This window comes from Dioscorea cayenensis, chromosome 18 (assembly GCF_009730915.1).
Source record: "Dioscorea cayenensis subsp. rotundata cultivar TDr96_F1 chromosome 18, TDr96_F1_v2_PseudoChromosome.rev07_lg8_w22 25.fasta, whole genome shotgun sequence".
Lineage (NCBI taxonomy): Eukaryota > Viridiplantae > Streptophyta > Magnoliopsida > Dioscoreales > Dioscoreaceae > Dioscorea > Dioscorea cayenensis.
The window spans coordinates 1476159-1589582 of NC_052488.1; the positions used below are offsets into that span (position 1 = coordinate 1476159).

General features: G+C 33.1%; 7 protein-coding genes, 1 long non-coding RNA gene and 1 pseudogene across 9 annotated transcripts; 2 read left to right on the top strand and 7 right to left on the bottom strand.

Moving 5' to 3' along the window:
• Positions 1-365: 365 nt before the first annotated feature.
• LOC120282475 (purine permease 3-like) lies at positions 366-4800 on the bottom strand. 2 transcript variants are annotated; one of them, XM_039289301.1, is made up of 3 exons: positions 4523-4800; positions 943-1756; positions 366-872 (listed from the first exon to the last, which is right to left on the bottom strand). In XM_039289301.1, the coding sequence occupies exons 2-3, from the start codon at positions 1717-1719 to the stop codon at positions 534-536; spliced, it is 1116 nt and encodes a 371-aa protein (XP_039145235.1). In that variant the 5' UTR covers positions 1720-1756; positions 4523-4800; the 3' UTR covers positions 366-533. The 2 variants fall into 2 exon arrangements, with proteins under 2 accessions (XP_039145235.1, XP_039145234.1); XM_039289300.1 differs by having other exon boundaries at positions 943-1742; positions 4523-4799.
• A 36482-nt stretch (positions 4801-41282) lies between these two features.
• LOC120281606 (protein DMR6-LIKE OXYGENASE 1-like) lies at positions 41283-44397 on the bottom strand. Its single transcript, XM_039288292.1, has 4 exons — positions 44086-44397; positions 43194-43429; positions 42409-42736; positions 41283-41739 (listed from the first exon to the last, which is right to left on the bottom strand). Exons 1-4 carry the CDS (start codon positions 44338-44340, stop codon positions 41488-41490), a joined length of 1071 nt encoding a protein of 356 aa, XP_039144226.1. The 5' UTR covers positions 44341-44397; the 3' UTR covers positions 41283-41487.
• A 2450-nt stretch (positions 44398-46847) lies between these two features.
• On the bottom strand, positions 46848-48479 carry LOC120282180 (annotated as a pseudogene).
• A 4464-nt stretch (positions 48480-52943) lies between these two features.
• On the bottom strand, positions 52944-56286 carry LOC120282584 (protein DMR6-LIKE OXYGENASE 2-like). The gene is made up of 4 exons (XM_039289424.1): positions 55897-56286; positions 54658-54893; positions 53879-54206; positions 52944-53198 (listed from the first exon to the last, which is right to left on the bottom strand). Exons 1-4 carry the CDS (start codon positions 56152-56154, stop codon positions 52947-52949), a joined length of 1074 nt encoding a protein of 357 aa, XP_039145358.1. The 5' UTR covers positions 56155-56286; the 3' UTR covers positions 52944-52946.
• A 22606-nt stretch (positions 56287-78892) lies between these two features.
• On the bottom strand, positions 78893-83015 carry LOC120281931 (protein DMR6-LIKE OXYGENASE 1-like). Its single transcript, XM_039288623.1, has 4 exons — positions 82700-83015; positions 81752-81987; positions 80169-80496; positions 78893-79250 (listed from the first exon to the last, which is right to left on the bottom strand). Exons 1-4 carry the CDS (start codon positions 82952-82954, stop codon positions 78999-79001), a joined length of 1071 nt encoding a protein of 356 aa, XP_039144557.1. The 5' UTR covers positions 82955-83015; the 3' UTR covers positions 78893-78998.
• Positions 83016-84093: 1078 nt separating this feature from the next.
• LOC120281601 (E3 ubiquitin-protein ligase ATL31-like) lies at positions 84094-85562 on the bottom strand. Its single transcript, XM_039288282.1, has one exon. It carries the CDS (start codon positions 85513-85515, stop codon positions 84310-84312), a length of 1206 nt encoding a protein of 401 aa, XP_039144216.1. The 5' UTR covers positions 85516-85562; the 3' UTR covers positions 84094-84309.
• An 8029-nt stretch (positions 85563-93591) lies between these two features.
• Positions 93592-98244, top strand: LOC120281706 (magnesium-transporting ATPase, P-type 1-like). The gene is made up of 8 exons (XM_039288405.1): positions 93592-93723; positions 93806-93925; positions 94662-94888; positions 94959-95170; positions 95247-95349; positions 95429-95799; positions 95930-96428; positions 96977-98244. Exons 1-8 carry the CDS (start codon positions 93609-93611, stop codon positions 98120-98122), a joined length of 2793 nt encoding a protein of 930 aa, XP_039144339.1. The 5' UTR covers positions 93592-93608; the 3' UTR covers positions 98123-98244.
• Positions 97199-99447, bottom strand: LOC120281707. The gene is made up of 4 exons (XR_005542766.1): positions 99236-99447; positions 98846-98933; positions 98385-98448; positions 97199-97303 (listed from the first exon to the last, which is right to left on the bottom strand). It is a non-coding gene; the product is annotated as an uncharacterized LOC120281707 (long non-coding RNA).
• A 12311-nt stretch (positions 99448-111758) lies between these two features.
• LOC120282364 (transcription factor bHLH94-like) lies at positions 111759-113111 on the top strand. Its single transcript, XM_039289170.1, has 3 exons — positions 111759-112315; positions 112396-112830; positions 112922-113111. The coding sequence occupies exons 1-3, from the start codon at positions 111884-111886 to the stop codon at positions 113015-113017; spliced, it is 963 nt and encodes a 320-aa protein (XP_039145104.1). The 5' UTR covers positions 111759-111883; the 3' UTR covers positions 113018-113111.
• The last annotated feature ends 313 nt before the right edge of the window (positions 113112-113424 follow it).

The following is a 113424-nucleotide window of genomic DNA, read 5'->3' on the forward strand; positions in this document are numbered from 1 at the left end:
TTCCTTATGCTGAAAACAAACACAAATATGGATTTTACAATGGAATATATATAGATCAATATTTCACATTAAATGAGCAAAAGAGAAATTAACTAGTCAGAACCATATTTAAACAATATTACTGCATGTTCTACTTAATTTCAAGTAGACGTTTGTGTAATAACCTGAAATAACTATAAGAAAAATACTCTAATGAAAGCTTAAGTATACCTAAATGCATGCCAATCAAAACACTATAGAAATGCCCATAAATTTATCAACACATTCTCATGTATGTTATACGTACGTGAACAGTATAAGCTGCATGCAACTTCTATTTCCTTCTCTGTTATGCATACACACATGATAACAATCAAAACACAACATATCAAACCATGCATCCATGTACCTTCCAAGAAAGTTAAGAAGACAACATATATCCTTCCACAAGAGATTAATTAACTCACTAAACAACACTCAAGCAAACACAAACATGCAACATGTTATGGCAGGGAATATTTGTTTAATTAAGCCATATGAATTCAAACTCCAACTCAAATGGTTTGAGCCTCTATGTCCTTGGCCCTTCTAGCTGCTTCCTTCTCCTTTGCCTCACGGTACTCACCATAAGAATACGAAGCCAAACCCCATAGAGAGAGTACCAGAGCAACACCCTTCTCACTGCTGAAGTTTTCATGGAAGAAGATAACTCCGAAAACTTCGATCACGGGTATGAAAACAGCGATAATAATTCCGGCGAGCAATGTGTGCACACAAAAGATCACTCCTACTGCTCCCAAGAAGAAGAACTGCCAGAATATTGATTGCCATACTAGCACAGTATAATACCTCACTGGTCCTAGCCCATATGCACTTGCTTCCTTTGGGATGGCCTGTAATTTAAATTTAGTTAGATTTATATATAGAGAGAGCTAGAGAGAGAGAGATTTTATATAATCTAACCTGAAAGTCGCCATTGATTAACATCCCAACAGTGCAAAAGACAGTGGCAAAGAAACCCATGACAAGCTGCATCTCCATGACAAGAGTGTAAGTGATAGCCTGCTTAGCCTTCAAGTATGTGAGCTCAATCATAGGTAAAACAAAGCCATACAATGCTGCAGCCCCAAGAGTTAAAAAGAACCCCATGAAATACTTCCCTTTTGTAACATTAGCTGGCCTGTCTTTGCTCCCATGCAACCCTAATATCACTGCTCCCACAGTAAGCAGTGCCACTGCATTGATTGAGAATGGTGTGAACTTTTGCTTCACTATGATGTATGCAAAAAATGCAGTAAAGGCAAGTTGTGTTGAGATTAGTAAAGCCGATGTTGAGACCGGGATAAAGGCGAGGCCGTAGGCGTAGAGGAAGTCATCAAGGCCGGTGAGGAGGCCAAGGACTACACATGCGACGAATATGCGAGGAGTGATGAAGTACAGTTTGGCAAAAGAATCGGTCTTTCGGCGGTAGTAATAGGAGATAATGAGGGGGATGAAGATGATTGGCCAGCCGGCGGTTTCGAGGCAGCTTGAGAGCCATTGCCGGTGACCACCGTATTGGAAGTAGAGGCGGGAAAGGAGAGGGCCACCTGTGTCGCCTATGGCTAAGAGGAAGCAATTGATGATGATGAGTGTTTTCTTTAGGGTTTTGCTCATGTGTTCATTCTTGCTGCTGCTGCTGCTGCTGCTGCTGCTGCTGTTGTTGTTGTTGTTGTTTTGTTGCAATTTAGATGCTTCCATTGTTTGTCTTCTTTGCAGTGTTGCTGTGAGAAAGGAACTTAAGTCTATTTCAGTTAAGCTTGTGCAAAACATGAACGCATTGAATTTAAATTAGGTTAAACCCAACCACCCCAAAACCATCCGCACACTAAATTCTTAACTATGCTTTAAAAAAGATAGCACTTTTGATTTTCCATATATATGAGAGTTAAAAAGACTACCATTTACCTATTGCAGCGATGGCCATACTTAGCTTGAAATTTCAATCATATTTTGGTCTTTAACGAAATATATGAATTTGTTCAACATATATGTTTTTATTTGCTTGTGAAAATGTACAAAATTGTATACATAACGGTATAAATCTAATTTATATAAGATGCTAATCATTTTAACCTTGAATTTATGGTGAAAGAAGAAAGCATGTGGAAGCATTAGGATTTATATATGATTGAAAGAGAAATAAAGGCAGGGTTGGTAGGGCAAAGTGGGAAGCTTGTATACAAACATATGTTAGTGGAAGTGGTGCTTAAAAGCTAGTGGGTTTGGTTGGTTAAAAGCTAGTGATTTTAGTGCAGTTTTAGTTTTATAATTGACAGGACAATAATGAAAAATAAAATAAAAATAAAAATAAGGAAGCGTATTAAAGCAAGTCTAGATATGTTTTGTTCTTAAAATGAAAGGGGAAATAGGGCTAGTGGAACAAATAATAATCTAATAAAAAATGTTAGTTTAGAAGTTAATGGCTAAATAATGAAAGAATAAAAAATGGGAATGCGAATTAAAGTAATTCTAACGTCATGTTATTAAAATAAAAAGAAGAAAAGAAAATCTAGTTAAATCAATAACTTAAACAAAAATGACGTCATGCATGTCTTGTATTTATATGTTAAATAAAAATATAAATATATTTACTCAAAAAAAAAAAAATAAATATGTGCAAGGTGGTGATATGATTTACTTATAAACTAAATATTAAAAAAAAAAATCAAATTCAAAATTTTCATCTAAACATTGAAAACTATATGCTTGTCTCTACATGTGGATTGCACAAAAGTTTTACATCAATAATTAATATTTTCAAGAAATTTATGAATAAAACTCTTTAAAAACAAATTTATATATAAATATAATTAAAGAAACATTGTTATAATTTATATTTCATATTCTTAACCAAAACCTATATCTCTCTCTATATATATTTCATATAAAACGTCAAAAACCATTGTTAAATATGGTTGTGAAAATGTCATATATATACATATATCCATACAAAGTGATTTTTTCATTTTTTTTTTTTATCAAAAAGCTTAGCAGATTTCCTACGAATCCCTAATTTTTATAACAGAAAATATGCGATTTTTTTTACTCCTATATATCTAGAATCAAATTATTCTCATTATTGTTTGTCATGCGTGCAAAATTAGAAGAGAATAAGCAAGAACATCTTTATATATATATATATATATAAATGCCATCCTCATTTTTGAATAGAACAAATAACCATTATAACCATTAATTTTTAGTAATGAACATCCCCATCTATATAGAACTCGCAAGACGTGTGGGTTTTTTAAATATTCCAAATGCCCTGATCACTTTGTGCCCACAGGGATTCGATCCCTCCATCACCCACAAGCCAAGTTTGATGCCAATAAGCTATAGAGTCAACTTTGGAAAGCAATAAAAAATAGAATTTATTTACTACTTTTTAAATGATCGACTCAAACTTAACAAAACCTACTTTGCTGTACCACCAACAAGGGCTTGCTTTTGGTCATTTTCAATGGAAAAGGTCTTGATGTTTTGAACCACATAAAATTACAAGAGCATCTCACTCTTTTGTGATAAACAAAAATCAAAGAATATTTTTTATTTATACTTCATATTCATTATATAATAATTTATTCATATACTATGTGTTTGGTTGTTATAATCCTGATTTTTTTAGGAGAGAAGTAGATCCAAATGGTGACATATAACACTATTGTATAATTTGACGAAATGTTTATATTTCTTTGTATTCGATGATATATATATATATATATATATATATATTAGAATAGTTTAATCACTTTACTCAAAAAGAATAGTTTAATCACATAAAAAAAGTGTTTATGAAAAGAAGTAATCATAGGGAAGCCAATATATAGCATCATGAAATGGACAAGCGCGCACTATCAACAAATTTGCATTTTATTATTACATTTAATCTCTGGCAAAAATTATAATTATTTATATACCACCATAAAACCAAAATTCTTAAATAAATGCCCCTTGAAAAATTTATTATAAATATTATCTAGTAATAAAGGGTATATGTATAAATTTCTCAGTTTATATAAGTATGCAAGAAATGAAATTAATTTCAATAAGAAATCAATTAACAGATATTAGATACTTGGACACACACTCATATATATAATAATAATAATATTTGTTTAATTAAATGATGTTAACTTATTAACACTTAGACCCTCGTTCATGATCACTAACTAACTAATAACAAATTATGTTGGATAGGATTTGTGATATGTAAATATATGTTGAATGTATAGAAATTGAAAAAAAAAATATTTGCAAAACAATTCAACAAAAAGACAAATGGCGGGTTTTTCAAGAAAACAACCCAAAAGATAAGGCCAAATCTTTTTTTTAAAAATTAAACTTTAATATTAATATAAAATATTCATGAAGACTAAGAAAGAAGAAAAACCTTGAACTCTTCATTCATCAATGGACAACGATGCAAGGAATAAAAAACTAGTCTTAAATGGGATTAAAGATAAAAGGAATGATCAAAATTAAGAACAATAAATGGTACCTCAAAAACCTTGGTAGGTGATTAATTAGAGTTCCTTCTTCAATCCTTACTACATCCTTATGATGCCTCTCCTTCTTCCTTCTTCCTTCTTGTGTGTGAGAGAGAACACTTCTTTCCTTATTGCTTGAAAGAGTGAGTGAGAAAAGAAAAGAAGAAGTATTGTAATGCTACTGTTAGAGGTTCCAACAGAAGAAAGATAAGAGATAAAGTCTCAAAGAGAGAGAGAGAGAGAGAGAGAGAGAGAGAGAGAGTTAATATGTTCCATAAAATTGAGATAAATTTATAGGATTTATTAAGGGAGAAATATATATATATATATATATATATATAGAGAGAGAGAGAGAGAGAGAGAGAGAGAGAGAGAGAGAGTTAATATGCTCCATAAAATTGAGATAAATTTATAGGATTCATTAAGGGAGAAATATAGTGTTTGAATGCTTCAAGATAAATAAAAAAACATAAAAGATAGGCGTATTTGTGAGATTGTTTGCATGTATTTTTAATTAAAAAAAAAACCAAGGTTAAGTGCGTAGAGATATATATATAGATATAGATATAGATATAGATATAGATATATACATATATTGAAACAAATCTTGTGCCATGGGGCATACGCAATTTATTTTTAAAAACCTTGTGCGCCGATGTTAGAATAAAGTAACTAAAAATTAATAGATATATATCGCTTTTATTATATTTTATGTTGTTATTGTGAAAATAAAAATCTATAAAAGTTTACGATTATAATAATTTTAAATTTTCAAAAGAGACCATATTTACTGCCTGGATAAAATTTTTAATTATTTAAAAATTTATACAAATTTGTGAAATTTTAAAGTTTAGATGGTTTTTTAAAAGCTATTTTAATGATATGCCAATAAATATATATAAAAGATTTGAAAAAGTCAAAATCAAATTTATTAGATTTTTTTTTTATTTTCTTGATGTGGATAATTTACAAAGGGTAAATTCTCATAAGAGATCATATTTACTGCTTGGATAAAATTTTTAATTATTTAAAAATTTATACAAATGTGTGAAATTTTAAAGTTTAGATGGTGTTTAGAAAGCTATTTTAATGATATGCCAATAAATATATATAAAAGAATTGGAAAAGTCAAAATCAAGTTTATTAGAATTTTTTGATGTGGATAATTTACAAAGGGTAAATTTGATGTATATAAAAAAAGTTATTCGCACTTCAATTATTTGTGGGGTTCTCTCTTAACATATAAAAGATGAAAAAAAAGAAGAAGTGGAATTATGGTAATTATAAAAAAAAGAAAGGTGCCCATTTTTTTTTCAAGTACGTTATTTTGGGACAAACATGATCATGATGAATGTTCAATCTCCAACTTGAACACCAAAAATTGGGCAAATAATGATGCATTTTCCAATTTCCATGCATTACTTTCTAGTTCATTTGCACACAATTATACTCATCTTGTCCAAAGTTATATGTATATGTATAGCAAAAGATAAAATAGAAATTGAAGATCAATAAATAACTTGTTTGATGTATGTCTTAAAAAAATAAAAACATATATATGTTTATCATAAAATTAATCTAAAGCAGACATGTCATTGAGTAAATTCATCTGTTGGCTTTCTTTGAAATCTACTATACTTATGCATGACATTGAAGTCCATGCACTGTTGTTCATGCTCCACTAACTGTGGTGTTGGTGCAACAATAATGTCCACTAATGGTCCAATCAAAGTTGTGAGCCCCATCCTTGTTTAATCCTAGCCGTTGATGTTATATTTAATCCTATCCATTGATTTTATGTTTTCAGTTTTTTGAAACTCTAACCATGCTCCTCTCTTGATCTCACGCTCTTCACACCCTCTCTAACCGAGTATCGCCGTTTAAGAAAAGTGAGATCTAGAACCGCATCTCTCCCTCGTCACAACGTGGTTCCGTTGGCGAAGCGAGCAACTCATCTCGGTGGGTGCTTGTTGATTTCTTTTGTTTTTGCTCCTTAATTGTTTGTGAAGTGATACTACTTAGGGTTAGGGTTTAGCGAGAATCTTGTTTTAACTCTTGTGCTCTCATAGTTAGGTTAATCTTATAGAAATTCTTTGGTCTTTGCTTTTGTTCTGATCACTTTAATTGATATCAACCTGGTGAACCATCCATGCTTCTTACGTTAAGAATTGGATTTATTTGAGGATAAGATTTAGAAATTTGCTATTAACATAGTAAAGATGTCTCTTCAATTTTGGGAGATTTAGAGACTGAATTTGGAGAAGATCAAAACACGGAATTTGTAGATCATAATCATAGCTAGCTTACTGCAAAATTTCAGATTTTGTGCATGTGTATCCTGTAAGGTTTAGCCTTTAAATTCTAGTGTCTCGCATAAGACTTCTGTGCACGTTATTGATTTGTTTTGTAACTTTAGAGTTTGAATTAGATATATAATTATATAGTAAAGTTGTAGAACTCGACATAGTCTATGGATCTGGGAAATTTCAGAATTTATACCTCTGTAATAGTTGAGTTATAGCCATATTACTATACTTATATTCTAATGATATCTCTACAGAAAGCATGAAGATTGGTTAGACAATTTCATGGTCTTATATGTGGAATTTGGAGAAGAGCGAAATAAAAAAATTATAAAGTTTGATGTTTTCTAGATACCTGCAAAAATTTAGATTCTTTGGATCCGTAATTTAAAAGTTATAGTATTATTAGTGCAGTTGTGCCAAATGATATTATTGTGTAAAATCCGAAGATTTTTTTGGTGTATTTCATGGTCTTAGATATTGTATCTAGTAAAGTGTAAAATAAGACAGTGAGATATTATTGAGTTATCTAACTGTACAAAAAATATTATTGCTTTTGAAGTTGTATATTGAGAGATATACATATTATAAAGGAATACGTCTGAATTACAAGCCTGCATAAATAGTTGGAGATTCAATTGAATGCTATAAATTGAGTAGTTCACTAAATTAGGTGAATTTCATATATGCCATAGTCTAAGGTGTCTATTTTTCTCAGAATCTTGAAATTTATGATTTGGAAAAGTATATGTGAAGTTCCATACCCTAAACGAAGAAGCTGGAGCTCTCTCAGCATCAATAGATCAAGGACAAAGGAAAATGAATAGCTTACGGGCAGCTTACGGCTTGGCTTATGGCCGTAAGCACTTTCCAGGGAACCTTGTGGGTATGCTTATACTCATAAGGAGGAGTTCAAAGTGAAATTAGAGGACCTTATGGGTAAGACTCATGCCTGTAAGGATGTCCATAAGGACCATCCAGAGGAGCTTACGACTAAAGCTTTTGCCCTTAAGGGCGGTCGCAAGGAACATCATAGTGAAGCTTATGGTCCAGTGCTTATGGCCATAAGTTGGACCGTAACATAGACAGAAGACCTTATGGATAGGACTTACGGTCGTAAGTGTTCGCGTAAGGCTCTTGACCCATCTTCTCCAGTTTCTTACGGCCACGTAATAACGCCGGTAAGCAGCCGAGTATAAATAGATTTGATGAGAATTTTCACTAAAAAAATTTCACAGATTTGCAACAGCTAAATCTGTTGCAAACTAGAATTTGCGATGGAGTTGCAACGGATTGCGGACGTCACTATTTCTCTCGTCGCAAATATTTTTGTAACGGAAAAGTTATCCGTTGCAAACTTTGTAACGGATTTGCAACGGACTTGTTGCCCATATGTTGCAAATCCGTTGCTAACTTGCAATAGTTTGGTAACAGATTTGCAATAGATCCATTATCAAATTTGTTGCAATTTCCGTTGCAAATTTGCAACAGATTTGTAACAGAATCTTTATATCTGTGACAAATTTGTTGCAAGTCCGATGCAAATTTGCAACATATTTGCAACGGATTTTTTAAATTTGTTGCAAATTCAATGAAAAATCCGTTGCAAATCCGTTGCAAAGTTGTAACGGGTTTACAACAACCATTTCGTTCCATATTTATTGCAAATCCGTCGCAAATTTACAACGAATTAGTTGCAAAGTCCGTTAAAAATCCCTTACAAATCCCTTAAAATTGTTTTAATGGTAAATTTAATTTTAAAATATTTCAATAGTTACCCTACTACATTAAATGTTGAGATTTAAATTTTGTAACAAAAAAAAGCTAGATATTAAAATAAAAGTTCTACCATGTTTAACAAAATATAACATCCATAGTAATAACGATAAAAGTGTGTACAAATACAAATGACAAAGTAGATCTATAAGTCAAAATCATCATCATCATCATCATCATCATCATCATCATCATCCTGCTCCTAATGCTGAGAACTCTGACATGGTCTATTAGGTGGCAATCCAAATTGCATTATCATTCTCATATGCCTTCACTCACAGCGCATCTGTCTGAACATGGTTTGGTTTTGTTGGATCAAATTCTGATTTTGCTGCTCCAACTCAACCATCTTCTTCTTCATGCCATCCATCTCAAAAATGATTTCTGGAGAATAGTAGAAGCACTACAAAATGACTCTGGATACAAGCTAGATGCATGTGATCCAAGATCATAAACTCTCCTTTTCTTTTCTCCCCCAGAAGCCTCCAAGTATATAGCATCCATATTAGGTGGGGAAGGCTGTGAACTATCTGATAATAGCTGTGAAACAGTCTCAACCATCTTCTGCATGGCGTCTTGCAATTAAATTATAATGCTTATTAGAATATGTACAATATAATATGTAAGTAAATCTAATAATATCAAATAAAGGTAGAAAATTACATAAACTGCTTGTGCTTGTGAATCAACACCTTTTTCTTCTTTACTAATATGAGTCTTGCAAAAGATATCAAATGCAGTAGGTGGCTTCTGAAGTGACTTACTCTAAAAAAAATAATAATACAAAGAACATTAAATAAATTAGTTTATAGTGAAATTAAACTTTATATATCTACATAAAACATTCAACCATTATATATGGGATTCATGCAAAGAGTTGATTATACATTCAATAACAAACTTAAATCAATATTCAAGGAAGGAAAAAAGTAAATGAATGGTGAATAGATTAATTCAATAGCAAAGTTTATTATTTAGATCAAGTAACAAAATCTACTACTTGTTACAATTTCATCTACAAGCATAGTAAAAAATACAATACATAACTATTGATATATAACATAAGAGAATTATTTTCAAATGTAATTGCTTCTATTGAGCTTATAAAATAATACTTCAACTTAACATGAGTGATGTTGTAAATATATGTTTTCAACTAAATAAAAAGATAACAATATATATATAAAGGTAATGTCTCACTTTCTTTTCTAAAAAAACAAGTTGAAATAATGTGACATAAACCATGTTTCTTTGCAATTTCTTTTCACATATCGTGACATAAACCAAGTTGAAATAAATTTAATATGTTATCTTAATTGGTCACATGTTTAAGAAATTATTTGGAGACTTATACATATGTGCTCATTCCTTGTGCATTTCTACAATAATATGCATTAATTGATAGTGAAGACTAAAAAACTTTAATATGTTTATCAAATCTAATAGCATAGTTAACAAGTGATTTGGAGCAATATCTTAACAAGAATAAATATTAATTGAAAGTGAAGTAAATGAAATAAAACCAACATATTTACCAAATCTATGCCATGCTCAACAAATGATTTGGAGCTTCCTAGATGCCATCTCATTGCTTTTTATGCATTTCCGCACAAGAATCGATATTAATTCAAAGTGAAGAAGATTAAAAATAAAATTCAATATATCTATGAAAACTACAACATGCTAAAAAAATGATATAGAGTCTCCTACATGACACCTCATTTTCTTATTCATTTTCGCACAAAAAGTTGCATTAATTGATAGTATAGACTAAATAAATTTAATATGTTTAGCAAATCTAATAGCATACTTAACAAGTTATTTTGAGCGATATTTTAACAAGAATAAATATTAATTCAAAGTGAAGAAGATTAAATAAATTTAATATGTTTACCAAATCTATAGCATGATCAACAAACGATTTGGAACCTCCTATATGCCTGCTCATTCCGTTCCCTTCACCTCCTATCTCGCTGCACCGATTGTTAGAGGCCTGCCTAGACTTATGCTTGAATTCATCTTTATTCCAGTATTCAAGCCATTTATTCCAAACTTCATCCTCAACCCAAATAGGCTTCTTACTACTCTCTTCATAATACTTGTGCCACCTACATAAATTGCGGCTATATTAAAATCGAGAGACTTTTTCCCAAACTGCTTTAATAGTTTCCTCTTTTTCTGGGGGCCAATAATATTTTTTTTGCAAGAAAGAAGAAAGAATTTAATACAATGAAACAAATATTGTCAATAACAAAGCCTAACATGTAAATGGTAATAAAATCATACCTTAAATTCTCTCCAATAAAAATCATGTGTGTACTTATCAATTTTGGACCATGTATATCCTTCTTTGTATTGTCTCTCCTTCATTTTCTCAGTGATAAATTTAGAAATTGCATGACCTTGCAGTACAAGTCTACTAACATAAAACAATTTAGGATTAATAAAAATTTGTACAACTTTATAATACAAAAATTTCATGTAGTTTTCTTATATATATACACTTTCTCTTTTACCTTCCCGATTGAATATAGATACGAATTCGATGTGAAGCATAAGCGTCACCACCCTCAGTAGAAGCAGAAATAGAGGGAAGGGGACCTACTGTAGTAACTGCAATAGGAGCTGGAGTAGTTCTAGTAGGAGGCACGGAAACTATAGCAGGAGCAATGGTAGATGGTATAGAAACGGGAGCAGAAATAGCAATAGGAGCAGCATCACTCTGGACAGCACTAGAAGAAGATGACACAGATACCGCTGCAGGCCGAGACTGAGAGGTAGGAACACCACTCCAACGACGAGTTGGCAAATGATTTCGCCCAGTCATATCTATAAAAATATAAAATGCTAACACTATTATTATAAGATCATAATATATAATTATTTGTAATAAGAAAACTAGAATAAGTTTAAAAAGTACATTCTACTTTCAAAAAGTGTAACTTAAAAATGAAATATGCATTTCCACATCAAATTCTATTTCAATTTGCATCTTCTACATCATTGAAAGCATCTAACTCATCCTCCTCTTCTTCGTTGTGTTCATCTTCCTCACTTTCTTCACCTTCTTCCTCTTCCTCTTCCTCAAAATCGATACCATCAATTTCAATGAATGTACCATCAAAAGATTTGAGAGATACTTCTTCATCTCCATTCTCAATTTCATGTATTTGTATTTCACCAGCTTGAAAAGCAGAAATAACTGAAATTGCATTTGATTAGGCTATCTTCACAATAGATCTAGATTTAATTGCACAAACCATAAGCCAAACATTAGAAGATCTTGTCAATGAAGGATATGGTGAATAGAAAACTTGTGCAGCTTGAGTTGCAAGAATAAATGGTTCATATTTGTTAAATGTTCTATTCTTGTGCACATCAATGAGCTTATATTGTGGGTGTATTCTGGTACCAATTCTCAATGTAGGATCAAACCATACGAATTTAAATAATACAACCTCTTTCATTGGCCAACCTTCATATTCCAACTTAACTACCTCAATTAGCTTCCAGCAATATTCCATCTCGCTAGCACTTAAATTAGATCCCTTAATGCACAATCCACTATTCATTGTGTACTTCATAGATCCACATTTTTCTGTGTGGCATTTGTAGCCATTTATATAATAACCATTGTATATTTTAACCGTATGCATTGGCTTGGTAGCAAGACATTTCAACCATTCATTTGAAATACCCGAACTTGAATGATGTGCCTATTAACGATATGCATATATACACATCAATATTAGATTATTAATACACAATAGAAATTCAATATGCATTCAGTAGGGTTAGTTAAGAATACTCATATAACTATCAAACCACAAGGCAAATTCTGTTTCCAACAAGTGATCAATTTCATGATCTTGAATGCTAGGTTGATTTCCTTTAGGCAATTCTTCATACAATCTACATTAAAGGGAAAAATTGTCATATTTATTTTATTTATTATTAACATTATTTGAAGGCAAAGCATTGCCATATGTTATTTTTGCTTACTTAATATAAGGTTGAACTTTTTCACAATTTAATAAGACGTATGTCCGAGCAGCATGATATATCGTTATTGTCCAAACGTCGTGTCTTTTTTGGACCCAAATGCTTACCATATGGTTTAAAAATTGAAAGCATTCCTGGATATTCTTGTATGCCAAAGTTAATGCCATCATCATTCCGTGCCACTTTTCGATGTCTTGTGTGAATATGTGACTCAAAGTAGTGTGCACAAAATGATGATATTTCTTCAACAAGGTAGGCATTGCAAATTGATCTTTCAACTTGAGCTTTATTCTTTACGTTATTCTTTAATCTACGCAGGTACTTACAATTTATCATGCTTAAAATTATTTACGAGTACAATAATATTCTTCTAATTTAATGGGAAAACCAATAGAAATTAAATTTATACCTCTCAAAAGGATACATCCATCTATATTGCACTGGTCCAGCAATTTGTGCTTCATATGCTAAGTGAACCGGATGATGTTCCATGCAATCAAAGAAACTTGAAGGAAATATTCTCTCTAACTTGCACAAAATAATAGGTATTTCTGATTCCAACCTCCTCATATCCTCCTCTTTAATCACTCTAGCAGTGAGATCCTTATAAAAAATGCTCAATTCTGTCAATGCTTGCCATACATTAGGTGGAAGTAGCTCCCTAAATGCAATGTGTATCAATCTTTGCATGAAAACATGACAATCATGGCTTTTCATACCAAATAGTTTCAGCTTGCGTTAATCCACACATCTACCCATATTCGAAACGTATCCATCTGGAAATTTAAGCTCCTTCAACCAATTGCACAATTCTTCTTTTTGTTTTTATCCAAAGTGTAATATGCCTTTGGATACCTTTTTGTCCCTTCTTCCAAATGTAACTCTGGCCTACTGCAAAATTCCTTCAAATCTTCTCTAGATTTTACATTGTCTTTTGACTTGCCAGGTACATTCATTATAGTATTAAATATATTATCAAAAAAGTTCTTCTCAATGTGCATTACATCCAAATTGTGCCTAATGAGGTTTGTCTTCCAATAAGGTAAATCCCAACTCCATTATGAATAATAACACGTACTTGGTTTCTCTCGAACCAAACCCAATAATTAATGGGAAGCCTTTTGAACACAAGAAACATTTCCATGATGCCCTAATGAGTTGCGCGCCATCTTGCTACATTGGAATTCCCATTGTTATCCTACTCACTCTTTATATCCACAACATTAGAGAAGAAAGAAAGAAATAAATAAAGAAAAAAAAAGAAAAGAAAAGAACTCTTGCTAGTGGCCATACTTCATTCACTATATATATATGGTCTAGTGTGTGTGACCCACCCTTCATCTCATTACAACATCACCAACTCCATCATCCTCCTTAATCAAGACATAATTATACCCTAATCTTACTCCTTTAGACTAATTGACTTGCTAATTAAGCCATAAACTAAACACATTTAAGTCTCTTTTGTGACACTTCAATTGCATATAAAAAAGTAGAGTACTTTAGTACTTGAATTTAATTCCCCACTTGACCTAATTTATTTCTGTGATTCATCTAACTTTGGATCCAAAAACAAACCATATATAAAATGTGCCACTAGCTAATAAATTAAGTTATAGAGTAATCTGTACCTCAATATTTAAATAAAGCTAAGATCTATAGCAAAAGATATTATTATATATAAATATATATTTATATGAGATGGGAAGCAGGATCATATCGCACAGGAATAAGATATGCAGAAAGATGACAAGAGAATGGGGGAACCTTTGACTAGTGAGGAGCTAAAGAAAGCTATAATAATGTGTACCTGGATAACTTCAATAGCCTGGAATTGAGGGGTTTTCACTGTACGAGGCTTTATACTACTCTTGTAAGCAGCCAGCACCAAACCAGAGCCAGATCAGTGATCATATATATGCTGTGACTGATACCAATAGCAAAGTTTGGAGCTAGCTAAGCTAGATGCTTTGTTTTCTTGTTTTATTATGATGAGAAAAATAGCAAAGAAAAAGTGTGATTAAATAACCAAAAACCAAGTTATTGCAACAATTTGTATGTACAAACATATAGCGTACTAGTGGTAGTGGCAGTGGCAGTAACACTAGTAGCAACAACAATTCTCCTCTTACTAAGGTGCATGTATGGAAAATAGCTGGGGATTTATATAAAGGAAATATAATACATAATCGGTATAATTCACAACTCCACACATGACTATAACAAAGCATAATTGTCTAGTTTATACTTTTGTCAAAAGAATTATAATATCAGCCATCTTGGCACTTGTGAAACACTTAGAACTTAAAATAATACAATAGATAATCACATAAATTAAGACATGAAAATCAAAATCTATATAAGTTCATAGAAGAAAAGCTCCACTATATTAGGCAGTAGTTTGGCAATGAAAACACCTAAAGCAAAGGTAAACAGTTAGCAATTTTCAATGTTCAAGTCAGAATCAAAAGCAAATTAATTGTGGCATAAACTCATTAGTAAATGATAATTGCAAGCACCACTGATCCTGCAGGTAAGGGAAAACTGGCTTATTGTTGGGTAAATTATGTGATGGTGTAACGACATTGTCCTTTTAAAGCAAAATGTTCCAGATTGTCTTCAGAAGTGAATGCAATGTTCTAAAAATTCCAATAAATGAAGGATTTTATTTCCTAGATTTTATGAAGAATGAAAATCAGATCCAATGCAATGTTCTAAAACTGATGAATTGACACCCATTCATTCATATAAGAACTCCATTAATATAAGAAGAAACACCAAACTTTCATAATATTGAAATATAGGTAAAAAAGAACAAAAAAAAATGGGGGATGTTATGGAGGTGCACCGTGGTTGGGGCTTTTGGTTGAACGGCTAGTGTGCACGGTGGAATGATGAAGAGAAACAGAAGAAGGGTAGAAGAGCGAAGAGGCCAAATTGCAAGAAGAATCAAATCTGTTGTCACAAGAAGAATCTAATAAACTATAAAATTGATTGAATAAACTGAAAATGAATAAGATCAAGAAAGGGATTGAAAGGATAACCATTAGTTTTGAAGGGATCCGCAACGTAGCTTGATCGATGGCACAACGGCGAGAAAGTGGCTTCTTGAAGCTCGTAGGAGAGCTTGAGAAAGTGGTGACTGATTTACAGAGATCGTTGCTAATGGAAACCTAGAATGGGGATGGATTTGTGGTGGAGATTGTTGCTAGTGAAGACCTGGATGGGAGATGGAGAAGGAGGAGGAGGAGATGGATGAAGACCTACACTCTAATTTCTAACCCCTAACGTTGCCCCAATTATAGAGTTTTAAAGTTTCTCTTTTTCAAATATATATATATATATATATATATATATATATATATATATACTTTTTTTATATATTAATATTTGGGTATCATACCCATCAGTTTCTACTTTTTTTCCTTAATTAATTAATTAATTATTTATTTATTTATTATTAATATTTTGGCTTCCATAGGGCTTTTGGAATGGGAATATCTCAATGTTAAAAATTTATGGATAATGTTTTAAATCTTAAATAATTAGTATTTTCAAGTATATTTTAATTTTAATTAACTAAAATATTGGAGGTAATTAAAATTTTTTTGATATTTTGAAGAAAATTTGTTATGTATATTAGCTTGAACACATTAAGATTTTTGTACGAGGTTAGTTTCCAAAAAAAATTCTCAATTGATAAAAAAACATATATGACAAAATATTAATTTCAAATTGAATATATTATAAAAATAATTATTTGATTTTAATAATTTTTAAAATTTAAATAAAATATTTAAAATAATGGAATTACAGAAATAAAATATAATCAAAATATTTTAATTTATAAATAAAAACTGAAAAAATTCTATAATTTAACATTTTCTCATTAAAATATTTTAGAATTTGAAATATTGCAAAATATTATAAAAATATCTTCTCATAAAAATAATTAGCTGATTTTTAATATTTTTAAAATTTAATTATAATTTTTAAATATAATAAAATTATAGAAATAAAATAGTAAAGTAATTATACTAACTAAAATTGAAAAGTATATTAATTTTACTCCATTTATTTTCAAAAACAATTTTCATGACAAAATCCGTTGCAAATTTGTGACAACTATTGTTGCAAATTTGCAACAAATACATCCGTGGCAAATGTTTGTTTCCTGTCCGTTGCAAATCCGTTGCAAACTATCTCCCGCACTATTCCCTCCATTTTATTGCAACCGAAACCTATTCCGTCGCCAATTCGTTACAATTCTGTTGTAAAACAGGTTGCAAATCCGTTTCAAATAAATTTTGCAATGGATTTTATTCTGTCGCAAAATCCGTTACAAATATTTTAATCCGTTGCAAATCTGTTACAAATCTGTTATAGGCATTCTTTGGATTTCTTTGACTCTTTTCTTGGAGGCAAATCTAGGGGAGAGAGGAGATGAATCTCCAGGGCTCAAGGGGTGAATCTAGGAGGAGATTTGGATCCACATTCAAGGGTATAGTTGATCGTAGCCATCAAGCTCATCTTGGCGGCATTCGTGGAAGCTTTCCTAGGGTTTCTTTGGCAATTCATCTCCGATACGATTAAGAAAGGGGTTTTTATGTTTTTAAGTCTCTCATCGTGTCTTGTTGTTGGAATGATTACCCTCCATTAATGGAGGTTAATTTGTTAGATGTTTGGACATAGTAAACTCTAAGGTTAATCTTTTGACATTGGTTGTTGGATTTATGTGGTTTACTTATTTTCCTTATTGCAATCCATTCTATTTGAATATAATTGCGTGTTTGAATGCTTGATTTCTATTATGGCGAAAGCCTAATTATCATACTTGATGTGCTTCATGACGAGAAGAAATTCCTACCTAGTATAGACATGCCTCGATTAGAGAGAATTGTGAGTAAGCCTAGACATGGCATACTTTGGAGACCTCGTGATAACGGGCGCATAGACGACATGGCATGTGCGTATATGGAGAAGTACGATGCATGGGCTATTTTCGTTTATTTTTGGTAAATTTTTGAATTATCTCATTTCTTAGTGCTATTTTCGTCTATTTAATGTAAGCCTACGGGTAAGAGAAAATCAGTTTTGTGATCATCATTTTCTTGAGTAATAAGATTTTACTCTTCCCAATTCCTGGATATCTTTGATCAACAGGTGTTGGAAGCTTGTTACCGGGTATTCGTGCGCGAATCGACGGTCTCGAGCATACCGCTGCATCACCTCATCTCCCTCAATTCTCCCGAGTGAGTTAATGAATATGTTCGTGCTCTTTGAAATCATGTGGAGTAGATTTTAGGAGAAATCACATCTCTATTCTGCATTGGGATTAGGGGTAATTTTTCCACATAAGAGAGTGGTCATCAAGTAATATCTCTCGAGCAAGCACGAGAGGGTCGTATTTCCTGGGGTCCCAAGAGCTGCTATTACTTCCCCCTAGACGGCACTATCTAGTCTACCCAATATAAGTTTAAAAGAAACTAAGAAAACTAACAAAAGGCAAAACTATAAACAATTGGACTACGGCCCACCACATAAACACATTAAGGATGCAATTAACAATGAAAGAGTAAGGTCCCGGACGAGGATCCCCTCGAGACTACTAAAGCTAGAAGGATGCTAGAATTATACAGGAAATGGTGGTTTTGGGCCAAGAGATATCCTAAAATAGGATACCCCGATTATCATGGCGATAACCCCTAATCTCATACGATTATTGGCTTGGAATCTCTTCCGACCAAATCCTCCTACGATCGCATTACAACTAAAAAAATCTCTAATTAGGGTAGATACTTAACCTAGATCCAGCCCTAATGGTTGGAGAGGTATGAAGTACTCGATGGTCACGGCATATTCATACATGAACCCCTTCCAAGCTAGGTGAGTCTAGCACAAGGGTGATGGTTACGCACCAAGTATAACCTAGAAGTGGAATCTCAGAGTTCTCATACAAAACAACACATCAAAGAACACCAAGCTTGAACCACAAACCAAACCAAACCAAAAGCACTAGAAATAAATCATAACATCCATATAAGCAAGTTCATCCCAAGGTTCACCGGATGCCAGGTGACCTTGGGAGTCTAGTTCAACATGAATAAAAGAGATATCCCAAGATACATATACAACATGAACAAAACCAAAGAAACTTCCTTAAAATGTTGACTAGAAGATGGTGATGGGAATCCGGCGGATCAACGGTGACGAACTCCTAGATACTATCCCTTGAGTGTGATCTTCTTCTTCCTTTGATTTGCCCCTCAAGTTTGCCTTCTCCAGTCTCCTTAAAGCCCTAGGTGATGATGGTGGAGAAAAGGTGGCCAAAGACCCCTTAGATGATGCCCTAGAAACCCCTTTTAAACTTATCTCGGGATGGCTTGCGGTTTGGTATATGGTCACCAAACGGGCGGTGAGGTTCCTCAAAATTCTACCGAATTTCTAGTATGTTGCAACAGTGACTGCTATATTAAAATTTCTACAGTGTTGTTTCTTCAGTCCACTTGCGGTCGTCTTCACGGCTGTGAAATTGCCCCTGAGGAATTGCAAACTTAGTGTTTTTCTTCAAATCTTCATGCTTCAGGCTGCTACATTGATGCTACAGTACCGAGGCTCTAAAACTCCATTTTTGGTGTCGATTTCTTCTTGAATTGTGTTATCGAGCTCACCTAGGCTTCATTTATGCTTGTAACACGAAAAAAACCAATTAAACCTTAAAAGGACATTGATTCATTAAGAAATGCACAAATTATATATAACAAATATGTATGAAATACATACATTTAGGCGTTTATCAGAGAGACTACCTACTCAAGAGATTCTCATTATCCCATGGTGAGGTTTCATAGAGTGTTAATGCGATTGTGTGGATGACTGTCTCAACTCTGCATCGATTCAGTTACTCTTCACCCTCTACCGAGAAGTTAGTATGATTTAGGAAATCTCTCGGTTCAAATAGGATTGCATTCTTAGACAACCTTTGTCATGCACTTTATCAAACCCTAGAGGGATGCTATTCCCCAACATTGTCTCCTCCCCTGATTTCCCTCCTACTTTATTTTGTATTTGTTGCTTTTACTTTCTTTTGTTCACACACATCACTCGATTGTTTAGGATAGTAATCTCATTTTTCCCTGTGGACTGACATGCTACGTTCATGCACACCTTTTTACACGATCGGCACGAACACTTGCGCCCCTATCAGCAAGTAAAAGAGTTCAATAAATCCTAAACCCCTCCCTCATACTTAAAATCAATCATATATTGTCCTCAATGTGTTTATATAACGAATAAAGAAGAACAATGTAATATAAAATGGGAGTTGTTAGGAAAACTAGTACTTTCCCGGTTTACATTTGAATTTAAATAGTGCTTGAAACAGGCATGGTGCCTTCCTTGATGTGCCCTAGTGGTGGGAGCGCTACTCAAGGTTAAAAAGAGACCGAGTGAGCACCTCCTTTACAATTGAGGATGTTGGGTGTTACAATGAAGTCCTGGGAGTACATATGGGAAGACATTAAAGTTCAAGAAAAATAAAATAACAAAACCATAAAATAATATTCACTAAAAATCTCAAAAAAAATACAAAACTAGGCAGGGTCAACCCTTACCATAAAAGATGAATACAAAGATTGAAAATGAAAATACAAAACAAAAATAAAAAAAATCAATGCTCGGCTGTGTACTGAGAAGGCTCGGGATTGGTAGGTGGGTGATGTGGCGTCGCTGGTGAAGTCGAGGCCGAGGTAAGAATTGGAGGATGAGGGTGAAGGACCAAACGGCTCAAAATATCTAGGGCACAGCCGAGATCAGCCTCAAATAGAGCCTAGGTGGCCATAATTGCCTATTGTTCCTCATGTAGCTATCTGATTTCCGCTGGCAACTTTGGAATGTCTGTACGACATTGTGGAGGCGTAAGTGATGCTATCGAACTACCTATCATAGACGGGAGCGAAGAGTCATTGTCAGACTCATCGTTCGACTCCTTCCCCAGTCTACACCTGGAATTGGGGGAAGTACACTGGGTGAGAGGTCAGAATATACTTGGGGCCCCGTGGGATAACCACTGATGAGTGTACAACATTCATGTATTTCATATCATTTTGTATACATATTTGACTTGTATTAGGGATTATATTATGGAATTTGATGCTAAATCTAGTGTATCTTGCATTCTCAGGCTTCGGGCAACACTTAAAGATGAGGGATCGATTGAATAAGGATAAGCCATACGGGTGGCTTACGGGCAGTACTTTCAGAGAGCCTTGTGGGTATACTTATGCCCGTAAGGAGGAGTTCAGAGCTAAATTAAAGGATCTTACGAGCAGGATTAAGGCCCGTAAGGATGCTTGTAAGTGCATCTAGAGGAACATACGACCAAAGCTTATGCCCGTAAGGGCGGTCGTAAGGAACATCATAGTGAAGCTTACGGTCCACCACTTACGACCATAATCTAGACCGTAATATAGATAGAAAACCTTACGGACGAGATTTATGGCTGTAAATGATCTCGTAAGGCTCATGACCCATCTTCTCCAGCTCTTTATGGCCACATCCTTAGGCCAGTAAGCAGCTCGTAAGTAGCCGAATATAAATAGATATGATAAGGACTTTTAGGGAAATTTTTGGATTTCTAATAGACTATTCTTTAAGGCGAAGCAAGTGAAGGAAAGAGACGAATCTCCAGGGCTCAAAGGGTGATCTAGAAGAAATTTGGATCCACATTCAAGGGGATAGGTAATCATAGCCGTCAAGCTCACCTTGGCAGCGTACGAGGAAGCTTTACTAGGGTTTCTTTGGTGATTCACCTATGGCACAATTGAGAAGGGGTTTTTATGTTTTTAATGTATCTCATCATACCTTGCTTATTGAATGATTCCCTCCATTAAATTTGAGTCTAATTGCATGTTTGAATGCTTGATTGCTATTGTGGTGAAAACCCTAGTTATTATACTCGATGTGCTTTGTGATGGGAAGAAATTCCCATCTAGCATAGACTTGTCGTGATTAGAGGGAATTGTGAGTAATCCTCAACATAGGGTACCTTTGGGACTTCGTGATGCAGAGGGGGTAAGGTTGAGAACTTGTTTAGTCTATGAATGCTCAAGTCAACAACGAAATGGAAACCTAAATCCTGTTTGGTCTAAGAATACCCAGGAATTTAGAGGAAAAAAAAACACTTTTATTTCATTAAAATCAACTACTCAACTTAGCCTAAGGGCTTACAATAAATAGACCAAAGAAAATCGATAAAATAACCTTAAAAAGGAGACAAATCGAAAATTTGTCAAAAATGGCATTTTTTCAATTTACAGCAAGAAAATAAAGTACTTAACAAAATAAAGCTAATGCTCAAAAAGGTGTATAAATCCGAGATTTGTAGCCAAAGATATAATCAAATAAAATCTTTCCTAAAATGGTAAAATCTTTGTTTTTGAGGCCAAGATGATGGAATTAGGCCAAACACCGGCATGACTCACAACCAATGCTAGTGACTCGTGCTCGTTGACCCGTTTTCCATCAAGTAGGACCATTAAATACCAAAAGTCCACCGCTTGAAAAATTACCAAAATACCCATGTTAGGCCATGTCACATTTGTCCAGAAAGGCACAGGCCTGCTCCTCAATACGCCCCGCATCATTCCCCCTATGTTGAACAGAATTCGCCCTCGAATTTGCCCTTGATTTGGAAGGCCCGTACAAATATGATGTTGAATATCACGTAATGGTGGTAACTCATCAAGTAGTTCTTCTGGAAACACATCCTTGAACTCATCCATAATTGACTTTGCAATCTCTGGAATCGCTTCTTCAGCTGCAACTCCTTTCCCTATCAATGCGAAGACCACATCTGACTTTAGTATCTCCTCCTCGAACCTTGGCAAAGTAAGTAGATTGGTGCTGTCCCTAGCTAGGCTTGCTTGGGTTGTGTCCCTGCTAGGTCGTAACATAATCTTTACTCCATCCTTAGTAAATCTGTAAGTGTTAGTTCTTCCATTATGCACAACACCCCGATCGTATTGCCAAGGTCTCCCAAGCAGCAAATGACACGTATCCATAGCAACCACATCACACCAAATTGTGTCTTTGTACTTTAATCCAATAGAAAAGGAGATCAAAGCACGCTGAGACACAGTCACCTCGCCTCCGTTCTTGAGCCATGCAAGATTGTAAGGCCTAGGATGCTCCTCAGTCATGATTCCCAATTTTTGAATGACTGTGGTAGAAACAATATTCTCACAGCTTCCTGCATCAATCACAAAGCGACATACCTTACCAGAGATAGTGCAGGTAGACTGAAAGATGTTCGTCCGCAACCAATCTTCCTCAGTGACCCGCGGTGTTAGGCAAGATCGCCTCACAACCAATGCAGTACCCACATCTCCTCCGATAACTTCCTCATCATCGGGTTGCTCTTCTACTGCCACCTCTTTACCTTCCTCTTCAAAATCTGCTGCTTCAACAAGAAGGACCTTTTTGCCGGCGGACTTCTTGCATTCAGATAGCCGATGGCCCGATTCTCCACAGACAAAACACCGAAACGTGCCGTTGCCTGTTTTTTCGGGCTGGACAGGCGCCCGCACGCTGCTTGCTTCAGCACGACTCACGCCATTAGGGGAATTGTTGTTGCTAGCACCATTGCTAAGCATCCCAAAAATACTAGGATCACACCTTCCTTGCTTCTCCACCTGTAGCGCCCTCTGATGTGCTGTAGAAACAGAAACATGATCAAACATGTTAACAGTATCCTGAATCTGCATCCTCAACCCTCCAATATAACGCGCCACCAACTGATCCTCCGTCTCCTGGATCTCGTTCCGGGCCACAAGTTGGTAAAACTCCATGGTGTAATCATCAACTGACTTGCTACCTTGCCTCAAGTTCTGCAGCCTTTGATACATAAGTCTTTGGAAGTTATAAGGAAGGAATTGCGTGCGCAAATGCTTCTTCATCTTCTCCCAGGTACAGATATTCGGCTTTCCCAACCAGTTCCGAGTCAACTTCAGTTGCTGCCACCATGCCGTGGCTCTATTCCGAAGCCTAGTAGCCACCAAAGGCACGCGCTTGTCTTCTAGCACGCCTTTGAATTCCAAGATCTCCTCCACAATCATCAACCAATCGAGGAACTCCTCTGGTTGTAGGCCTCCATGGAATTCAGGAATCTCGGTGCGCATCCGGGTCTCCCATCGCCTTTGATCGTACTCCGTAGTGCCTCTTCTGTATTGAGTTACCTCTTCACCAGAACCAACATTAGTTTGGGTAATGTTTGGTACCTGGTTATTCATCATTGCCGCCATCCTTTGGGTCATCACCTCCATTATTCCCTCAAGTCGTTGATCTATCAATTGTACCAACCTCTGCTCCATTTGATTCATCTGGTCATTCTCATAATCGTCTTGAAGGTTCTGCTCAAGCCTAGGTGCCATGTCTCCTCCAAGGTCGAACGAAGCTCTGGTACCAACTGACGCAGAGCGGGTAAGGTTGAGAACTTGTTTAGTCTATGAATGCTCAAGTCAACAACGAAATGGAAACCTAAATCCTGTTTAGTCTAAGAATACCCAGGAATTTAGAGGAAACACAAAAAAAACACTTTTATTTCATTAAAATCAACTACTCAACTTAGCCTAGGGGATTACAATAAATAGACCAAAGAAAATCGATAAAATAACCTTAAAAAGGAGACAAATCGAAAATTTGCCAAAAACGGCATTTTTTCAATTTACAACAAGAAAATAAAGTACTTAACAAAATAAAGCTAATGCTCAAAAAGGCATATAAATCCAAGATTTGTAGCCAAAGATATAATCAAATCAAATCTTTCCTAAAATGGTAAAATCCTTGTTTTTGAGGCCAAGATGTTAGAATTAGGCCAAACACCGGCATGACTCACAAGCAATGCTAGTGATTTGTGCTCTTTGACCCGTTTCCATCAAGTAGGACCATTAAATACCAAAATTCCACCGCTTGAAAATTTACCAAAATACCCCTATTAGGCCATGTCACATTTGTCCAAAAAGGCACAGGCTTGCTCCTCAATACGCCCCTCATCATTCTTCCTGTGTTGAACAGAATTCGCCCTCGAATTCGCCCTTGATTTGGAAGGCCCGTACAAATATGATGTTGAATATCACGTAATGGTGGTAACTCATCAGGTAGTTCTTCTGGAAACACATCCTTGAACTCATCCATAATTGACTTTGCAATCTCTGGAATTGCTTCTTCAGCTGCAACTCCTTTCCCTATCAGTGCGAAGACCACATCTGACTTTAGTATCTCCTCCTCGAACCTTGCCAAGGTAAGTAGATTGGTGTTGTCCCTAGCTAGGCTTGCTTGGGTTGTGTTCCTGCTAGGTAGTAACACAATCTTTACTTCATCCTTAGTAAATCTGTAAGTGTTAGTTCCTCCGTTATGCACAACACCCCGATCGTATTGCCAAGGTCTCCCAAGCAGCAAATGACACGTATCCATAGCAACCACATCACACCAAATTGTGTCTTTGTACTTTAATCCAATAGAAAAGGAGATCAAAGCACGCTGAGACACGGTCACCTCGCCTCCGTTCTTGAGCCATGCAAGCTTGTAAGGCCTAGGATGCTCCTCAGTCACGATTCCCAATTTTTGAATGACTATGGTAGACACAATGTTCTCACAGCTTCCTGCATCAATCACAAAGCGACATACCTTACCAGAGATAGTGCAGGTAGACTGAAAGATGTTCGTCCGCAACCAATCTTCCTCAGTGACCCGCGGTGTTAGGCAAGATCGCCTCACAACCAATGCAGTACCCACATCTCCTCCGATAACTTCCTCATCATCGGGTTGCTCTTCTACTGCCACCTCTTTACCTTCCTCTTCAAAATCTGCTGCTTCAACAAGAAGGACCTTTTTGCCGGCGGACTTCTTGCATTCAGATAGCCGATGGCCCGATTCTCCACAGACAAAACACCGAAACGTGCCGTTGCCTGTTTTTTCGGGCTGGACAGGCGCCCGCACGCTGCTTGCTTCAGCACGACTCACGCCATTAGGGGAATTGTTGTTGCTAGCACCATTGCTAAGCATCCCAAAAATACTAGGATCACACCTTCCTTGCTTCTCCACCTGTAGCGCCCTCTGATGTGCTGTAGAAACAGAAACATGATCAAACATGTTAACAGTATCCTGAATCTGCATCCTCAACCCTCCAATATAACGCGCCACCAACTGATCCTCCGTCTCCTGGATCTCGTTCCGGGCCACAAGTTGGTAAAACTCCATGGTGTAATCATCAACTGACTTGCTACCTTGCCTCAAGTTCTGCAGCCTTTGATACATAAGTCTTTGGAAGTTATAAGGAAGGAATTGCGTGCGCAAATGCTTCTTCATCTTCTCCCAGGTACAGATATTCGGCTTTCCCAACCAGTTCCGAGTCAACTTCAGTTGCTGCCACCATGCCGTGGCTCTATTCCGAAGCCTAGTAGCCACCAAAGGCACGCGCTTGTCTTCTGGCACGCCTTTGAATTCCAAGATCTCCTCCACAATCATCAACCAATCGAGGAACTCCTCTGGTTGTAGGCCTCCATGGAATTCAGGAATCTCGGTGCGCATCCGGGTCTCCCATCGCCTTTGATCGTACTCCGTAGTGCCTCTTCTGTATTGAGTTACCTCTTCACCAGAACCAACATTAGTTTGGGTAATGTTTGGTACCTGGTTATTCATCATTGCCGCCATCCTTTGGGTCATCACCTCCATTATTCCCTCAAGTCGTTGATCTATCAATTGTACCAACCTCTGCTCCATTTGATTCATCTGGTCATTCTCATAATCGTCTTGAAGGTTCTGCTCAAGCCTAGGTGCCATGTCTCCTCCAAGGTCGAACGAAGCTCTGGTACCAACTGACGCAGAGCGGGTAAGGTTGAGAACTTGTTTAGTCTATGAATGCTCAAGTCAACAACGAAATGGAAACCTAAATCCTGTTTAGTCTAAGAATACCCAGGAATTTAGAGGAAACACAAAAAAAAAAACACTTTTATTTCATTAAAATCAACTACTCAACTTAGCCTAAGGGCTTACAATAAATAGACCAAAGAAAATCGATAAAATAACCTTAAAAAGGAGACAAATCGAAAATTTGCCAAAAACGGCATTTTTTTCAATTTACAGCAAGAAAATAAAGTACTTAACAAAATAAAGCTAATGCTCAAAAAGGCGTATAAATCCGAGATTTGTAGCCAAAGATATAATCAAATCAAATCTTTCCTAAAATGGTAAAATCTTTGTTTTTGAGGCCAAGATGATGGAATTAGGCCAAACACCGGCATGACTCACAACCAATGCTAGTAACTCGTGCTCGTTGACCCGTTTTCCATCAAGTAGGACCATTAAATACCAAAATTCCACCGCTTGAAAAATTACCAAAATACCCATGTTAGGCCATGTCACATTTGTCCAGAAAGGCACAGGCTTGCTCCTTAATACTCCCCGCATCACTTCGTTTCCCCCAATTCTTCCGAGTAAGTTAATGAATCTCTCCATACTCTTTGTCATCATGTGGAGTGGATTTTAAGAGAAATCGCATCTCTACTCTGTATTCGGATTAGGGATAATCTCTCTCTTTAGTGAGATTATCTATTTAAGAGATTGTCATTAGCCCATAATAAGGTTTTATAAATAGTTAATGCGATTGTGTGTTTGTCTGTATCAGCTTTACACCTATTCATTTACTCTTCACCTGAGAAATCGGGGTTAGTATAATTCAAGAAATTTTTCGGTTCAAATAGAATTGCATGTTTAGACAACTTTTGTCATGTACTTCATAACCCTAGAGAGATGCTATGCCCGAACATTGCTTTCTTCCTTGACTTCTCTCTTATTATTTCTCGTATTTTCTTACTATTGTTCACACATACAACATTCGATCATTTAGACTATTTTTCGGGTTTAGAGTTATTACTAGTATTCACTTTCTTACCTATGAGCCGACACTCTGTACTTACGCACACTTTATTATATGATTAGCACGTATGATTTTGGTGTCATTGCCTAGGAAGATTAGTGATATTAGGAGCACTTGATTATTCGTTACTTTAGCCATTTCTTTTCTTTCTTATTTTTTTCCCTTTTGTTTTTCTTTATTATTTTCTGATTCTTTTTCTTTTGTTTGATTTCAGTGTATGCCACCGAAAGGCAAGTCAATAAAACAGGCAGAAGGCGAGAGTGGTATAGAAAGAGTGATTGGAACTAGATTGAAAACAGCTTTACTAAATGAGATAGGATCTTCGACAGTTAGTATCAAGGGAGAGCAGTTGGACACTATGGGAGATCAAGGGAATTGACATAGGATCCTTTCAGATTATGCTTGCCCCACTCTTGAAGTTTTTTAGTCAAGCATAAGGCGTCCACTAGTTATAGCAAACAACTTTGGGCTCAAGCCTGCATTTGTACAAATGGTCCAGAATTCACAACAGTTCCATGGCCTACTAGATGAGTATCCTCATCTATCAAGTGGGAGCAACTTGTCGAAGCATTCTTGACCCATTATTTCCCACCAGTAAGAATGACCAAGTTGCGTTAGGAGATTACAGCTTATGCACAGTTGGACATTGAATCACTATTTGAGGCGTAAGAGTGATTCAAAGACTTGCTAAGGAAATATCCGAATTATAACCTATCTGAATGGATGGAATTTTAGATTTTTAATCAAGGTCTCAATCAGAGTACCAGGAAGCTAATTGATTTAGCAACAGCGGCATCACTTAGCAATAAGACCCCCGAGGTGGTCAAGCAATTGATTGAAGAAATAACCATGAATAATTATCAATGGAATTCGAGAGGCAAGTCAGGTGAAAGTTTTAATTGAGGTTAATGAAGTTACAACACTAGCAGCCCAAGTGAAAGCTATAATCAGAAAGATCGATGACTTGTCTACTTAGAAGTCGGCTACAGTCATAGAGAGTGACACGTGTGGGGAAGAACATACCTTGACAGATTGTTCTATTGTATGTGTAGCGCATGGACCCATTGAACAAATGGATTTCGTTGGTAGTATCCTCCGACAACAAAGGAACCCCTACAATGATACGTAAACCAAAGATGGCGGAATCACCGCAATTTTTCTGGGAGAAATCAAGGGCAGCAATAGAAGCCCCTGCTAAGATTTCCTCCTCACCAGTAGAATGACAAGAGACCCGCATTGGAGGAAGTATTTACTCGGTTCATTCAAAGTACAGATGTTAAGTTTCAACAGTCTAAAAGCTAATTCCAAAGCATAGAGGCATCCATGCGAAACTAGCAGGCTTCTCTTAAAAATTTAGAGAATTAGGTGGGTCAGATAGCTAAACTATTTTACAAACATCCTCAAGGAAGTTTACTGAGCAATACTAAAGCTAATCCCCATGAGCATATCAAGGCTATCACTCTGTGGAATGGTAAAAAGGTAGGGATGGGTAGTAAAAGGTGATGGAGAAAGAAAAGAGACCACAAATTGAGGTTGGTGAAAGTTCATCAAGGGATGAAGAATATGCTCTAAATGTTGAGAAGAGAACAACACTACCAGTGAAGGAGTATGTTCTCCATCTCCTATACCCATCAAGGTTGAGTAATGATCATTCGGACGAACAATTCAAGAGGTTTCTGGAGTTATTGAAGCAATTACATATCAATGTACCGTTTGCTGAAGCCTTATCTCAAATGCTGAAGTACACGAAGTTTCTTAAGGACCTACTAACAAACAAGAGAAAATTAGAAGAGGTATCAACGGTCACATTGAGCGAAGGGAGCTCGGCGTTGCTTTAGAATCGAATACCGACGAAACAAAAAGATCCAAGGAGTTTCACTATCCCTTGTAACATAGGTGATTTGGTAAATGAAAAGGCCCTAGCGGATCTAGGTGCTAGTATTAATGTGATGCCTTACACCATGTTCACGAGACTTTGACTTAGTCACCTTAAGCCAACTAGGATAACCTTCCAACTAGCAAACAACTCCGTTAGACATTCTAGGGGAATTATAGAAGATGTGTTGGTAAGGTTGATAAATTTATCTTCCTGGTAGACTTTGTAATTATAGATGTAGATGAAGATATTGAAGTACCCCTCATTCTTGGTAGGTTGTTCCTAGTTAGCCACCTCCCAAGCCCTAATCGATGTTAGCAATGGTAGAATGACACTTAGGGTTGAGGATGAGGAAGTTATGTTTGCTTTACTGGATGCCATGAAACATCCTTCTACTTTTAATGATGCATGTTATTTTTTTATAAGATTGATTTGATTGTTGATGAATGTGTGCAGGAAATTTTGCACAAAGAGCCTTTTGAGGAGTCATTGGGTGACCCTCACATTGAAGAGACCACCGGTCTGCTTACACCAATATTAGTTGAGGAAAACAAGAGCAAGAAGCATTGGCACAAGGTCACTTCCCCTAAGAAAGGCAAGAGAAAACCTTTACCCAAGGAGGTAACTCCTGAGTCAGTCAACTTCATCTATAAGTTCCCTATTTTTTCTGACCTCACAATTGGGCACTATTTCAGAGACATTGATTTTGGTGTTGAGAAGTGTTTCAATTTTGAACCTCCTTGACATGTGCATTTCAGGTACGTCAAGCTTGTGATGTTAAACAAGATCTTCTTGGGAGACCACCCATGCAAAAAAAATTTCGTATTTTGTTGAGTAGAGTCTTTAGTTGTGGTTTTATAGTTTTGTTTAAGTTTACAATAAATTGCTTGGCGAGTCTTGGATTATTCATTTGTTGGTTGCTTGTTTGCTTTCTTAGGCACTCATTTTGTGTTGTCTAGGTCATATTTGTATTTGTGCTTAACTACAGGAAACGTGGAGAACTCTGTTCAATTTTCTAGGGTGCTTACACGCTACTTACGCCCGTAAGCAAGGTCATAAGCCTTAAACAGAGAGCTTTACGGGTATCTTACGCCCGTAAGCCACCCCGTGAGGGGAATCCAAAGAGTCTTATGAGTGCACTTATGTCCCGTAAGTCCTATGAGTACAGTTTAAAGGTTTCTTAAGGGTGACTCACGCCCATAAGCGAGGCCGTAAAGGTCATCTAGAGCACTTCATGGGTATACCTTAAACCCTTACAGTCCGTAACCTCAATGGGATATAACCTAGGTTTCTTACGATCACTTTTCGCCCGTAAGCAAGACCGTAAGAGGAAGATAGAGAACCTTAAGGATAGTAGTGTAACAACCCTTACGGTCATAACCTAGGTTGTAAAGGAGAAGTCCCTTCTGGGGTAGGCCTTACGGCCATAAGCACCCTATAATAGTTCTTAAAGAGAGACTTATTGATGAGTGTATAATGTTGATGTATTTTATATCAATTTGTATACTCAATTGGCATGTATTAGAACCATATTATGGAATTCGATGCTAAATATAGTATGGTGTGCATTAAAGGCATAGAGCAGTGCTTAAAGATGAGAAAGAGAAAAAAAAAAAGCATTTTAGACCTTAAACGATGAAGTTGGAGCTCTCTCGACATCATTAGAACAAGAACAAGGTAAATTGGGAGGCTTATAGGCAACTTACAATCGTCCTTATGGCCGTAAGTCAATACCAGAAGACCTTGTGGGCATGCTTATGATCGTAAGGGGGATTTAGAGCCAAGTCAGAGGACCTTATGGGCAAGGCTGACGATCATAAGATGGTTGTAAGGACCATCCAGAGGATCTTACGATCACAACATATGCCCGTAAGGATAGTCGCAAGGAGAAGAATAGTGAAGCTTACGGTCTACTGCTTATAACCTTAAACTAGATCATAACACAAATAGAAGACTTACGGATAGGACTTACAGCCGTAAGTCATCCCGTAAGGCTAGCGACAATCTTCTCCAGCTCCTTTCTGGCATAGTCCTAACACCCGTAAGCAGTCGGGTATAAATAGAACTTATAAGGATTTTTATTGCATCTTCTATTCTATTCTTCTATCTTTGGGGGAGATTCTTGGAGGCGGGGTTGACAAAGATAAAGGACGAATCTCCAGCACCTAGAAAGCAATTTCAAGGGGGATTTGACTTTATATTAAAGGGAATTGAAGATCGTAGCCGTCAAGCTTATCTTGGCTGCCTGAGTGGAAACTTACCTAGGGCTTCACCGACGATTCTTCATTAACATGATTGAGAAGGGGGTTTACATGGCTCTCATGCTTTCCTTTATTATTTGTATCTTGAATACTTGCCCTCCATTAATGGAGAGCTAATTTGTAGATGTTTGGGCATAGTTGATCTCTAGGGTTTATATCTTTGACTTTGGTTGTTGGATCTTTGATACTTAATTGATTTCTTATTTGCAATCATTTCTATTTGAGTCTAATTGTGTGATTGAATGTTTGTTTCCTAACAAGGCGAAAACCCTAGTAAACATACTTGGTATTGCTACATGATGAGAAGAAATTCCCACCTAGCATAGAATTACCGTAATTCAAGAGGATAGTGGGTACACCTCTAGTTTGGGTATCTAGGAGACTTATTCTCCTACAATCATTCCAAGCGGATTGATGATGATTTTCGTACTCTTTGTAATCATGTGGAGTGGATTTTAAGAGAAATCACATTTTTGCTCTGTATTCGGATTAGGGGTAATCTCTCTCTTTGGGGGGATATTATCTACTTAAGAGATTATCATTAGTCCACAATAAGGTTTTATAGAGTGTTAATGTGATTGTGTGGATGTTTGTATCAGCTCAGCACCTATTAAATTACACTTCATATGAGAAATTGAGCTTTTGTATATTTTTGGAAACCTTTCTGGTCAAATAGACTTGCATGTTTAGACAAACATTGTCCCATACCTCATAACCCTAGAAGAATCCTATGCCCTGACATCACTTTCTTCCTTGATTTCTCTCCTATTATCTCTTGTATCTTCTTGCTTTCACTTGCTTTTGTTCTCACACACATCACGTAATCTTTTAAGCTATTTTTCGGGTATAGAGTCATTAGTAGTACTCACCTCCTTTCCTGTAGATCGACACTTTGTTTTATGCACACTTTATTATGCGATCAGCACGTACACTTCTATCCCTATCAATTACGGTCACGGCTTACACCCGTAAGCTGCCTGTAAGCCGCCCGTAAGTACCTAGGGTTTTAGTGCCGCCGACGACCTTTGATCTTTGTTTCAAATTGATTGTCACTTGAATTAGGTCGCTGGTACCGTTTTCTCCTCCCATTCACTCCTCTTTTTAATCCGTTTTTGTTTTTGAGTGTTTTTGAATTGGTTTGGACTGCTCCGAAAGAAGCTTCACTCCTAATTTTTCTTCTTCCTCTTTGTCTAAAAGGTAATCTTTGTTTTTCATGATTCTTAAGTCTATTGATCGATATGTTGTATGAAAACATATGTGTGAATGTTTAGTACTCTATGATTGATGCTTTAAATTTGAAATTTATAAAATATTAAGCTCCAATGTACAAGAAAGGTCCTTACGGCCTGAGCCCGTAGCTTATGGCTGTAAGGTCGCCTTAAAGATGACTTTTCCAGAGTCTTACGCTTATAAGACTTCTTGTAAGTAAGCTGTAAGTACTCCTATTTTGATCAAATTTCATATTTTTGTGTTCTAAACTTCGTATTTTCTTATTGCAGCATGGTCAGAGCAAAGAGGGCGGCTTCCGGGCTGGCCAAGAGGAAGAGACTTGAGGCATCTACCTTAGATTTGACCGAAGAAGAGATATCGACTACCCCGATCCCCTCAGCTTCCACATTCGCTGAAGTTCGCTTCTGATAGTGGTTCACCCACTTGAAGTCAAAGCGGTTTGGCCAATCCCGTATGGTGGATTGGCCCATTTTGGCCCAGTTGGGGCTCTAGGAGGAAGTGAGGGAAATGTTCCAAATTGGTGGATGGAGCCGCCTTTTTTCCTATGAGGAATAGGTATATCACAACACCACCATTGAGGTCCTGAGTACATTCGAGTTAGACAGGGAAGGCTCCACCAGATTTTAGTTGTTTGGGGAGAAGCGACGTCTTTCTTTCACAGATTTCGCTCTACTATTGGGGTTATATGAGACAAACTTCACCAGTTTCCCGCAGTACGAGAAGTTGCTGATTAACCTCCCTCTGGCATCACTGCCAAGGGAGTTTGGCAGCACTTGAGTAGAGGGCAAAGCTAGGAGCCGGGCCTCACGAAGCCCTTTTTCATCACTTACGTCCATGCTATTATGATCCGCTCTTATGCAGGTAGGGCCTATAACACTGCAGTGGTGTGACGACAGGAGCTCCTATATCTCTACAGCCTTATGGAGCTTCGCCCCATCCACCTTGGCTACATGTTGGAAGACTTCATTACACATCAGGGCTAGTACGTATATCTTGGTATAATCTTCGAAGGCCCATACATTACACATCCTATCCAAGGTATGGGTCTGGTTGATCGACTCTAGGGACAGGAGGTGGTTGGCGGCACATTTCCCCTCGGCCTTGATACTTTGCAACTGATGGGGATGGTTATCCGTCGCGGTTCCAGATGGGTCCTCACCCCCAATTCGACCGAGCAGCCAGTAGAGGGGGGTGAGGCTGAGGATGATGAGTCGGACGATGAGTCTGACAATGAGTCATCTTTGTTGTTAACCACTAAGCCTACAAGTCCATCCGATAGAGCAGAAGCTCCTCCCTGATGCCGATCTCACATTCAAAAGCTGTGGACTGAGATACGACAGCTCTAGGAGGGCTAGCAGATCATCTTGGCTACTCAAGCACGGCTTAAGGCCGACCTTGGTCGTGTCCTGGATATTTTATTGCGCTTGATCCCTCCTCCTGGATATTTTATTTCTTTGAAATTTTGTATTTTCAGACGTTGTATTAAGTATTTTAGCAAGTTTGGCCCTGCCTATTTTTGTACTTATTTTTATACTTTTAGTGGATTTATATTTTCTGTTTTGTTATTCTATTTTGTTGAGCCTTAATATCTTCCATGTACTTCATAGGACTTATATGCATCATCTAACATCCTCACTTACAAAAGGGATGCTCACTCGGTCATTCCTTGACCTTGAGTGACCCCCAACTGCTAGGGCACAATAATGGGCACACTAGGCTGGTTCCAAGCATCAATGACCTCTTCAGTGAGAACCTGGGAAGTAATTATATTCCACTCCCCTTCTATTCTTGTTTACATTGCCTTGCATGCTTATATTTACACACATTAAGGATAATAAGTGAATTAAGTGTGGGGGAGGAGTTTAAGTTTCATTGTTAATCCTGTTGCATGCCAAGATTGACTCATGATGGTGCATTTAATATGTAATGGGAGGTTCTCAGTATTATGGTGAACACATGCGAGTTTCTTCCATCTTGAGTTCGGATTTTTTTTAGTGTGTACTCTATTCTTCTCTATTCACCTAATTAAAGCACACAAATTCTCTATTGTAGCAACTTAAACCATGTTGGACTTCTTTTAGTTTTTGTTCACTTTACTTCTTGAAGCTGAATTGAGAAAATTTTGGCAAATTTGAAAGATTTTGTTTTATAAAAATGAAAAGAAAAGAGAAAAGTTGAGAAACGGAAAAAGCTACCCCTTTTAGAAGTATGAAACTACTCTCGATAAGTCGGACACTATGTATGCCCTAATAAGTGAAAGAACTACCTCTTTAGGTGAGTGAAAGCTACCGTATTTTGATAAAAAGATTTGGATCGAGCTACCTCTCTTAAAGTGTGAAAGCCACTCAACGAGCGCTCGCGGGAAAGGGTTATCTTAGGAGATGTGTGAATCTACCACCATGCAAATAAGAAGTTGTTTGTGAATATTTGCTAATGAAGTCCTCTAAGTCGAAAGAAATGAAGCAAAGAGTTGTAACATACACACAATGATAATCTTGAATAGAGTGTTCACTATTTTTGGAACTTGAAGGTTTTAACATTCTTGTATTGTTGAAACTCGAACTACATATGAAACTCCCCAAATTTTTTAGCACCAGAAGTTTTTCACTTTCTCCACTTGGTTTGTAATGTTCTATTTTACTTGAGGACAAGCAAAAGCTTAAGTGTAGGGGAATTTGATGAGTGTACAATGTTCATGTATTTCGTATCATTTTCTACACTCGTTTGGAATATATTAAAATCATATTTTGGAATTTAATGCTAAATATAGTGTGTTTCACATTTTCATTCTTAGGGCAATATTTCAAGATGAGAGAGAGAGAAAGAGAGAGAGGGCCAAAAGAAGCATTTCAAACCTTAAACGGTGAAGTTGGAGCTCTCTCAGCATCATTGGAACAAGGATGAGGCAAATTGGGTGGCTTACAAGAAGCTTACGACAAACCTTACGGCTGTAAGTAGATTCCAAATAACTTTATGGGGATGCTTATGCCTGTAAGGGGGGATTTAGGGCCAAATCAAAGAACCTTAAGGGCTAGACTTACGCCAGTAAGGATAACCATAAGGACCATCCAAAAGAGTTTACAGTCATAGTATACGCTCGTAAGGGTAGTCGCAAGAAGTAACACAGTGAAGTTTACGTTCCAACGCTTACAACCGTAAGTTGGACCTTAACACAAACTAAAAACCTTACGAATGTGACATACGGCCATAAGTGGTCCCGTAAGGCTTGCTACTATCTTCTCCATCTCCTTTAGGACCACGTCCTTACCCCCATAAGCAGCTAGTAAGTAGTTAGGAATAAATAGAACTGATGAGGATTTTTAGGGCATTCTTGGCCTTAGCAATTCTTGAAGGAGGAGTTAGGGAAGAAATGAGATGAATCTCCAGCACACAAGGGACTATTTAAAGGGAGATTTGAATCCACATTCAAGGGGATTAAAGATCGTAACCATCAAGCTCACCATGGCGATGTGTGTAGAAGCTTCCTTAGGGCTTCTCCGGTGATTCTCTGTCGGCATGATTGAGAAGGTGGTTTTTATGGCTTTTATGTTTCCTCCTATTATTTGTATCTTGGATGCTTTCCCTCCATTAATGGAGAGCTAATTTGTGGATGTTTGGGCATAGTTGAACTCTAGGGTTTATACTTTTGATATTGGTTGTTGGATCTTTGATGCTTTAATTGTTTTCCTAATTGCAATCATATCTATTTGAGTCTAATTGTGTGACTGAATGCTTGGTTGTTAAAGAGGCAAAAGTCCTAGCTATCATATTTAGTATTGATACATGATGAGGATAAATTCCCATCTAGCATAGACTTTCCGCAATTCGAGAGGATAGCGAGTACACCTCTTGTTAGGGTAATTTGGAGACTTTGTTTCCCACAATTCTTCCGAGTGGGTTAGTGTTAATCTCCTTGCTCTTTGCAATCATGTGGAGTGGATTTTAAGAGAAATCGCATTTCTGCTCTATATTCGGATTAGGAGTAATCTCTTTCTTTGGATGAGATAATCTATTTAAGAGATTATCATTAGCCCACAATAAGGTTTCATAAAGTGTTAATGCGATTGTGTGGATGTTTGTATCAGCTCTGCACTTATTTAGTTACTCTTCACCTGAGAAATTGGGGTTAATATAATTTTAGAAACCTTTCGATTCAAATAGGATTGCATGTTAAGACAACCTTTGTCTTGTACTTCATAACCCTAGAGGGATGCTATTCCATATATCGCTTTCTTCCTTGACTTCTCTCCTATTATTTCCCGTGTTTTCGTATATTTGCTTGTTATTGTTCACACACACAACATTCGATCATTTAGACTGTTTTTCGGGTTTAGAGTTATTACTAGTATTCGATTTTTTTTCTTTATGGACTGACACTCTGCATTTACGCACACTTTATTACGCGATCGGCACTACACTTGCGTCTCTATCAGGGTTGTTTGTATCAACACCATATCGGATTAGTTACTATTTATCTTGAGAATGTGGATAGTATAATTTAGGATTTCCCTCAGTTCAAATAGGATTGCTATCTTACAACCTTTGTCATGGACTTACAAAACCCTAAAGAGAGTCTATGCGTGAGCACCCCGTTTCTCTTGTTTGCATAGCCGTATTCATTTTAGTGTTTTTAATTTCTGTTTTCTTTCATTTTGCTTTCACACCACTTAACTTTAATGAGGCTAGTTTTTGGATTAAGGATTAGTACTTGTAAACTCTATTTTCCCTGAGAATCGATACCTTTCTCTTTAGCATACTTTATTACAAGATCGGTACACATACTTGCATCCCTATCAATAACTCTCTCTTTGTCATTTCTTATGAAACAAAAGTTAAAATTGCACTTGATAGCCTGGTCGCACAATGCCTCTTTAAAGTGTTTTGCATTTTCAAAACATTGATCGAATGTTGTTACATAGATGTCAGAATTTCTCGAAGAATTTGATGGCGTTATGAATCCCCCGGATAAACTTGATGACAGCAATGGATATGGATTAAATGAAGCACTTTGCCCTAAAGGATCCCAAATTACACCAATATGAATATTAAATGGTTAGGGATATATGTAACTATGAATATCGGAAAATGAAAAACAAAATAAAATATATGTAAGCATAAACAACAATAACTGAGCACTTAGCATAATTTATACATTAATCCATCAAAAATTACAGATAGCATGACTGTTACTAACATTCAACTACCTAAAGTAAGTGCAGCAACTTGAATTTGAATGCAAGAGCAACAAGTGGAACACACAATGTGGGACTTAAATTCTAAGGAAGTCAACAAGTAAATGGGTACGATAATTACGACGGTATTACTGACCCAAAATTGTCCTTTGTCATACCATTGGCAACCTCTACTATCATATCGACAATATTCTTATTAAATATATGGTGAATATGGTACATCTGCTAGAAGTATCTTTTTGAGCTAATGCAAGACACTATCTTGTGCTTATTTGCTATTAAGTACTTTATCTCACTCGAGGGACTTCAAGGCCTCGCCATTTTCATAGTTCGTCTAGTATCCACCTTATGCAATTAAGACATTGAATTATATGACACAACCCTCCCTTTATGTCGTGCCATACTATAAATCTTATCCATCTAAGACCTACAACAAGAAAACTTACACAGCTGAGATAGTCACTAACATGATCATTAATAAATTCATGATAAGATGGATGAAAGATGCACTTCAATGAAGGGTTTCTTACTAGCACTTTCTCCTAGCTGCTAACTTTCACTCCCCTTTCACATGGATTTTCGGTCATTCTCTCACCTAGACCGAGGCTTTTGTTGCTAAAAGAGTGCTTTAGTGGAATGCTTAATATAGTCCTTAAGTGAAGATAGAAATAAATTAAGAGGATAAGGGTGCTGCATCTCAGGAGAAGAAGAAGAAAAGGAATAAGGGTCTTCTTCTGCATGACAAAAGGACACATAACCATGCTTTGACATGACAAAAATAAATTAATATCTTTGATAATTTTTTAAAACATAAATAATTTTGTTTTTTCTTATTATTATTTTTGGTAGGGTCTCATATTAGACTAGCTTTTACACTATATGCTTTTTCTATGGCTAGGAAATTTTTTTTATCAGATAATTAAGTAGATTTCGATGGGTTACCCTCCACTTATTGGCTTCTTTAAAAAAAACTTTAATATTCTTTTAGTTTTACAAGATTTATTAATTAAAATATATATATCTGATTTTTCTTGGCACACATATCATCAAGTCCCATCACATCATGCTCCAACGTGTTAAAGTGCAGGAATGACATGCATTGTATCAGAAACAAATTATTGGCACTTTGTTGGATGTAAACAGGCTGGAAGTCTTGTCTTTGCTTTGGATTCCAACTCATCACGTTTTTTGAAAAAAAATTATTTTGAAAATAACATCACAATAAAATTAGTATGGAATTTTTTTATTTTTTAAATAAAATAGTTAAAAATTAGTTCCAATGTGAATAATGACTTGTTAAAATAATTTTTTTTTTATATTAGACCAACAACAAAACCAATATTAAGATCTCAAATGCACCATTTGAGCTCAAGCCGGAGATAATTTTTTTTTTTAATAAAAACGACAAACGTTATATATTAGGAGTGTGTATACGAATAAAAAAATTATTCATCCAACTACACGCCTTCCAACAACGACTGTCGAAGATAACTTCATTATGCTATTTATTTAGATCAATTTTGTTCAAAAATACATATTTTAGTTCTATTCTAACACCAAAAAACAGAGAAGAATATAATGCTTCATTTCCACTTGTGATGCGGACTTAATTGGGTATCTAGTTTATAGATGCTTTATGGGTTATTATAGAGTTTTGATTTATAGTCTTTTAGTTTATTTTATTTATGTATTTGTTTTATTTTTTTATTGTTTGCATTTTTATTGTTTGTATAAATGCTTGTAACTTTCATGCAAGCTTATTTTTATGCCATATCAGCAAGTATTAACGAGGTTAAGTGTTTTGGTACTTTTTTACGAACAGTTTAGATTATATAGTACTAAACTGGTAAAACTTAAACGACAATGTCCGAGTTAATAAAGAGATAAACCAATGTATAGTTTAATGAGATTATCCTTAAAAAAATTCCCAAATTTCTCTTTTCGCCTTAAGTTGTCCTTTCTCATTCTAATTTTGGACAATTTGGTGTATTGTCCTATTTTTTTAATTTTTTTTATGCATTAATTTTTATCTTAATTAATTTTTATTTTATTTTAACTTAATTAATTTAAGAAATGGTTGTTTTACTGTCCGCTCGAACAATTGACATTATTTCTCTTTAATAGAAGCTCTTTTTCAAGTGTTTTTCAAATTTTATGATGCGGACCATATTGATGAGCTAGTTTGCGCCTACATGGACAAGTGGGATGCGATGACCTAGGTGGGGTCATTTTCGTAATTTTTCTAAAAAGCTAATTTTGGTGATCAGAGGACCCCATTAGATGGAAAACAGGTCAACAAACACAAGTAAGAGCTTGCGGTGCAAGCTCGTGAGTCACACTCGTTTTCGGCCAAATTCCATCATCTAGGCCTCAAAACAACAATTTTACCGTTTATGGAAAGATTTTCTCCATTCATATTTTGGGCTGTAAATCTCTGATTGAGACGTCGTTTTTGGTATTCGCTATGTTTGGTTTTGATTTTTTTATTCTATGGTGTCAATCGAAAATTTTCTATTTTTAGAAAATTTTCGATTTATTTCTCTTTTAGTGTTTTCTCGTCGGTCTATTTATTTGTAAGCTTTCGGGTTATAAAGGCAGTTTGGAATTGAAATAAAATTGTTTTGTTCTTTGTCTTTCCTCTAAATTCCTGGGCATTCTTAGACTAAATAGGATTTAAATTTCCACTACGTTGTTGTCTTGGGTATTCTTAGACTAAACAAGTCCTCAACCTTATCCCCGCTGCGTCATTTTATAAGAATAAGCATGAACAAATTGTGAGAGGTGATTTGCAAAATTTAATTAAATTAACAACAATAATGATGATGATAATAGAATGGATAATCACAAATAGAATATGTCAGCGGTTCGAGATAAAATTCCTACATTCATAAAAGAGAACCAGATAATTTCACTATAATTAGAATAATAAATTATAAAAATGATGATATCTTGTTTAATCGAAGTATATCAGTATGTGATTTAATATATATATATATATACCTTGTTTTAAGCAACTTGTTGACAACATGATCGTATCTTTAAACTTTTTACTGCTTTAAAATTTTTATACCCCAGCAGTTCTCTTTTATTCTCTCAATGTAATTATTTGTTTCCCTTCAATCTAAATGATTCTTCATTAACTCTATCAATCTCTTACAACCATATCAATATATAGCTTTTTAATTTTGCAATAGACTGTCTTCAATGAATATTCTTAATTAATTTAAAGCTAAATTACACATGTTTTTTTGCAGTTTTACTCTCCAATACCTCCAATAATTCATAAGTAATTGAAATCCACATTTCAAACACTACAAAGACTTTGATCATTATAGACACACATGCACACACATACATGTACTTATATAATCTTACTAAACAGAGTATTTCACCAAAACTCATCAATCATTCGTCACTCTAAGTAGATCGAAAATAGACCTTTGCTTGAGTGGGTTGGCTTGTTGTTGCTCCAAGAAATCTTTAAACCTCATGCCATGGAATGCCAAGTGATGATCATGCTCCACTAGTTGTGGTGCTGGCGCAACAATGGCCTCATGTGATGGTCCTATTATAGTGGCTACAGACATTCTTGTATTCTTTCCATTCACCTCAGCTCTGTGAAGCACACTCTTGTACCTCCCGTTACTCACTAGCTATAACATTTATTAAAAAATATATATATGTTTAACATGTATGTTGGTTTAATCAATTTATTTCTAGGTATGTATGTTCATTTAGGAAGAAAAAGTGCACTTTATACAAAGGAGGATGAGTTTTTGATGTGCCAAATATGTTTAGTGTATTTTGTGTGCTCGAGTGCAATCTATATTTACATACAATTAATTTATTAGGCATATACTAAGTAAACAAAATATTTTATTAAATGCATTCTAGTAAAATCTCGAAAGATTAAAGTGACTAGTTTGAATTCACCGGTGTGGATGATATTTTGACATGACTTAAGAGGTGTATATGCATTTTACCACTTGATTTGAATTAAATCTATGTTCTGTATAAGTATATTTTCAATACAAAATCTAAATATATATGTAAGAACTCCGTCTTTCAACATCAATTGGCTATGGTTAAGCTTGAGCTTGAATCAAGAAACTTGAAAATCTACCCATTAAATTTATAATAAATCAGCAACCTATGATATTTTAGTTTAGATCTATGTTCAAAATTGATGTAATAAGAATTAAAACATATGTATACCCCTAATGTTACAATCTAAAATTAACTAAGCTATTTTAAGCTAAAGTATTCAAACAAGCTAATCCATGCAAGATGATCAAATAGTAAAAGTTTAATAGATATATTACCTCCATTTGATCCCCTATGTTGACTATGAATACATTTGGAAGTGGCTTGATATGGAGCCATTTGTTGTTGTGCTTCACTTGGAGGCCGTTGATGCCATTTTGAAGTAGTATGGTGAGAAGGCCATGGTCAGAGTGTGGCGGAAGGCCAAGTGCTAGCTCTGGTTGTGGGCATGGAGGGTAGAGGTTTCCAATGATGATTTGGAAGCAAGATTTAATGTCTAAAGCTACTTCAATGTCTTCGGTATTGAGTTCTAGACTCTCCCATATTGCTTTGAGTAACTCTTCGCCCATTTTTCTTGTGGATGCAGCATACTCAAATAGTGTATTTCTAATAAAAAAAAAAATATAGATAATATTTTTTTATCAAATTCAAATGTTTGATTTATAATATCTTAATGTGTAAGATCTCGAATTATTGCTAAATCACATAATAATTTGAGATATAAAAGATTGATTAGTTAAAAAAATAGTTTGATGTATTTACACATGAGACAGATGAATTTGTATTTTATAAAAGATAGTGTTTTGTTTAAATTTGACAAAAAAAAAAATAAAAATTGATCCACACTTTTTTTATAGAGTTCTAGGTATTGATACTAAATATAGATAAATGAAACAAATAGATTCATTTTACCAAGAAACACATTATCATCCATGATGGACATATAAATATATCTATAAAATGACTTTGAAATAAATATAGATAAGTTAAAGATTAATTACTGAACTTAATTCATAACAAGTCTAAATAGATAATTCTAAAAATAAATTTTTTTGTTAATTACCTGAAACCGAAAGGTTTTACCGGAGAATGAAACTCTGGATTAACAAATATTTTCACATAGTCTCTCCAATACCTAATTTTGTCCTCATGAGTATTGACGCTAGTACCATATCTTATTGGATGGAGTGCATACTTGTTAATGTATTCGTTCTTCTCTTCTTCACTTTGATTGAAAAATTTCTCAAAAGCATCAAGCATTTCATCCATTAATCTCTTTGGTATTTCATGATTCACAACCTAAACAATAACTAATTTTGATAAGCAACAGTAGTTATTATATATTTCCACAAATGATAGTTTACAAATATAATATTTACACAAATAAAAAAAAATTATTATCTGCAAAATTATTCTTGTGGTAAAAAATCAAACAAAATTTTATTAAAAAGGCTACTTTTACCTTTGTGATATTTACGCACATACACACATAGATACCTTCTCTTTGCAGGTAAATCTATATTATATCTCAACGACCATTTCCATACATATATGTATATATTTAAAATGTTTAATATGATTAATGTATTTTTTTTTTCATTTTAATCTTGAACTTGTTATATGTATACTAGTCACTTAAGACGCATTCTTTTACCTATTTTTTCATAACTTACTAAGGCCAAAGTACATAGTTATATATAGACTACTAATTAGTTTATTTACTTTTACCAAATTAGAATCTTGTGAATTGTTTTAAAAATTTATTTTAAATTAAAAATATATATATTGTGAACTATATATATTGAAATTACATTTTTATTGAACATTGAAAATACACGTAAAAAAAAAATAGTTAAACAAATTATATGAAGTAGACAAAAAGCTTTGCCTAAAGTTAAATAACAAGTGAGTTCAATATTTAACACTAAAAGAGTGAGTTCTTGTATATTAATTACCATGAAGAAGCCCCATTCACGACAAGCCATGCAAAGGTGGTGGATAACCTCAGATCTTTCCATTGCCGTTCCTCCAATGAGTAATGAGAAATCGATGATCGGAATCTCTTCATTGATGAAATCCTCCGGCCGGAGCTCTTCGTCGGAGTTTCGGAAAGTATGGAAGTTGGAAGGGATGGAGGAGGTGAAGGCTTGAGACTCAGAGAGCTCTTTGATGGCGTGATTAGAAAGTGAAAGAGGAGCTTGAGCTTCCATGACTTGAGCTTTGAGCTTGTATATATGAATGACAAGGAGAATGTTTGGTTGAAGATGGTTGATAATGAAAATTGTGCAACCTATCATGTATATATGTGTTTGTTTGTGCCTCAATAATTGAAGTCATGAACTACCAAACAAACATATATGTCATTCTCGAATAATTGCAGCATTTACAATTTTTTATATTATAACTAAAGATGAAAATGATGTCTATTACAGTTTTTTTATATAACTAAAGACGAAAAATGATGATTATTATAATTTTTTTATAACTAAAAGATAAAAATGATGACTATTACATTATTTTTTATATAACTAAAGATGAAAATAATAATTACAGACTTGATATGGAAACGATGACTATTAGTCTTTTTTTTAAAACAAAAGTTGAAAATGACGACTATGATATCAACAAACTATTAGGGTTATTCGGTTCATAGTTATGATATATTATCACGGTATGTGGTAATGAAATTACTATAGTTATGAGATCGAGAATATCATATGTCTAGGAATATTGTGCTAATTTGTGATAACCATGTATTTACAATTGTTAGCAAATTTAAATTTAAAATAAAATTAAATATATGGCCAAAATAATTAAATTATAATACAAATATTAATTTTTGTTTGTTTTTCAAAATACCCTTATATAATAAGGGTATAATATCCGAATTGATCCCTCTACTTTTTTCTCTCTTCTCTTTGGTTCCTCTACTTAGAAGTGCTCCCAAGTAATCCCTCTACTCTTGAAAATGGTTCTATTTAGTCCCTTATACTCTAAAATAGACTAATTATTGGCTGTATTTTTCAAGAGTAGAGGGTCTAGATGGGAAGAGAATAAGGGTAGCGGGACTAAATTAGGTCATTTTCAAGAATAGAGGGATTAGTGTGGCGCATTTCTGAGAGTGGGACCAAAAGGGAAGAGAGAGAAAAGTAGAGGGACCAATTCGGATATTATACCTATATAATTTAAGCAAATTTAAAGTTAAAATATAATAAAATATTACATTAAAATCAATTAATTATATTAAAAAAATTAAGTTTTTGAAGTTAAAGTTATTCTCAAAATAAATCCAACATATAGTATGCGGTCATTTAAAATTATGTTTTTTAAAACAAAAGGCATATTTGTCCAGAAACTTTTTTAGATTATCACCCACTTGCTAATACAAGATAATCACCTGTTTTTTGTGGTAATGGGATTACCAAATTCTTTTATAGTATCTAAAGATTGGTAATTACATATTATCACCGATCTAAACACAGTAATCTTTTCAAATTACCACCTTAGTAATGTGAAAAACATAATTACAAACCAAACGACCCCTTAATCTTATATATTTAAGATTAGCTATAAAAGGCCTAAAAACTAAATAAATTTTTTCTCTTACTCTCTATTTGTTTCTCTTCAATCTAATTAAATTATTCTCCATTAATCTATATCAACCTCTTGTATCATATGGACATATGATATTTTAATTTTATAATGTACTATCTATATAAGTCACACGTATTATTGCAGTTTTACTATCGGGTACCTCTGATAATTCATAATTAATTCAACTTCATATTTCAACATTTCAAAGACTTGATATACACACAAATTAACATGCACTCGAATAAACTTACGAAACAAAGTTTTTCACCAAAACTCATTAATTAGCCCTCACTCTGAGTAGATCCAAAATAGACTTTTCATAGAGAATTGGTTAGTCGTTGCTCCATGAAATCTCTCATGGCATTGAATGCCAAGTGATGATCATGGTCCACTAGTGTGGTGTTGGTACAACAATGGCCGCAAGTGATGGCCCTATTAAACTGACTATGGACATTCTTGTACTCTTTCCATTCACCTCAGCATTGTGAAGCATGCGCGCTCTTGTACCTCCCAATGCTTACTTTCTATAACATTTATTCAAAAAAATAAAAATAAAAAATTGTTTCACATGTATGTTTGCTATATCAATTTATTATTAGGTATGTATCTTCAATGTAAAGGAAAAAAAAATGCACTCTAAAATAAGATATGTTTAGTGTACTTGTGTGCTCGATATATATATATATATATATATATATATATATATATATATATATATATATGTAATTTATTAGGTATATACCAAGTAAATAATAAATTCTTTAAAATGCATCCAAGTGAAATCGCAAAGTTAACATGACAATAGTTTAATGAGTGTAGATGATATTTTGATATGAATTAAGATTGTATGTGCATTTTTCTGCTTCATATATATATATATATATATATACATAGCCAAGCTGTTCCGGCTCACTTACACACATTTTTTATTAATATACCTCAATCATACATTAGAAGAAAATTGAATTTTCAATTTCCTACATAGGAGTCAAATGTCTTACTGTTTAATTAATTTTATTTATATTAGATGTAAATTTTATAAGACTATATATATGTTTTTTAATCTATCTTATAACATTAACTAGCTAGGATTGAGGGTGTATACATCAATTCATTGTCTACCTCAGCATAAGTTGAATTGGGCATGCTTGAGCTTGAAGTAAGCAAGAATCATGGAACTGAAGCTCTACCCATCAAATTTAGAACAATTGATGGCAACCCTATAATATTTCAGTTTGGATCTACACCCAAAGTCGATGTTATAATATAATATAAACTGAACTATTTTGAGCTAAAGTCAAACAAGCTAATAACCCAACCCCTCCACTATTAATTAAGCATTAACCCTAAGAATATTAGATGTATATATATGACAATATATTAATATATCTAACAATATTGATGTTAGACGATCAAATGTAAAAGTTGAATAAATAAATTACCTCCATGTGATCCCCTGTGTTCACATGGAATGAGTTTGGGAGAGGCTTGACATGGAGCCATTTGCCTTTGTGCTTCACTTGGAGACCATTGATGCCATTTTTTAGTAGTATGGTGAGAAGGCGATGGTCAGAGTGTGCCAGAATGCCGAGTGCTAGCTCTGGTTGTAGGCATGGAGGGTACAAGTTCCCAACGATGATTTGGAAGCAAGAACTAAGGTCTAAGGTTACTTCGATGTCTTCGGTTTTGGGTTCTAAGCTCTCCCATATCGTCTTGATTAGCTCTTTTCCTATCTCTCTTGTGTGTACCACATACTCAAATAGTGTATTTCTATAAAAAAAAAATAAATAGATAAAATTCCTTTCATAAATTGCAAATGTTTAGTTCGTAAGATTTTAATACATAACATTTTAAATTATTGTTGAATCTTATAAAAATTTGATATATAATAGATAAAGATTTCTTGCAGTTTGGATGTAAAATAAATATAAATATTGTGACGTAAAATTAATTGACAACATATTTTTAGAGTTAACATTAACTCAATCCTGCTTTTTGTTGTTTTTGAATTATTCTTTTACCATCTAAACAATTATATATATATATATATATCCTATTTGGATAGTTACATATATAATAATTGAGTTGATATAATATTTGTTCAACTATTTTATATAATAATTCAACCATCATATTTAAAAGATTCATTTTGTAAACAAAAAAAAAAAGTCTTATGTATTCGACGTTAGGGGGTTTCGCTTTTGCCAGATCCAAGCCCCCGTTGACTGCCGTTCTCCTTCTATTCTATTGCCGCGGAAGCCTCTGAATACTGTTCCGGACTCACGATACAAGTGTAATTTTTTTTATATAATTTATAAAGACCATGATTTTTTTGAATTTTGATAAAAAACAAAGTCATATTTTTTTTTTATAGATTTCTAGCTATTGATACTAAATTCAAATAAATAAACTAAATAAGAAACACAAAATCATGGCATAAATATATCTATAAAATGTCTTCGAAATAAATATATATATATGGTAAAGATTAATCACAAACTTAATTTATGATTAGCCAAAACAAATAGTTCCAAAAGTAAAACCTTTCGGTTAATTATTTGAAACCAGAAGTTTTTGTAGGAGAGTTAAACTATGGATTAACAAATATTTTGAGATAGGCTCTCCAATATCTAGCTTTGTCCACGGAAGTATCAAAGCTAGTATCAAATCTAATTGGATCTAGCACATGCTTCCCAAGGTAATCATTCTTCTCTTCTTCACTTTGATTGAAAAATTTCTCAAAAGCAACAAGCATTTCACATGCACCATTTGCGCTCAAGCCGAAGATAATTTTTTTTTAATAAAATCAACAAATGTTATATATAGTAGGAGCGTGCGTACGGATAAAAATTAATCATCCAGCTACACGTCATCTCATAGCGATAACTGAAGATAACTTCATTATGCTATTTATTTAGATCATTTTTTTTTTTCAAAAATACATATTTTAGTTCCATTCTAACACCAAAAAAACAAAGAAAAATATAATGCTTCACTTCCACTTGTGATGCGGACTTAATTATATGGGTATCTAGTTTGTAGATGACTTATAGTGTATCATAGAGTTTTGCTTTTTAGCCTTTTTGTTTATTTTATTTATGTATTTTTTTATTTTTTTATTTTTTTTTTGCATTTTTATTGTTTGCATCATTGTATAAATGCTTGTAACCTTCAATGCAAGTTTATTTTTATAGCACATCAGCAAGTATTAACGAGATTAAGTGTTTTGGTACATTTTTACAAAGAGTTTAGATTATATAGTATTAAAGTGCCAAACTCAAACGACAATATTCGAATTAATAAAGAGATAAATCAATGGTATAGTTTAGTGAGATTTTCCATAAAAAAAAATTCAAAAATTTCTCTTTCTGTGTAAGCATTTTTCCTCTCCTTTCTCATTCTAATTTTGGACCACTTTGGTGTATTGTCCTATTTTTTGTTTATTTTTTTAAGCATTAGTTTTTATCTTATAATTATTTTTTATTTTATTATAACTCAATTAATTTGAAAAATAATTGTTTTATTGTCCACTCGAACAAATTAATGACATTATTTATCTTTAGTAGAAGCTTTTTTTTAGTGTTTTCCAAATTTTATAAAAAGAAGCATGAACAAATTGTGAGATGATTTGCAAGGTTTAATTAAATTAATAACAACAATAATAATAATAATAATAATTAATAATGATAATAAAATGGATAATCACAAATAAAATGTCAGGATTTATGTGGTTCGAGATAAAATTCCTACATTCATAAACGAGAACTTGATAATTTCACTATAATTGGAATAATAAATTAAATAAATGATGATATCTTGTTTAATCGAACTATGTGATTTAATATATATACCTTGTTTTAAGCAACTTGTTGACAACATGGTCATCTCTTTAAACTTTTTACTGTTTTAAAATTTTCATACCCGAGCAGTTCTCTTTTATTCTCTCAATGTCATTATTTATTTCCCTTCAATCTAAATGATTCTTCATTAACTATATCAATCTCTTACAACCATATCAATATATAGCTTTTTAATTTTGCAATTGACTATCTTCAATGAATATTCCTAATCAATTTAAAGCTAAATTACACAATTTTGCAGTTTTACTCTCCAATACCTCCAATAATTCATAACTGAAATCCACATTTCAAACATTACAAAGACTTTGGCCATCATTGTAATATCCTGAACTTGTGGATAACTGTTGGAAAATATATTCAGGGTATTATTACAGTTGCAGTAAGATTTTTCTACAGAGTAATCTTGTTGAGAAACCCCAAGTGGAAAGAATAAAGATCTAAATGTGAAAGTTTATAAAAGATTTTGGGTTAATGAGTAATATAAAAAAGATTGATATGAAATGTTTATAGAAACCAAGGACTGAAACGTAAGACAGAATGGACCTTTTGAAAATACTATTTCATAATTCAGGGGCCATTGGTGAGTTTTTCAGGGATTGTTTTGTAAGAACTTATGTTTTGAGGGACTAAAAGTGAATTTCGGCTGAAAACACAAATTAGAGAAAAATCTAGAGTTTGAGGGTTTGTTCATCTTCTCCTCCTTCATACTGCTACAGTTACCCGAGGAAAAAAAAAAGATTGAAGAAATGAGGAGAAAATTGGAGGTTTTTAAATAGAGAGGCTTGGAGATCGTCGGAAGGAGCTCGCCGGAGGGATGGTTTTACTTGGTAAGAGCTTTTCTTAGTGTATTTTTCATGAATGAGAGTGTATGTATGCATGTTTGTATATATGTTGAATTTGATGAAAATGATGATGGATTTGAAGAGATATTAATGAGAATAATGAAGTTGCTATTGTGAGATGAGAAAACCCTTGTATTCATGACGAATCTAGCTTGAATGGAGGATGAGATTTTCGGTTTGACTATAGTATTACTGTAGCACCGAGATTAGGGTTTGGTTTAGTTAATTAAGTTGATGATGATGATGATTAAGATGTTAATGATGGTGGTTGGATTGGAATTGGTTGGGTTTAGCCAAATTGATTTGGTTGGATCAAACCAAGTTGGAATTGATTTGATTGAGTTGAATTGAATTAATTGAGTTGAGTTTAATTTGGTTGAGTGGGCTTGATCAAATCAAGTGAAGAGAATTTGATTTGGTTTAGTCAAGTTCATTTAATGGATTGGAGTTGGGTTTGGATAAGAATTGGAGCGGTTGGGTTCAATTGAATTGATTTCGGTCTAAGTTTGATCAAATCAAGTTGAGTGTGGTTGGACTTGAATTGTTTGGTTAAATTGAGTGGGTTAAGACTGATTTAGGCTTGGTTTGGATGTTGGGCTAAGGATTTGGGCTGAACCAATTCAAGGAAAATTTGGGTTCGGTTGAACCAAGCTGGTTCAACAGATTTTGTATAAGAATTGGAGTTGGTTCAATGCTAGTTGGCTAGATTGAGGTTGGTTCATTGAAATTGAGTTTAGTTCAGTGGAATTGAGATTGGTTCAGAATGGTCTAGCCTAAATTGGGTTTATTCAAATGTAATTGGAGACCGGTTTAATTATGCAAGGTCGTGTTTTTACCGATTGGAGTGAGTGGGCCAATTAGAGAGTCGGTTATTGATTTATTGTATTTTCTGTTAGGTTCAATTATGTTTTTAGTTGTCGTATTTATTTATTTTATTCTGTTATCCTGTTAGGTGTTGATTAGGCTTGGGAAGGAGTTCCAGGTCTAACAAGAAACCCAAGAGAAACCAGGTGAGTTGATAGTGGTTATTATTTAAATTATTGGATAATTATTATTATTTTGGAAATAATTATTTAATGGCTAGTATTTTGGAAATGATGGTTTAATTATTTCATTTTATTATGTTTAATTGTGTATGCTATTGAAATATACATATATTTATTATTATTTATTTGCCGTTGATGTGCCATGACGATCGTATTGATATACATTATTTTGTATAATTATACGTATTTTCAAATAGTGAAAATACACATATATATGATTTAATTATTTGGTTCATGTGTTTATTTTTTATGGTTACATATGCTTTGATTTGGAATGATTTGTGAAACCATGTGAGCATATTAAAATGTTTTATCGGCATTGTTTGTGGAATTGGTTTTCATTCATGGTATAGGAATGGTATCATGGATCTGGAATTTACTGGTTTATGCATTGTTATACTTTTGACATTGGCTTTGTGGAAAATAATGTTTATTTCCGAGATGTGAATGCTTGTCCTGGATAAGGATCCTGTGATATAATTTATACCGATTGTATTATTGCTATATCTATCAGGGTTAGTATAATTCAAGAAATTTTATGGTGACGGCAGGCTAAGGCCTGACTACTACAGTAGTGGGTTCCCACGGGCCAGCCTTTAGAGGTGGCGTGGTGGACCTGAGTATTGATTTGTCCAGATCAGGTGGGAGTGTAGAGCTCTGATTGGATGATACATCGGGATCCAGGGGTCACCACACCAGACCGGTGGGCCAACATCAAGGTTATGAAGACCTTGGCGGCTCCCAACCTAGTCGTGACGACGGCTAAGTCGGGGAGAGTTTTCGGGCTATGGATTTGAGGACGGTTTTTATATTACTTGTTATTTTGAATTGTGATGAGGAGGCAAAGCCCAGCTGTCGCTCTTAGGATGGCAGTCTCTCACAATAATTTGGATTTTTTGGAAAAATTGATTTAATATTGATTTGTGATGAAATTAAGTTTCAAAAGCTCTTTAAAGTTGTATTTTACCAAAATTTTGGTCTTTGTGAAATGTTTGAATTTATTTGTTAAAATTGATCTTTATTTGCTTTATGTACATTACATTTACTTATTTAAAATTATTGAGCCACTATCGACCAACTGAACGTGCTGTAGTTGTAGGAGCAGGACCCTAGTAGATCATTGTTCGACTATAGAGCTAGTCAGGGTTGAGTCCAAGATTGCAGTGGGTCACATACCTTTCTTTCTATTTGTTATTGCCGTGATCTTTTAGCGGTTATACCCGTAAATTTGAGTTATTATATTTGTTGTATTTATGTATTTAAATCCTGTAGTTGGTGTAAAGTTGTAAATTGTAATCTGTAAGTCTAATTTGGTTTCTGAGAGGTGTCAGTTTTCCAGTTAAAATGAATTTTTAACTGATGGGTGTCACATTCACCTCGGTAGAAGGGGTGGGTGTGACAATCATAAACACACATGCACACATATGCATATACTCAAATAAACTTAAGAACCAAAGTATTTCAACAAAACTCATTATTCATCCCTCACTCTGAGTAAATCCAAAATAGACTTTCCCTTGAGTGGGTTGGCTTGTTGTTGCTCCAAGAAATCTTTATATCTCATGCCATTGAATGCCAAGTGATGATCATGTTCCACTAGTTGTGGTGGTGGTGCAACAATGGCCTCATGTGATGGTCCTATTATAGTGGCTATGGACATTCTTGTACTCTTTCCATTCACCTCAGCTCTGTGAAGCACACTGTTGTATCTCCCATTGCTCACTAGCTATAACATTTATTAAAAAAAAATATAAGTTTCGCATATATGTTGGTTTTATCAATTATTTCTAGGCATTTATGTTCATTTTGGAAGAAAACGGGCACTTTATACAGAGGAGGATGAGTTTTTGATGTGCCAAATATGTTTAGTGTATTTTGTGTGCTCGAGTGCAATATATATTTACATACATTTATTAGGTATATACTAAGTAAATAATAAATTTTTTAAAATGAGCAAAATCTTGAAAGATTAACATGACAATAGTTTTAGTTTGAATTTACAAGTGCTGGATGATATTTTGATATGATATTTAAGAGGTGTATATGCATTTTACCACTTGATTTGAATCAAATCTATGTTTTGTATAATTAAATTTTCAATACAATATCTAAATATGTAAGAACTCCGCCTTTCAATATTAATTGGCTATGGTTAAGCTTGAGCTTGAATCAAGCTTGAATCATGAAACTTGAGCTCCACCCATTAAATTTATAATAAATCTTGAGCAACCAGTAATATTTTAGTTTAGATATATGTTCAAAATTGATTTAATAAGAATTAAAATATATGTATATAACACCCCTAATGTTACAATTTAAAATAAACTACACTATTTCAAGCTAAATTACTCAAACAAGCTAATCCATGCTAGATGATCAATAGTAAATGTTTAATAAACATATTACCTCCATTTGATCCCCTATGTTGACAAGGAATGAATTTGGAAGTGGCTTGATATGGAGCCATTTGTTGTTGTGCTTCACTTGGAGGCCGTTGATGCCATTTTGAAGTAGTATAGTGAGAAGGCCATGGTCAGAGTGTGGCGGAAGGCCAAGTGCTAGCTCTGGTTGTGGGCATGGAGGATAGAAGTTTCCGATGATGCTTTGGAAGCAAGATTTAATGTCTAAAGCTACTTCAATGTCATCGGTTTTGAGTTCTAGACTCTCCCATATTGCCTTGAGTAACTCTTTGCCCATTTTTCTTGTGCATGCAGCATACTCAAATAGCGTATTTCTATTAAAAAAAATATAGATAATATTTTTTTTAATCAATTTTAAATGTTTGATTTGGAATATCTTAATGTGTAAGATCTCAATTTATTGCTAAATCACATAATAATTTGAGATATAAAAGATTGATTAGTTAAAATAAAAGTTTGATGTATTTACTCGAGACAAATGTATTTATATTTTACAAAAGATCATGTATTTTTTTAAATTTGATAAAAAAAAAAAGTCGATCCACACTTTTCTTATAGTGTTTTAGGTATTGATACTAAATATAGATAAATGAAATAAATAGAATCATTTCACCGAGAAACATGATATCAAACTATGATAATGGACATATAAATATATAAAATGACTTTGAAATAAAATTAGATAAGTTAAAAATTAATCACTGAACTTAATTCATGACAAATAAATATAGATGATTTTAAAAATAAAATATTTTAGTTAATTACCTGAAACCGAAAGGTTTTGCAGGAAAGTGAAACTCTGGATTTACAACCACCTTGAGATAGTCTCTCCAATACCTAATTTTGTCCTCATGATTATTGATGCTAGTACCAAATCTTATTGGATTGAGTACATTCTTGTTAATGTATTCATTCTTCTCTTCTGCACTTTGATTGAAAAATTTCTCAAAAGCATCAAGCATTTCATCCGTTAATCTCTTTGGTATTTCATGGTTCACAACCTAAACAATAATAAATTTTGTTAAGCAATGGTAATTATTATACATTTCCACAAATGAGAGTTCACAAATATCATATTTACACAAATGAAACAACTTATTATTTGCAAAATTACTCTTGTGGTAAAAAATCAAACAAAATTTTATTGAAAAGATCACTTTTACTTTTGGGATATTTACGCACATATACACATGGATACCATCTCTTTGTAGGTAAAGCTATATATATTATGCCTCAATAATCTTTTTTTTTATTATTATTAATAGGTGACAAGCGCCCCCTCCCCCATTTAAGAGATTATCAAAAAGACAAACAGATACAAGGGTGTACCAGTTACTGTGTTTTATGAACCTCATAGAAAAATTATCCAGCTCTACAATCCTAGAATGTGAACCCACTATTTCTCCCATAAGAGACCCACACCCATGCCTGTGAATTGTACTGATAAATAGTATTGAACCAGGGTGTATAGTACATAAACAATACATGAACAGTACTGTCGGGGGAAAGATTGAAACCATTACCCTCCCTCTAAGCACTCTTGTGTCATACCAATATTGAGATATTCAATGGTTGACTCAATGATCATTTATATATATATATATATATACATACTTTAAAATGGTATGATTAATGTATTTTATTTCTTTTTCATTTTAACCTTGACTTTGTTAAATGTTTAATAGTCATCACTTAAGACACATGATTATTTTAGCTATTTTTCATAACTTATTAAGGCCAAAGTACATAGTGATATATAGACTACTAATTAGTTTATTTTTTACCAAATAAGAATCTTGTGAATTGATTTAAAACTTAAAAAAGAATATTTTAAATTAAATACATAGATTGAAATTATTTTTTTATGGAACATTTAAATACACGAAAAAAAAATCAATATTTAAACAAATTTTATGAATTAGAAAAAAGCTTTGGCTAAAGTTAAACAACAAGTGAGTTCAATTAATTAACACTAAAAAGAGTGAGTTCTTGTATATTAATTACCATGAAGAAGCCCCATTCACGACAAGCCATGCAAAGGTGGTGGATAACCTCATCTCTTTCCATTGCAGTTCCTCCGATGAGTAATGAGAAATCGATGACTGGAATCTCTTCATCGATGAAATCCTCAGGCCGAAGCTCTTCGTCAGGGTTTCGCAAAGCATGGTAGTTGGAAGGGATGGAGGAGGGGAAGGCTTGAGATTCAGCGAGCTCTTTGATGGCATGGTCATTAGAAAGTGGAAGAGGTGCTTGAGCTTCCATGACTTGAGCTTGGATGAATGACAAGGATAATGCTTGGTTGAAGATTTATAGTCAGGGGCGGAGGGAGAAGGGAGCGTAGAGGGGCGGCCGCTCCCCGTCGCTGGAGGACCACCCTCGGCGCACGGACTGTACCCGGCGGATCCCCACTTATTTTACCCCTCCCACCCGCGCGTCACTTTAGGGTTTTTTTATTTTTATTTTTTAAAAAATAATTTGTAAACCCTCCTTTCTCTTAAGAGTTTTTTATTTTTAATTTTTTTTAAAAACCAATATTTTTACAAATTAATACCTATAGTGTTAAACATAATAATTTTTTAATAAATATTTACAAAAAATTATTATTCGATCTATCGATATTTTATAAATTACTTTATATAGTATATTTTGTTTTTATGAAAAATCTATATTTTAGTTTTTGGTTTTACAAATTAGTTTATATAATATAAAATTATATTTTTTAGAAATTTTTTTTAAAATTTATTGTTTGATACCTTATGAATTAAACTATAAATTAATATATAAATAAATTAAAAAAAATGTAAAAAAAAAATTATTAATTGAATTTTTTTCCCCTTTTGCCATTCACTCTCCTTCCCTATTATTTCTGGCCTCGCTGTATATGGTAGAGCCTATCATGTGTGTGTTTGTTTGTCTCAATAATTGAGGTGATGAACTACCAACTAACAAACATTAATGTTTTTTTTTTACTTGATTCCCTTGGTTACTATTGGTATATATCATTCCCGAATCCCGATTGAGGTGCTTTATGATGAGTCTATCTAATAATTGCATTTATAGTTTTTTTTAATAGCTAAAGATGTAAACCACGACTATTATAGTATTTATATATATATATATATAGTTAAATACTATTACAGTCTTTTTTATATAATTAAAGACAAAAATAATGACTATTACCATTTTTTTTATAATTAAAAATGAAAATGGTAATTATGATAACAACAAATTATTAATTTTAACTATTTAGAATTATCTCTGAAAGGACCAAAAACTAGATAAATTTTTCAATACTCTAGTTTTCATTTTACTCTTGCTTAATATCTCTATTTGTTTCCCTTTCATCTAAATTATTCGTCATTGATCACTATCAATCTCTTGTATAATAGGTACATATAGCATTTTAATTTTACAATGTACTCTCTAAATCACACGTATTATTACAGTTTTATTATCGGATACCTCTAATAATTCATAAGTAATTAAAGTTCATATTTCAACATTACAAAGACTTGATATACACACATGAACTCCAATTAATTTACGAAACAAAATATTTCACCAAAACTCATTAATCATCCCTCACTCTGAGTAGAAAAATTGAATGTTCGCAACTGTTAGAGAAGTTTATATGAGAGAAAGCTAGTGTGAGAACAATCATACAAAAGCTCAATCTAAACACAATTGAGATAGATATTATTATAATAGAAGGGAGAGATTTTACTCACATGAAATTGTGTACCCATAACCACACTTATATAACAATCAACCACATGCTTCAAAGCACAATATTAACATTCCATTATTCTAAGAACTACTTAACAACCTACAGATCAAGTCAATGAGACTTATCCAATGTTCCACTTCATTGTTCACTTTAGCTTCCATCCATGTAGACTTTCCGATCATCACCAATAACAACCAAGCCTCAAAACAAATAAAACCCTAGAGTTCATCTATACCCAAACACCATGAAATTAGTATTTGAGAATAACAATCCAATCTAAAAAAAATAAAATACATAAAGAGAATAATAAAACTAACTCAAAGCTCGCAATCTTCTTGGATAGATGAAGTTTTTTGAAGATTCTCTGATATTACCGCCGGGATTTCTCCACAAATGGCTCCATTGAAACTTTGAACCTTCATCTAATCTCTCACTTTTGCTTTCTTCCCTAAGAGAAGATACGCTATAGAACCCCTCCAAATTGCTGCCCAAAGGGTAGCTAAAAAATAGAGAAGATCTCCAAAAAAAAACCCTAGCATTCGGCCATTTATAACTTGAACATATGGGGTCGTTACTGGTGCTACATTACCCGTAAGTGTGCTCATAAGCTTGCCCACAACCTCTCTGCCTATAGTTTACTGGTGATATAGTGCCCGTAAGCTTACCTGTTTTCAGCTTACTAATGCTGCAGTTCCCATAAGGTCGGTGCTATAATGCCAGTAAGCTGCTATAGTGCCTCATCTACAGTGCAACTATACATTGCTTGTGAGAATGCTACAATGCCTGCAAGCCACTCTAAGAACTCTATACTTGGCTGAAAAATGGCTTAGATTGCCTCACACTTAATTATTCCTCTTCACCTATGTACCTTCATTTCAATATGAATACAAATATAAGCCAATTAAGAACTAAATCTTCTCACATATATGCAAGAGATACATGCAAAGTGTAACAAATAATAATAATAACAAAATTTGTTCATTCAAGCACTTATCAATAACTCTCTCTTTATCATTTTTTTATGAAATGAAAGTTGAAATTGCGCTTGATAGCCTAGTGGCACAATGCCTCTTTGAAGTGTTGCGCATTTTCAAAACATTGATCGACTATGGTAATAGGGATTAACACAAGCGTACACGCCGATCAAGTAGTATTAGTGTGCGTGAAGACAGGGTATTAATCCACAGGGAAGATTGAGAATACTAGTACTAATCCCTATTCTGACAGTTAGCCTAAATGAAAGTAGTGATGTGTGTGAACAAACTTAGTAGCAAGCGTAAAGAAAACAAGTAAAAGAGAATAAAAGAAATCGAGAAACCAGGGGGAGAAAGGATGCCTGAGCACAGTATCCCTCTAGGGTTTATTAAGTTCAGAACAAAGGTTGTATAAGTATGCAATTTATTTGAATCGAGAGAAATCCTAAAATATATTAAACCCCTTTTTCGAGGGCGATTAGTAACTGATTCAATATAGTGCTGATACAAACACCTCACAATCGCACTGCACTTCATGAAATCTCAATGTGGATTGACAAGAATTTCTAAAATAGATAATCCTTCTTGAGAAAAGATTATCCATAATCTCATACATAATAGAATTGTGATTTCTCGTAAAATATATTCTCTACGATTGCAAAGAGCATGAAAATCACTTGTCAATCCACTCGGGAGGATTGAGGAAGGAGAACTCTCAACTCCAAAGTACCCCATTGCTAGGCTTACTCACAATCCCCTCCAATCGCAGCATATCTATACTAGGTACTTATTTCTGCCGGTCACAAAGCACATTATGCATGAAAACTAGGTTTTTGCCTCGTTAGTAATCAAGCTATATAAAACATGCAATTGGATTCAAATAACATGGGTTCCAATTAAAAAATAATTAAATCAACAAGATCCACAACGAATGTCAAATTGAATAAACCCTAGATAGATGATTGCCGGAGAACGCCCAAGGACTTTCTACAAACACCACCAAGCTAATCTTGACGGCTACAATCCTTCTCCTCCAAGATAGATGGGTTGAATCTCCCTATAGAATTACCTCCAAAGCCCTAGAAATTCACTCATTTTCTTCCCCTCATCCTCGTGTTCAAATAGAACCCAAGATACCCCTAAAAACCCTCATCAGAAATATTTATATTATGCCACTTACAGGCTGTTTACAGGCGACTTGGCCGTAAGGCGCTAGGGATGATGAGTCAAGAGCCTTACAGTATCACTTACGGTCGTACGTCCCATTTGTAAGGTCTTCTATCTTGTATTACAGTCCAGCTTATGGTCGTAAGTGCTGGACCGTATGCTAAGCTCGTAAGCTCTTATGGATGATCCTTACTATCTGGCTTACCCATAAGTCCCTTTGAATATCTTTATACTCCTCCTTACAATCATAAGTATGCCCACAAGGTTCTTTAAAAGAAGCTTATGACCATAAGCATGGTCGTAAGGTGACTGTAAGTAAGTATGTTTGCCTTATCCTTTATTGATTGATGCCAAGAGAGCTCCATCTTCATCATTTTGGCTCTATAATACTTCTTTTGTCTCTCTTTAATCTTTAAGCACTATCAGAATCCTGAGAATGCAAAATACACCATGTTTAGCATCGAATTCCAAAATATAACTCTAAAACATGCCTAATGAGTGTACAAAATGCTATAAAATAATGAACAATTGTACACTCATCACAAGGTTACATCGATGTCAGAATTTTTTGAAGAATTTGATGTTATTATAAGTTCGCCAAATAAACTTGATGGCAACATAGGGTATGGATTAAATGAAGCACTTTGCAATAAAGGATCCCTAATTACACCAATATGAATATTAAATGGTTAGGGATACATGTAACTATGAATATTAAAAAATGAACAACAAAATAATATATATATATATATAAGCTGAAACAATAGTAACTTAGCACTTAGCGTAATTTATACCTTGATCCATAAAAAAATTATAGATAACACGATGGTTACTAACATTCAACTACCTAAAGTAAGTGCAACAAGTTGAATTTGAATGCAAGAGCAACAAGCAGAACAAGTAATGTGGGACTTGAATTCTAAATAAGTCAACAAGTAAATATATACAATAATTACGATGGCATTGCTGACCCAAAAGGGTCCTCTGTCATCCCATTGGCAACCTCAGCTATCATATCAACGATATTCTACCTGGACATATGGTGAATGTGGCACATCCAAGGAAAGTCACTTTCTAAGCTAATGCAAGAGACACTATCTTGTGCTCATTTGTCATTAAGTACTTTGCCCTCACTCCAAGAGCTTCAAGGCCCCACCGTTCGCATATTTCATCTAGTATCGACCCTTATGCGATTAAGACAGTGAATTGTACGACACAACCTTCTCCTTTATGCCATGCAATACTATAAAATGTATCCATCCAAGGCCTACAATAAGAAAAACTTACATGACTCAAATAGTTATTAACATGGCCATTATCATGGAGATGCACCTCCACAAAGGGTTTCATACTAGCATTTTCTCTTGGCCGCTAGCTTTCACTCTCTTTCGACAGGGCTCTTCGGTCACTCCCTTACCTAGACCAAGACTTTTGTTGCTAAAATAGTGCTCTGATGGAATGCTTAATATAATCCCTTAGTCAAGATGGAAGCGGGTTGAGAGGATAAGGGTTATACCCTATCCAAAAGAAGAAGAAAAAGAAGAACAAGAGTTGGTGCCAATCTTCCTTTCAAAAAGAAAACAAGGGTAATTTTGGGATTTTTTTTTTTTTTGGAATTTTTAGGAATAAAAAAATGATAGGGAGTAGATAGTATGAAATTTTAAAAAAAGACTGAATAGTATAAACTTTTGTCGAATGGGTTGAATGGGATTTTTAAAAAGATCTAAAGACTAATAAAAATTTTCTCCTAAAAATAATTATATTTTTTTTCAAATATGGCTAAAATACAATTAAAACAAAAGAAATATATGTTATTTCATTTCCTATATGCCACCTAATTAAATTTAATCATGGTTAACTCTAATTTGTTTTGTAAATTATTAACTGATTATACTAAACCTTATCCCATAGAGTATTTCATTTAGGGTCGACCAGATATAGAAATACAAGTATAATTAAGGCCCTAAATTTCTTCTTATTCCTAGTACAAGTAAAAGAGGTTGCATGTGATCCAACAACTTCTAAAAGAAGTGATACGATAAATTAATATCTTTTAGAATTTTTTAAAACATAAATATTTTTTTTTTGTTATTATTATTTTTAGTAGGGTCTCATATGACCAACTTTTACACTATGCTTTATCTATGCCTAGGAAATTTTATTATCAGATATTAGGTGGATTTCAATGGGTTACCTTCCACTTATTAACCTTTTTTAACTTTAATTTTCTTTTAATTTTACAAGATTTATTAATTAAAAAATACATATCTGATTTTTTTTATTTTTCTTGTCACACTTATCATAACGCCCATCACCATCATGTCCCAACTTGCTAAAGTGTGGGGATGACATGCATTGTATCAGAAACAAATTATTGGCACTGTGTATGATGGAAACAGGCTGGATGTCTTGCCTTGGATTTGGATTCCAACTCATCACTTTTTTAAAAATATATATATATATATATATATATTTTGAAAATAACATCACAATTAAATTCGTATAGGAAATTTTTTTTATTTTTTAAAATAAAAAATAATTAAATATTAATTGTAATGCGAATAATGACTTGTTTTATATTAAACCAATAAAAAATAAACATTAAAATCTCAAATGCACCATTTGTGATGCAAGCCTTCAACGTAACATGTCCGATGGGAGGAAGGGAGAGAAAAGATGTTAAAGGAAGAAATAGACATGGTTATTAGATCCAGCTCAGAAATTAATCCGGTTAAAACCAAGAGTTATGGGTCAATGAGTTCAATTGGGTCGAACCAGAATTGAACCGGTGTCAATAATAAATTATTCAATATATATTATTATAATTAATAAATATAAAAAATTAATATAATAACTATTTTCATAACTAAAAAAAGCATAATTAAGTAAATATAATATTTAAAATTTTAATTTTATATATCATTTTTAACTTTCTAAACCCATAAAATATTTAAAAAAAATTAAAATTAAAATTAAAAATCTCAAATCTATATGATATATGTGAGTCCCGAGTGGTCATACATATGGGGACTTATATGACCTATCTCTTTCTCTTTTTAAACTTTATTCTTAATCTTCATCTTCTTATTATTGTAATCAAAATATGAGAGCTTAGTCATCTAACTCATCTTCTTCCCACTCGGACCGAGCCCTACAACCACCACCGCTACAGCTCCTCCTCCGTCGCTCTCGTTCGCCACCTCTCGCTATGTGTTCACCATGTCATGATCAAACGATTCCATCTACCTCTTTCTCAAGTCTTTCCCCAACGTTTGCTTCTCCTTCTCTCCTCTCTATCTTCCTCTCCTTCACTCTCTCATCCTCTCTCTTTTTCTATCATCCGCTAGAACCGGCCGATTTAACCGGGTTGATTTAACAGTTTCCTAGTTAAACCGGCCGGATTATCTGGTTTTTAGCCTGGTCAGTTGAAGGCCGAGTTTAAGTTCATGCCCAGTTCAGGTCTAACAACCTTGAAAATAGGAAAGAATATAAGGGAAAAAACAGTCAAGAGGATGAAGAAGAGGAACAACATTCTCTCTTTTTTCCTCTACTATTCTCATATTATAATATTTACAAATCATTGTCACAAACCTCTAAGAGACATAACAACAAACACCTAATATGCGCATCTTTAACCACTCACTAGACAGGCTAGCCTATAACAAACAAAGGCCTAGTTTACATAGAGATTTAATTATAATCAATACAAGTAATACATCACATAATTCTTAAATTTATTTGACTCAATCTCACTTTTATTGTTCTGTTTGCTGTGATATTTATGTGCCCTCGCTTCAGCTCTGGGTTTACTTGCAACAATAGCTCCTCCTCCTGAAATAACCTTGTCTTCAAAGTTGAAGTCCGGATAGTTGATGGGTGTACATTGTTTATAATATCATTTTGTACACTCATTCAACATGTATTAGAATCATATAGGAGAATTTGATGATAAATATAGTGTGTTTCACATTCTCAGACTTAGGGTAACATTTCAAGACTAGATAGAAACAAAAGAAGCATTTCAAACCCTAAACAATGAAGTTGGGCCTCTCTCGGCATCATTTGAACAAGGACAAGGCAAACCAAATTGCTTACAGGTAGCTTATGACCAACCTTACGGCCGTAAGTAGATTCAAGAGAACTTTGCGGGCATGTATGCCCGTAAGGGGAATTCAGAACCAAATTAGAGAACCTTACGGGCCAAGCTTACGCAGGCAAGGATGACCGTAAGGACCATCTATAGGAGTTTATGATTACATCATGTGTCAATAAGAACAGTCTCAAGAAGAAACATAGTGAAGTTTATAATCCAACACATACGGTCGTAAGCTAGACTGCATCACAAACATAAGACCTTACGGATATGACTTACGGCCGTAGATGGCCTCGTAAGGCTCGCAACTATCTTCTCCAGCTCCTTTATAGCCATGTGTAAGAAGCCCGTAATCAGTCTGGTATAAATAGAGTTGATGAGGATTTTTAGAGCATTCTTGGTTTTTCTTTTGCCCGATTCTTGGAGGCGAAGTTAGGGAAGGTAAGAGACAAATCTCCAGCACCTAGAGAGTAATTTCAAGGGGGATTCGGCTCAACATTCAAGGGGATTAAAGATCATAGCCGTCAAGCTCACCTTGGCGGCATGCGTGGAAGCTTTCCTAGGGTTTCTCCTGTAATTCTTCATCGATGCAATTGAGAAGGGGGTTTTCATGGCTTTCATGTTTTCTCCCATTATTTGTATTTTAAATGCTTGCCCTCCATTAATGGAGGGCTAATTTGTAGATGTTTGGGCATAGTAGAACTTTAGAGTTTATATCTTGATATTGGTTGTTGAATCTTTGGAGCTTTAATTATTTTATTATTTGCAATCTCATCTATTTGAGTCTAATTGTGTGATTGATTGCTTGGTTACTAGCGAGGCGAAAGCCCTAGCTAGCATATTTGGTATAGCTACATGACGAGAACAAATTCTGATCTAGCATACACTTGCCACAATTCGAGAGGAAACCGGGTACACCTCTCGTTAGGATACTTCAGAGACTTTGTCTCCCACAATCCTTTAGAGTGGGTTAGAGATAAGCTCCATGCTCTTTGCAATCATATGGAGTGAATTTTAGGAGAAACCATATTTCTACTCTGTATTCGAATTAGGGATAATCTTTCTCTACAGGGGGGAGATTATCTACTTAAGAGATTGTCATTAGTCCACAATAAAATTTCATAGAGTGTTAATGCGATTGTGTGGATGTCTGTATCAGCTCTACACCTATTCAGTTACTCTTCGCCTGAGAAATCGAGATTGAGTATAATTCTAGAAATCTTTTGGTTCAAATAAAATTACATGTTTAAACAACCTTTGTCCTGTACTTTATAACCCTAGAGGAATGCTATGCCCGAACATCACTTTCTTCCTTAACTTCTCTCCTATTATTTTCTTATATTTTCTTACTATTATTCACACATACAATATTCAATCATTTAGGGTATTTTTCGAGTTTAGAGTTATTACTAATATTCGCTTTCTTCCCTGTGGACCAACACTTTGCACTTACGCACATTTATTACACGATTAGTGCATACACTTGCGTCCCTATCAATAGTCGTGAAGGAACTCATGCATTTATTCCTAGGTTGAATCATAAATGGGTTGATTAGCCCATTCAATGAATAGTTGTTGAACTGGGCGCCCCTGCAGAATTATTATCCATGTGGCTTGGATAGTTGTGGGCTTAAGCACCGATTGTTGGTTAATAAACTCATCAAGCCTTATACACTATTATTCTATTGGATCACCTTTACATCGCTTCAATTAAGATACATGAAAGACATTGTGCACTTTGACATAAGGCGGGAGATCCAAATGGCAGACTATTAACCCAATACACTCCAAAATTTGGTATGTTTCGTAGAAACGTCACATGAGCTTGGTATGCCTTGCAATGGGCCAATGTAGTCTATCGGTATGGTTGGAGTCGTAAGAAAACCCAATCACTAATTTCAAAGGAAACATCAGTGCAATGGTTGTTTGCCTGATTTTGCCTTCGCGACTAAGTACACGCCAAATTGTCAAGGAGAATAGAAAAAATTGAGCGTCGAGTTGTTAGTACTTCATCCATGGACACAATTGTAAAAGTTTCGGTAATGTAGTCACACAAAGTTGGAGGTGGGTAACCGTAGTGATATGGACACATGCAAGTGTACGTGTCGATTGCGTAATAAAGTATGTTTCAAGTGCAAAGTGTCGGTCCACAGGAAAGGAGGTGAATACTAATAATAACTCTAAATCAGAAAATTAGCCTAATGAAGTAAGTGAAGTATGTGAAAACAAAAGCAAAAGAAAACTAAAAAAATATGGGAAAATCACAAGAGAGAATTCAAGGAAGAGAATGATGTCCGGGAATAGCATCCTCCAGGGTCATGGAGTACAGGACAATGGTTGTTTAAGCATGCAATCCTATCTGAACGGAAAGGTTTTCAGAAGCATACAAAACCTTGATTTCTTAGGCGAAGTGTAACTTAATCGGTGCAAAACTGATACATTCATCCACATAATCGCATTAACACTCTATAAAACTTTATTACGGGTTAATGACAATCTCTTTAGGAGATAGTCTCCCTCTAAAGCGAGATTGTCCATAATCCGAATACAGAGTATAAATGTGATTTCTCCCAAAATCAATTCCACATGATTGCAAAGAGAACGGAGATTATCATCAACCCACTCAAAAGGATTGTGGGAGACAAAGTCTCGTACATACCCTAACCAGAGGGCACCCACTATCCTCTTGAATTGCGGTAAGTCTACGCTAGGTGAAAATTTTTTCTCGTCACATAGTAATACACGATATGAGGGCTAGGGCTTTAGCCTTGATAGCAATCAAGCATCCATTCACACAATTAGACTTAAATAAATATGATTACAAAGGAGAAATCAATTAAAGCATAAGAGATCCAACAACCAAAGCCAGAAAATATAAACCCTAGAGTTTAACTATACCTAAACATCTACAAATTAGCCCTCCATTAATGGAGGGCAAGCATTCAAGATACGAAGATTAAATGTAAACATAGGATCCATGAAAACCCCCTTGTCAATCCCTAGGATGGAGAGTCACCGAGGTAGACTCCACGTGCACCGCCAAGATGAGCTTGACGGCTACGATCTCCAATCCCCTTCAATGCCGGGCCAAATCCCTCTCCAAATCTTGCCTAAGGTCTTGGAGATTCGACCCTTTCCTTCCTCAATCTCGCCTCCAAGAATCGCCCCCAAAGAATAAAGAGATAGAATAGATGATGCCCTATAAATCCTCTTAAGTTCTATTTATACCCGACTGCTTACGAGCTGCTTATGGGAGTAAGGGCAAGGCCATAAGGGAGCTGGAGAAGATAGTCATGAGCCTTATGGAAATGCTTACAGCCGTAAGCCTCATCCGTAAGGTCTAGTGAATATGTTACGATCCAGCCTATGGCAGTAAGAGCTGGACTGTAGCTTCATTGTCTGCTTCTTGCGATTTCTCTTACCGGCGTACATTGTGGTCGTAAGCTTCTCTGGATGGTCCTTACGGGCATCTATACGGGCATAAGCCTTGCCTATAATATTTCAGTTTGTATCTACATCCAAAGTCGATATTATAATAAAAAATAAACTGAACTATTTCATACTAAAGTCAAACAAGCTAATCACACCAACCCCTCCACTAGTAAGCATTAACCCTAAAAATGTTAGAGATACATATATATATATATATATATATGACAATATATTAACATATCTAACAACATTGATGCTAGACTATCAAAAGTAAAAGTTCAATAAATATATCACCTCCATGTAATCAATTGTGTTGACAAGGAATGAGTTTAGGAGAGCCTTTTTTTAGCTAAGGGAGTTACAAGAACTAAAAAAGAAGAAAAAAATACAAAGAAAAACAGGGGAAGAACAATTAGAAGTGAAGCTGAAACTCATTACAGGTGTCTTCGAGCCAACGGGGATGATTGAGACCCGAATGAAAAAGAAATCAGAGGATTTTGATGACCAAAGTTCGCAAGCAGATCGGCAATTCTATTATCAGGGCGGGAGATGGCTTTAAAAGCAAAGTTAGCCCATCTTTTGAAGGGTTGAATTGATATGATGAACACTGGTAGCAAATCTTCAAGCAACAACGTTGGAGTCTTGGAGAAGTCTTTAATCACATGGATGGCACTAAGGAATCCAACATTCTTGAACACATTTGTCTAGAGCTAGCTAAATAGCTTTGAGTTCCTCATCAAGAGAGGAATTTGAGTTAACACCCGCGGATCCTGCCAAGAGAATTTGATTTTGATTAGTGTGTATAATAAAATGGAAGCTACACTCCTTAGATTCAGGATCCCAAGACGCATCTGTGTTAATGAGAATCATGAAAGGGGTGGATAAAGGTTTAGAGATCTCCCTTTTGTTAAATCCTATGGCATTAAAGATCTCCAAAGTAAGAGCCCAAGCATGACGAGGGATAAGGTGCAGATTTGGAGTCTATCTCTGAAAGACTAAGGCATAAAGATCTTTCCAAATAAACCAGGAGACAGTAGTAATGAGAGATTTGGCGAAAACCTCTCTTATCCAGCAATTTATGTTTGAGTCAAGCCAAACACCTAAGCTAAGAGGACATGATGCCATTTCCTTTTGTGCTTCACTTGGAGGCTATTGATGCCATTTTGAAGTAGTATGGTGAGAAGGCCATGGTCAGAGTGTGCCGAAATGCCGAGTGCTAGCTCCGATTGTGGGTACGGAGGGTAAAAGTTCCTAACAATGATTTGGAGGCAAGAACTAAAGTCTAAGGCTACTTTGAAGTCTTCAGTTTTGAGTTCTAAGCTCTCCCATATTGCCTTGAGAGTAGCTCTTTACCCATCTCTCTTGTGTATACTGCGTACTCAAATAGTGTATTTCTATAAAAAAGAATATATATAATAAAATTCTTTTTATCAATTGCAAATGTTTAGTTCATAGGATTTTAATATATAGCATTTCAAATTATTGTTGAATCATATAAGAATCTGATATATATAATATGTAAAGATTTATTGCATTTTAGATGTAAAACAAAAATATAAATATTATGACGTAAAATTAAATGACAACATATTTTTAAAGTTAAAATTAACTTAATCCTGCTTTTTGTTGTTATCCAATTATTCTTTTACAATCTAGACAGGTATATATATATATATATATATCCTAATTCAACCATCATATTTATAAGATTCATTTTGTAATAAACAAAAGTCTTATGTATTCACTCGTGATACAAGTGTAATTTTTTTTATAGTTTATAAAGACCATAATTTTTGAATTTTGATAAAAAAAAAAAAAGTCATATCTTTTTTTTAGATTTTCTAGATATTGATACAAATTTAAATAAATAAACTAAATAGTTTCATGTTACTAAGAAACACAAAATTATGACAAAATCTATCTATAAAATAATGTGTTTGAAATAAAAACATATATATGCTAAAGATTAATCATTAAAATTAATTTATGATTAGTCAAAACAGATAATTCCAAAAGTAAAACCTTTCGATTAATTACTTGAAACCATAAATTTTTGTAGGAGAGTTAAACTCTAGATTCACAAATATTTTGAGATAGGCTCTCCAATACTTAGTTTTGTCCACGAAAGTATTGAAGCTAGTACCAAATCTAATTGGTTCTAGCACATGCTTGCCAAGGTATTAATTCTTCTCTTCTTCTGTTTGATTGAAAAATTTCTCAAAAGTATCAAGCATTTCAAATGCACCATTTGATCTCAAGCTAAAGACAATTTTTTTAATAAAAACGACAAACGTTATATATATTAGGAGCTTGTGTACATACTGAAAATTAATTATCCAACTATGTGCGGTCCCACAATAACAACCTAAAATAACTTCATTATGTTATTTATTTAGATTAATTTGTTCAAAAATACACATTTTTGTTCCATTCTAATAGCGAGTAATAAAGGAAAATATAATGCTTCACTTCCACTTAATTGGGAATCTTGTTCATAGATGGCGTATGGTGCATCATTGGTCTTTAGTTTATTTTATTTATGTCTTTTTTTAATTTTTTTTTAAGCTTTTTTATTTTATTTTTTGCATTTTCATTGTTTGCATCATCATACAATACAATGATTGTAACCTTCAATGCAAGCTTATTTTTATACCACATTAGCAAGTATTAACGAGATTAAGTGTTTTGGTACTTATTTACAAACAGTTTAGATTATATGGTATTAAGGTGCCAAAACTCAAACAGCAATATCCGAATTGATAAAGAGATAAATCAATGGTATAGTTTTGTGAGATTTTCCTTAAAAAAATTCCCAAATTTCTCTTTCTGCGTAAGATTTTTGCCTATCCTTTCTCTTTCAAATTTTGGACCATTTTGGTGTATTGTCCTATTTTTTGTTTTTTATTCATTAATTTTTATCTTAATTAATTTTTATTTTATTATAACTCAATTAATTTGATAAATGAATGTTTTACTGTCCCCTCGAACAAATGACATTATTTCTCTTTAATATAAGCTCTTTTTTCTAGTATTTTTCAAATTTTATAAGAATAAGCATGAAAAAATTGTGAGATGATTTGCAAGTTTTAATTAAATTAATAACAACATCAACAATAACAACAACAACAACAACAACAACAACAACAACAACAACGGTGACAACGATGACAACAACAACAACATGCACACACATACATGTACTCAAATAAACTTAAGAACCAAAGTAATTCAACAAAGCTCATTAGTCATCTCTCACTCTAAGTAGGCCCAAAATAGATTTTTCCTTGAGTGCGCTGGATTGTTGTTGCTCCAAAAAATCTTTATATCTCATGCCATTGAATGCCAAGTGATGATCATGTTCCACTAGTTGTGGTGATGGTGCAACAATGGCCTCATGTGATGGTCCTATTATAGTGGCTATGGACATTCTTGTACTTTTTCCATTCACCTCTGCTCTGTGAAGCACACTCTTGTACCTCCCATTGCTCACTAACTATAACATTTATTGAAGAAAAAAAAAATATGTTTCACATGTATGTTGGTTTTATCAATTTATTTCTAGGTATGTATGTTCATTTAGGAAGAAAAAGTGCACTTTATATAGAGGAGGATGTGTTTTTGATGTGCCATATGTTTAGTGTATTTTGTGTGCTCGAGTGCAATATATATTTACATACAATTTATTAGGAATATACTAAGTAAATAATAATTTATTTAAAATTCATTCTAGTAAAATCTCAAAAGATTAAAATGACTATAGTTTGAATTTACGAGTGTGGATGATATTTTGATGTGATTTAAGAGGTGTATATGCATTTTATCACTTGATTTGAATTAAATTTATGTTCTGTATAATTACATTTTGATAAGTGCTTGAATGAAAATATTTAATTATTATTATTTATAGCATTTTGTATGTAATTGTTGAATATATGATTGAGTTTGGTGTTTAATTCACTTCTATTTCATATTTATACTAAAATGAAGACATATAGAGTGACTTATGGTCGGGCTTACGGGTGCTATTACGGGCAGTGTACTATTTATAGTACAGTAGTAAATCACTATTACATGCACTGTTACAACTGTAAGTTTCTAGTCGTAAGGACCTCTTATGACCGTAAGAACCCCGATTTTTTAGTTATAAAAGCCCAGAATTTATGACTTTTGGGGGATCTTCTTCTCTATTCTCTGGCAGCCCTTTGGATGGCAATTTGGGGCATTCCATTGCATATCTTGTCTGAGGGAAAAAGGCAAGAGAGGGAGATTATACAAAGGTTCAAAGCTTCAAGGGTGCCATTTGTGGAGAGATCTTAATGATGATATCGGGGAATCTTCAAAGAACTTCATCCATCCAAGGAGATCGCGAGCTTTGGGGGAGTTTTATTATTCTATGCATGTATTTTATTTCATTTGGATTGGATTGTTGCTCTCTTTTAATAGAGGGCTAATTTTGTAGATATTTGGGCATAGTTGAACTCTAGGGTTTTATCTTTTTTGGCATTGGTTGTAGATCTTTGAGATTTATTTTGTTTCTTAATTTCAATCTATGTTATTTGAATCTAATTGAGTGTTTGTATTGCTTGATTGCTATCGTGGCGAAAGTCCTAGTTATCCTATTCCACGTGCTTTGTGACGAGTAGAAATATCCACCTAGCATAGACATGCCGTGATTAGAAGAGATTGTGCATAAGCCTAGCAATGGGGTACTTTAAAAAATTCTTCTCCCTCAATCCTTCCAAGTTAGTTAACAAGTTATTTCCGCACTTTTTTGCAATCATGTGCAATAGATTTTAGAAGAAGTCGCATCTCTATTCTCAATTCGGATTAGGGGTAATCTCTTTGCAAGAAGGATTACCTATTTAAGAAATTTTTTTTGACTCATATTGAGATTTCACAGAGTGTTATGCCATTGTGTGGTGTCTGTATCAGCACTTACTGATTCAGTTACTATTCACCCTTGCAAGAGAGGTTTAGTATAATTCAGGGATCTCTCGGTTCAATATGGATTGCATAATTAAAACAACCTTTGTCCTTTACTTAACAAATCCTAGAGGGATGCTACGCTTGGACATCGCTTCTTCTCCTGATTACTCTACTCCTTTATTTTGTATTTTTTTGCTTTTGTTTTCTACTTCTTTTGCACAATATCCTAACTTCGATTAGGCTAATTTTCGCGATTAGGGTCAGTACTAGTAATCGCAATCTTCCATGTAAAGCGATACCCTACTTTCACGCACACTTTACTACTTGATCACCACGTACGCTTGAGTCTCTATCATATTTTCAATACAATATCTAAACATGTAAGAAGTCCGTCTTTCAACATTAATTGGTTATGGTTAAGCTTGAGCTTGAATCAAGCTTGAACCATGAAATTTGTGCTCTGCCCATTAAATTTATAATAAATCCAAAGCAACTTATAATATTTTAGTTTTGATCTACGTTCAAAGAATTAAAACATATGTATATAATACCCTAATGTTATAATTTAAAATAAACTAAGCTATTTCAAGCTTAAGTACTCAAACAAACCAATCCACACAAACCACTCCATTATTAAGTGACCGTAAATGTATATATATATATTAGCAAGGAATACATATGATAATATATTAATATATTAATATATTAATATATCAAACAACATTGATGCGAGATGATCAATAGTAAAAGTTTAATAAATATATTACCTCCATTTGATCCCCTATGTTGACGAGGAATGAATTGGGAAGAGGCTTGATATGGAGCCATTTGTTGTTGTGCTTCACTTGGAGGCCGTTGATACCATTTTGAAGTAGTATGGTGAGAAGGCCATGGTCAGAGTGTGGCAAAAGGCCGAGTGCTAGCTCTGGTTGGGGACATGAAGGGTAGAAGTTTCCGATGATGATTTGGAAGCATGATTTAATGTCTAAGGCTACTTCAATGTCTTCGGTTTTGAGTTCTAGACTTTCCCATTTGCCTTGAGTAACTCTTTGCCCATTTTTCTTGTGTATGCAGCGTACTCAAATAGTGTATTTCTAATAAAATATATATATATATATATATATATATATAGATAATATGTTTTTATCAATTTCAAATGTTTAATTTGTAATATCTTAACGTGTAAGATCTGAAATTATTGCTAAATCGCATAATAATTTGAGATACAAAAGATTGATTGGTTAAAAAAAGTTTGATGTATTTATATTTTATAAAAGATCATGTTTTTTTTTATTTGAAAAAAAAAAGCTGATCCACACTTTTGGTATAGAGTTCTAGGTAATGATACTAAGTATAGATAAATGAAACAAATAGATTCATTTGACCAAGAAACAAAATATCAACTATGATGATGGACATATAAATATATCTATAAAATGCCTTTGAAAAAAAAAATAGATAAGTTAATGATTAATCACTAAACATAATTCATGATAAGTCAAAATAGATAATTTTAAAAATAAAATATTTTAATTAATTACCTGAAACTGAAAGGTTTTGCAGGATAATGAAACTTTGGATTTATGACCACTTTGAGATAATCTCTCCAATACCTAATTTTGTCCTCATGATTATTGGTACTAGTACCAAATCTTATTGGATTGAGTACATGCTTATTAATGTATTCATTCTTCTCTTCTTCACTCTGTTTAAAAATTTTCTCAAAAGCATAAAGCATTTCATTCATTAATCTCTTTGGTATTTCATGGTTCACAACCTAAACAATAATTAATTTTGATAAGTAATATTAATTATTATATATTTACACAAATTAAATATAATTCACAAATATCATATTTAGACAAATAAAAAAACTTACTATTTGCAAAATTACTCTTGTGGTAAAAATCAAACAAAATTCTATAAAAAAGCCACTTTCACCTATGTGATATTTACACACATACACACATAGATAGTAGATACCACCTCTTTGCAAGTAAAGCTATATTATGCCTCAATGATCATTTTCATACATATATGTATATACTTTAAAATGTTTAATATGATTAATTGTATTTTATTTCTTTTTCAATTTAATCTTGAACGTGTTACCTGTTTAATAGTCATCACTTAGGACACATGATTATTTTACCTATTTTTCATAATTACTTACTAAAGCCAAAGTACATAGTGATATATAGACTACTAATTAGTTTATTTACTTTCACCAAATTAGAATCTTGTGACTTATTTTAAAACTTAAAAAAATATTTAAAAAAAATGTATTGTACATCATATATTGAAATTACATTTTTATTGAACATTGAAAATACAACAAAAAAATCAATATTTAAACGAATTATATGAATTAGAAAAAGCTTTGCTTAAAGTTAAATTACAAGTGAGTTCAATTAACACTAAAAGAGTGAGTTCTTGTATATTAATTACCATGAAGAAGCCCCATTGACGACAAGCCATGCAAAGGTGGTCGACAAGTAATGAGAAGCCGATGACCGGAATCTCTTCGCCGATGAAATCCCCCTGCTGGAGCTCTTCGTCGGGTTTCGCAAAGCATGGTAGTTGGAAGGGATGGAGGAGGAGAAGGCTTGAGATTCAGTGAGCTCTTTGATGGCATGATCATTAGAAAGTGGAAGAGGTGCTTGAGCTTCCATGACTTGAGCTTGGATGCATGATAAGGACAAAGTTTGGTTGAAGATGTTGGGGAGCCCGGGGTATACAACACACAGCGGACAAAACCTGGCAGTCAATACTATTCACCCCTTTGGATCAAACGACAAGCAAATACACAATTCTCATTCAAAAACCAATGCACATCATTTTTCAGGAAAAATCCTTGTGGGAAAAACTCCTCACTACAAAGAGAAACCACAAGGACCTAGAGTGTTCAATTGGTATGGGAAGTGCTACAGTGTTCTTCTTCTCCCTTAAGCTACAACCTAGCTTAATCCAGCTAATCAATGCATACAAACATACAATAAGCCTCTCTTGAGCAAATAAGAACACACAACAAGATGATAAACAACTTGGCCTAGCAACCTTCCCACCTTCTTGCAACCCCTAGCTTAGGTTTACAAGAATGAAGAAGAAGAGTACAAATATACCTTCACTTCTTCTTCTTTGAGCTCACAAGCTCGGATCTAAAGCTCTAGGATGTCTTCAAGGCTTCCCCTTTGATGGATGTTGAAGCCCTAGCCCGTAGCCCTCTCTCCCTTTCTTTTTCTCTCAAGAAACCTCAAGAATACCCTATTCATTGAAGAGAGAATGAAGAGTTAAGTAACTCATTCGGGATGCTACAGTAGTCCATGTGGGCCGCATGGAGCCCGTGAGGTTTACAGACATTCTCAGAAATTCTCTCACTGCTACAGCAACATTGCTACAGTACCGCTGCTACAGTACTGGCAGAAATCGAAAATTCCAGTGAACCTCACGGTCTCCATGCGGGCCGCATGGAGCCTGTGAGGTTTACAGCCATTCTCTGCATCCCCGTTGCTACAGTAATTCTTGCACAAACTCAATATTGAGTTATACATCCATTTTAGAACTTCAAACAGGGCTGGACACCTCACAATGATGTATTGTGGATGATGAAAATGGCGCAGCCTATCATGTGTATATGTACTTGTTTGTGTGTCAGTAATTGAAGCTATGAAAACTATCAAACAAACATAAATGCTTTTTGTTTTTTAGTAACTTTTAGTCAATATTGGTATATGTCATTCTCCAAAGAGATGCATGATGAGTCTATTTATTAATTACAACATTTACGGGTTTTTTTTATAGCTGAAGACGAAAATGATGACTATTACAGTCTTTTTTTTTTTTAATTAAAGACTATTATAATTTTTTTTATAATTTAAAACAAAAAATGGTGACTATTATCGTGTTTTATTTTAATTAAGATGAAAATGATCGATAACAACAAATTATTAATTTTTATCTATATAAGATTATCTATGAAAAACCCAACAACTAAATAAATTTGTTGGACTCTTACTTTTATTCAATATCTCTATTTGTTTCTCTTCAATCTAAGTTATTTTTTATTAATCGAAGTTATTTTTATTAACTTGGTTAATATTGGTATATGTCATTCTCGAATGAGGTGCATTACCATAAGTCTATCTATTATTTATTTGCAGCATGTATGGTTTTTTTTTAGCTAAAGACAAAAATGATGACTATTATAGTCCTCTTTTTAATTAAAAACTATAACAGTCTTTTTTTTAATAATTAAAAACAAAAATGATGACTATTACTATATTTTTTTTATAATTGAAGATGAAACCGAATGATAACAACAAATTATTTATTTTTGTCTATTTTTAAGATTAGCTATGAAAAACCGAGCAACTACATGTTTTTAGTACTTTTAGGGCCTGTTTGGGTACCACTAAATTCTATAGGAATAGTAATGATTCCTATGGAATTTAGTGTTACATAGAAAATTATAATATAGGCTGTTTGGACACTAGTTTTATAGGATTAAATTACTATAGAATCATGTCATTCCATAGTAATTTGTAAAAGAGGTAGAACCCAAATTTTTTTTTCCTTTACTTTTCGGGTTGCATCTCTCCACTTCCCGTGTCTTCCTTCTTCCTCTCCAAACCAACCCCAACCCCTTCCCAGACATCTTTCCCTCACCAAATCTTCTCCACCTTCTCCGACGGCTCCGACCCCAACACCTTAGCACCAAACCCAAGTCCGCTCCCACCCCCGCACTTCCAGCATCGCCTCGCTCTCTGCCCTGCCGAGCATCACCGGACCCCAGTCCTCACCTTTGATTCCTTCTATCCACGCGTTGGCCATCTCTTTGCTCTTCCTCCATTCCTTTTTCTCTCGTTTTGCTCTGGTTTTTTCTCTCCAAACCCCGACCTCCCGGAGGTGCTCAATCGCTTTCGTTTTTGAGCATTTATCATCCTCGGAGGAGCTCGACGAGAAATCCTGTTGAGAAAGTTTAATCCTCGGTGACGCACGTTGTTCTTTTCGCTTCATGATGAACCCGGAGTAGTAAGACACTTGGAAACCATGCTATCCTTGTTCTTGTTCCTAATTGTTGATATGATGCAGTTTGAATGATCTCTAGATTTTTTTTTTATGGCGATCTTAGTGGATCTGATGAAATAATTGGTTGATGTTTTTTTGGTTCTTTGGTTTCTGTTTGAGATCTTGTGTTTGTGGTCTTTTTTGTTAGTGATGGTTGATGTAGATCCGGTGTTGTTATTGTTGTAGATATGTATGTTTGTTTGGATATATATTGTGATTTGTGGCATGTTGCGTTGTGTTGATTATTTCTTTTTAATTTCACTGTTTTTTTATGCTATTGTTGAAGTAATTAGATTCATCAGCTTTTTCATAGGAAAAGAAAAAATGTATGCATGTATTTTGTAAATACAAAAGCCAACACAAAATAGAGACAAAAATAAAAAAGCAAAGCTAACATTACATATCTAATTGAGAAGGATGAAATAAAAAAAAAATTCTATGGAAAAATTTTCATGTACATATCCAAACACCATTTTGTAGGAATTTTTCTTGAAGTAATTTCCATAGAAATCATCTTTGAATCTTATGGAATAAAATTCCTATGGAAAAATTTATTACGCATCCAAACATGCCCTTACTCTTATTTAATATCTCTATTTGTTCTCTTCAATCTAAGTTATAACTTATTAATCTCTAAGTTATTATTTATTAATCTCCATCAATCTCTTGTATCATGTCTCGGGCTCAGCTCAAAAAATTGATGCTTTGATCCAGATTAAGCCTAGATCCGACAAGCCTCATGAATTGTTTGGGCAGGGTTGTGTCAACTCAAATTTTAAAATATAAAGCCCATAGCCCAGCTCATGGGCTTTGTTCTTTAGATCAATTGTTGGATTTGCCTCGAATCGAACCGTTGTTATTTTTTTCTTTAACTTTACTAAATTAAAATTTATGATGATTTAAAAATTAAAAAATAAAATAAAAATAAAAATGAATAATTTTAATTAATTGATTAGCATTATTATATTTTTACTTGAGAAAGATGTGCATCACTACGATATGAGAACATCCCAACTAGGTTGGCACCTACTCATTTATCAATCATATGTATTTTTTTCATTCAACTTAAAATAAGACCTCTATGTACTTGATTGATCCATGAAAATACAACCCTCTTTTAAGATGCATCATAGAGGGAGTCATTGGTTGGCATGACAAGACTCATTAGGCTGGCCCATGATTGTTAACTACTTAGCTAGTTAGCTCCCTTGTCTGATAAACTTGTCTCAATATTCAATCAACCAATCATTTGTAGTATTTTTTAATTTTATTATTAATACTTAATAATAAATCCAATGAGCCAAATCCTGGGCTGGCCTGTTGGATCAACCTAGAAAAAGTCTAAAAGGGCAGGCCACGGGTTAGTCCACCACTTAAATATAATATCTATATATATTCAATCCAAAGTTTGTTTAGATTGGGCTTAGACTGACTTGTCAAACATTGACTATGGACTAGGTTTGGTAAGGGCTTGGGCCAACTTTAGGCCGGTCCATGGGTCTTGGGCCGAATGATGGGAGTGAATCATATGTACATATAACATTTTAATTTTACAACGGACTCTCTAAATCCACAAATTATTGTAGTTTTAATTACTATTAGGTATCTCTGTAATTCATAATTAATTGAAATACATGTTTCAACATTGCAAAGACTTGATATACACACGAACATGCACTCGAAAAAACTCTTATGAAACAAAGTATTTCACCAAAACTCATTAATCATCCCTCACTCTGAGTAGATCCAAAATAGACTTTTCCTTGAGTGGGTTGGCTTGTTGTTGCTGCATGAAATCTTTATACCTCATGGCATTGAATGACAAGTGATGATCAAGGTCCACTAGTTGTGGTGCTGGTGCAACAATGGCCTCAAGTGATGGCCCTATTAAACTGACTATGGACATTCTTGTACTTTTTTCATTCACCTCAGCCCTGTGAAGCACACTCTTGTACCTCCCATTACTGACTATCTACAATATTTATTTAAAAAAAAAATTTATTTCACATGTATGTTGGTTATATCAATTTATCACATATCTTCAATACTTACGGGAAAAAAAAGTCACTTTCGATGAAGGATGGCGAATTTCTGATATTCCATATATGATTAGTGTACTTATATACTCGATTGAAATATATATATATATATATATATACCAAGTAAATTATTATTAAATTCTTTAAAATGCATCATAGTAACATTTTGCAAGGTATAAGTGACAATAATTTGAATTAATAAGTGTAGATGATATTTTGATATGAATTAAGAATGTATATATGTGCATTTTACCAGATCATTTATATATATATATATATATATATTTGACAATGTGGCCAAGCTATTCCGGCCCATTTACACACACTTTTTATTAATACACCTCAACCATATATTCAGAGAGGATTGAACTCTGGTCCTCTTGCATAAGAATTTCGTTTATATTAGATCTATATTTTATATATATATATATATATATATATATATATATATATATATATATATATATATATATTAATCTATCTTATAACATTAACTAACTAGGATTGAGGGTGTCAAGCGCTAGTCTACCTCGGCTTGAGTTGAGTTGGGCCAAGCTTGAGCTTGAATCAAGACTGAATCATGAATCTCAAGCTCTAACCATCAAATTTATAACAATTAATGGCAAGCCTATAATATTTCAGTTTAGACCTACATCCAAAGTCGATGTAAAAATTTAAAATAAACTGAACTATCTAGAGCTAAAGTCAAACAAGTTAATCACACTAACTGCTTCACTATTAAGCATTAACCCTAAAAATATTAGAGATATACATATACACGATAATATATTAATATGTCTAACAACATTGATGCTAGACGATCAAAAGTAAAAGTTGAATAAATATATTACCTCCATGTGGTCCCCTGTGTTCACAAGGAATGAGTTTGGGAGAGGCTTGACATGGAGCCATTTGCCTTTGTGCTTCACTTGGAGGCCATTGATGCCATTTTGAAGTAGTATGGTGAGAAGACCATGGTCAGAGTGTGCCGGAATACCGAGTGCTAGCTCTGGTTGAGGGCATGGAGGGTACAAGTTCCCGACGATGATTTGGAAGCAAGAACTAAAGTCTAAGGCTACTTCAATATCTTCGGTTTTGAGTTCCAAGCTCTCCCATATTGCCTTGAGTAGCTCTTTTCCGATCTCTCTTGTGTATGCTGCATACTCAAATAATATATTTCTAGAAAAAAAAAATATATATATGTATCAATTGCAAATGTTTAGTTCGTAGGATTTTAATATATAACATTTTGAATTATTGTTGAATCTTATAAAAATTTGATATATAATAAGTAAATATTTATTGCAGTTTGGTTGTAAAAATAAATATAAATATTGTGACGTAAAATTAAATTTCAACATATTTTTAGAGTTAACATTAAAGTTGTGTTTGGTGCTTTACAATGGAAATGTTGTGATGGAATTTGATTGATGGGAAAGTAATTTTTTAAAAAATAACATTCTTTTGTTTGGTATGCATTGGAAAATTTAATTAAATTGATTGGAACATAATATTTCTGTTTGGTATTGAAAAATATTTTTGGGAATCTTTTAGCATAATGACATAATTGCCTTTGTGTTATTCTACTTATCAACTTGTCAATAAATTGTTAATATTAAAATAATAATATAAAATGTTTTTAATATTAAATAATTTTTAAAAAAAAAATTCGAAGGGAAAAATAATTTTAAAAAAAGTTTGAGAGTATTTTGGTAAAATTAAAATAGGTTCACTTTCTTTTCTTAAGGGAATCCAACTTTCCCATCATTTTGTAAAGGAATCACTTTTTCTCATTTTGATGGAATTTTTTTTTATAGCAAAACTACTTTCCTTCAAAATAAAATCTATTAAATATGAGAAAGTGATTCACTTGTGTTACGTTTTTAAGAAAATTTATGTATTTTCCTATGTACCAAAGGCAACCTTTTCAATCATGCATTTAATTTGTTGTTATCCAATTGCTTTTTTGCCATCCAAAGAATTATATATATATATATATATATATATATATATATATTATTTGGATAGTTACATACATAATAATTCAGTTGATATAATTTTAGTTTAACTATTTTATATAACAATTCAACTATCATATTTAAAAAGATTCATTTTGTTAAAAAAAAAAAGTCTTATGTATTCACTCGTGATAGAAATGTTCTTTTTTTTAATATAGTTTATGAAGACCGTGCTTTTTTGAATTTTGACCCAAAAAAAATCATATTTTTTTCATAGATTTCTAGCTATTGCTACTAAACTCAGGGAAATAAACTAAATAGTTTCATTTTTACTGAGAAACATAAAATCATGACATAAATATATTTATGAAATGTGTTTGAAATAAAAAAATATATATGTTAAAGACTAATTATAAAACTTAATTTATAACTAGTTAAAACTAATAATTCCAAAAGTAAAACTTTCAATTAATTACCTGAAACCAGAAGGTTTTGCAGGAGAGTGAAACTCTGGATTTACAAATACTTTGAGATAGTCTCTCCAATACCTAGTTTTATCCACGGAAGTATTGAAGCTAGTACCAAATCTAATTGGATCTAGCACATGCTTGCCAAGGTATTCATTCTTATCTTCTTCATTTTGATTGAAAAAATTCTCGAAAGCATCAAGCGTTTCATCCATTAATCTCTTTGGTATTCCATGGTTCACAACCTAAACAATAATTAATTTTGATAAACAATACAAACTATTATATATTTCCACAAATGATAATATATATATATATATATATATATATATATATATATATGGTATAGTTTTCAAGTATCGTATTTACACAAATAAAAACACTTACTATTTGCAAAATTACTCTCGTGGTAAAATGTCAAACAAAATTTTATTAAAATAGCCAATTTTACCTTTGTGATATTTACCTACATACACACATAGATGCAATATCATCTCTTTAAAGGTAACTAAGGTCTCTATATATTATGCCTCAATTATCATTTCCATGCATATATTTTCAAAATGGTTAATATGATTAATGTATTTTATTTCTTTTTCATTTAATCTTGTACTTTTTAACTGTTTAATAGTCATCACTTAAGACACATGATTATTTTACCTGTTTTTCATAACTTTCAAAAATTTAGGGCCAAAGTATGTAGCTAGTGATGTATAGACTATTAATTAAGTTGATCTAGTTTTACCAAATTAGCATCTTGTGAATTGTTTTAAAACTAAAAAATCATTTTAAATTAAAAAATATATATTGTGAATTATAGATTGAAATTACATTTTTTATAAATACACTACAAAAAATCAATATTTAAGCAAATTATATGAAATTAAAATTAAAAAAGATAGAATAACAAGTGAGTTTAAATAACACTAGACGAGTGAGTTCTCGTATATATATTACCATGAAGAAGCCCCATTCACTACAAGCCATGCAAAGGTGGTGGATAACTTCAGCTCTTTCCATTGCCGTTCCTCCGACGAGTAATGAGAAGTCGATGACCGGAATCTCTTCATCGGTGAAATCCTCCGGCCGGAGCTCTTCGTCGGGATTTCGCAAAGCATGGTAGTAGGAAGGGATGGAGGAGGTGAAGGCTTGAGACTTAGAGAGCTCTTTGATGGTGTGATTAGGAAGTGGAAGAGAAGCTTGAGCTTCCATGACTTGAGCTTGGATGAATGACAAGGACAATGTTTAGCTGAAGATATTTGGTGGATAATGAAAATGGTGGAGCCTATAATGCATGAGTTTGTTTGACTCAATAATTGAGGTTATCAACTACTTAACAAACATTACATGCTTCGGTTAATTTGTGAACATGGGCATTCACTATTGGCTAAAGAAGGGCTATATGCACCAACCACTATTGTTGGTAAATATTTCCTCAATTTATAATTACTTTATGGTTATATTTTCACATCACTGCATGTTACGTGGTAATTTAAAATAATTATCACGTTTAAATTGGTGAAATTGTAATATTTATGTTAATTTATGATCACCAACCTTGAAATATTATTAAGAAATTTGTTAAATCTCATTACCACCAAAACAAATGGCTATGTTGGATTACCAAATAGGTGATAATTTCAAATTTTTTTTAGACAAGTATGTCTTTTGTTTAAAAAAAAAAATTCAAAGACAACATATTTTATTGTTCGACAAAAAAAATTAATTTTGGATAATATTATTTTCGGAATATCTTCAACTTCGAAAATTTAATTTTTTGTATTATAATTAATTTTTTCCCATAAAAATTTAATTTTATCTTAACTCTCTCCATTTGAACCAAATTTTAGATATAAAGTTTTTTTGTTTTTGAGAAATGCGTAAAAACTGATTTTTAATATTATAATTTAATTATTTTGATCCAAAATTTTTTACTTTAAATTTAAATTTATTCAAAATTATAGATATAAAAATATTTTGAAAAAATTGAAACATTATCAGATTACTTATTAGAATTTTTAATCAAATATAATTATCATAAATAAGCTTGAATGATTATATAGAATTAGTAAGCTTTAACGCTTACTAAATTCCACGATAGCAAATACTTCTTTAATTGAATTAAAAAAATATTAAATGATATTATGACAGATAATAAAACAAGAAAACATAATTAAATAATCAAAAGATAACAAAATATAACAAGCTAAAATTGACCCCTTTCATAAATTAACTCCCTCAATAAGTAACAACCAAGTATATCTTTTTTTTAAAAAAAAAAAAAAAAAACTTATTCTTGTATTACCACAACACAATAATTAAATAAAAAATTCCCCACAAAAGGCAAAAAGTTAGACTAAATGGTTTTTCCATTTATATCCACCATTCATCAGAGACCCTATGAACCAATCCAACGGCCAAGATATGTTCAAGAAAAACCCCCACCAAAAAAAAAAAACCCCACAAAAATCTCTTTACCATCGTAATCATAGCTATGTACACCACACCGCCAATCTAACGGTCAATACCACGCCACGTCACCAATTTGACTCACCGGGTTAGATCCATTAAACCCGGCTCAGCGGCTGAGTCGGTGACTCACTCGGTTCATGGTCCCCACCAGGCCGAACACTGCCACCTAAGCACTCAAACGGAACCCTAACGGATGGCATCCTCAATTTAACGGAACCGGAACGGGAACCCTCACCAACGCCGTCAAACTTTTTAACGGAACCTTCGCCGTCACCTCCCCGTTTCCCGTTTCCCCACGACGTGAAACGCGCCGATAAAGTTCGAGCGAGAACCGAAGGCCAGCGATCGGACCGGCCAAGCCGAATGCTCCGGCCGGCTCGGCTACTCCCCTCGCCGGCGCGGTATCCCCGGCGGGCGCTGGCTTCGCCGCCACCGGGAAAAGCGAGGCTGCTCGTGGTCCGTTGAAGCCCGGCGACGACCATCTCCCGCCTGACGTGCTCCGGGAGACGGAGAGTGAACCGATCGAGATTCTCTCCGGGTCGCCGGAGAATCGAGTGCCCCGTCGAGTGGGATCTTGGGAACCGAACTGGCCGCGCCACCGACTTCGATCTCAGCGCTTGTGCGGCTCGTTGTTCGCTGCCGATCCTCGCCAGCTCGGCTAGTTCCTCCCGGTGATCATCGGTTTCTTGATCTCCATCTCCGTCCACCGCGATCGCCACGTGCTCCGGCGGCTCGTCTGGAGCGGCAGTGACGATGGCGGGGGCTTCAATTGGCTCAGGATCGGAGCCGGGGACGAGATTGGATCGGCAAACGGGGCAGGTGACGTGCGCCGCAAGCCAAGCATCGATGCAATCGGAATGAAAGACATGATCGCATTTGGGAAGAAGACGGAGCGATTCATCGTCTTCGAACTCGCTCAAACAAACAGCGCACTCAAGAGAGCCCTTGCCGATCTTGTGATCCTTGACCTCGGAGTAGACGAAGGTGGGGAAAGTGAAGAGAACCTCCGGGTCAAGGCCTCGTTGTGCGTTGCCACGGCGAGAGAGGGCGCCGGTGACAGGGTTGACGCCGGCGTTGGAGCCGAGTCCGCCGCCGCCGCCGCACTGACGGATGTAGATCGAGAAGAAGCCAAGAAAGAAGAAGGCGCTGATGAGGACGACGATGATGATCGCCATGGTTGGGTTGAAGGTGGTGGTGTAGCGCGTTGTGTCGCTGGTGTTCGTCTGGCCGGCGGCGCCGGCGGCGAGGATGAGGAGGAGAAGGAGACGCATCGGAATCGGACGGCTTGGATTCGTCATCATGGTGAACGGACGGATGGATGAAGATGGAGATGGAGATGGAGAAAGAGAATGGTGTGTGCTTATTAATATAAGAAAAAGAGAAGGAAGTCAAACGAGGGCTGCGAGGGAGTGTGGCACGTGACAGAAGAGGGTGAGCACGTGACAGGGATTGTTATTAAATTACTAATTAAGTAATTATTTAATTAATTGATTTAATTAAGATGGTTAATTTGGGGTCAAGAAAGACAGCTGGAGGTCTAGAGTTTCTAGAAAAGGTAGGGTTAACGGAGTCAAATGAGTGTTGCTGTAAAAGACCAACGGAACGGAAGTTTCTAAATTATTTTTTATTTTTTTTTTAATTGTTTTTAAAATCCTATAGTTTGTCAAAGTACCGGGGAAATCAGTCAAACTTAAATATAAAAAAAAATTCTCCGACCAATTTAATTAACTAAATAATTTCACAATAAATTGATGGTCAATTGAAAATAATTTTTAAATTTATGGTAATAAATTTGTTTTACTAAATATAAAAATTTCCTGTAATATAAGATATATAGTATGGATATTATGATTTTATTTAAATAAAATATGTCAGGAGCATGGACAGAAATAGAGTTATTATTTTAAAATAATTATGTCTTTATTTTGTTTTAGCTAAGATTTAAACTTATTTTTTTAAATAAAACATAAATGCTCTATATAACATATCCGGTATTAATAAATTAAGAAGTGGTTGGCTAATATGATTATTATTATTGGAACGATAATTTAGAAAAAAACAAGTATTTATCAAATTAATTGATGATTATAATTAAATGTCTTTTTTTTTTCTTAACAGTTAGATTGTACAACTGTACAAATGGATTGGTGGTAGCATCCCTGACATTTGAGGACTTGTTCAATGGTAAACAAAGGTGCTTTGACCAGGGATCCTCAGTTGCCGTCCATGATAATTCCCTTTTTTTTTTATTTGCTTTCATGAATATTTCAACTTTATATTACAATTCCATATATATATATAGGGTTATTTGCACCCAATTTTTTAATATTTTAATATAAATATGTTGGTATTTTTTTCATAAATTTAAGAGTTCGATGAGGGCCAAAATTTATAGGGTGCCTTTGCTTTTTTAATGTAATTAAAGTAAATAATATTATATTAATTAAAAAAATATGTTGATATTTTATTTTATTTTATTTTAGTTGACTTTTTTTTAACAGTTTTGTCTGTTCTTCACCACATTGGTCGTAGAATTCTACTTTAAAATCTTATCACATCTATATATATCAATTAAAGGCAAAGAAGTGCATTAATGTGTAGCACATTCACAAGCTCAACAATACTGTGCTTTGATTTTGAATAGGTTTTGATCTTTGATCTTTCTGAAACAAAAATCTTATACAAAAGACTAATAGGCTAAGAGGTTGTTGGTGTTATATATATATATATTGCAGGATCCTTTATAATTCATCATATTTTTTACTTTTATTTTTATTTATTTATTTATTTATTTATTTTTATTTTTATTTTTTTTTTTGAGTTTGCTTTATATAAGTTTTCCATGAATGCAAGCAAGGTAGTTCAAAGTATTAATAATAAGAGCATTTACAATGCCTCATCCATGAATGCTCTAGACTATTTGACTATCTCTTTCATCCTTGTCATGTTTAGGGTTTGCAAATTGTTGAATTTTATTTAAACTTTTTATTGTGGTAATGATTATTTTAAAATTTTTATATTTTAATAATGCATCAAACCCTATTAATACTTTTAGATGGTCTATGATTTTTAAAATTTTAATTAATAAAAAATCAAAAATATGTAATATGGTTTCTAAATAGGAATTTAGCTTTTTTGGACGTATGTAATTGGATTGTTGTTGCATATTCTACTCAATCAAATACTTCAACAATGAAAATAAATAGCGAGTATTTGACTGAATTAATCAATTCATGTAAAAAATAATAATAATTGGGCTCCTAAAATATGATGTCAATGACTAATCTAGTTAATATATTTGGTAAAAAAAATGAAATAATTCAATAATTTAAAATTTAGATTATCTTTAAATACATATTAAAACAATTTATTTTAACAACCTCTATAGAACAATATGATATCTCACAAACAATAAATCTTTTCTTCGTTTCACACAATCATTAATAATTGGATTATTTTTAGATAATAGTAGATAGAAACATAAAATCAAAGTTTAATTAGTTCAATCTAGTATATTTTTTCTTTAAAAAAAAATATTATTTTACTTTGTTTTTTAATAAATTTGGATTAATATCAATTCATTTATTTATTAATTATCTTCAATATCAGTATATTACCTTTCATTTTCATTTGTTCAACTTATTCTATTTTATTTGTTTATTTTTTTTTTTCTATTCTTTCTCTTCATAAAAACGTCTTTATCCACTTGAGATGATGAAATTTTATTTTTTTTAATTATTATTAGTCAATGTTTTTTTTTATCTATCATAAACCCATGTTCCTTATCTGTCATTTTCTAACATCAACATCAAAAAACATTTATTATTTTTTTTTAAAATTACCCTAATAATTTTTTTCTTGAAATTAAATATGAGAGAGAAATGTGAAAATATAAATTATGGGTAATTTTGAAAAGATAACAAATTTTTTTATAAAAATTTGTGAAATAATTAAATTTATTGGTATGTGAGATTTCGTTAACCCGACTTGATAAAAAAAATGAAAAGAGTAATATATTTAAATTATATGTATATATACACAGTGGGGCCTTCTACATGATAAAATAATTCAACTACTTAGAACTTCAAATATTGACTTCTTGTAAATCAGCCAAGAGCTATAATGAAGAAAGGGACATTTATTAAATAAATAAATAAAAATAGAAATCAATTTTGATTTTCAAATAATGTTGTGTCATGTATGATTTCATCACTCTTATTAATAACATAAATCAATTACTTGAATATATTATTGTGATTTGCAATTTTTTAATTAATTCGTTTGATTTATGTAGGATAAAAATTCAAGTCAGAATTAATGTGCAATTGTACTTGAGAATTGAATAATATGCAAGAATTATTATTTTGTATAAAATAATATTATGAATTGTCCAAATTGCCCTTGTGATGAATTGGTGGGGACTCGAATATTATCCACTCTATTTATTGCTTTGGAAACACAAACGTAACATTAGATAGTGTTTGGTGTCAATGTTTCTCATTTTTTAAAAAAATATAAAAAATAAAAATATTCTCATTTTTTCATGAATTTCATAAGTGGAAATGACCATATATACCTTTGAAGAATTATATATATCCTCGCAAAATCGGATTATTTTTTACACATAAATTTATTTTTATCCAAAAACACCTTTCAAATATATATATATAGATATAAATTTTTGTATTTTGTGATCCATTTGAAAGAAATTTTCTTTGTATCTACATTAAAAAAAATTAGATTTTTTATAATATGACAGATATGAAAATGTACCTACTTTCTCAAAAGTTGATTTACAAGTTTAAACTCATAAAATAACCCAAAAAGTTTTAGTATTGACTGCGTGAAGTAAAAGGTATTGACATTTTAGTTGTTCTTCTTCATTTTACATTATTATAATTTAATTTTAATTACTAAATATGATTTAGACATCTAAAAAAATTAATATTATATATATATATATATACATGTATGTTTGAATTCTTACATTTATGAGGCATAAAAAGTCGGAAAAAGTTTGTTAGAGGAAAGTCTAGAAGCTCTCCAAATTCTTTCTTGGATATGTTTCAAAGAAATTAATGCCACTCCTTTATCACATTCCTCCATTCAATGAAAAAATTAAAATTAAGTGTTTGTTTGTATTGGAGTTATTAATTCCCCATAATGGGAATAGACACCTACTTCGACCAATAACCATTTGCATATGAATAGAAATGAATAGAACCTCAATTAGAGGGAATTGAGAGTTGGCTTCCATTACCCCTAAATTTGAGGGTAACAGAGACAAAGTGAAAACTAAAATGTAATATATTTAATTTATATATTTAATTATAAGAATTAAAATGAATAATAATATTTAAATTATTTAAAAATGAATAAATTTGAGCAAATTTTTGTTTATTTAAAAAAAAACAACCAACTATATATTTATTTAAAATATTAAATCCTAACAATTAAAATAACAATTGAAATGAATTATTTAATTAATATTTTATGATAATTTAAGTAAATAAGGTATGCAAACCTTCTCCCAAATAAGAAATTATCATAAATAATATTTAAATATTATTTATTTACATTAAAAGTAAAATAGTAATTTTACAATATTATCTTATTTTATTTTTTTCATTCCCAATAAATTATACTTCCAACCAAATATAATTTTTATTCTCAATCATATTACCACTAGTTCACATTATCATTCATGTTCTCTTTTTTCTCATTTCTATTCGCAAAACAAACACATCCTAAAACCAAACTCATATATATCATAGTAATAAATATTGGTCATCTTGATGTCGACTATATAAACTAAGACCGTTTGGTTCATGGTAATGACATATTACCACATAACAAGATTACCATGGTACTATGAGTGGGAATGTTATATAGTTAATTAGTTAGGAATATTACGGTAATTTAATATAACCATGTTTGATTGGGAACTCTTATTACCGAAAATAGTTTATTGTCGTGTTCAGTTGTCATGGTAATCAATTTGCTAAAATATAAAAAACTATAAAATTACCATGGTAATCCAAGATAGACACCAATGGTGGTAATAGAATTAACAATCTTTTTGGTAATATTTATAAGTTGTAATGTGATATTACCATCCAGATTACCATTGGTGCAATGCCAAAGGTGGTAATATTTTCAGATTACCACATAACACGTGGTAATCTTTCTACATTACCGCGAACCAAATGGCCTTTAAAAGTGTTGCATTGTTGTTATTTTAAAACTTATAAGTCTTATCTATCTATTCGTTTGTTCAAGAAAGGACAACAATGAGAAAGTTGTTTCAATATCATAAAGTTTTCAAAATTAGTTAGAAATTTAATTTATGTCTTTTAAAGTCCATAAACTTATATATAAACAGATAATATCATAATACATAACATACAAGACCTAGCTACTGCTACTTGACAAACTATATTTTGAAATTAATCTTAGATAATAAAATACAATAGAAGTATTTTTCACTATAAAGCCATATTTATACAACATAATTTATTTCAAGGTAATGTATTAAAGCTGTTTATTGAGACTTACATAATAATATCATTTTCTGTCATTGAATATATATATATATATATATATATATATATATTTGTTGAATCCACATGTATCAATTTTTTATATTAATATTAGGTGCTTATATAATTTTTTTTCAAAAAAATATTATTTTTTTTCTCTAGAATAATTGAAGGGCGCCATGATTATTCAATTTGGGCACAATATTGATCAAGATCCAACCAATAAAATTTGAGACCAATTTGAAAAAAAATTGCCAACGCACAAGACAGAGAAAGGAACAGGGAGACTAACATGAAACTATAATTTAAAAAAAAAATGAAAACTTAGTGGTCCTAATAATTAATATTAATATGGACAATGATGTATATAGCTACCTAAACAATGATATATATATTTATATGGTTCACATGAAATATTTTTTACGGATTAGTTTTTGCACAAGTCCAATTATAGAGTAGATTAGGTAGAATGATTAGGATTTGGGCTTTTTAAAAAGATTAAAGTTAATGTGTTAGGTTATATTGCTCATCAAAACCCTAGTTTTCTTTTGTATTATTTTAAAAACCCTTGGAACTAACATGTGTTTCTCCCTTAATCTATTAAAGTAATAGTTGTTTATTTTTTTTAACCATATATATTTATTTTTTATAAATATATTATTATATAATATTATTAAAAAAAACCATAATCACCACTTATGAAAATTTGGAATATTACTATAAAAAAATATATATGTTCCAAGTTTTCATGAGTGGTGATTATGGTTTTTTTTAATAATAATATTATATATATATATAGTGGTAAATGTCATGTTTAGAGAATGTAAATAGTGAAAAGTGATTGAACATTGAATTTGGCCAATGACTTAAATATCATTTGAGAGACTATGGAATGTCATGCATGACAAATATGTACTTTGAATTTCAACTATAAATAAATAAAATAAAATAAATATTATAATAGAAGACTCTGGAAAGACATTTGTCAAGTAATCAAACATTAGAGCATTGAATATTTATTGTTTTTGATTTTTTTTTATATTTATATTTTTATATACATACACCAATAATTTTCTTAGTTAAGTACTAACATTTGCTCTTATTTCAATTTGAACACCAATTTTCAATTTATATCAAATTGGACACTAATTTTAATTTAATTGCACTGACAAACTTTTAAGGCTTTTCGATGAGGATTTATTAACGTGGACGCGGGACTGCTTGCGTGGCTACCAATAGTCCACATCATTTGCACCCATGGAAGGCCCCATGTCAGCATGCTAAACAAGTGGCCTTTACTATATCCACGCAAGATGCCACATAGGACCGTCTTCTTTCCCCCTTCTCCCGATATCCCAAGCCCTAGAGTCCCTCCCGTGAGCCACCCTCTTTCGATCGAGCCCGCAAATGCCGGGAGGAGTTCGTCAAGAGGGGCGCAAGTCTAGAACAAGAGACCAAGAAAAGCACTTACATGTGCTTCCCGTGTTCTTTTACTATTTTTGTTTATCTTCTTACTCTAATTGCTTGATTGTAATAAAAAAAATCACATAACATGAAAAAGAACAAAATCATATATGACTTTGCAAATTATATATATTACTTGAATTATAACAGTACTCACTTAAATTATATACAAATGTATAACTCTACAACATCATATATGATGAATGTATAACTTGATTCTACACACCCGTATTTTGAAATGCAGAAATATAAAAAATCATGATCACATAAACATACATTTTGTTTCGGGTACACAAAAATCATCATGCTGAAAAACAGAAATCAGACAACTTTATTGAATTATACACACAATTATGCATAAATAAAAAAAAACATAGAAATCATCATGTTGAAACACGACAACACAAGAATTATCGTCTCTTCAATTCTCCACTCTCGGTCTCTTGTTCTACACCTGTGCTCCTCTTGAAAAACTCCTCTTGGCGTTCATGGGGTCGACTAGAAGAGGGTGGCTCACGGGAGGGACTCTAGGCCAAAGGGGATCACAAGAGAAAGGGAGGTAAGAAGAAGGACGTACATGGCATCTTACGTGGACATCGTAAAGGGCACTTGTTTAGCATGTTTACATGGCGTCTTCCACAGGTGCAAATAATGTGGACCATTGATAGCCACGCAAGCAGTCCCGCATTCACATCAATAAATCCTCACCAAAAAGCACCAAAAACTTTGTCGGTGCAATTAAATTATAAAGTAGTATCCGTTTTGATAAAAACTGAAAGTGGAGAATTACTTTTAATTTCAAGATTTATTTAATTATGGAAATAATTTTAATTCCAAAATATTTACTCCTTTAATAATAATAATAATAATAATAATATTTTGGAATTAAATATTTTCTCCACTTTTATTATTATTATTATTATTATTTTGAAAATCAACTGATGTTTATATAGCTTTTTATATTGATGAGATATTTTCAACTACAAAGATATATAAACAAATATGATTTCTATAGGGGCATCCTAGTAATTTCTTCTACAAATTTTAAGAAACACAAGATAAAAAGCTATATAACATCAGCATATGTACAAGATAGATAAACAAACAAGGCTACTTCCAAAATAATCATCACACTTTGAATTTCAATTATAAATAAATTGGAATAAAATGAAATTTTTTTTGGCAAAAACTTCTAAGCACATACATTTCCTTATCAACAATCCTTCTGAATTTCCTCATTGAAAGTTAGGTCAAAGTTGCAAAATCCATACAACAAACCAAACAGTCAAAAGAAACAATGTTTAGTTGTTGAGACTAAAAGATGATCAATCAAACATTGTTCATACAATCACATATTCATGTTTCTGAGTACATTTGAAAGCAAAGATCTCATGAGTTTACCTGCAACAATTGCAATTCATGAAAAATTTCTGAAGAGGTATCATAATCCAAATGAGTCAATTATGGTTTCCATGTTTGGTTTTTTGAGGAAGTTCATTGGAAAAAGTAAGCAAACATTTACGTTATATTGTTCACTGTAGAGATTTGTTCGCCTTTTTTTAAAACTAATTTTGCTGGAATTCTACAGAAAAGAATGACGACGGTGGAGGACGATCAGAAGCCGAAGAGAAAATGTACTCATGGATATACACTTTGGCTCAAGCCAATAAAGACTTGGTTTTTGAGTATGTCAAGTCTACAGAAAGAGGTAAATACACAGTAAATACGAAAACTTAGAATATCAGTAACACCAAAATAAAACATGTTAAGCAGTATTTTGCTGATCATTTAGCTTTAGACGGTAAGAGAAATCATTAAAAAGTTTCTGTTTTATTGGAAAGCAGGCTTGATAAGGCAATAACAAAGAACAAGCTTCAATAATCCACTTAGTATGGCAACATCAACAACAACAACTAAATTTTCATGCAATAAGTATTCAAAATAATTCATGAACCTAAAAAAGATTGAGTTTTCTTAGTCATCCTAAACACATCTCATTGCTTTACCAAGTGAAAAGCTTCAATGATTCAACAAAAGGTATTCAGAAATTCTACGAACAACACCAATCAAACATAAAGATAGAGATTACTTAAGCTATTGCTTTACATGTGTGAGACCACTTATTCATTAGGATTATGACATTTTACAGTAAAACTTTGTTAAATGTTGGCCACAAGTCTATAGTGTACTTAATGGGAGCAAAATGTGTTTGGTTTTGATATAATAACTTGAATGCCGAAATCACACAAAATCAATCCGGGATTCACACAGCAAGTTTAAGAATGACCAACATCCTAATCACATAGGAATCAATAGAAACATAATAAAAATTCCGACTATGCTTGCAAATCTATGTACATCTAAAGTCTGTGATACATTAATTGAATAAGAAAGACAGAAAACTTAGAAACTAATAACATAGCATGAGTTTTACCGATTAGCAGGGTTGAGTTTCAAGGAAGCAGAAAGGAGACTGAGGGAAGGCGGCCCAAACATTCCCCTCGATCTTGTTTTCCCAAGTTGGTGGCAGCTCTTCTGGAAAGCTTTCTTACATCCTTTCAATATCATCCTAATAGTTATGTCGACCCTGTCATACATAGCACAGGATTTTGCCAATGGAAGCATCATGCTCACGCTAGTCTTTGTCAGTGTAGGAGTTCGATTGAGCCAGGTACGAAAAGGCATTAATCCACATTGCAAAGCTACATTTCTCCATGATCTAAAATGGAAGATACATGCAGGAATATGGCAGCTCAAGAGCTGCTAGGCAGCTTTCAGAACTTCTAAATTCACCTATCAGGGTTCAGAGATGTGCCGGCAGAGTTGTTCAGACAGAATTGATAGTTCAAATTGATCAAAGAGACATAGTTCCTGGCGATATAATAATTTTTGGCCCCGGAGATCTCTTTCCTGGTGATATAAGGTTATTAACATCCAAAGATCTAATTGTAAGGTATGATCATTCTGTTAAACATTCGAATATATTGCGATAATGCTGAACCTGACTATTTACTATGTTTCTTGAACAGTCAATCTTCATTAACAGGAGAGTCGGGAACAATTGAAAAAGTAGCTGATACTCAAGAAAATAGAACCACTCCTTTACTAGATCTAAAGAATATATGTTTAATGGTAACATTTAGAGCAAATTTCTTGTTAATTCATTCTATACTTCTCATGAGTCTTACAACAAGAAACATATGCATTGCAGGGAACAAGTGTAGTGTCCGGGTGTGGCACTGGATTGGTGATATCCACAGGTTCTAATACTTACATGAGTACGATTTTTTCTACTCTTCAGAAAAAGAAACACCTTGATGTTTTCGAAAAGGGTATTCGGCATGTATCATATGCACTTATTGGCATAATGGTAGTGGTTGTGCCAGTTATAATAATTTCGGATTATTATTCGTCTTATAATTGGAGTGAGAGTGTTATATTTGGAATAGCTGTGGCAGTGGCTTTGACTCCACAGATGTTCCCACTTATTGTAAATACAAGTCTTGCAAAAGGATCTATTGCAATGGCTAGATGCAGCTGCATAGTTAAGAGTTTATCGGCAATTCGAAGCATGGGAGAGATGTAAGTCCAAAGTACATACTTCTATCAATGCTACATTAAGCTTATTCATTCTTGTTAAATTATAAAAAACACAGATGTCGTTTATTCTTGTAAGGCAGATATTCAAGACTGGACTCTAAATTTATTGCAGGAGCATACTATGTATCGATAAGACTGGAACTCTCACAATGGATAGGGTTATAATGGTTCATCATCTTGATGGCTGGGGATTTCCCAACCAGCAAGTTCTAAAGTTTGCATTTCTGAATTCTTTCTTCCAAGCTGAGCTGAAAGGTCCAATTGATGATGCAATTCTTGCATATGTTTATACCAGAGGATACAGATTTCAATCATCCATGTGGAAGAAAGTCGATGAGATACCTTTTGATTTTACCAGGAGAAGAACGACGGTTATTGCTGAAACATGTTCAGATTCCATAGATGAGGAGAATTTCCATGACACAAGATACATAATAACAAAAGGAGCACTTGAAGAAGTTCTAAACATCTGCAACTCAATTGAGATTATTGATGGAGGTTCAACACCACCTCTGACCTTGGAAGACAGAACAAGGATTCTTCAAATGAGCACAACATTGAGTAATGATGGACTGCGAGTTCTTGGAGTAGCAATAAGAAAAATAACAAAGGTATGCTTTCAGTTTTTTTTCTTGCTTTCTCCAAAATCGATACCAATACTTCAACATCTCAAAACATAGATTAAAAAAAAAAAAGGCATGAAACAGAGGCATGAAATTAGAGAGCTACTGAATGATAAATTTTCAAGAAGTCATAGTTATCTCTGTCATGCGATAAAGCTGTGTTTTATGATTTCTTGATTTTATTAGAATCAAAATGCAGCACTAAATGACCTGACAATGAATTTATTGATAAGTAAACAACTACATGCAGTCTGAAAATACTAACTTCACACATGGAGACATGAACATAGAGACATATCGCATTAAACCTTGGATGTGGAATTAGGCTTCAATTGAAGAACAAATTTAATCTTTCTAAATATACATTTCTCGTAAAAGATGTTATGATAAAATGTGAATCAAGGGCAACAAATGAAATCATAGTTTACAGCTTTAGTAGATAACAAAAACCCTAAATGAACCTTGAGCATAAATTAATTGGTTAAAGAATAATACAAATATATATTAAGTTGAAAGCAGATGTTATGCTCTTGCAGAAAAATGGTGTTACAGTCACTGATAAGAAAAGAATTGAAGCAGACATGGTTTTCCTTGGCCTTATTTCTTTCTTTGACCCACCAAAAGACTCAGCTAAACAGGCTCTTTGGGGATTAGCAGAAAAAGGAGTTATTGCAAAAGTACTAACTGGTGACTCACTCACCTTGGCCATGAAGGTATGCGAAGAAGTTGGTATCAAGACAACCCATGTCATCACTGGACCAGAACTTGAACTTCTTGACAACTATGAGCTCCATGAGACCATCCAAAGAGCTACCGTTCTTGCTAGACTTTCTCCTTTACAGAAGCAACAAGTGGTGCAATCACTGCAAACACAAGGAAATCATGTTGTTGGTTACTTAGGTGATGGAATAAATGACTCCTTAGCTTTGGATGCAGCTGATGTTGGAATCTCAGTAGACTCTGGAGCATCAGCAGCCAAGGACTTAGCAGACATTATTCTACTCAAGAAAGACTTGAATGTCCTTGTATCTGGTGTAGAACTTGGCAGGTTAACATATGGGAACATAATGAAGTACATTAAGATGTCTTTGGTTGCAAATGTTGGCAGTATCATTTCACTCCTTACTGCAACCATAATCCTAAAGTTTGAGCCACTGAGTCCTAGTCAGTTGCTAATACAAAATTTCTTATACAACCTTGGCCAAATTGCAATCCCCTGGGACAAAATGGAAGAAAGATACATGAAGGCCCCTCAGCATTGGTCTTCTAAGAAATTACCAGTGTTCATGGTATGGAATGGGGTGGTTTGTTCTATATTTGACATGATTACTTTATTCTTTCTCTGGTTTTACTATGGTGCATACACAATTTCAGCATCTAAGTTCTTCCATTCAGCTTGGTTTGTTGAGGGCCTCATCATGCAGTCACTTATTATCCACATGATTAGGACTGAAAAGATCCCATTTGTGCAGGACATGGCATCAAGTCGTATCATTTTGTCGACATGCTTGGTTTCTGCTTTAGCCATTATAATCCCGTTTACTGCTGTTGGAACGGCTATGGGATTGACTACTCTTCCATTGTCTTATTTTGGGTTTCTAGTGGTGCTTTTTCTTGGATACTTATTTTTTGGACAAATTGCTAAGAGAGCGTACATTATGATTTTTGATCAATGGCTCTAAAGTTATATGGAACTCAATTCTTTTGTTCTTTTTTTTTCATTCCGGAAGGAATGAGCATGAGAGTTCCTAAACATTGTGGTTGTTTACACATGTATAAAGTAGCCAACTATCTATATGATACATGAAACACCAATATTAATGAGCATGACTTTAAAGCAGACAAAAGAATTTTGGAAGTTCTTCCTACTCAGGGATGGTAAATAGAAGCTACAATTAATGGAAAAATAAGGAACAAGCATCCTATGCTCATCTGAAAGTTTACCTCGGAGACAAAAATTCCATAGCATCCAAACTTAGAGCGATATACTTTAATGATGATCCCCAGTCTACATAACCAAACAAGCATGTTAGAAGTTAGCCATTTCAAAAAATACTTACGTAATAAATCTTTCATTAGTTCAAAATACAAGTACACTAGTTCAAAAGCAACCTAGAAAATCTTCAAATAAAACTAGGTTGAACCTGAGACATGAAAAGAAGAAAAAACATCATTCTGATACTGAAATGCTATTACTTCAGTAAATCCTGCACAAATTAGTAATAGTTATTGAAAATTGTTCTGAAGAAAACTATATATGTTATCTACTAATCTTCAAATAAAAATCTAAATCTTGGTTGTTTTGTACTAAAAATTGTTGTTTAGAAGAAAAGAAAACACAGGAAACCTTTCAAACAAGCAAAACATAGAAATTATAAGTTCGTCTGCGGCATTTCATCAAATACCTTGCGGATGTAAACTCTCACAACAAAGTAACATCATATCCAGAAATGGCCACACACAAAGGCTTCAATTCCTCTTGTTTATCCTAAACTGAAAAGAATAAAGCCACAAATTAATGAAAAAGTCAAGCCATGACCTGTAGAAATATATGAAAACCAGGAATCACATCAAACACAAAAGATTAGGGTTTATCCTTTCACAATCAAACAATGCTCAAATTAGATAGAATTAAAAAAAAAAAATCATTAACATTCTTCATGATGATGAAAAATATGGTTTATGTCAATCAGGAATCTCACAAAACAAAGAAGATTAGGCTTTATCCATTGCACCATTAAACAATGCCCAAAATACATAGAATTGGAAAACAAACAAATCATACATACACATACCTACATGATGCATAACAACATTTGATGTGAACCAGGAATCACATCAAACAAAGAAGATTAGGGTTTATTCTTTTCAGTTTTCAATATTCAATAGTGCCCACACTACATATAACTGAAAAAAAACCAAACAAATCATACAGATTCTTAATGATGTGAAACAAGATTTATGCTAATCAATATTGACATGCAACAAAAATGTTTGGGGCTTATTTAAGAACCTTCACACACTACTTTTCCCTCTATTTTACTTTGGAGTTTAACACATACAAGTTAAATATTTGAGGGTTCCTTTGCTGGCTCATTTATTTTTTATAGACTTTGTGCTATTTATGGTATGCACACTCCATTCAATATGTCTCACACATCATTATTTTTTATTTTTTATTTTTTATTTTTTTTGCTTTGTCATCATGTGTTTACACTTTTCAATTCTAACATTTACATCTGGAATAAGTCATCTATATCTACTTTAGTTTTTTGGTTTTTTACTCATTACTAAGATTATTCTCGTTAATATAATATTTTTATAATGTTTCTTATTTAATTATGAATTTTGTTTTTATTACTCAAATAATTGCTTTTAGTATTTTTGTTTTTTTTTTAATCTCTTTTTTACACTATTAAAAATCAACATTTTGACAAGATGATTGGGTTGGTCATAGAATAGGTGGCTCATACCACATGGACTATTTCAGGTTTCATTTCATTGTTTTCTTTATTTTATGTATATACTGCTTATGTTTTCACTTAAGTTGTTTAATATTATCATTTAGGTTGTGTTACTCATCCGCCTATGTCTTCTATGTCTTAATTTGAAATTTTAGGTTATAGATTTCTTTTTTAAAAACATTGTCCTTTTGTAACCTTACCAAGTTTTGTATTTTAAAATTTTGTGGTATCTTCCCTGGGTAAAATTTTGACCATAAGCATTTTTAATCCCTTAAACAAAATATTATGAATTTTTTTAAATGTAAGACTTTATAAACTTATTATTTAATATTATGAGGATTTATCCTTCATTGATTTTCCCTCTATTAATGACACTCTTCCATCTTCCACAACACTATCCATTTTTTATTTTCTCCCAGTCCTTTCTCTTCTATTCTACTATCTTTTTTTTTTTATTTATCAAAATTCTTTTTCTTTTCTACTTCTTCTACAATTTCTTCACGCATGCAATTGCAACTAACATCTTATACATGTCTTGAGAAAAATGATGTCAGTTCTATCTTTGAAAATAAAACCCTCTTTGTTCTTGTACCTCTAATCATTATGGGTGATTCACCACACGTAGTTACTTTTCATAATTCTCTTTTTTCTTACTATGTTATGTACATCATTAGCCACGCTCTTATCAAAAGACAGTGATACCATGAATGACAAACCACCATAGGCTCAGAGCTTCATTCTCTTCAAACCATGTAAATATGGAATATTGTTCTATTTTCTGCAAGTTATTCTTGTATTGGTTGTAAATGAGTCCATAAGGTTAATAATCCCTTAGATGGCTTAATTCGAGAGGAATAATCCTAACTTATTGCTCATAACTTCAGGCATTCGTATACCATTGATTATGATATGACTTTTGCTTATATTATAAAGATGATTACTATTTACACTCTAATTGTCGTAGCAGATGGTCATTAATGTGATTTCTATATTAGATAGATATGAATAATATTTTTCTTTATGAGGATCTCATAGAGTGAGTATTTATTACTTGCCTATGTCTGGATTATTTTTTAAGGATAGTTTGTCAACTGCAGCATGCTATAAATGGTTTGTAGCAAGCCCGATTTTAGCAAATTTTCCCTATTATTTGTTATTTTAATTGAAAATAAAGTGCTCTCATATACCTTACTATATATCAACCTAACATTACTCAACTTGTACATATAATGTGTTGGAAATAATTCTATATTTATAGCACGCAATCAGATTAACAACAAGATTAATTGCAATAATAAAATAGTAGTAGAAAGATCTGGTTTGGGATTAGACGTGCTAAGCACTAGTCTAACATTGAATTAGCCCCCATTCATGCAGGTGCAATGGCTTCACTACAAGTGCTAGGATACACTAACCCGAAAGCAAGAAAGAACCCCCGCCTAGCATGTTCAGTGAAGAGAGATGCTCTCAAGTGTCAACACCAAGATTTAGGGTTTTAGAACAATAGAGACAAGGGGAAAAAAGAGTTAGTAGGCTAGGGTTTTCTGGTGGAAGGAAGATTAACAGCTCAAAAAATAACTGTTGATAAAAAAGAATAAATAAAAGTATGAAGACAAAAAAATATGGCACCCACATAGCATGTTGGGCAAATGGGCTCATGTGGTGTAAAACCAAGCATAATCTCTCTTAAAACATTCTACATAATGAATAGCACAAAAACTATGTAAAGTCGTGAAAACTTTTCTCATTAACTAATATGGTACTAAACTATTCCTATACAACTTACAAGACCTAGACTTGGGTGTACAAAAGATGGGCTTGGGCTGGCCCATATCCAACATAATGACCTAGTTTGTTATCCTCCCTAGAGATGACATTGGGCCCAGACCCAATGGGCACCCTCAAAAAATACCCATGATGGGTATAAATGCCTATTTGTTGGGTTTTGTGTATGGGTAAATACCCACAAAATTGTATGAATATGTATGAGTATGGTACTATAGTACCCATTCCCATTTACCGTCATATTATCTATATATATATATATTTATTTATTTATTTATTTATTTATTTATTTATTTAATTAATTAAAACGTAGAAGTTAAAGTGGTTTGAAATTATATGGGGGAAGGGGGGTTGTGTGAGAAAAGGCAATTAAAATGCACTATAAAAGTATAAATGTATCATTTACAAGTAATGAACGGCTAAGATTAGAAACGTATCCCTTATAGGTAATTAACAGCTAAGATTCATTCCTGATTTGGAACTGAAACCTTAGATCTCAAATGGCGTTGCCTTCATTTTCAAAGAAAGAAACTCTCATATTACAGTTTTCTTCCCATCTCACCCAACCCTCTTCCCTCTTCTCTCCTCCCATCCATCACCTCTTTTATTCCAGCCCTTAACAAGCTCCATCTCGACTTTCCCTTAGTTACAGCTCAACAAATTAGTTGTGTGGGAGGCTTGTTTTAATATTTTAATATTATATAAAAATATTATATTATGTTTTACATTGTTACCTTAGTTCATTATGCTTGACTATAGTAATTTAGTTTAATTTCATAATTTTGTACCTTATTCAATATATTTTAATGAATATTCATTATTTTTAAATGGTATTTACATTTTATTAATTTGTAAGAAAAAAGTGTTATGAGAATTCACATTTCTTATTATCTAAACAGCAAGTAATGGGGATATGTATGGGATGTGGGTACCTAACTATTATGGGTATGTACAGTTGTTACCTAGAGGGTATAAGAGTTGCATGCGTAATTTTTTAAAATGTGGGTATGAAAACATATACTATGGTACCCTACCCACACCTTATCCATTGCCATCCCTAGTCTTCCTTGCTTTGTTGTTTAGTAGCACAAGTTATATCATCTGAATGAAAATTCAAAAAAGCTTGATAACTTATAATTCTTACACTATCTCAAAATCATTTTGTTAAATGATACTTAATAAATTGCACGAGTTCGCAAATCACTTCACATTATCTTTTGTTTTATCTCATAATTTGAAGGGAAAATGTATAGTATTCTATATGCAAGTTCAAGGGGAAGCTTAACATATACTATGCTAATTCTTTGAAAACACGTTGGTAGGTTGGGTGCTTTAATATCATTGAGGGGTTAATAATTATGTGATTATATACACCAAAAAAGATAACTAAAGATCTATTTGATTGTCAGATGAGAACAACACAAGCAATACAATACAGTACATGTGGTTAAGTTATAGCATAAGTGCTTGTACTGTTTTATGTTTAATGTTTAATAAACAACACAAATTTTTTTATATTATTTACTGTTTGATTAGCATAAATACTGAACAACAAATTGCAAAATTTCCTTAATACCCTTTGCACTGTTTTATGTTTAATGTTTAATAAACAATACAATTTTTTTTATATTATTTACTGTTTGATTAGCATAAATAATGAACAACAAATTGCAAAATTTCCTTAATACCCTTTGCACTGTTTTATGTTTATTTAGTAATAAATTTTTTTTGAGATAATAGTTTATGATTTTTTAGTTTATGATTACATTTTTTATTTTAAAAAATATATTGATTAATAATTGATTCCAAAATATATTATAATAATAAATCAGATTTTTATAAATAATTTATGAAATTTATTTATTCACAACCTAAAACAACAAATATTAGTTTATGTTTAATTAATAAAAATTATTAATCAAACCACAGACAAAAATGATGAGATACTTTTAATCCCCTCTTTGAGACATTATTGTAATTTTTTATTTTAACTAGGGGCAATTATGTCTTTTGATTGTATTATACCTCAATAAGATTTTTGTACCATGGTTTTTAATTTAGCTAAAAAAAATTATCAACTCTTATTGTACTTAATAGCCATTTTATGCTATACTAATGAAAAGATTAAAAAAAAAAAATTGTGTTGTGTTTTACTTTAAATTTTCATGTATTAAACAAAACTTCAGTCATGGGTTTTGCAGAGGTAAACATTGCCAATAACTTGGAATGAAATAAGATCACATATTATTGTTATATAAACGATATAATTAATTGGATCTCACCATTGTAACCAATGATGGCATGTTTTTACTAGAGACGCCAAGTAAAGAGATGACAAAAAAAAAGGAGGGTTGTCTTCAAAATTTAATGGGTGAGTTTGGCATATAATTATAATTATATAAACCTATAAAATCAATTTTGTTATTATATGCCCCTACTTTATTAATGAAATTTGTCATTACCTCAAATATATATATAGTAAGATTCAATGAAAATGTTAAACAAGTCCCCAAAAAAGTCTCATCAATCAAAAACATAAAAAATCAAACAAAATCTTTCTTTTTGTTTTTCCTTTTCCTCTCATCCAAAACATTAAAATAAGCATGTCTAGCATGATCATAATAATGGAAAGAAAAGGTAGGTAGTGTTTCAAACTTTTAAAAATCTCAAGCAAAGCACTAGTACCAAAATTATTCCCCCCATTGGCCATGCTCAAAGCTTTCCAAGGTCCAATCATGGATGACAAGGTGCAAACATTTTGGATGGATGGATGGATCTAATCAACAATAACAACAAGAAACACTTATGAGATTTTTCATTTGGCCCATTGTTTTGGTATCATATATGCTTCCCCTTTTTTCATTTCTTTTCCTTTCTTTATCTGTGTTTTTTTCTTGTGAATATGTACCTTTTGTAGATCATGGTTGGCATTGTGGGACATGCAATGTGGAATCATGTACAATATTCATGCTGTAGTACATGGATTAAAAGGAATCCAATCATGTGGCAATGTCACATTCCTTATGTTTAGCATCATGCTAATTAATATCCATATTTAGAGTTCTATTTTTAGCACACTCAAATTCTTCACATTTATTACGTTCTTTTTAAGGTTTTATGCCCATATATATGTATACTTACATGTAGCTATAGGAATGCAATAAGTATCAATGCCGCACTCCTTAGAGTTCTTCTATGTTTTAGTAAATTCAAATTTGATCACATTTAGGATATTTTTTTAAGGTTTGATGTCCATTTATATAGATATGATAATTCGAGAAAATAAATCTCCTTTATAACAAAGTTTTACATGTAATTATTATTGATTAAATACTGGTACCGTAATGCAAGCAAAAACTATATTTTCATGATCTGGCTGATTTGATTTGCATTTATGGACAGAAATAAAATAATGTTATTATGAGAAATTTGAAAAAAAACAATTAACTTATAAAATTTCGTACAATAAAACTATTGAGAATATCTTCAAAATAATTATATAAATTTGAATTCAAAAGAAATAAAAAAATCAACCTAATGTTAACTCCAGGACAAGACTTATCATTAGCCCAAATACTCACTACTAAAACAAATCTTCAATTTTAAATTCAAGACATATACACTTTTAAAAACAAATTATTACACAAAATTAAACAAAAAAAATTGATTCATCAATGTCTCTTTTCTATTTAATTTGTTGGTTTGAAAAATCTATAAAGTAATGAAAGTAACCCTAAAAAAAATTGAATACATTGAAGAATTTTTTTTTTCGTTATTATCATTATTATTTATGAATCAAACATGTGAGGTGAGGACTCTTCTGCCTTATCATTCAAAGCAAAAAAAAACAGTGTCAGGGGAAGCCACAACCACCAATTCCCAATGCAAAACAAACATACAGACACACTTACACATTTCATGTACTTTTTGTATGTGTACGGACGAGCAAGTGGGTCATTAGAAGTAACCAACTAGAGCAAGTGAGTGAGAGAGAGAGAGAGAGAGAGAGAGAGAGAGAGTGTGTGTGTGTGTAAGCATGTCTGGTTAGGGTTCCGAAGTTATAAAAAAAGTTATAAATATATAAAAAAAATACATTTATAATTTTTTTAAAAACTTATTTTAATGCCAATTAATTAGTATATTAGCAAAATCTCCTGAGTAGAGTAAGGACATAAATGTATTAAGGTGATAACTTTACAACTATGCATATCCCTGACATGTAACTCGTACATTTTGTCAATATATATTATATAAAAAAATTATAATATTTTAGTGGCTTTTGTATAACATTTGAAGTTATGGTTCACAAACTTGTTTGTTATTTTGTCAAAATATATATTGTATAAAAAAATTATAATATTTTAGTGGCATTTGTACAAACACTTCAACTTATGGTTCCATAAACTTGTTTGTTTTTAAATGCTAATAAAATATATACTAATGATAGATAAAAGAATTGCATATATGGTTTAGGGTTTCCAAAGTTATGAAAAAGAAAATTTTAATAAATATAAAGAATAAAAATGTCACGCCCCGAGCCCGAGGCATTGACAAACGGCCGTATACCCATAAGGTCGAGACCCAATGGACATACAAGGCCTCAGGATCTGTCTTACAAAGATAAGATATAACAAGGTACTAACATCACAAGAACAAGAATTTAAGGGATACGATAACCGGGGTTCACAACTATGATCCACGGAAACTAAAAGTGCAAGGTTCAAAGCTTAAACAAATAACAGTTCTAAGTTCACAAACAGAAGGACTATTTACATGATAACCAGCGGTGCTCGCTCAGCGGTCCCCCGCTAAGCTATCCACCACACCCTTACTCCCCGATCCGAAAAGGATAAAAACCACTATTTATGAGCTTGACGACTCAGAGTAAGCAAACCACTAAAAAAATATAGGGATCACAAAAACTCAATAATTTCACAAAACATGCTTAAGTGTAAAATTTATACAATAAGTAACAGAAATAAAACTTCGATTTCAGAGTGTTTCAAACAACTATAATTTCTCCAAGTAAACGAGTATATATGTCCCCCAAATAACTAATGCCAGAAACAAAACCACAGAATTCATATATTTAAACTCGGTGACCCGAGTTGGATTGTCAGAGTTCATTTATTTACCCTCAGTGACCCGAGCCAGATTTTCAGAGCCCGTTATTCTCCACCGACGGAATGGTGCGAAACTAGTTTCTTATCAGAGTCAGAGTACGTGTCGACACGGTCAGTGTTTAACCCCCAGTGACAGGGTTATTGCAAAGTTAATTTGGGGACTACAGGTTACTATATCAAAATAAGTCAGGTCTAAAATCATTGTCAATACAAAAATACAGAAATTCGGTGATCCCCTTTTTCTAATGAAAAATAATTCCAATTATTATCAAATAATAATAACTTAAACAAATAGATAATTGAAGTACACTATCTTCATAATCTAATACATAAAAGCAATTAATGAATACAATTTACCTAACATAGATAACCACTCAATAATAAATCTGGTAATTGATTAAGTATAAAAATTCATCACTGAGTTTATGGTTAAAGAATTTGAATAATAATTATGAAAACCATTCCAAAATTCTCAAGTAATAAATATTTCTGTACTTTCATAATAAAACAAAATGAGTAGATTATATAATAACTAATTAAATGGTTGTTGACAGAACATGAGATCCTTAATTAAATTATCAGATATTAATCGATTAAATAAACGAATAAATACATGCAAAATTCGTAACCTTTGACAGTCAAAGTGTTCACAGCAATCAAAATCAAAAATATTGAATTAATACATCATCAGAGTAATGGCTGTCAAATAAATCTTAGATCCGTAATTAATTAAGTATAGAATCAAATAAATAGCAATTAAATAATTAGAAATCTAAGTTTTGAAATAAGGATAGATAAGCACTCCGAAATTAGGCTTCCACAAATTACCCTGTTAACTTTTTCAAGGACAAAACCAGATACTCCTCACCACTCCTGAAAACCCTAGAACAATTTAAAAACAAAAAGGAAACCCTAAGCATTAAGGAATCACAACAAGGACTAATAAAAGATAACCCATCGAAGAAGAGAAAGCGAACCTACCACAAATACTCCTAGATGAGCACTTGACACGAAAGATTTCCTCGTCCTTGCTACACGCCCCCAAAATTGAACAACGAGCGAAAGAGGAAGGCTACGAATTATCTAATTTTAGGAATTTTAATTTATCCCGTAACCACTAGCGGTTGCCAGGAACGTGGGGGCTCACGATCCCTGAAAGATAAGGTTGGTTTCAGACTTTAAATTAAATTTAAAAATTTAAAAATTTAAATAACAAGTGGGGTCCACAAAAAATTATTATAATTTATTTTTAAAAATATATATTACTTGAAACAATTTAATTACTATAGCAACACTTGTAAAATACTTGGTCCCATGGTTATATAAAATTGTTTGATTTAAATAATAAAATATATGTATTTTTTATAAAGAATAATTGCATATTCAGTTTAGGGTTTCAAAATTATAAAAAAAAATCGTTACGAGTGACAGTAGAATTATCTAGTTGTCCACTAGTTATCAAGTCCACACAAATGTTAATAAACAAATTAAAATCAAATTAAAATATTTTTATTTTATTTTTGATAAAGCAAACCAGTTACGTAAAGGAGTGCATAGCAGAGAAGTTAATATTTCAACCCACTTGTGCCCTCACCCTATATGAGCTGAAGTTCGAACTAGTCTTGTCGGCAAGGACACGAACTCCCTATATAGAAAATCCGGTTCCAATAGATCAAGAGGTTGTTGACCAAATTAAAATAGTTCAAAATTAATTTTGAATTATTATTATTGTAATTTATTTTTTACAATATGGACAAGCCATGCACTCTTTACAACTTAACTATACATTAGGAGGGAGTTAAAATCTTGACCTCCAATATGGAAGTTAATTGTCTTAATCGCTTAACTAGTGTTATGGCTGCATTTTGAGTTACAATTTTTTTTGGTTGGAAATAGGCCGGTTTCTAAGGGACCGATAGGTAAAGAGGTGCATTAGTTATAGTGGTTATATCTACCTTCTAGGATTTTATTAACTTTTTTAGGCGCCACATGGGGAAAGTTCGCCACATGCACACCCAGAAGATTTGCATGAACCATACTGGTTTAATAAATCCACATTGCCATGCAACTCTAGAGGAGAAGGATATGATTTCTTCGGTAAAAATCCAATTGAAATTCATTTAAATATTATTGTGAACAATACCTAAGCCACGGGGGACATTGCATAAACAGTACTGTAAAACAATAAGCAATGTGTGAAATTTTGAATCCACATCTAACCATGCATTGTTAAGTTTCTTTATTACCAGATTAAGCAAGTGTTAGCTTTGAGTCTCATTTTAACATACATTTGATGAAACTCCTTTTCTTCTAATTTATATTGATAAAATATAATCATACAAAACTATGTTCTCACGAAATCACCATATCCATGTAATTAAAAATTAATCCGAAAATAAATTTATATATTTTACTTAAAACACGCAAACCGGGGCCACCGACACTGTTGATTACGTTGCATGTCATATAGTAATCTCTGATTGGAATCTTAATAAGATGAACAAAAAGATATCTTTAACTACTTAATCCAATTTGTAAGCATATGATTATACTATTAATCACTTTACATGATAGCCACCAACTTGCACTTCTTATACTAATTTTATTGCTTAATTATAATTAAACACTGTATTAATGACAAAGTAGATTAATTATTATATTATATAAGTAATATGTGTACTCGTATCAGTATTTAATATAAACTACAATTAAACTCCAAATTAGAGAATGAGATCTTTGAGAAAACCATTGACTCCGCCGCTGATTTATGCAATCAATTAATCAAATAATTAATGCTTCTAAGTAGAAGCATTAAACCATGATTATATAGAGACAAATTAAGAGTACATGTCCTAATGGTGAGGACATTGAAGTATTAGGGCTTTTTTGTTTTTTTTGTTTTTGGTTTTTTTTGGAGTGTTCTTTACTCAAGAGAATGATTTTGGTTTGGATTTTTATTTATTTATTTATATAGTAAAAACACTTATGGACAAATTAAATATGTTCATATTGACTTGTGAAAAAAATATAGATCATATAAAAAAAATAAATTTATTGTTTTGTTTGGAAGACAGCGAGAAGTTATGACAAAATCATTTTGGTTAAATTTCGTTTTATTTTGGATATATTAAAAAAAAATTTATTTAATTTGTAAGAACGCAAAATTAATTAACTTATTTTAGGAATCACTTATAAGGAAGATGGTAAAAGGGTGGCGTATTTTAATATTACTCAAAAACTCTCTTTCTAGAGAGTAATTCTCTATTATATAAAGCTATTCTTTATTTTTATTTTGACAAATAATGCCCTACCTTCGAAATTAGAATAAGAGATAGAAATAATAAATTATTTTTCACATGTTCATATGTTTATAATCATGTTGATTCAAACCTTTTTTTCCCAATGGCTTAAAATTTAAAAATAACTTTCGACTGACTCCTAAGTCTTTGTGTGAATTAACATATATTGTAAATAAAAAAATTAATGATTTAAGGATATATGTGAAATATCAAATTATTAAATATAGCTCTTGTATTTTATCTTTTGTTTATTTTAAATATTTTATGACCACATTAAACATTTAGAAATAATATATATCAAATTATGGTCAAGTCATATATATCTCGGCCATATATATATATATATATATGAACTAAAATAGTTTTATCCCTAAAATGCCAATCCTAGCTCTTGTTTTTAAATTTCACTTTTTCATTTGAGTCATATATATATCCTAGCTATATTGATGATAGAGGATAAGTCTTCCTAATTTAAGAAAAATAAAAAATATCTATAAAAATGGAGTAAAAACTGCAAAAATTAAGAAATACTTATATCTTCACTTTGCGTGAGTTTTAAAGTTCATTAAAGGATCTCTCTGAAACAAACAATGCGAGGGCTTTTTAACACCCACTTTGTACATGAAGAGAAGAAAATTTTAAATGAATAAAAACCAATGAATAATATATATATATATATATATATATATATATATATATATATATAGAGTATAGAGTATATTGAAAACGAAATGGAGAAAAGAAATGAGCCCTAAGGTTTAGGGAAGGGCTGGTTATCACATGCATCAAACACTGTATGGGTCACACTGTCCTGTAAACAATGACTAGCAGAGTGCATAGATTCTCTGCCTCTTCTTCACATTTAAGTCCTTGCAACCTCATCAAATTATGACCAAATAGAAAAGAAAAAAAGAAAAAAAAGAAGAAAATAACTAGGGTTTTCAATCCCGGGCTTGAATAACTAAGGCCCGAACCAAACCCGGACCTTGATAATCTAACACCATAAAAGTTTAAAAAATAAAAATACTTTGTTAACCTTATAACTAGCGGTCTATATAAATTGAAAAAAAAAAGATGATTAGAAATATAATTTTTTTAATTTATTAGAAAAAAAATGTTATTTTAACTTATATAGTTAGCAGATTAAAAAAAATTTTAAGATTTTGATATGTAAAAAAAAAAAAAGAATAATTGAGTTTTCAACTTAAAAAAGTACTAAAGTGACCAATAACAGATTGATTCAAATAATAAAATGATAAAAATTTGGGTCAATTAAATAAATAATTTCCAGTTAAAATTTTTATATGTGAAAAAAAAAAAAAAAATCAATCCTCTTATAAGCTCCCAGTATTATATCTGGATGGGTTTAAATCTCCCGCAACTAGACAACATATAGATCAAAGACCTCTAAAAAAAAAGCACAAAAATTTTCCCTATGAACATCTTTACCCTAAAATACTTGTAAGAAATTAAGTTTCAAGCTTTACCCTAAACCTTTCTAACAAGCTGTGTTTGGGGCTTAATAAAGCCCTAGCAAAAAAGCCCTCACAATAGTTAAAAATTACATCATGAAAGGGACTCACATAAGGCTACAAAACCAAGGCCATAATACATGTTACCTCTTGCTCTCTTATCACAAAACTTTCCTCACGTGGCAACTCTTGTGCTGTTTTTGTTCTCTTCTAACCTTCTCTATAAATCCCTCCCTCATCCTCATCTTCTTCCTTCTCCCCCTTCCTCTCTTCCTCCATTTCAAAATAATCTCCATCTCCATGGCTTTGGAAGCAGTGGTTTTTCCACAAGACCTTCCATTTGCTCACAATGCCAAAAACATCACAAATAACTATAACTTTGTTGCAGTTGCTGAAGAGGACACTGGAGTACTCATCAATGGCATGCATGCCAATTGGGATCACTCTTCTTCTTCTTGGTCATCATCAATATTTCCTGAAACTGAAGACTTGCTTCAAGTGTCTTTATCTCCTGAGACATCTATTAAAGAACACCTTCATCATCGCCCTGTCAACGGCACTGAACTCACCGGCAAACAAAGAAAAAGGCGTCGTGTTCGTAGTTTCAAGAACAAAGAAGAGGTTGAAAACCAAAGAATGACTCACATTGCTGTCGAACGCAACCGCCGGAAACAGATGAATGACTACCTCGCCTCCCTTCGCCGTCTCATGCCGCCTTCCTATGTCCAAAGAGTTATATCCTTGCTTTAATTAATGTATTGATCTTTTTTATGAAGATATCCTTATGATGGTTGTTGTATATGAATTGATAGGGAGATCAAGCATCGATAATCGGAGGAGCGATAAACTTTGTGAAGCAATTAGAGCAGCTGCAACAATCACTTGAAGCTCAGAAGCTGATCAAACAAAGGTGTAACAATGGAGATTTTGAAGGTTCTACTCCATTTGCTGATCACTTCACATTCCCTCAGTACTCATCAGCATCTTCTTGTAATACTGATGGCACCGGCAACGGCACTACAACGAGTTCGGGGATTAGTAATGAAATAATAGCTGAGAGACGATCGGCCAGTGCTGACATTGAGGTGACCATGGTTGAAGGACATGCTAATATTAAGATCCTTGCAAAGAGACGGCCAAAACAACTAGTGAAACTCATTGTTGGTCTGCATAATCTTTGCCTTTCTACTCTTCATCTTAATGTCACTGCTGTTGAGCATTTTGTGTTGTATTGTTTCAGTCTAAAGGTATTTGATTAACTTTGATTACCATTTTACTGAAAACTAAGATTGGATGTTTGAAACTTTTGATATATGTTAATGTTTTGATCTTGTGTAGGTAGAAGAAGAGTGTCAGTGTGGGACAGTGGATGATATAGCAACTGCAGTTCATCATTTGGTTGCGGAGATTCAAGAACAAGCTGAGCTGGTTTGAATTGATGCTATTTTGATTGTTTATGTTGTTGTATAAGTTTTTTTTTTCTGATGCTCTGTTGCAATGAATCAGAAAAAAATTGTATTCAAATAAGAGTTTTTTGGCTCTCTGGAACTGGAAGTCATAAGATGATGATTAAAAGTAAAAGCTTGATTGATGCTTGACGGTGTTGGTATTGTACTGGATTCAATGGACAGGAAATAAGAAAACAATTTAGCAACAACACCAAAGAAGAACAGTAGTTCTTGTGACTCATTTGTCCGAAAAAAGGAACTGATAATTGATCTAAGAAATAGCTTCAGAAGGCCCCATTTTTTTATGCATAAGTGGACCCTGCAGAATGAACAGAATAAGAAATCAGAAAACTCAGTAATTCCCAGAATGAACTAAAGTTAAAATGTATCTTC

Excerpts from the sequence above, each read along its gene's own strand:
- LOC120282475 (XM_039289301.1), bottom strand. The coding sequence starts at position 1,719 with ATGGAAGCATCTAAATTGCAACAAAACAACAACAACAACAACAGCAGC. Across the intron at positions 873-942 it reads TAATCAATGGCGACTTTCAG|GCCATCCCAAAGGAAGCAAG; the intron begins GTTAGATTATAT and ends TTTAAATTACAG.
- LOC120281606 (XM_039288292.1), bottom strand. The coding sequence starts at position 44,340 with ATGGAAGCTCAAGCTCCTCTTTCACTTTCTAATCACGCCATCAAAGAG. Across the intron at positions 43,430-44,085 it reads GTGAATGGGGCTTCTTCATG|GTTGTGAATCATGAAATACC; the intron begins GTAATTAATATA and ends GTTATTGTTTAG. Across the intron at positions 42,737-43,193 it reads GTAAAACCTTTCGGTTTCAG|AAATACACTATTTGAGTATG; the intron begins GTAATTAACAAA and ends TTTTTTTATTAG.
- LOC120282584 (XM_039289424.1), bottom strand. The coding sequence starts at position 56,154 with ATGGAAGCTCAAGCACCTCTTCCACTTTCTAATGACCATGCCATCAAA. Across the intron at positions 54,894-55,896 it reads GTGAATGGGGCTTCTTCATG|GTTGTGAACCATGAAATACC; the intron begins GTAATTAATATA and ends ATTATTGTTTAG. Across the intron at positions 53,199-53,878 it reads ACATAGGGGATCAAATGGAG|CTAGTGAGCAATGGGAGATA; the intron begins GTAATATGTTTA and ends TAAATGTTATAG.
- LOC120281931 (XM_039288623.1), bottom strand. The coding sequence starts at position 82,954 with ATGGAAGCTCAAGCTTCTCTTCCACTTCCTAATCACACCATCAAAGAG. Across the intron at positions 81,988-82,699 it reads GTGAATGGGGCTTCTTCATG|GTTGTGAACCATGGAATACC; the intron begins GTAATATATATA and ends ATTATTGTTTAG. Across the intron at positions 79,251-80,168 it reads ACACAGGGGACCACATGGAG|ATAGTCAGTAATGGGAGGTA; the intron begins GTAATATATTTA and ends TAAATATTGTAG.
- LOC120281601 (XM_039288282.1), bottom strand. The coding sequence starts at position 85,515 with ATGATGACGAATCCAAGCCGTCCGATTCCGATGCGTCTCCTTCTCCTC.
- LOC120281706 (XM_039288405.1), top strand. The coding sequence starts at position 93,609 with ATGAGTTTACCTGCAACAATTGCAATTCATGAAAAATTTCTGAAGAGG. Across the intron at positions 95,350-95,428 it reads TAAAGAATATATGTTTAATG|GGAACAAGTGTAGTGTCCGG; the intron begins GTAACATTTAGA and ends TATGCATTGCAG. Across the intron at positions 96,429-96,976 it reads CAATAAGAAAAATAACAAAG|AAAAATGGTGTTACAGTCAC; the intron begins GTATGCTTTCAG and ends ATGCTCTTGCAG.
- LOC120282364 (XM_039289170.1), top strand. The coding sequence starts at position 111,884 with ATGGCTTTGGAAGCAGTGGTTTTTCCACAAGACCTTCCATTTGCTCAC. Across the intron at positions 112,316-112,395 it reads CGCCTTCCTATGTCCAAAGA|GGAGATCAAGCATCGATAAT; the intron begins GTTATATCCTTG and ends ATGAATTGATAG. Across the intron at positions 112,831-112,921 it reads TGTATTGTTTCAGTCTAAAG|GTAGAAGAAGAGTGTCAGTG; the intron begins GTATTTGATTAA and ends GATCTTGTGTAG.